Raw genomic sequence first — 144,179 nt, 5'->3', positions numbered from 1 at the left:
GGAGCATTAAAGGATCTGCAGTCACAGACCAGGTAAGGACAGCAGATTATTGGACCAACAATCAATGATAGTTTTGTGGTCACCATTACTGAGACTAGCTTTAGATTTATTATATGAATTTAAATTCCACCATCTGTCCTGGTGGGATATGAGCCTATATCTCTGGAGTATTAGCATGGCTCTCTGGATTGCTAGTCTAGTGACATTACCAATACATCACCCTAAGACAATGATGCTCAGACGCGTTGTGAAGATTATCCTTGGCCTTGGGTACTGTATACTGGGTCTGGGCTCCTGTGAACTTCACCTTTCTGCTGATTCCCCCTCCCATGGAGCTACACATCTGGGAGCAGCCGACCTTTGCCGCTCCTAATGCTGTTGTTGCTGGTCATCTTAATCCCCATCTGAACTCCAAACATCATAAGTGGCGGTCATGCAGATTTGACAGATATCAAAGCTCCAAAGTGCATAACAGGCAATAAAAACCTCCAAAGTTGTCAAAGTTACACCTTAGCACTGTTCATCTGGCAGTAAGAATACTTCATTTGCAAGCTATAAAAAACTAACTTGACAAAGTAAAGTAAAGTTAAAGTTTATCAGTCACAAGTTGGCTAACACTGTGTTGAAGTCACTATGAAATTCCCCTAGTCACCACACTCTGGCGCCAAATAACCACATAGGTAATTTGGCCCAGTTACCACACGGTGGCACAGTGGTTCGCACTGCTGCCTCACAGCGCCAAGGACCCGTGTTCGATTCCCATCTTGGGTCACTATCCATGTGGAGTGTGTACATTCTCCCCGTGTCTACATGAGTTTCCTCCAGGTGCTCCAGTTTCCTTCCACAGTCTGAAGGATGAACTGGTTAGGTGCATTGGCTAAATTCTCCCTCAGTGTACCCGAACAGGTGCCGGGGTGTGGCGACCAGATGATTTTTACAGTAACTTCATTGCAATGTTAATGTAAACCTACTTGGGACATTAATAAATTAACTGTAACATTTAAACTTTGACAGAAATGAAGTAGATGATGGATTGCTGCAACTTTCATACAATCAGAACACAATTTTATTGACCTAATGGGAGAAAGTTATGGGAAGAATTCAAAAACAGCCACGTTATGGAAAGGGAGAGATAAATAAAGAGCAGGACTTACCTTTGCACCTCTAGCGAGGTCACTGAAGCACTTCCTTCACTGTATCCAACTGATGACCACGAGCATTTCAGACAATCAGGAACCCTCCAGTCATTGCTGGGAGTGACAGTTCCTTCTTTGCGTTCATCTTCATGAGAGAGGTTCCCAGGAGCCTGGGGGTTTGTTTCTGTCTCACTTCAGAGAAGATTCTTCCTGGTCAGAGGTTGAAAATTTTGCAGTGAGTAACACATTTCCTGACCCCCCAAGGCCTGCCCATCATCTACAAAGCATAAATCAGGAGTGTGGTGGAATACTCTCACTTGCCTTGGTGAGTGCAGCTCCTAATATACTTGTATGGTGAACCAACTGCACTTCACACCGTCCAGGACAAAGCAGCACACATAATCAGCACTCCATCCATCACCTCAAACATTTACCTCCTCCACCATGGACACATGATGGCAGCAGTGTGTGCCATCTAGAAGATGCACTATAGGAACTCATCAAAGCTGTTTAGGCAGCACTTTCCAACCTCACGACCACTACCATCTGGAAGGACAAGGCAGCAGATACCTGGGAACACCACCACCATGAGTTTCCCATCCAAGCCATTCATCATCCTGACTTGGAAATGTATCGCCATTCTTCACTCTCGCTGGGTGAACATCTTGGAACTCCATCCCTAACAGCACTGTGAGTGTACCTACACCACATGGACTGCAATGGTTTAAAAAGGTGGCTCACCACCACGTACGCAAGGGCAATTAGGGATGGACAATAAATGCTAGCCTAGACAACAATGCCAAAACGCCACAAGAGAATAAAGGAATAAAACAAAAAGCCGACAAAGGAATTTAGCCTTCCTTCAGGAGGTACATTTCCTCTGCTGAAAATTGATCTCTGATTTAAATTGGCTTCTGTCTGACTCAGTGAAAATTGCTCATCGTAAGCATGTGCATTTTTAATTAGTTCATCCAGTTCAATAAGAAACCTTCTGGTGAGTTTATAATGAGGCTTGGGGCAGTGTAAAAAGGTCTGATTTTGACTGCAGTGGCTGCAGTTCAAACTGAAGTCAAAATAAGCTGAAGTAGGGGGAGGTTTCAGAGGAGTGTCCAAAATGATGAGAGGCTTTTATGGAGTATTTAGGGAGAAATGTCAACCACTTGAAGAAGGGTTGGTTATCTGGAGACATCATTTTAAGATAACATAGAAACAAAGAAGACAGGAGCAAGAGGAGGCCATTTGGCCCTTCATTCCTGCTTCATCATTCAGCACAATCATGGCTGATTGTCTAACTCAATACCTAATCCTGCTTTCTCCCCATAACCTTTGATCTCATTTGCCCCAAGTCATAGAGTCATAAAGGTTTACAGCATGGAAACAGGCCCTTCGGCCCAATTTGTCCATGCCACACTTTTTTTTAAAACACCTAAGCTAATCCCAATTGCCCACTTTTGGCCCATATCCCTCTGTACCATCGTACCCATGTAACAATCTAAATGCTTTTTAAAAGATAAAGTTGTACCTGCCTCTACTACTACTTCTGGCAGCTTGTTGCAGACACTCACCACCCTCTGTGTGAAAAAATTGCCATTCTGGACACTTTTGTATCTCTCCCCTCTCACCTTAAACCAATGCCGTCTAGTTTTAGATTCCCCTACCTTTGGAAAAAGATATTGACTATTTACCTTGTCTATGCCCCTCATTATTTTATAGACCTCTATAAGATCACTCCTCAGCCTTCTATGCTCCAGAGGGAAAAGGTCCCAGTCTATCTAGCTTCTCCTTATAACTCAATCCATCAAGTCCCAGTAGCGTCCTAGTAAATCTTTTCTGCACTCTTTCTGGTTTAATATCCTTTCCATAATAGGGTGATCAGAATTGCACACAGTATTCCAAGTGAGGCCTTACTAATGTCTTGTACAATTCAACAAGACATTCCAACTCCTGTATTCAATGTTCTGAGTGATGAAACCAAGCATGCCAAATACCTTCTTCACTACTCTGTCCACCTGTGACTCCACTTTCAAGGAGCTAGTGCAATATCCAGCCGCCTCTTGAATACACTCAATGTTTTGGTATCAACTACTTCCCGTGGTAATGAATTCCACTGGCTCACCACTCTTTGGGTGAAGAAATGTTTCCTCATCTCCATCCTAAATGGTCTACCCTGAATCCTCAGATTGTGACCCCTTTGTTCTCGATATTGGGAACATCTTCCCTGCATCTACCCTGCCTACTCCTGTTAGAATTTTATAAGTCTTTGTGAGATCCCTCCTCATCTGAACTCCAATGAAAACAATCCTAACCTCATCAATCTCTCCTCATGCATCAGTCCCACCATCCCCAGAGTCAGCCTGGTAAACCTTGCAAAAAAGGGACAGGGTGGATGAGGGCAACTTTTTTCATTCGCCCAAGTTGTTATGGAGAAAGAACAGGAGAGTGGAAGCAATTGGACAGCACATTCTGAAAGCCGACACTGGCATAATAGATCAAATGACAGGCGGCGCAGGTGGTTGGCATTGCTGCCTCACAATGCCAGGGACTCTGGTTCAATTCCAGCCCCAGGTGACTGTATATGTGGAGTTTGTACAGTTTCCACATGTCTGTGTGGGTTTCCTCCAGGTGCTCCGGTTTCTTCCCATGTCCAAAGGCGTGCGGATTAGGTGAATTTGCCATTCTAAATTGCCCTTCAGTGTTGGGGGATTAGCAGGGTAAATACATGGGGTTACAGAGATAGAGCCCGGTGGGATTGCTGTCAGTGCAGGTTTGATGGGCCTTCTGTATCGTCGGGATTTTATGCTGACCTCCTTTCTGTACTCGATGTTTCTATGAAGGTAAAATTAAAGCCTTAGAGTGACATGGGACGTGAACAAGAGCTTGAACAAGTTGTAGTTTCTCTAAGATGCGGAGTAGAAGTTCAGGAGGAAGGTATTACAGGAGGTTAGCCTGGTGGGTGGGTCAGGACTCCATGACATATATTCCAATAGACTATGGCTCAGGATTCTCCTTTCCTAAGGAAAATCAATGGACTTTCGGCTGCCTCTCCAAACTTTCCACCATTGTGTAGTAATAAACAATCTCTATTCGATCCTTAGGTCTGTTGCATTCACCCAAATATTTGTGCTGAAGTGATGTTGAATTCAAGGGATGTAGCAGTTTTAAAAATGCAAAAATACAACAGTCTCTTGGTCTTAAAGTGTGTTGAGAAAGAAACACTCTTCGTTCCGCCATTAGTGATAAACCACATAACAATATCCCATTCAGCCTTTGATACTCCAGTTGTGGTGCTCCATAACTATATGTTTGTTTGCAGACACACAGACTAATGAGCAGATATCGTTGGCTTTCCAAGTAGCCGAATCATAAATAAATGTTTCTTTCTGGCCCAAATGTGCGTGATGGGATGAAGGGAATCTTTGTGATAAACATGTGTCCACACAGAGCTTCTAACCCAAGGCAGAGTGGATTTGAAAACACTGGGAATTGCAGGAGCTAAATGTCCATCAGAAGTCATACTTGTTCAGATCAGCATCACTTTGATCAGGTTCACTCGTCTCTTGGAGATTATGGTGCGTATATGTCCAACAAATAGAACGGCAGGATAGCACAGTGGTTAGCACTGTTGCCTCACAGCGCCAGGGATCCGGGGTTGATTCCCAGCTTGGGTCACTATCTGTGCACAATCTGCACATTCTCCCCGTGTCTGTGTGGGTTTCCTTCTACAGTCCAAAAGATACACTGGTTAGGGTGCATTGGCCAGGCTAAACTCTCCCTCAGTGTACCCAAACAAGCGCTGGAGTGTGGCGACTAGGAGATTTTCGCTGTAACTACATTGCAGTGTCAGTGTAAACCTACTTGTGACACTAATAAATAAACTTTAAACAAATGACTTAGAAACATGGGGCTGGATTTTACCTTCCCAGGTCAGACGCACTTTCCCCCTCCCACCATGCTGACATTCGGCAAGGTGATGTCAGTCACCCAACATCATCATGCTTGTCTCCAGTATGACGGAATAATAGGCAGGCACTAAAATCCGGAGGCCTGCCTGCCATTTTGATATCATTAATCAATAGGCTATTAAGTTTGTTAACAACTCAATTCTCCAGAGCTTTTCTTTGCCTGCTGCATCTTTTTGTTGGATGCTGCTCGTAAAAAAAGCGGTTTGCAAGTCTTTAAAGTCAGCTAAATAGAAGTGGCACAAGGAGTGGTTAGAAAGGCCTACCTGTGGAACACTGTGGAATGTACTCACACATTCTGCTGGGGACTGTATGATTCTTTCGTGACATTTTTTTGTGCCTTCAATGAAGAACGAAGACCGATTGTGAGAACAGGGAACATTTACAGTTCTAGCCATCGCTCCCTCTACTGCCTGACATCCCAGTCTACAGTGCCAATTCTCAAGGCCCACTGATTATGTTTTCACACCACAGTGTAATTCATATTCCTCGCTGAACATAGCTACAACAAAAATTCATTGCAATACTTTGGCCAGGATCCTTCAGGGAAGCTAGCCCCATCCGGGAAATCCCATTGGCATCCCATTGCATTGGGCCAAATCGCTGGGCATCAAGCCTGTTGTCAGTCTCCCGACCCGCCACACTGACTCTGATCAGGTTCTCGTCCAGAGCTGGCAAGAACCTGATTCCAGGTGCTTTAAAACCATTTCCATATCAGTTCCAGATTTGAATCCGGATGCTCCGGCTTCCTGGTAAGCTCCCATCCCCCTGCAGTGGAAAGTCCATTGGGTACCAATTAGTGAATTTCCTGACAAGTGGGGACCATGCGCCTTCAACTCCTAGGTGAGTAAGAAGGTCAGTCCTGTGCCCCTGGGCTCCTCTGCCACTGCCAGGCTGCAGAAGCAAGATCCTTCAAGGTGACTCTGACAAAGGGTCATCCAAACGCGAAACGTTGGCTCTGTTCTCTCTCCGCAGATGCAGGCAGACCTGCCGAGATTTTCCAGCATTTTCTGTTTTTGCTCAAGGGGCCTGAGCCCCCAATGTGTCGCAATAAGGGGTAGGGGGGGAGTCTCAGGTGGGGGGAGAAGGTTGACCTCAGGGTTCTTCCCCAGAATGGAAGTCTCTTTTGCTGCCCTTCCTCCTCTTGCCCTGGGAACTGTAGAAATCACTCTTGGAGTTGTGAATACAGGCAACTTTCTGAGTAAAATCTTTATTACTTCAGTGTTCTGTAAAACCTTTAAAGTGGCCTAGTCACTTTAAAATCTGTGCTGTCTGAATCCCTGGAAAGCTTGAAACCTTGAAAATCACAGCAGTTGTCCACCTTACAGTAAGGATTGCCCTTGGTCCATTTCAGAAGCCCCAGATGTTCAGACACCTCTTTGAATTACTTAGATCGAAAGGAGATGTCAGTTTCACTTGGGGGACCCCCCCCCCCCCGCTTTGTAGGCTGAATGAGTCGCAGATGTAGCCTCACCTCTTTGAAATACTTTGAATGATAGCTCTACAGCAGATCAAAAAGGGGATTCTGCGAAGATTGTTTACACAAGGGACTGGTGGTGCCTTAGTTGATAAAGTCTCCAGAGAAGATCAAGCACTTAATTGTTGATACAATCACTTCACACACCATTAATCCTTAAGTACTTCCTCTTTTCACCAGACCCATTTCTTTTTAACACTGCAGCTATTTTTCAATTCCCTGTTTTAGAAAGCACGTGTGTTCTGATACCACTTTGTTTACTATTGGCTTTTTGTTAACCTGCCTGCAAAACTTCTCACTGAATCCACAAGCTTCTTATTCTAATGACTTCAATCAGGGCCATTGAGGTCTATTGGAATATGAACTCCCTGATTAAGAAGTACTGGGGTGTATTATTGACCTCTTTAATCACATTTTAATTTGATGTTTTAAGTTTCTGCTTTGTTTTTTGTCGTGGGCGGTTCCCCTCCTTTTTTAGGGAGCTGTCTTTTTTGAGTTGTCCCTAAGTTAAGTTGATTTTGTTTATTTTGGTTGAACACAAAAATAACTCCCTGATTAAAGGGTCAACTGATGGGCCAATCAGGGAGTCTTTTCCCTGTATTGAAGTGGGAGTGTCAGTTCCTCTGGCACCCCGGGAGGTAGACTGCCGACTACTAGCGCTTTCCATACCGCTGTTGGAATTGTAAATGAAGGAACACCTGCGTCTGAAGCCATCTTACACTTATGACCACTTTCTTTGTCTACCAAGCTTCAAGATTAGCTAGGCTAGAGTTTTAATCTCTGAGACAGTGAAGACTGAGGGAAGATTTAACTGAAGTTTGTGAAATAATGAGGGGGGGTCTTGGCAGAGTGGAAATGGAAGGACCTGTTTCTAAACGCACAGAAGTCACCAGGGGGACATAGATTAAAAGTGATCGGCTGAAGGATCAAAGGGGAAAGTATTTGAACCAGAGAGTAGGGGTGGGTGGGGGGCTAGGGGATTGTTGAGGCAGGAAGCTTCTAAAACATGAAGAGCACAGTTATCCATTAGAAATACCGCGATCTGTGGGGCTACTGCCAAAGTCTGAAAAATGACTCTCGATCATGTGGCAGGAATCTGATGGGCTGAACGGCCTCTTCCTCTGCTATTATTTCCTGTAAACCCACAGCTAATCTACTCACTTCATTCAATGGGACCCTCAGAAAGACCATTCAAATTAGACGTCAAAATAATTTTGCCAATGACAAATAAGATGAGGATACAGAATTATGTTCATTTGAACATTGACTAATTTGGTGATTTATTGGCACACAGACACCATGGGGACAGGATAAAGCACTATATGAGAATGCAAAACTTCTTTTGACGATTTTCTCATCAGCTTCAGCATCTATGAGTAAGATGGTGGACAGAAGACACTGCACAGAGAGACCCCCAGAAACTCAACTAACTGCACAGAGACCCCCAGAAATTCAACTCACTGCAGCAAGACTCCCAGAAACTCAACTCACTGCAGACAGACCCCCAGAAACACAACTCACTGCAGCAAGACCCCCAGAAACTCAACTCACTGCAGAGAGACCCCCATAAACCCAACTCACTGCAAAGAGACCCCCAGAAACTCAACTCACTGCAGAGAGACCCCCAGAAACTCAACTCACTGCAGAGAGACCCCCAGAAACTCAACTCACTGCAGAGAGACCCCCAGAAACTCAACTCACTGCAGAGAGACCCCCAGAAACTCAACTCACTGCAGAGAGACCCCCAGAAACTCAACTCACTGCAGACAGACCCCCAGAAACACAACTCACTGCAGCAAGACGCCCAGAAACTCAACTCACTGCAGAGAGACCCCCAGAAACCCAACTCACTGCAGAGAGACCCCCAGAAACTCAACTCACTGCAGACAGACCCCCAGAAACCCAACTCACTGCAGAGAGACCCCCAGAAACCCAACTCACTGCAGAGAGACCCCCAGAAACTCAACTCACTGCAGACAGACCCCCAGAAACCCAACTCACTGCAGACAGACCCCCAGAAACCCAACTCACTGCAGAGAGACCCCCAGAAACCAAACTCACTGCAGAGAGACCCCCAGAAACCCAACTCACTGCAGAGAGACCCCCAGAAACCCAACTCACTGCAGAGAGACCCCCAGAAACTCAACTCACTGCAAAGAGATACCCAGAAACCCAACTCACTGCAGACAGACCCCCAGAAACCCAACTCACTGCAGAGAGACCCCCAGAAACCCAACTCACTGCAGAGAGACCCCCAGAAACCCAACTCACTGCAGAGAGACCCCCAGAAACCCAACTCACTGCAGAGAAACCCCCAGAAATTCAACTCACTGCAGACAGACCCCCAGAAACTCAACTCACTGCAGAGAGACCCCCAGAAACTCAACTCACTGCAGAGAGACCCCCAGAAACCCAACTCACTGCAGAGAGACCCCCAGAAACCCAACTCACTGCAGAGAGACCCCCAGAAACCCAACTCACTGCAGAGAGACCCCCAGAAACCCAACTCACTGCAGAGAAACCCCCAGAAATTCAACTCACTGCAGGGAGACCCCCAGAAACTCAGCTCACTGCAGAGAGACCCCCAGAAACTCAACTCACTGCAGAGAGACCCCCAGAAACTCAACTCACTGCAGAGAGACCCCCAGAAACTCAACTCACTGCAGAGAGACCCCCAGAAACCCAACTCACTGCAGAAAGACCCCCAGAAACTCAACTCACTGCAGAGAGATCCCCAGAAACCCAACTCACTGCAGAGAGACCCCCAGAAACCCAACTCACTGCAGAGAGACCCCCAGAAACCCAACTCACTGCAGACAGACCCCCAGAAACCCAACTCACTGCAGACAGACCCCCAGAAACCCAACTCACTGCAGAGAGACCCCCAGAAACTCAACTCACTGCAGAGAGACCCCCAGAAACTCAACTCACTGCAGAGAGACCCCCAGAAACCCAACTCACTGCAGCGAGACCCCCAGAAACCAAACTCACTGCAGAGAGACCCCCAGAAACCCAACTCACTGCAGAGAGACCCCCAGAAACTCAACTCACTGCAAAGAGACCCCCAGAAACCCAACTCACTGCAGAGAGACCCCCAGAAACCCAACTCACTGCAGACAGACCCCCAGAAACCCAACTCACTGCAAGGAGACCCCCAGAAACCCAACTCACTGCAGGGAGACCCCCAGAAACCCAACTCACTGCAGAGAGACCCCCAGAAACTCAACTCACTGCAGAGAGACCCCCAGAAACCCAACTCACTGCAGAGAGACCCCCAGAAACCCAACTCACTGCAGGGAGACCCTCAGAAACCCAACTCACTGCAGGGAGACCCCCAGAAACCCAACTCACTGCAGAGAGACCCCCAGATACCCAACTCACTGCAGGGAGACCCCCAGAAACCCAACTCACTGCAGACAGACCCCCAGAAACCCAACTCGCTGCAGAGAGACCCCCAGAAACCCAACTCACTGCAGAGAGACCCCCAGAAACTCAACTCTCTGCACTGAAAGACCATAAACCCAACCAATTGCTCTTCGTTGACTGTAAAGCACTAGACCGAAAGCATGAGTCTTCGGCTCAGATAAATGCTCAGGAAATCGGCAGAGATTCCCCAGTAGATGCCAGGTGAAAGTCAGCTTTGACTGCCACAGAATAGAGCAACACAATAAAACTCATCATAGTTTGGGAGAACTTTCCATTTTATTTTGATTCGATTTATTATTGTCACATGTATTAAGATAGAGTCAAAAGTATTGTTTCTTGCGCACTATACAGACAGTGCATACCATTCATAGAGAAGAAAAGGAGAGTGTGCAGAATGTAGTGTCACAGTCATAGCTAGGGTGTAGGGAAAGATCAACTTAATGTGAGATAGGTTCATTCAAAGGTCTGACAGCAGCAGGGAAGAAGGTGTTCTTGAGTCAGTTGATACGTGACCTCAGATTTTTGTATCTTCTTCCCGATGGAAGAAGGTGGAAGAGAGAATGTCCGGAGTGTGTGGGGTCCTTAATTATGCTGGCTGCTTTGCCGAGGCAGCAGGAAGTGTAGAGAGAGTCAATGGATGGGAAGCTGGTTTATGTGATGGACTGGGCTTCACCGTGTAGCCTCTTTCTTTGAATTAAGCATTGCTATTTGGACACGAATAACTAATTACTGTCCTCAATTACCCTGGAGACAGCACTTTTCTACAGAGTCAGGCAGAGGGCTGACAATTCCAGTGGGGTCAGTATTTCAGAGCACTGCATGGGAGGTCAGACTCCCTTTTTCATTTTGCTATTTTTAGGTCTGAAGAGGGGGAAATGCTTATCGGGATTTTAATCGAGGAGGGGCCCAATATCAAAGTATTGAGCAGCCACACACAGAGCGCTTTCTGGAACCCTTTGATCAAACTGCAGCATAACTCATATCAGCCTTGCCGGTGGTCACAGTGCATCAAAGAAGCAAGTCTAATCCTAAATTAACAACTAATGTTATTCACATGAGATCCCGTGCTGACATTTATAATTGTGACCCGCATGCCTTACTGGGGTAAGAGCGATGCATGACTGTTCAACAAGCTCAGACAGAATATTTAACCTTCAGTATAGTTAACCCTTGGTATAGTTAACCCTCAGTATACTTAACCCTCAGTATAGTTAACCTTTGGTATAGTTAACCCTCAGTATAGTTAATCCTCAGTATAGTTAACCCTCAATATAATTAATCCTTGGTATAGTGAACCCTCAGTATAGTTAATCCTCAGTATAGTTAACCCTCAGTATAGTTAACCCTTGGTATAGTGAACCCTCAGTATAGTTAACCTGTGGTATAGTGAACCTTCAGTATAGTTAACCCTCAGTATACTTAACCCTCAGTATAGTTAACCTTTGGTATAGTTAACCCTCAGTATAGTTAACCCTCAGTATAGTTAACCTTTGGTATAGTGAACCCTCAGTATAGTTAACCCTCAATATAGTTAACCCTCAGTATAGTTAACCCTCAGTATAGTTAACCTTTGGTATAGTGAACCCTCAGTATAGTTAACCCTCAGTATAGTTAACCCTCGGTATAGTTAACCTTTGGTATAGTTAACCCTCAGTATAGTTAACCCTCAATATAGTTAACCCTCGGTATAGTTAACCCTCAATATAGTTAACCCTCAGTACAGTTAACCCTCAGTATAGTTAACCTTTGGTATAGTGAACCCTCAGTATAGTTAACCCTCGGTATAGTTAACCCTCAATATAGCTAACCCTCGGTATAGTTAACCCTCAATATAGTTAACCCTCAGTATAGTTAACCTTTGGCATAGTTAACCCTCAGTATAGTTAACCCTCGGTATAGTTAACCTTTGGTATAGTTAACCCTCAGTATAGTTAACCCTCAGTATAGTTAACCTTTGGTATAGTGAACCCTCAGTATAGTTAATCCTCAGTATAGTTAACCTTTGGTATAGTGAACCCTTGGTATAGTTAACCCTCAGTATAGTTAACCCTCAGTATAGTTAACCTTCGCTATAGTTAACCCTCAGTATAGTTAACCTTTGGTACAGTGAACCCTTGGTATAGTTAACCCTCAGTATAGTTAACCCTCAGTATAGTTAACCCTCAGTATAGATAACCTTTGGTATAGTGAACCCTCAGTATAGTTAACTCTTGGTATAGTTAACCCTCAGTATAGTTAACACTTGGTATAGTGAACCCTCAGTATAGTTAACTCTTGGTATAGTGAACCCTCAGTATAGTTAATCGTTGGCATAGTAAACCTTCAGTATAGTTAACCCTTGGTATAGTGAACCCTCAGTATAGTTATCCTCAGTATAGTGAACCCTCAGTATAGTTAATCTTTGGTATAGTTAATCCTCAGTATAGTTAACCCTAGGTATAGTTAACCCTCAAGGTTTGTTGTTGTTCAAATCCATATTAAGAATCATAGAATCCCTGCAGAAGGAGGTCATTCAGTCCATCAAGCCTAACCACAATCCCACCCAGGCCCTATCCCCATAACCCCACATATTTACCCTGATAAGTCCCCTGAAATTAAGGGGCAATTTAGCACGGCCAATCAACCTAACCCGCATATGTTAGGAATGTGGGAGGAAATAAGGATCAGAGCCTCGGGATGTTCCTGGAAATCAACTGTTACATGTGTTGATGTTTTTCTCTTTTACTCTGCAGGTGCATCGGTCCACCTTGTTGTCTAACGAGGGGCATACACACGGTGGGTCATGCATGGGCTGCTCTTGGATGGTTCGAGAATGGCCTAATACTTCGCGTCATTTGTGTGTGCTTAATCCTGGACCAGCAGATGGGCACCACAACAGCTCAGTGACCATCACTGTTAGCTGTGCAGATACATGGATTTGGGCCAGTGTCTGTGGGAGTTTGCGCATTCTCCCTGTGGTTGCGTGGGTTTCCTCCGGGTGCTCCGGTTTCCTCCCACACCCCAAAGATGAGCTCTTAGGCTGATTGGTGTAACAAATTGTCCCTAAATTATTCTCCCTTTAGTCTGGTTTCCATTGGGGGTACCATAAGCATAGACATGGGTCGAGGGTGGAATAGGAAAAACACATTGCTAAGATGGCGGTGCAGGCTCGTTGGGCCGAAGGGCCTGTTTCCCGTGCTGTGTTGTTCTTTGTTGTTCTTCTTGTTGTTGAAATTGGAGCACCCAGAGGAAACTTACACTGACACAGGGAGAACATGCAAACTCCACATAGACAGTAAGTGACCTGAGGCCAGAATTGAACCCGGTTCCCTGGTGCTGTAAGGCAGCAGTGCTAACCACTGTGCCACAATGCCGCCCATGTTATATGTTATGATGTTATGTTATAATATTTTAATTATCTTGCTTTGCTAACAATTCAATGCGGTTGAGCTGATTCAAAAACAGCTTCTTCCCTGTGGCCGTCAGACTTTTGAATGGACCTACCTTGCACTAAGTTGATCTTTCTCTACACCCTAGCTATGACTGTAACACTACATTCTGCATACTCTCCTTTCCTTCTCTATGAACAGTATATTTTGTCTGTATAGCCCACAAGAAACAATACTTTTCACTGTATGTTTATATATGTGACAATAATAAATCAAATCAAAAATCGACGCAAGTCCTGACTAACTCTGCCTTTCTCTCAGATTGTCCACAGGAACCGATGCAGGAACACAATGATTCCAGGCAGGAGTCAGTGGTTGTGCACACCAGAAACCAGCACAGACACACAGAAGTAGAAGTAATTTGTGAGTCAAATATTAAAGCCGACTCCATCACCCAACTATCAATGGGATGCTTACCACAGAATGTAAGCTTGCACATTTATTCAAATACCTGCACCATTCGATTGTAAACTCATTTCCAAATCTTCAAGAAACAGTACAGTTCCTAACGAACACCAGAATGGTATTTACAAAAAGTGTTCACTTTTTAAATCTGAGAAATGTTATTTTTTTCAAAAAATTCTGAAAACGTTTGATTTTTCAAGATTCTGAAGATGCTTAAATATTCAGGAAGTTATTGGACAAGATTCTCTGGCCTCCGGCGCAGGAGATTCTCCGTCGACGGATGTAGCGTGTTGTTTGCTAGCCGTGGGAATCTCTAGTCCTGTCGCTGTCAATGGGAATTCCCATTGATGTCACCCCACACCGGGGGGGGGGACCCGCGGCTGGGGGCCGCACTGTCGGCGGGACTGGAGAATCCTGCCACAGTGAACGGCAGGCGGAATTCCAGCCATTAATTTTTCAAAATTCTGAAAATAATTGACGTTTAAATATTGAGAGAATTTTTTTTTACATCATAAGAACGATGTTGTAATACTGTGTAAAAAGATTTAAACGGGGACTTATTTTAGAAATGCACCAATTTTTCTCCTGAGTTACGTGGCCTAACAATCAACATTGATTAAATCTGCAATTGAATTACTGCAGCATATGGCCTCACATAAGCAGAATCCCAAGGACATAAAGGAAGATAAATGAATACAGGTTTCTTAATTAATCTGCAGGGCTAACCCTGCAGACTTTCCTCTGAGCAAGAAGATGTGTGGCTTTAAGGGACAACTGAAGAGATTTTTTCCAAGGGAAAATATGCTCCGCTTAAGCAGAAAACAAAGACCAGATTTTTTTACGTCACTTTTCCATATTCTTTCCAATTACAAACCTGGATCAATTGATTTATTTATTGGTTCAGGTTTAGTTTTGCAAGGAAGCCATTCTGTAAGGAAACAGGATTATTATGTACAGTCCTGATCACTGTTACTGAGATATTTTACATTAGTGCAGACAAGATTATTGATCTACCCTTTCACTTGCAGTAATAATCATTGCTCATGTCCAAAAGCAACTCCTTATTTTCATTATATTGAATTTCAACTCATTGAAACATAGGAAATAGGGGCAGGAGGAGGCCATTTGGCCCTTTGAGCCTGCTCTGCCATTCATCATGATCACGGCTGATTGTCCAACTCAATAGCCTAATCCTGCTTTCTCCCCATAAAGTTTGACCCCGTTTGCTCCAAGTGCAATATCCAGCTGCCTCCTAAATACATTCAATGTTTTGGCATCAACTGCTACCTGTGGTAATGAATTCCACAAGCTCACCACTGTTTGGGTGAAGAAATGTCTCCTCACCACCGTCCTCCGTCCCTGTATCCTCAGACAGTGACCCCTGGTTCTGGACTCCCCCATCATCGGAAACATCCTTCCTGCATCTATCCTGTCTAGTCCTGTTAGAATTTTATAAGCCTCTATGAGATCCCCCTCATTCGTCTGAACTCCAGCGAAAACAATTCTAACCTAGTCAATCTCTCTTCATACGTCAGTCCCACCATCCCTGCAATCAGCCTGGTAAGCCTTCACTGCATTCAGTCAAAGAACAAAGAACAACACAGCACGGGAAACAGGCCCTTCAGCCCAACGAGCCCGCACCGCCATTTTAACAAAGCATTTTTTCTACACCTCCCTTGACCCGTGTCTATGCTTACGGTACCCCCATTGGAAACCAGATTCCAGAGCTGGTTTGCAACAGCAAGAACATCCCTCCTCAGAAAAAGAGGCCAAAACTGCACACAATACTCTAGGTGTGACCTCAACAAGGCCCTGTATAGTTGCAACAATACATCCCTGCTCCTGTACTCGAAACCTCTCGCAATGAAGACAACATACCATTTGCCTTCTTTACTGCTTGCTGCACTTGCACGCTTACCTTCAGCACAAGGACACCCAGGTCCCGCTGCACACTCCCCTCTCCCAATTTACAGCCATTCAGGTAGGAATCTGCCTTCTTGATCATTATTATTGATCTCCACTGAACAACACTGAGAACTTCCTGGCTCTGCGTTGAGTGGTCGAGTGGAATTATTTTACACTCATTTAGAAGGGCAGATAGGGCTTTGGTTCAATACCTCATCTGAGGAACAGTATCTCTGACAGTGCAGCATTCTCTCACTGCATTTAAGTGGCAGCCTAGATTTTCAAGTGAAGTGACTGGACTGGGTCTCAAGTCCATAACCTTCTGGACTCAGAGGCAAGATCGGTGCCACTGAACCACACTCATGGATGAGATCCATCTTGCCAGACATTAAACATGGATTAGATGTTGCACCACCCTGTCATTTACCATTTTATACCTCCATGTTGTCCTTCCTTTCTCTTCTTCCTTCGTAGCCTAAGGAGAGAAAAACAACCATTTAAATTCCATTTTGAACCATTATTGGGCCTGCTATATATTTACCCACGTACGCAGCCACTGAGCTGAAATTTTAGCTGCTAATCAGGTTTCATGGAATTATATAATCCTCATAGCACAGAAAGAGGCCACTTGGCCCATCAAGTCTGCACCGATCACAATCCCACCCAGGCCCTATCCCCATAACCCCATGCATTTGCCCTGCTAATCCCCCTGACACTAAGGGGCAATTTAGCATGGCCAATCCATCTAACCTGCACATCTTTGAACTGTGGGAGGAAACTGGAGCATCCAGAGGAAGACATGGGGAGAACATGCAAACTCCACACAGACAGGGACCCATGACGGAAACTGACCCGGATCCGTGGCAATGTGAGGCAGCAGTCTTTATTCCTATGCTCCAATCTCTTTGCAATAATTACCAAGATACTATGTACCTCCCTAATTGCTTGTTCCACCTGTGCATTAACGTTCTGTCTTCCTGGTACCTAAGATCCTTTGAGCATCAACATTGACCATTTCCATACCTTTTAAAATATATATATTGTTTTCTATTCTGATTACAGTGAACAGCATCACACATCCCCACATCAGTTGGAAACCTCACTAATTATTCACTTAACCCACCTATATCTCTTGGCAATCTCCTTGCGATATTCTGTTACCATCTCACCTAAACTTGTATCAGCTTCTGGTCTCTGGCCTAAGTGATCATAAATAGCCAACGCTTTTGATTTGATTTGATTTGATTTATTATTGTCACAATTATTAGTATGCAGTGAAAAGTATTGTTTCGTGCACGCTATACAGACAAAGCATACTGTTCATAGAGAAGGAAACAAGAGAGTGCAGAACGTAGTGTTACAGTTATAGCTAGGGTGTAGAGAAAGATCAACTTAATGCAAGGTAGGTCTATTCAAAAGTCTGACAGCAGCAGGGAAGATCTGTTCTTGAGTTGGTTGGAAAGAGAATGTCCGGGGTGCATGGGGTCCTTAATTATGCTGACTGCATTTCCAAGGCAGCGAGAAGTGTAGACAGAGTCAATGGATGGGAGGCCAGTTTGTGTGATGAATTGGGCCACATTCACGACCTTTTGTAGTTCCTTGCGGTCTTGGGCAGAGCAGGAGCCATACCAAGCTGTGATACAACCAGAAAGAATGCTTTCTATGGTGTTTCTGTAAATGTTGGTGAGAGTCGTAGCGGACATGCTAAATTTCCTTAGTCTTGTGATCTAATCCTTGGGGCACATTGTTAGTCACAGACCGCCAACTTCAAAATATCCCTATTGCCTCTGCTCTTTGCTCCTTGCTCATGATTGAATATAAAAGTAGGGAGGTATTGCTGCGGCTGTATAGGGCATTGGAGAGGCCGCAGCTGGAGTACTGTGTGCAGTTTTGGGCGCCATACTTACGCAAGGATATTTTGGCCTTGGAGGGAGTGCAGAGGAGGTTTACTAGGCTGATGCCAGAGTTGAGGGGGTTGAGCTATGAGGAGAGGCTGAATAAACTAGGCTTGTACTCGTTAGAGTTTAGAAGAATGAGGGGAGATCTCATTGAGACGTATAAGATGATGAATGGGATGGATAGGATAGAGGTGGAGAGACTCTTCCCGCTCAGAAAGGATAATAGGACTAGGGGGCACAGCCTCAAGATAAAGGGGAGGCGGTTTAGAACGGAGTTGAGGAGGAACTTCTTCACTCAAAGGGTGGTGAATCTCTGGAATTCTCTGCCCGTTGAAGTGGTGGAGGCTGCCTCGCTAAATATTTTTAAGACGCGGGTTGATGGGTTTTTGATAAGCGAGGGGATTAAGGGTTATGGGGAGAGGGCAGGAATGTGGAACTGAGCCACGACAGATCAGCCCTGATCTTATTGAATGGCGGGGCAGGCTCGAGGGGCTAGATGGCCTACTCCTGCTCCTATTTCTTATGTTCTTATGTTCTCTATCCAATGCAAATATATCATTACCTCCCCCTCCCACTCGCCTCCCCAACCCTTCAGCCCCAGCATAGAGGCTGTGGCTTAAGAACAAAGAAGAACAAAGAACAAAAACAGCCCGGGAAACAGGCCCTTCGGCCCAACGAGCCCGCGCCGCCATCTCAACACCACCAGTCCCCCTCTCCACCCATGACCCTTGTCTAATGTTTTATGGCCATCCACATTGAGGGAAACTAATTTAGGGACAATTTATTACTGCCAATCAGCCTAACAGCACATCTTTGGGGTGTGGGAGGAAACTGGAGCACCCAGAGAAAACCCACGCAAGCACGGGGAGAATGAGCAAACTCCCACAGACACCGGCCCAAATCCATTGATAGTCACTGAGCTGTCGTCTTGCCCAGCATCTGGTCCAGTTTAGGCACACACTAACGACATGAAGCACTAGGCTTGAGAAGTAACCAGAAAGTCTACGCAGCCAGGTTACAGTGTTGTGGGAAAGATTTCATGTGGTAAGATTGAAAACACAAGGGCATATCCTGTGAGATTTGCCAGGCCACATTACCTCACACTGACCTGTATTTGAGAACTGGTGCCTCTGCGACTTTACTCAGCAGCAAACGCGACTAAAAGAAAATCCCCAGGTTATTTTTTGAGACAAATTTGGCTCTGCCAAGAAGTGAAGGAACTCCCTCCGTTTGGTAAACACTTCACTTCATCATCACTCAAAAGGCACAGCCCCAGTGAGCTTGTATAAATTATTTCCTTTTGGTTTAAATGGTTGGCAGGGCTGGGGATTCAGGGTCGGGGGGGGGGCAGCTGTGGGAGTAGGGTATAAATCTATAAATGTTACCAAAAGTCTATTTATTATTCTGCCTGTAATGAGGGAAGATCCACTACAAAAACACTTCAGACATACTGGATAGGGGAATGCCGAGAGTCTGCGTCGTGTGGTAGACACATCATGGTCCGAAGAAATCCCTCAAGTGGCAACATCAGAGGCCCCACACACACATACACACATATACGCACACACACGCATGTGCACACACACAGACACGCACATACTCACACTCACACCCACACATGCACACACATTCTCACACACAAACACATATTCACCCACATATGTACACACTCACATACACACATGTACACTCACACACACACGTACACTCACACACACACACACACACGTACACACACACACACTCATATATATATATATACACACACTGATACACACAGGTACATATTGACACACACATGCACACACACACATAGACACACATACATACACGCTCACAGACACTCACACACACACGTACACACACACATGCGCGCACGCATACACAGTGGAATTATATCTTCAACTGTTGCATTATTTTAGTCTACCTGCGACTTTGGAACACTCGAATGGTTGCGCTGCCACCTGCTGGATTTTAATTGAACTAATTTATTTGGACAATATTTATAGAATTATCGCATTGAGCGAACCTTTTAGCTGACTTTGTTAAACTTTGTTCCTTTCTCTCCAATTTTTTCCAACTCTTTCTTACAAAACACTCATACAAAACTAGCAGTCCTGAGGTTTGGGATTGCTATCTTTGATTTGAGTTATTATTGCCACATGTATTAGCATATAGTGAAAAGTATTGTTTCTTGCGCGCTATACAGGCAAAGCATACCATTCATAGAGAAGGAAAGGAGAGAGTGCAGAATGTAGTGTTACAGTCATAGCTAGGGTGCAGAGAAAGATCAATTTAATGTGAGGTAGGTCCATTCAAAAGTCTGACAGTAGCAGGGAAGAATCATAGAACCCTGCACTGCAGAAAGAGGCCATTTGGCCCATCGAGTCTGCATCAAACACAATCCCACCCAGCCCTACCTCCATATCCCTACACATTTACCCACTAATCTACACACCTCAGGACACTAAGGGGCAATTTCAGCATGGACAATCACCCTTACCTGCACATCTTTGGACTGTAGGAGGAAACTGGAGCACCCGAGGAAGCTCACACAGACACGAAGAGAATGTGCAAACTCCACACAGACAGTGACCCAAGCCGGGAATCAAACCCAGGTCCCTGGAGCTGTAAAGCAGCAGTGCTAACCACTGTGCCACTGTGCTGCTCAAGAAGCCGTTCTTGAGTCGGTTGGCACATGACCTCAGACTTTTGTACCTTTTTCTCAATGGAATCAGGTGGGAGAGCAAATGTCAGGGATGCAAAGGGTCCATAATTATGCAGGCTGCTTTTCTGAGGCAGCAGGAAGTATATTCAGTGTCAATGGATGGGAGGCTGGTTTGCATGACGGATTGGGCTACATTCACGATCTTTTGTACTTCTTTGAAGTCTTGGACAGAGCAAGAGCCATACCAAGGTGTGATACAACAAGAAAGAATGCTCTCTATGGTGCAATTGAATCACAGAATCCCTACAGAGCAGAAGGAGGCCATTCGGCCTATTGAGTCTGCACAGACAACAATCCCACCCAGGGTCTATCACTGTAACCCCATGTATTTACCCTACTAATCCCCCTGACTCTGAGGGGCAATTTAGCACTGCCAATCCACCTAACCTGCACATCTTTGGAGTGTGGGAGGAAACCGGAGCGCCCAGAGAAATGCATAAACTCTACACCGTACTTCAGAGAACACAAGCTTAAATCTTCCCTTGGCAGTTTGATCATTTTAATTACATTTTTAAAATTCTGGAAATAAAATAAAGGTTTCAGGTAAGAAAAGCAACATTGGAGGTCTCAGGTTGTAATAAAAACTAACGTCAAATTTGTTCACCTTCAGAAAGCAAATTTGTCATTCTTACATGGTCAAGTCTATATGTGACTCCAGTCCCACACGAACAGGTCTGTCTAGACGGATGGAAAGGTGGATAGAAAACAGTTTGGCAGACAGGAAACAAAGGGTGGAATATTACCAGCACATCCACCCAAGGTTCGTATGATCCAGACCAAGGCCAACGGAGAATGCCGTTCTCCGAGCCTTGTCTACTCCTGGAATCAGGGCGTGCGCGCCAGTAAAATTCTGCCCAAAGAGTCGGAATAAATGGGTGTTTGTCCAAATGGCAGGCAATGATTAATGGGGTACCGCTGAGATTAGTGCTGGTACTTCAACTGTTGACTATTATATATATGTATATATAAATGATTTAGGTGAGGGAACTAAATGTAATAAACTGTCTAACCTATATCCTCAGACTGTGTACCCTGGTTCTGGACACCCCACCATCGAACAAAGAACAAAGAACAAAATCAGCCTGGGAAACAGGCCCTTCGGCCCAACGAGCCCGCGCCGCCATCTCAACACCACCTCTCTACCCATGACCCCTATCTAATGTTTTATGGCCATCCAGATTGAGGGAAAACTGATTTAGGGACAATTTATTCCTGCCAATCAGCCTAACAGCACATCTTTGGGGTGTGGGAGGAAACCGGAGCACCCGGAGAAAACCCACGCAAGCACGGGGACAATGCGCAAACTCCCACAGACACCGGCCCAAATCCATGTGTCTGCACAGCAATCAGCGATAGTCACTGAGCTGTCGTCTTGCCCAGTGTCTTGTCCAGTTTAGGCACACACTAACGACATGAAGCACTAGGCCAATCTCGAACAACCAAGAGCAGCCCCAGTACGACACATCATGTGTATGCCCCTCGTGGGACACGAGGTGGACCGACTTAAAACCTGTGAATGAAAAGAGAAAAACATTATTATCATACTATACCCATTTACATTTCTAGGGACACCCCAATGCTAATGACCCTTAATTAAAGGTTCTCCTATATCCACCCATCTCCAACTCAGTCATGCACCTGTCTAAGTTACTCTTAAAGGACTCTAGCGTGTTTGCTTCCACCACCTTACTTGGCAGAGCATTCCATACCCCCACTACCCTCTGTGTGAAAAACCTCCCTCTAATATCTGTGTTGTACCTCTCCCCCCCTCACCTTAAGTCCATGGCCCCTTGTCCTACGTGACTCTATTATAGGAAATAGCTTATCTCTGTTTACTCTATCTATACCCTTCATAATCTTATATAACTCTATTAGATCCCCCCTCAGTCGGCGTCTTTCAAGGGAAAAGAGCCCCAATTTCTTCAATCTTTCCTCGTACCCCAGTCCTTCCATACCAGGCAACATCCTGGTAAACCTCCTCTGCACTCTCTCCAGAGTCTCCACGTCCTTCTGGTAGTAAGGTGACCAGAACTGTATGCAGTACTCCAAATGCGGCCTAACCAACGTTCTGTACAACTGCAACATTAGACTCCAGCTCTTATATTCTATACCCCTTCCTATAAAGGTTAACATACCATAGGCTTTCTTCACCACACTCTCCACTTGCACTGCCACCTTCAAAGACTTGTGCACTTGCACCCCCAGGTCTCGCTGCGACTGGTTCTGGTTCTGGACGCCCCACCATCGAGAACATCCTTCATGCGTCTACCCTCTTAGAATTTTATAAGTTTCTGTGAGATCCCCCCTGAACTCCAGCAAAAACAATCCTAATCTAGTCAATCTCTCCTCATGCATCAAAGCTGGGTGGGAGGGTGAGCAGTGAGGAGGATGCAGCAGAGATCCTTCAGTGCAATTTGAAAGAGTGGGCAAATAATTGGCAGATGCAGCGCAAAGTGGATAAATGTAAGGTTGTCCATTTTGGTAGGAAAAACAGGAAGGTAGATTACGATTTGAATGTCCGTAATTTAAGAGATGAAAATGTGCAACGGGACCAGGGTGTCCTCGTACACCAGTCATTGAAGGTAAGCATGCAGGTGCAGCAGGCAGCAAAAAAGGCAAATGGAATGTTGGCCTTCATCGCAAGCGAATTCAAGTACAGGAGCAGGGATGTTGTTGCAATTATACAGGGCTTTGGGGAGGCCACACCTGGTGTATTGTGTGCAGTTTTAGTCTCCTTGTCTGAGGAAGGATGTTCTCGCTCTAGAGGGAGTGCAAAGAATGTTTACCAGACTGATACCTGGGATGGCGGGACTGAGGTATCAGGAGAGATTGACTAGGTTAGGATTGTTTTTGCTAGAGTTCAGGGGGGATCTCACAGAAACTTATAAAATTCTAAGAGGGTAGATGCATGAAGGATGTTCTTGTTGGTGGGGCGTCCAGAGCCAGGGGACACAGTCTGAGGATACAGGTTAGTCAGTTTAAGACAGAGATAGAGAGAAATTTCTTCACCCAGAGAGTGTTCAGCCTGTGGAATTTGCTACCACAGGAAGTAGTTAAGACCAAAGCATTGTATGTTTTCAAGAAGATGTTAGAAAGAGTACTTGAGGCGAAGGGGATCAAAGGATATGGGGGAAGATGGGATCAGGATATTGGGTTGGATGATCAGCCATGATCATCATGGATGGCAGAGCAGGCTTGAAAGGCCATGGCCTCCTCCTGCAAAGTATGGCAAGCCAGACAAAATATACAATACAGAACATATTCCTCCTCCCCCCTCACACCCCTCACCCCCCCATCCCCCACACCTTACTGGAAATTAACGGAACGAGGGTAGACTGCTTCAAAAAACACATGGATTCACCTTGAGTATAATTCAGACACTCTTCCCTCCTGTTGTGGGTTACAGCAGACTTCTGGTGCTTTTACAGAGTAATGTTCATTGGAGACTGATGACAATTTAGAACTTGCAACCTAAATTTGAAGTTGTATCTAATGCCAGTGAAGGTGAGGAAACGTCAACTTCAACCGAGCTTGACTGAGGCGATGAGACTGGAATCAGGATTCCTGGATTTGGAGATGGCTCATTGGAAATGGTGAAATCGGACTGTTCCATCAGAAGCGTATTCTGAGATGGAGCTAGACTTGGCAACAACTGGTCAACATGTCTCCACCAGGTGAGATCATTCATCGTTCAGACTGTGTATGAAACAAGTCCCAACAGACCAGTCACAGTGGTGGGAACCCATTTAGCTCCAGTGGCATGAATACAAGCTAGAACCTCTTGTTCCAAGCAGAAAATGCTTGGCTTTGATCTTTGTGCTCTTCTCTCCACTTGGAACGTGCTGTGGATCTTTCACAACTTGTCGTGTTTTTGTTGGTTTCAGAAGATCAAGGTAAGTACGCAGTTGCCATCAGTAAGAATGTTAGAGATGTTTTGGTCGCAGCATGTGGCATGTTTCTGAATGTCAGCAGAAATGTGTCCAGATGCTTTAGGATAGATGAATGTCCTTGCGATGACCGTAACGCATGTTTCAAATCTCCCTGTGAATCCATTAGTAGATGGACAGTACGGTGCAGAGGTGATGTGATAAATTCTGTTAGGTCTTAAGAAGTCTCGAATTCCTGTGAGACAAACTGAGATCCATTGACCCTCATAAATTATTCTGTCCTCATGCCTATGTAATTACCTTTGTCAATTCGAGAATGCTAGTGTGGGGTTCCCATTTCTCACCCACAAATTGAATGTGAAATTCTAGCATGCTATGGTCACTCTTCCCCAGAGGACCCTTAACTGTGAGATCATTTATTAGTCCTATCTCATTGGTGGGCTCTTCATTAGGCTGTAAGTCTGTGGACCACAGACTGTGAGTAGTATTATCTTTTCCAAATGGACAGAAGTTTCAAGGATGTCCTCTATTACTACTGAGAGTACAATTCAAAGGCTAAGAAAAATGTTCTGTCATTACAGGCTACCAGAATAATCTATTTTTGGGAAAGTGTTAGAATCTGTTATAAGGAAAGTAATAACAGGACATGCAGAAAGTCAAAATGCAGTCCATCAGAGTCGGCACAGTTTTATGAAAGGTAAATCATGTTTGATTAATTTGTTTGAGTTCTTTGAAGGTGTAACAAGCAAGATGGATAATGGGGATCCTGTAGATGTAGTATATCTGGATTTCCAGAAGACATTTGATAAGATACCATAAGATTAGTTTACATGAGGTATGGGGTACTTTATTAACTTGGATAGAGGATTGGCTAACCAACAGAAAGCAGAAAGTCAGGATAAATAGGTCATTGTCTGGTTGGCAAGGTGTAGCTAGTGGGATACCACAGGATTCGGTCCTCAGGCCCCAATTATTAACAATCTATATTAATGACTTGGATGTAGGGATGGTAGGTTCCATAGCTAAATTTGCTGATAACACTACAATAAGTGGGAGAATAAGTTGCAAAAACGAATAAGAAATTTACAAATTGATATGGATAAATTAAGCGAATGGGAATTTTAGCAGATGAAGTTTAATGAACAAAGAACAAAATCAGCCTGGGAAACAGGCCCTTCGGCCCAACGAGCCCACGCTGCCATCTCAACACCACCTCCCTACCCATGACCCCTATCTAATGTTTTATGGCCATCCAGATTGAGAGAAAACTGATTTAGGGACAATTTATTCCTGCCAATCAGCCTAACAGCACATCTTTGGGGCGTGGGAGGACACACCCCAAATGTGGATAAGTTTGAGGATATCCATTTTAGTAGGAAAAATACAAAGGCAAATTATTATCTAGATGGAGAGAAACTTCGGAATGCTTCAGTGCAGAAGGATCTGGGTGTCATTGTGCATGAATCGCAGAAAACTATCATGCAGATGCAGCAGATAATAAGGAAGGCAAATGGAATATTGGCATTTATTGCTAAAGGAATACAATATAAAATAGTGAAGTGTTGCTGCTACTGTAAAAAACATTAGTGCGACCTCACTTAGAGTATTGTGCACAGTTTTGCTGTCCTTATTTGAGGAAGGATGTAGTTACTTTGGAGGTGGTTCAGAGAAGGTTCACGAGATTGATTCCAGAGATAAGGGGTTTTTCTTACAAAGAGAGATTAGGCAGTCTAGGCCTATATTCCCTGGAGTTTAGAAGAATGAGAGGAAATCTAATTGAGGTGCACAAGATGATAAAAGGGATTGACAAAGTGAGACATGGAGCGGATGTTTCCTCTTGTGGGGCAATCTAGAACAAGGAGTCACAGTTTTAGGATAAGGGGTGGCAGATTTAAGACAGAAATGAAGAGAAATTAATTCTCCCAAAGGGTCATAAATCTGTGGAATTCACTACCCCAGAGTGTGGTAGATACCAGGACATTGAGTAAATTTAAGGAAGAGGTGGACAAGTTTTTAATTAGTAAGGATTTCAAGGGCTGTGGTGAACAGGCAGGTATATGGTGTTGAAGCTGAAGTGTGATCAGCCATGATCATGCTAAATGGTGGAGCAGGCTTAAGGGGATAAATTGCCTACTCCTGCTCCTGGTTCTTCTGGAATGGGTCTCAAAAAGATGCATTTACTAAAGTAAAACAAGCCTTACAGTCGTCGTTACTACTCATGCATTTTGATCCAACCAAACCATTGATAGTTACCTGTGATCCATCACCATATGGAGTGGGGGCAGTTCTTTTCCACAAGATGTCAGACAGAATCAGGAGGCCAATTGCATTCTCATCAAGAACCTTGCGACAACCGGCGGCACAGTGGTTAGCCCTGCTGCCTCACAGTGCCAGGTTGATTGGTCATGCTAAATTGACCCTAGTGTCAGGAGTGATTAGCAGGGTAAATATGTGGGGTTACAAGAATAGGGCCTGGGTGAGATTGTGGTTGGTGCAGTCTCAATGAGCTGAATGGCCTCCTTCTGCACTGTGGGGCTTCTATGATTCTATGATAATCTATGTGATGAAGTAGTTCATTTATATGTATATATATATAGAACGTACTTCACCATCGAATCCTATTTAACCTGTCAGGATTGTTTTGTGAAGATAAGGCAGCACGGTAGCACAGTGGTTAGCACTGCTGCTTCGCAGCTCCAGGGACCTGGGTTCGATTCCCGGCTCAGGTCACTGTCTGTGTGGAGTTTGCATGTTGTCCTCGTGTCTGCGTGGGTTTCCTCCAGGTGCTCCGGTTTCCTCCCACAGTCCAAAGATGAGCGGGTTAGGTTGATTGGCCATGCTAAAATTGCCCCTTAGTGTACTAGGATGCTTAGGTTAGAGGGATTAGCGGGTAATAATATGTAGGGATATGGGAGTAGGGCCTGGGTGGTGTTGTGGTTGTTGCCAACTCGATGGGCCGAAGGGCCTCTTTCTGCACTGTAGGGTTCTATGATTCTATAAGCCTGTGCCGCTGATTGTCTCTGTGAGGGCATAGAGGTGGGCCTTGGTGGTAGCTGTTTCTTCCAGTACAGACCACGGATACAAATATCAAATACTTCTGCTGTTATGTCTTATGCTCTGAAGTACTTCAGTACAATTGCGACACATGTAATGTTCATTATATAATCTGAGAGGGCCCTGTACAATTCCACTTCCCTCAGTTCACTATAGCTGAAAGGTCATAGACCCTCCCCCATTGCACCTCTACAGCCCCAAGCTTCAATGTGTCCCTCAGCACAAGGCTTTGGATTGTGCCTGTCTGTAACACTTGGTTGAGAACAACTTTTTGCAAGTTGTGATAGACCAACTCTTCTTTCACCGAGTTGAAGATCTTCCAGGTACAGCTAATGTTTGGCCCAGAGTTGGTTCCTTGGGAACAGCTCATAGACCACTGAGTCCTGCATCACGGAGCTGCTCAGGGTGAACCTCGACAGAAACCACCTCATCTCCCTCCAGACTTTCTTTGCAAAGGCACATTCCACAAGGAGGTGGACAACTGTCTCTTCCCCACTGCAGCCACCTTCAGGGCAACATGCGGATGGAGTGAGACCCTGAGTGTGGGTAGAAAGAATCTCACCTTCTTCCATGAGGAAAATATACAAAAGTCTGAGGACACATACCAACTGACTCAAGAACAGCTTTTTCTCTGTTGCCTTCAGACTTTTGAATGGACTTACTTTGCATAAAGTTGATCTTCCTCTCCACCCTATGACTGTAACACTACATTCAGCACTATCTCATTTCCTTCTCTATGAATGGTATGCTTTTTCTATAGAGCATGCAAGAAACAATACTTTTCACTGTATGTTAACACATCTGACAGTGATAAGTCAAATCAAGATCTTGGCAGTGTTGCCAGGTGCCCGCTGTCCTTGTCCTTCCAGATGGGAGATGTTGTGGGTTTGGAAGAGAGAGGATAGGTTTATATTTACGTTAGAGTGGGTCTGAAAAGGTTTCTGACATTTGCATCTTAATGAGCCTGATGTGCTACTGAGCCTGGTATGGCACAGTAGTCATGATGTGGGTATGCCGGCGTTGGACTGGTGTAAACACAGTAAAAAGTCTGACAACACCAGGTTTTAGCCCAACCTATTTATTTGATAATATACTTGCAAGCTTTCGGGTTAGCCCCTTCGTCAGGTGAATGGCTGACGAATGGCTGCCGTCATAAGAACATAAGAAATAGGAGCAGGAGTAGGCCATCTAGCCCTTCGAGCCTGCCCCGCCATTCAATAAGATCATGGCTGATCTGTTGTGGCTCAGTTCCACTTTCCCGCCCTCTCCCCATAACCCTTAATCCCCTCTCTTATCAAGAACCCATCAACCCGCTTCTTAAAAATATTTAGTGAGGCAGCCTCCACCACTTCAACGGGCAGAGAATTCCAGAGATTCACCACCCTTTGAGTGAAGAAGTTCCTCCTCAACTCCGTTCTAAACCGCCTCCCCTTTATCTTGAGGCTGTGCCCCCTAGTCCTACTGTCTTTCACCTGACGAAGGGGCTAACCCGAAAGCTTGCGAGTATATTATCAAATAAATAGGTTGGACTAAAACCTGGTGTTGTCAGACTTTTTACTATGGCACAGTAGCACAGTGGTTAGCACTGCTGCTTCACAGCTCCAGAGACCTGGGTTCAATTCCTGGCTCGGGTCACTGTCTGTGAGGAGTTTGCACGTTCTCCTCATGTCTGCATGGGTTTCCTCCAGATGCTCCAGTTTCTTCCCACAGTCCAAAGATGTACAGGTTAAGTGGATTGGTCGTGCTAAAATTGCCCCTTAGTGTCCTGAGATGTGTAGGTTAGAGGGATTAGCCGGTAAAATATGTGGGGATATGGGGGTAGGGCCTGGGGGGGATTGTGGTCAGTGTAGACTCGATGGGCCGAATGGCCTCTTTCTGCACTGTAAAGTTCTATGATTCTGTGAATGTATTTGAATAATTTGCATTGTTAATTAGACCTCCTTATTAACAATGAGCCGTCTGAGTGACCAAGACTGGAACACACATCAACATTAAGACGGGGGGGGGTTGCTGAAAATTAAAGAGAGGTGGTAGCATGTGAAGGAATATATCGCGAATAGTTACAAAATGTAGACTTGTTGTAATATATTACATCACCGTTCTGTCCGAATAACCCTTCTGGAGAAACAAAAGCTATATTTGAAGATATTTATTTATGTTGCTCTCCCCCATCCCGTGTGGAACATCCCGGGTGGTTGCTACCAACTCCCTTACAGTATTAGAGAGGGTTATGGTGTGTTTTAAATTATCTTGTGTCAATCTGGGGGACTAACAGCCAGTCCTGATCACTCAGTGTATTATAGTTCTGTGTTGATTTGGGGTTACTAGGTGTGGTTGTGAGCTGTGAAGCGGAATTCCCCAGTCTCCCCACTTCCCGCACCCCCCCCAGCCCCGCAGTGGGCGCGCTCTCCAACATGGCGGAGGTGAAGCGGCGCGAGGGCCTGAGGTTCCCGGCTCGGGCCAGTCCCAACCCCGGGCCCGGGCCCGCCGCGCTGCCCCTCTCCCGGGTCAAACTCATCATGAAGAGCTGCCCCGACGTCTCCAGCATCAACCAGGACGCGCTCTTCCTCACCGCCAAGGCCACGGTGAGCGGCGGCGGGGAGGGTGGGTTCGGAGGTTCGGGAGCGGGAGATGGGGGGGGGGGGGGGGGTGGGGGTGGGGGGAGCGGGAGATGGTGGGGGGGGGGGAGCGGGAGATGGTGGGGGGGGGGTGGGGGGGGGGGAGCGGGAGATGGTGGGGGGGGGGAGCGGGAGATGGTGGGGGGGGGAGCGGGAGGTGGGGGGGGGGGCAGCGGGAGATGGTGGGGGGGGTGGGGGGGGGGGAGCGGGAGATGGTGGGGGGGGGGGAGCGGGAGATGGTGGGGGGGGGGGGTGGGGGGGGGGAGCGGGAGATGGTGGGGGGGGGGGGGTGGGGGGGGGGAGCGGGAGATGGTGGGGGGGGGGGGTGGGGGGGGGGGAGCGGGAGATGGTGGGGGGGGGGGGTGGGGGGGGGGGAGCGGGAGATGGTGGGGGGGGGGGGGTGGGGGGGGGGAGCGGGAGATGGTGGGGGGGGGGAGCGGGAGATGGTGGGGGGGGGGGGGGGGGGGAGCGGGAGATGGTGGGGGGGGGAGCGGGAGATGGTGGGGGGGGGTGGGGGGGGGGGAGCGGGAGATGGTGGGGGGGGGGAAGCGGGAGATGGTGGGGGGGGGTGGGGGGGGGGGAGCGGGAGATGGTGGGGGGGGGTGGGGGGGGGGAGCGGGAGATGGTGGGGGGGGGAGCGGGAGATGGTGGGTGGGGGGGGGAAGCGGGAGATGGTGGGGGGGGGGGGGAGCGGGAGATGGTGGGGGGGGGGGGGGAGCGGGAGATGGTGGGGGGGGGGGGAGCGGGAGATGGTGGGGGTGGGGGGGGGAGCGGGAGATGGGGGGGGGGGGGGGGAGCGGGAGCGGGAGATGGTGGGGGTGGGGGGGGGGAGCGGGAGATGGTGGGGGAGGGGGTGTGGGGGGAGAGCCGGGGGGTGGGGGGGGGGGAGCCAGAGGGCGGGGGGAGAGCCAGGTGGTGGTGGGGGGGGGTCGAGAGCGGAGTCGTGGGGACTGGGGTGGGAGAGGAGGAGAGCGGAGTCGTGGGGACTGGGGTGGGGGAGGAGGAGAGAGCGGAGTCGTGGGGACTTGGAGGGGGGAGGAGGAGAGAGCGGAGTCGTGGGGACTGGGGTGGGGGAGGAGGAGAGAGCGGAGTCGTGGGGACTTGGAGGGGGGAGGAGGAGAGAGCGGAGTCGTGGGGACGGGGGGGGGAGAGGACGGAGTCGTGGGGACGGGGGGAGGAGAGGGCGGAGTCGTGGAGACGGGGGGAGGGCGGAGTCGTGGGGACCGGGGGGTGGTGGGAGAGAGCGAAGTCGTGGGGGTGGGAGAGAGCGGAGTCGTGGGGACTGGTGGGGGGTGGGAGAGAGCGGAGTCGTGGGGACTGGTGGGGGGGGGAGCACAGAGATTCTCCAGAGACTTGCTGAACGTTCCTGGACCAGGAAGCCTCCATGGTTTATGCTGTCGCATGTCAAGTTTTGTAATCACAAAAAGTTATGCTAATTTTTTTGTTTGTACTCGTTAGAGTTTAGAAGAATGAGGGGAGATCTCATTGAGACGTATAAGATGATGAATGGGATGGATAGGATAGAGGTGGAAAGACTCTTCCCGCTCAAAAAAGACAGTAGGACTAGGGGGCACAGCCTCAAGATAAAGGGGGGGCAGTTCAGAACGGAGTTGAGGAGGAACTTCTTCACTCAAAGGGTGGTGAATCTCTGGAATTCTCTGCCCGTTGAAGTGGTGGAGGCTGCCTCGCTAAATATTTTTAAGAAGCGGGTTGATGGGTTTTTGATAAGAGAGGGGATTAAGGGTTATGGGGAGAGGGCGGGAAAGTGGAACTGAGCCACGACAGATCAGCCATGATCTTATTGAATGGCGGGGCAGGCTCGAAGGGCCAGATGGCCTACTCCTGCTCCTATTTCTTATGTTCTTATGTTCTTAAATAAACTTTGGTAAAAACTTCCTAGTGGGTCACTTGAATCAAACCTGGAGTGAAACCCGTATTCTCAACCCAGTGACAAATTCAAGTGTAAAAACTTAGGGTCTAGACTAACTTCATAAAAGACCTTGGAGTTTCTGGCCTGGTATGGTTACTGGGCAGTAATGAGAATAAAGAAAGTCTTAACAGGGGGAGAGTGAGTAAGAAGTGGTGGGGGGAGGGAGGGTGGATTTGGGGAACAAAAACAGAAAATGCTGAAAATCTGACAAAGGGTCATCCAGACTCTAAATGTTGATCTCTATTCTCTCTCCACTGAAGCTGTCAGACCTGCTGAGATGTTCCAGCATTTTCTGTTTCAGATTTCCAGCATCTGCAGTATTTTGCCTTTTGCCTTTAACTTGGGGATGGAGCGGGAGGGGAGAGTTTAGGGGAAATGATCAGGGAGGGGTGAGTGAGTGGAGTGCTTAAGCTGGGAAATGGAGTTGAGACTGTCGTGATCTGACTGAACGGTGACACAAACCTGAGGGGCTGTGCTGCCACCCCTTGCCTGCACTCCTATTTCTTTTGTTTGTATTATTCATCTTGAACTCTGAGCAGCCACGAGATTCCAGCTCCTGTATCCTGTCAGCGTACCTGGAAAAGCACAACTGGTTTCCTGAAATTGGAATTGAAGCAATATTAATCTAAAGGCTGCTTTGTGGCACTACTGCCTCACAGCGCTGGAGCCCTAGGTTCGATTCCTGGCTAGGGTCACTGTATGGAGTTTACACAGTCTCCCCATGTCTGCATCGGTTTCCTCCGGGTGCTCTGGTTTCCTCCAATGGTCCAAGGATGTGCAGGTTAGGTGGATAGGCCATGCCAAATTGCCCCTTAGTGTCAGGGGGACCAGCTAGGGTAAATGCATAGAGTTATGGGGATAGGGCCTAGATTGGATTGTGGCTGGTGTTGACTCAATGGGCCAAGTGGCCTCCTTCTGCACTTAAGGATTCTAAGTTGAACAGGGCTGCATTGTTGTTACTTACTTAACTCTTGAGCCTTGCAAGCTTTTCATTGGGATTAGATTTTTAAAAGATCTAATCCAAGTATACATAACTGGTTAAAATTTGTATTCCAATAGTTGCCTGTGTTCACGTTGTATTGCTGTTGGTGAAATTAGGATTTCTTATGTTGGGAATACTAATTTAAACCTCCCTGTAAAATTGGACAGTGGTGTGGTTATTTGTAAATTTCCAACCTTAGTGGAGTAAATCAGTCACAAAAGTGGGAGACCTGCATTGTGCTGGTTTCTCTTTACAGCTGTCAAAAATACAAGCACCATCTTCAAAGTAGCATGGCTGCAAACCTCCTGATAAGTGCCACCGATGTGTGTTTTACTGATGGTGGAAAAATCACCCAGTCAGTTGATGGGAACAGGATAGATACTGTGCATTTCTGCATTTTCCTCACATGTGTATGGCTTAAAAGAATGTCAGTGTTGTAAACCACTCTGGCAGGAAATCTGTTGCATATGAACCGCTTTTTGTGATTACATTTCAGGAATTATTTGTGCAGCATCTTGCCACATGTGCGTACAAAAGCAGCAGTTCAGAAAAGAAGGAGCTGACCTACAATGACCTAGCTGACTGTGTGGAGAACTCTGAAACATTCCAATTCCTGGCTGGTGTGTATATTCCCACTAACTGTTATGTGAAAATTAATGTGTCTCTTTTCACCCAGAATCTGAGTTGAAGGGTTGCAGCGTGCAGTGGATAACATCACCAGTGTGGAAAAACTCATACAAGGGAGCTCTCAAACTGGGTTCTGCAGAACAGGCTGATCCATACAATTTAAGTTTCATGGTGATCCCAGCTTGTCAAGTCAAAGGTTGGCTTCTGCAAAACTCAACCTCTGACTGAACAAGCTAGTCATGATGTGGGTATGCCGGCGTTGGACTGGCGTAAACACAGTGAAAAGTCTGACAACACCAGGTTTTAGTCCAACCTATTTATTTGATAATAGACTCACAAGCTTTCGGGTTAGTCCCTTCGTCAGGTGAATGGAGAGTTCTGGCCTCAGACAGAGCATATAAAGCACAGACAGATTAGAGATTACTGATTAGAATGCGAATCCTTACACCTAACCTGCTGTTCAAGACCTGAAGTGGCTGATAATGTGAGTGGAAGGAGCACTGTACTGTCTGGAGACAATACACATCTCTTTAAACTGTGATCAGTGCTCCTTCCACTCACATTATCAGCCACTTCAGGTCTTGAACAGCAGGTTAGGTGTAAGGATTCGCATTCTAATCAGTAATCTCTAAACTGTCTGTGCTTTATATGCTCTGTCTGAGGCCAGAACTCTCCATTCACCTGACGAAGGGACTAACCCGAAAGCTTGTGAGTCTATTATCAAATAAATAGGTTGGACTAAAACCTGGTGTTGTCAGACTTTTCACTGTGAACAAGCTAGAACAGCTCAAAACTCAAATTTCGAGATCAGGGTGAGCCCACGCAGGATGGCGCGAGGTGGCTGGTAGCGAGTGCCGCAATGGCGAGATTGGAGCCGGCAAGTGGGAGCGGGGCCTGCACGGGGGAGTGAGGCAACAATGGGTGGCGGTGGCAAGAGTGGGGCTGGTGAGAGGAGCAGTGGCAAGAGCTGGGCTGCTGAGAGGGTGTGGCAAGAGCAAGGCCAGCGAGGAAGAGCAGTGACAAGATTTGATTTATTGTTACATTTATTAACATACAGTGAAAAGTATTGTTTCTTGCACACTATACAGACAAAGCATACCATTTATAGAGAAGGAAAGGAAAGGGTGCAGAATGTAGTGTTACAGTCATAGGTGTAGAGAAAGATCAACTTAATGCAAGGTAAGTCCATTCAAAAGTCTGACAGCAGCAGGGAAGAAGCTGTTCTTGAGTTGGTTGGTACGTGACCTCAGACTTTTGTACGATTTTCCTGCCGGAAGAAGGTGGAAGAGAAAATGTCTGGGTGGGGGGGGTCCTTAATTATGCTGGCTGCTTTTCCAAAGTTGTGGGAAATGTAGACAGAGTCAGTGGATGGGAGGCTGGTTTGCGTGATGGATTGGGCTGCATTCACAAGCTTTTGTAGTTTCTTGCAGTCTTAGGCAGAGCAGGAGCCATACCAAGCTGTGATACAACCAGAAAGAATGCCTTCTATGGTGCGCTGTAAAAGGTGATATGAGTCTGTGCTGACATACCAAATTTTCTTTGTCTTCTGAGAAAGTAGAGGTGTTGGTAAGCTTTCTTAACTATAGTGTCAACATAGGGGGACCAGGACAGGTTGTTGGTTATCTGGACACTAAAAATTTGAAGGTCTCAACCTTTTCTACTTCATTCCCTTGATGTAGACAGGAGCATGTTCTCTACGCTTCCTGAAGTCGATGATAATTTCCTTCATTGAGGGAGAGGTGATTATTGCTGCACCAGTTCGCCAGATTCTCTATCTCGTTCCTGTGCTCTGCCTTGTCATGGTTTGAGATCTGTCCCAGTAAGGTGGTGTCGTAAGCACACTTGAAAATCGAATTGGAGGGGAATTTGACCACACAATCATTAGTGCATAAGGTGTATAGTAGGGGGCTGAGGACGTAGCCTTATGGGGCACCACTGTTGAGGATGGTCATGAACGAGGTGTTGTTGCCTATCCTTACTGATTGTGGTCTGTGAGTTAGGAAGTTCAGGATCCAGTCGCAGAGGGAGGAGCTGAGGCCCCCGCTGTAGAGTTTGAAGATGAGTTTTGTGGGAATAATAGTGTTGAAGGCTGAGCTGTAGTCAATAAATAGGAGTCTGACATAGATGTCAGCAAGGGGGAGTGGTGCTGAGAATGGGGCTGCAAAGGAGTGCAGTGGGAGAGCGGGACCAGTGAGAGCAAGGTTATGAGGAGAAATGGTGGCGGGAGAAGGGCTGGCAAGTGATGAATGACTTGTGTGAGGAACAAAGGGATCTTGGAGTATTTATACAGCAATCAATAACATTTTTCACGTTAGCAAGATCGTAATAAAAGCAAATCAAGAGCAAGGTTTTACATTTATTGAGATAGTAGGCAAGTTATTCTAAATCTGTAGTGAAACTTGTAGACCACACAGTAATGTGTGCAGTTCTGGTCATATTACAAAAAGGCTGAAGAAGTATTGGGGTGGGTGCAGAGAAGATGTAAAGGTGATGTGAGAGTCTGCATATCAGGAATGAATTGACAGCCTAGGTCTCTTTTTATCTTTCAAAAAGGAAGAGTTGAAAGATGGCCCAGTAGGTCTAGAAAATAATGTAAGGTTTTGCTTGAGTAGATGCAGAGAACATTTCCTCTTGTGAGGAAAGTGTAAAGCCAACAATACAAGTTTTACAAATAGGGCAGGGGGTCTCCAAACTACGGCCCACAGCGGGCCACATCCAGATCGGAGTTTGGAGACCGCTGAAATAGGGAATTCAGTAAAAGCCTCAGAAGTAGCACTGAGATGATATTCTTTGCGTCAGTTACAATGGCTTGAGAAAACTCATTCTCTCGATTTCAGCCAATTCATGTTGTTGCTTTTAGGACTACACTTCTTGCCCATCCCTCAGGCCTGGTGATAGTTTTTACAACTGCATGGGCTGTTGCTTCAGAGTCAGTCACCAAAGTCTGACACAGCAGTCACATCTGGTTACAGTTGGCAGGTTTTTGATATAAAAATTATTAGTGAACCAGTTTAGTTTTATTTCACAGTTCAGCAGTATCGCGATCACTTTTTAACAAAATTTAAGTGTGTAAAATCCATCACCAGGTTTGTATTGCTACCAAAGGCTCATTTCGGCCTGTGTCCCACACTTTACCTCAGAACTTAATATAAAGTACATCTGCTTTAACCATGCAGTAATATTCTTACAGATATCTTGCCGAAGAAGATCTTGGCAAGTGAATACCTCCGGATACTGGAGGAGGAGAAGGATGGAGGTGGTGGTGGTGGAGATCGGGAAGGTGACGATGATGAAAATGACGAGGGTGATGAGGAGGATGACGATGAGGAGGATGAAGAAAATGAATCCTAAAGGAAATTGAGAAAGTGCTTTTTCACTGTACCAGCATCTAGCCGACAATTGTCCAAAGGCTTTCAGTGGGCAGCAAGAAGAAAACACAAAGCCTTAAGACTATTGTGCATTTGGGATAAGTCAGCACAACTTACACATGCACAATTCGTAAATTCCACAAATTAAACAACTGTGAAGAACTGAACAATGATCGAATAGGAAGTCTGGAGTTAGTGTTAACAGTTCCGTCAGTTCAATGATTGGAAACTGCTGTATTTTTTTGAAAAGATCAGTTTTTTTCCTTCCTAGTTGTGTTATTGGTAAATAACAGAACAAACTTGGTATAATATTGTGTATATATGTGAAATATACTTTTGTATGTTTGGAAAAATAAAGAAAGAGACAAGTATTCTAGTAGGCTGAGTTAATTTAGTTACCAAAAAAGCAAGTTTGAGGAGGGGTGTGTTATTTATTAGCAGAAATATGTTCACTTTTATAGCTTTTAAGTAGGGTAGAGTCAGTGCCGAGCGCAATCTCTATTCAAAATTAGTCACACTTTGTAAATATTTCTTCATTTGCAAGCAAGCTGCAGAGTTCATGATCGGACTTCGCACAAAGCCCTTCCCCAGCTCTCTAGAAATGTAATTACAGGCAGCCATGCTCATAGTGAATGGTGGTGCAGGCACAAAGGACCCTTTTCCTTGATACACTTCTTAAAACCACCCTCTTTGACCAAGCTTTTGGTCAGCTAATCTAATATCACCTTATCTGGCTTGACCCCATGATTTGTTTAGTGATTCCTGTGAAATTTCTTGGGAGATTATCAGCTGTCCTCAGAGAGGACACCTTGGAGGGCTCATGCAGCAAGGCAATATGGGTAGAGCTCAGGAATAGGTAAGGTGTAGTCACAGTGTTGGGGGTTTACTATAGGCCACCCAACTGCCAGCAGGAGATTGAGAAAAAGATATGGAGGCAAATTTTGGCAAGGTGTAAAAGTAACAGGATTGTTGTGGTGAGCGATTTTAATTTCCCCTATATTGACTGGGACTCAGTGCTCAGATGGAGCAGAGTTTGTAAGGAGTAGCCAGAAGGGCTTCTTGAAACAGGGAAGGAGCCACACTGGACCTGGTATTGGGGAATGAGCCCAGCCAGGTGGTCAGTGTTTCAGTGGGGGAGCAGTTCAGGAACAGTGATCACAATTTAGTATGCTTTAAGGTACTGATAAATAAAGATAAGTATAGTCTTCATGTTAAGGTGCTACATTGGGGGAAGGCTATTTACACCAATATTAGGCAGGAACATTGAGGGCAAATCAACATCTGGCACATGGGAGGCTTTCACCTGTGAGTTGATAGGGATTCAGGATCAGCACATTCCTGTAAGGATGAAGGATAAGTATGGCAAGTTTTGGGAACCATAGATAATGAGAGATACTGTGACCTAGTCAAGGAGAAAAAGAAAGCATTTGTCAAAGTTAGAAGTCTGGGAACACATGAAACAAGTGTGGAATACAAGTAGGAAGAAACTTAAGCAAAGAGTAAGAGGGGCTAAAAGAGGTCATGAAAAAGCATTGGCCAGCAAGATTAAGGAAAACCCCAAGGCTTTTTATATGTCTATACTGAGGTAGACTAAGCTTCATTATATGACTGTACTAAGATAAATCAGTTACAATAGTCCTGCAATGCTAGTGTAAGCCTATTTGAGACACTAATAAATATTTAGTGGTTAGAAATGCACAGGTTTCAGGGGTAAAACAATATAATTCAAATACCAAGGTTCTGAATTCTTAAGTGAGAACAACAGAGTCCTCACCTATGCCTGACCAAATAAGTAGAAGCAAGCAGTGTTTGTAAATCAAGTAAAATTTATTAAGCAAGATGTTACATATACGTAAAAGCAAAGAAGACAACATGGAAGTTTCTTTGTCCCTCAAGGCTTAGGATTCCTCATATGCTGCCAACAGAGGCAATGTATTTCTTCTCTTCCTGTAACTGAACTATGTTGCACAACCACACCATAGGAGCAATGGTGAAATGTAGAAGACCACATTTCTAAATGTTATCCCTAACTCTGACTGTTCCTTGCCCCTTTTTAGGAAATAGTCCAAATGGCCTCTTTTCATTGGTTAGGGGGCCAGGTCCTACATTTGTAATCAGAGCTATGCAAGACTGAGACAAATGTCCACATCTTATTTTCTTGCGACCCCAGAGATTATATGGTGAACAAATTACATCATTTCAAATAGAGTGGTTCTGCAAACCCATCACATCCGCTTTCCAATAATACAACTCATATAACACATTAACCTGTTCCTATGGATACCAAGGAAATTAATAGATGCCCTAACAATGTCAGGAATATCTTTTTAAAGTAAAGGTCTTACAGAAATGGCTAATAGGTTTTAGGTTCCTTGATCTATTTAAAATGCCCAGTTCCTGTTTATAGACAAGGTGCCACATTAACACTTGGGAAATAGAGGCAGACAGGTGGCTGGTCTAGATAGGACAACATGATCAGCGCAGTGTGGAGGATCAAAGGGCCTGTTCCTGTGCTGTTCTTTGTTATGTTCAAGCTACTGGGGTCTAACCTTTTTGCTTATTTAGCTCAAACCAACAAAGCCTTGAATCTGTATAATTAGAACAAATACAATTGCTTGAATCCAGATCTTTTAAGCACCTTTCAGGTTATGTAATTAATCGAGAACAGTTTAGCACAAACAGCTGCCTACTCATTCCCAAGCTGCCTCAACTGTTAATTGTCTGACTTGCAGAAAGTCAAACAGTACTGTTTCAAATGTGGCTAAGATAAAAAACATTAATATTACTACAAACTAATACCAAACCCTTGAAATTACCATTATCAAAACTTCAGATATAAGTGCAAAAACTAAATGGGCTACTTTCCTTTGATTCTTGCTAGATTTAAAATTTTCTACAGCAAGCATCAGGAGGAGTTTAAATTAATTGTGTAGTTTTCAGTTGAAGCAGCTAACAGCAACTTTGTAAACAAGGTGAATTTCTTGGTGAAACTTGTAAATCAGACAATTGCCCTGATTTCATCAGTAATTTATTCACATGGGTCTCAGAATCAAAGGTTTGTTTTTCTCTTTTAGTTCACAGGTTTTAAGTCGGTCCGCCTTCTTGTCTAACGAGTGGCATACACGCAATGGGTCGTACTAGGGCTGCTCTTGAATGTTCAAGAATAGCCTAGTGCTTCATGTCATTAGTGTACGCTTAAACTGGACCAGATGCTGGGCAACACGACAGCTCAGTGACGATCACTGTTTGCTGTGCAGACACATGGATTCGGGCCAGTGTCTGTGGGAGTTTGCGCATTCTCCCCATGCTTGTGTGGGTTTTCTCCAGGTGCTCCGGTTTCCTCCCACACCCCAACGATGTGCTATTAGGCTGATTGGAGGTAATAAATTGTCCCTAAATTAGTTTCCCTCAATGTGGAATGCCATAAACAATAGATAAGGGTCATGGGTGGAGAGGGGACTGGTAATGTTAAAATGGCAGCGCGGGCTCGTTGGACCGAAGGGCCTGTTTCCCGGGCTGTTTTTGTTCTTTGTTTTCAAAGATAAAAGCTAAATAACGTAAATTCCTGTTTGGAACATCCCAGGTATGCTATGGAGGCAGGCTGGAGGTGATTAGAGAGTTTCCAATTTATTCACCTGTGTGTTTGCTCACAAAAACAAACATGTGGCAGTTTAGTTTAGGAAGAGAGACAGTTGCAGCTTAGAGTCAATGTTAGTGAGGCCTGCACCTTAAGCAGCAAAAATACTAACTTTATTGTTCACCATACAGAATATAGGTAGGATCTCAAGTTTATTTAGGAGACAAAGTTCCTGAGGGAATAGAAGCTGGCATATATGCATGGCTTAGAGCTAAAAGTTGTTTACAGTATCCCTCAGTAAAAACAAGCAGTTGGCTTGCAGCATGCAGAAGCTTAAGCTTGAGGTGAGTTGATGTTTTGAAGAAAAGTTGGAGGATTGCTTGGCCAAAAGTTAATGGAAGGATCTCTCTATTTCATGCCCCAGAGAACTGCTGGAACATCAAGGAGAAAATATAGTGGATTCCAAAAGAGATATGGCATACCTGATAAATTCCAAAAGAAGTGAATATATTCTACGTCTTAACAAGAGTGCATATGTTTAATTTTGTTCTACATAGTCAAGTTTATCATCCCTTAAAAACAATAAATCTTGTTTTTCAATTTTGATCCATCAAACCACTGGGCATTTGAATTTTTCCAAGTGTTTTTGTAAAACCTTGCTGCACAGAAGCAATAGAAAACCCTAGAGGGTAAAGCTACATGTTGAGGAACCAAGAGCTTCTCCACATACCATGAAAGATCAAGGTCAGAGTGGAGACTGTGACATTGACTACAACCAAAACTCATTCAGAAAGCATAACTGAAAGAGCTGTAAAGTCACTGTACAATATAATTTCACTAATAGATTTTCTGGAATTGCTGTCCAAGTATCCTGTTGCTTTAATTTATTTTCATCTTGTCAGAACAAGGGAAAATGGTGAATCCATCTTCATAACAGAGAAGATTGATCATGATTGTGCAGTGAAGATATAGATATATATATATGTAAGATATATATTATGTATAGGAAGGAATGTAAAAATGCAACACAAGAGGCTTGAGATAATTAAGAGGGAAGAGGATATATGGGTACATAATTGGGGTTTGAATGATAGGAAGCAGAGGGCGATATTGATGGATTTTTTGAAGAGCAGAAGGTGGTATGCAATGATGCTGCTCAGGGTTTGAGGTTCTTTACACTCTTCAATTTTTAAAAACTAACAAACAGTCTCAGTCCTGGGACATTTGATTGTAGCATGCATAAATGATCTGGAGGAAAACATGGGTGGTTTGATTAGTCAGCTTGTGGAGATTTGTGGAGTTGCTGATAGTGCCGGGGATTGTCAAAGGATACAACAGAAGATAGATTGGAGACTTGGGCACAGAAATGGCAGATAGAATTTAATCTGGAGAAATGCGAGGTGATGCATTTTAAACTGTGAATGGCAGAACTTTTATGAACATTAACATAGAGGGGTCTGGGTGTGCAGGTCCACAGTTCCTGAAAAGTGGCCACACAGCTGACCAAGGTGATCGAGAACACATGGCATGATAGCCTTCATCAGCCGGGACACTGAGTACAAGAATTGGGAAATCATGTTGCACTATATAAAATCTTGGTTAGGCTGCATTTGGAATATTGCGTGCAGTTCTGGTCACTACATTGTCAGAAGGATGTGGAAGCTTTGAAGAGAGTGCAAAGGTGGTTCACCAGGATGGTGCCTGGTCTTGAGGGTGTTGGCTATGAGAGGTTGAATAAACTAGAATTGTTTCCACTGGAAAGGCAAAGGCTGAGGGGAAACCTGATAGAGGTCTACAAAATTATGAGGCATCGACAAGGTGGATAGTCAAGAGGCTTTTTCCAAGGGGGCACAGGTTGAAGGTGAGATGGGAAAAGTTTAAGGGATATGTGTGGGTAAGGTTTTCAACACAGAAACTGGTGAGTGTCTGGAATGCGCTGCCAGAGAAGGTGGTGGATGCAGAGTCATTAGCAACATTTAAAAGGCATCTGGACGGGTATATTTTTACAGGGAGGGAATAGAAGATACAAACTAAGAGTGGAAGGTTTTAGTTAGGGCATCGTGATCTGCACAGGCTTGGAAGGCTGAAGGGCCTTTTCCTGTGCTGTACTTTTTTTTGTACGAACTTATGAAGCTTACAGATAATATGAAATTTGTCAATGGAAACCATGAAGAAGATAATTGTGGACCTCACTAACAGGAAGGATGGTGAATTGGGGAGAAACAAATAGGGATTTCAATACCAAGACGTGGGATGTGATGCATGGCATAATTATTGGTTATTTGGTTGGTTATTTGGGTCTATAATCAGAGACATAAAATATGAAGCAAGATCATTTTGTCACTAGTTAGGCTTCAGTTCAAATGTTCTTGACAATTCTGGGCACCATACTTCAGAACAGATATAGACAGATGATTAAGTGACCTAAATAGAGGTTTTCAAGATGGTCAGAAGTCTTAATAGCGAAAAGAAAAACTATTTCATCTGGTACAAGAGTCAATACAGAAAGAAGTCTCACAACATCAGGTTAAAGTCCAACAGCTTTATTTGGCAGCACAAGCTTTCGGAGTGTTGCTCTTTCTTTAAGTGACTCACCTGAAGGAGTGATACTCCAAAAGCTTATGCCACCAAATAAAGCTGTTGGACTTGGAGTTCTATGAGGATGTGTCTAGGGCAGTGGATAGAGGAGAGCCGGTGGATGTGGTCTTTCTGGATTTTCAGAAGGCGTTTGACAAGGTACCTCACAAGAGGTTATTGCAGAAGGTCAGGGGACATGGAGTTGGGGGTAGGGTGTTAGCGTGGATAGAGGATTGGTTGTCAAATAGGAGGCAGAGAGTGGGGGTCAATGGGTGCTATTCGGATTGGCGGTTGGTGACTAGTGGGGTGCCCCAGGGGTCGGTGCTGGGGCCTCAGCTATTTACCATTTATATAGATGATCTGGAGGAGGGAACCGAGTGCAGGGTGTCGAAATTTGCTGATGACACCAAGATTGGGGGAAAGGCAAATTGTGCGGAGGGTGTGGAGAGTCTGCAGAAGGATCTAGATAGGCTGGGCGAATGGGCCAGGAAATGGCAAATGGAATTTAATGTTGGCAAGTGTGAGGTGGTCCACTTTGGTAGGAAGAATGGTAGGAAGGACTATTACTTACGTGGCGAAAAACTGCAGCAGGCGACGGTGCAGAGGGACCTCGGGGTCCTTGTGCATGAGTCGCAAAAACCCAGCTTGCAGGTGCAGCAGGTGGTCAGGAAGGCGAATGGGATGCTGGCCTTCATAGCGAGGGGGATTGAATATAAAAGTAGGGAGGTCTTGCTGCAGCTGTATAGGGCATTGGTGAGGCCGCAGCTGGAGTACTGTGTGCAGTTTTGGGCGCCGCACCTGCGCAAGGATATTTTGGCCCTGGAGGGAGTGCAGAGGAGGTTTACTAGGCTGATACCGGAGTTGAGGGGGTTGAGCTATGAGGAGAGGCTGAATAAACTAGGCTTGTACTCGTTAGAGTTTAGAAGAATGAGGGGAGATCTCATTGAGACGTATAAGATGATGAATGGGATGGATAGGATAGAGGTGGAGAGACTCTTCCCGCTCAAAAAAGACAGTAGGACTAGGGGGCACAGCCTCAAGATAAAGGGGAGGCGGTTTAGAACGGAGTTGAGGAGGAACTTCTTCACTCAAAGGGTGGTGAATCTCTGGAATTCTCTGCCCGTTGAAGTGGTGGAGGCTGCCTCGCTAAATATTTTTAAGAAGCGGGTTGATGGGTTCTTGATAAAGGAGGGGATTAAGGGTTATGGGGAGAGGGCGGGAAAGTGGAACTGAGCCACGACAGATCAGCCATGATCTTATTGAATGGCGGGGCAGGCTCGAAGGGCTAGATGGCCTACTCCTGCTCCTATTTCTTATGTTCTTATGTTCTTATGTTCTTTAACCTGATGTTATTAGACTTCTTACTGTGCTTACCCCAGTTCAACACCAGCATCTCCACTTGAGAGTCAATAACCAGAGGTTATAGTTTTTAAAAATCTAGAGGAAAGATGAGAACTATTTTCATGGAGATGCTGAGACTGGAATGCTCTACCCAAAGAAATGGTGGAAACTGATTCTGCAATTGCCAGCCCTGCAAACAAGGCCTCAGCAGAGAACGTCACACAATCAGAAAGGGACTTCATGTGTAGCATGTGACAAACTTTGTCTTCCTGAATATGCTTAATCGACCATGAAAAGTCATCCAGCAGGTGATCTCCTGTAACCTCACCAAATCTTGGGGCTGCATTCACATCAGCTCCTCTTTCTGATGGAAGGATGCCAATCAACATAATAAGCAAACTACAATGAGGTCTTAAAAGGATATATCCTTGCTACTAAATCTGCTGGAGCATCTCCAATATCTTTTTAGGAAACTTGAAGCCAATTAAAATTTCTGGAGAAAATTTGTTGTCAGGAAATCAAAATGAAAACAATCTGGTTCCTTCATTATTTTAAAAACTTGGATCAAATTAGCTCCAAGTCTACCCTCTGCTCTAAAGTCGAGACCAAACACATTGATCCTACATGGATAGCTAGTGTCTAAGACACATTCAAATGTTATATAACTGCCATTAAAAATGGTACAAATTCAGACCATCTTGGAATAAGTGTGAGACATTCACACAATTTATCACACGAGATATGTGTGATAAATCTGACTAAATGCAGAAAATTCAACTGGTGTGATCATCATATCCTCCAAACACAGTGATTGTACTAAATTGGGTTTCCCATCTCACCAGATTAAAAACCCCATTACAAGGTATGCATGTGTGGGGGAGTTTTACACTCTGGAGCATGCAGATCAGCAATTTAATATGCAAAGCAGAAACCAAAGTACAAGAACAAGATGGACTGCAGGATAGTGAAAGGGCATTGGGTCTATTTTTCATTCTCAAGTTCAACCCACACTATATATGGAGCAGTTTCAAACAGGACACATTTTTCTTTAGTGGGAATATAAAGCTATAGCTCTAATGACTGAAATTAAGATCTGGGGTAATGAGAGAACATACACAAATAAACTAATTTACCACCACTTGTAAGCAACTAGTTAAAGATACAGAAGTTTATTTGATAAGAAAATGATCATACCATACTGCTAGTCAAAAAAATTGATATCTTAGATTCACAAATTCATATATGATACTTATACATCATATCTGGTCAGGAGTTTACAGCATAGTTATTCAGCTCATTAAAAAATATTGACTGAAAAAGGAATGGACAAATTTAACCTACAGTTAAATATTTACACAGCATTAGTAAAACAAACTGCAAGCAATGCAAATCCTCATTGCCCCAGGAGTGTAAACTGCTCGTTTAAGCGTAAATGGACCACAAACACTAGGTTAGGTAACAAACCTTATTTGTGCTGGTTAAAAAGGTTTAAAAAACGATTTGCATTCAGGATCAAAAACTCCCCTATATTAAAACATGAAAGCATGAGGAAAAATTTACTGGAAGTCCACTTTTGTGCCCAATTCTACCAGTGCCCAAAAAAAGGAAACAAGCCAACAGCTTAATATGCAGTAGTTACAGAAGGTAGACGAGTTTGTGCAATTCAAAAATAACAAAAAACAAAAACAGCAAAAGAATACTCAAAACTTTTTCAATGCAGCATATGTCAGGCTTTTGAGGTACTTGAAAATATTTTAAATCCTCTTTTGCCTTAAGGATTTACAAGTAGCATTTTTTTTCTCTCTTCAAAACCATTGTCCAGATCACCTCGTTTTTCCGCAGTTTTTCTGTTAACAGCCGTCATATGGCGTAAGCGACTGCTGAGAAAGTGCAACAATACTGATCATTCTATGCAGCATAAATAACGATGCTTTACAATTTTTCAAAATATATTAAGTTTTCAACCTATTTTGTTCATTTAAGCAGTTTATGTACAATATGATCATACACTGCTATTTAAGCCCGTCAGCAGATTTTTGACATGCAATGGGATGATTACACAAGGCACAAAGAACAAAATAAAGCACTATAATCAACTTTAGAGGAAAATAGAATTGTTTGCCTAACTTTGCACCATTTCAAAATTAATTTCAAACCAACTAAAATGTATGTTTTAGAAATGCTCATTTTGGTCTTCTCTGTGATACTTTGAACCAGGGAAATACATGATTTCTTAATTATAGTTGTTGCAGCAACCAACTAATATATTGAGGTAGGTCCAGATTGGGGTGGGATAAGGTTGGTGTGAGGTGGAGCGGGGCAGAACAGGAGGGCAGGGTTGGGAAACAGAAGAACTGTAAGCAAAGGCCAGGTACTGCCCAGCCGCCAGTGCCTCTTCCCCAAACTTAAAAATAGGAATCATTCCCCCAGCCGATGAGAAAACACTTGTCTGAAAATGGCCTATTTGCTTTTGAGGCAGAAGGAATGGGTCGTGGTGACTTTGACACAGATGAAAAATGCAAGTTTTCTCTTGTTCCCTTCTTGTGCAGTGTCAGGATAACATATATTAAAGCCATTTACCGAGTGTTAAATACAGAATTCTGATTCACATTTCTATAAAAGTACAGGCCAAATAAATACAAAGGGAGACCAATCAAAGTATATATAATGTTGCACAGCCACCTTGGCACCAAATTCACTTTCTGTTCCCTCACAGAAGAAATAAATCAAAAAATATCACAAATCATAATTTTACTTCAGGAACTGAAGTAATCACTTCAGCAAATGGAACAGTCTGTGAAACATTATTACTACTTTAAATGGCCTTACATTTTGTTTTCCAATATTTAAACAATGTTTTGGGAGGTTTATTCTAATCAGAGGCAAACAGAAGACAGTTGACACACTTCAGATTATTTCTGAATTTCAATTATTTCCAAAGCACCTTTTTTTTTGCATGACAGCTTGATGGAAAGTATGCTTCTTGCATTAGTTTCTTCCCCCCCTTTTAAATGCCCCACTGACACATTACGGACAAGCTGCTTACTATGGTTTGACTGCTCAGTCTCTTTTAAATAAAAAGACATGATATTTTCTGAACAGCAGAGTGGAGATTTTAGCTGACATCTCTGCTACTACACAATCCGATTTGTCTTGCATCGACCTACGGATTTTAAAGCTTTAAGAGGTGGAAATGTTAGATCAATAACTTGATGTTACAGTTCACAAACCAAAAAAAACTGGCAGCACTGTGGTTCTGAACAGAGCAGAAAGCACAAGATCGAGACCCATCTGCAAGACCACCAGTTTCTCACAAATGACAACCAGTAAAAACCCAATATAAAATTATTCAGCAATAATGAATAGAAATCACAGCAAGGTCAAAGAAGAAGTCACAATAATGTGCATTAATATTGGTAATACAACAGAAAGTTGTTTACATTTTACACAGTATAAGCCATGGGAAGTTCAAGTGAACTTTCCCCTGTATCGCCCAAGTGGATTTTCTCCACTTCTCTCCATTTAGTGAATGATCTATTACCATTCCCTCTCCAGAGCACAGTATACAATTCAGCTGAGCCCAAATGATCACTGAAGCTTATTTCCACAGATAACGTTCAGAAGGATTTGCCTTCTTGGAAAGTAGCTCGGATTAAATAGGTTTTTTTCACTGAAGCATCAAAATGGTACAAAAGTACAGGATCAGATAAATTAAAGTCAAATTTACAGGATTATAATTTAGCTGCTGTTAATTTTCCACTTATAATTATAACTGTTGCAACATTACGTTAACCTCAAAGTTTAAACCTTGGAAATTACGAAAAATACCTTATACAGTTTTTAAATAACCAGCCCATATTGCTAACATCCTTCGCTGTTTTCATTGTCAACACTGGGTTTTGTCTGTAGGCTAACTTAAAATTTATGAAAAAAGAAAGAATACATCTACTTGGCTTCCAACATTAAGTACTTCTAAAAACTAGTACATATTCTTTTGGTAGATATGACTGGATAAAAGCACAAAGTAATTTTCTCAGCCACATAAAGGATCCAGCTTATTTCTAGCACCACTGTGACAAATGGTAAAGGCTTGTGGAAAGTGCAGTATAAGTATGTTTTACACATTGCTTGATTGGTATTTTAAATTATAACTACGCCATGCAGTGGAGCCACTGAAGCTATAATCGCAATTTACAAAGATATCATTTACAAAACAAACAGGGCCCATCCTGCTGGGCTCATGAATTTTGAGAACTAAAAGGTGATTTTTTTATCCAAGAATGGCCACACAGGCTGATATTATCCTTAATACAAAGACTCTCACAAGAGAGACAGTATGTAATGCATGCGAAAATAGCAACTTAACAATCTTTCAGAAATCCACTTTTTATATCCGAGGTCTCTACGTTTCTTCAGTGTCACTGCCAAGAGATGGCAGGCGGTTTACGTGAAGCACAACTAAAAAAAGAAAATTCTGCAACCAACTGATTCCATTTGTTTACGTTATTACCTTTTAGTTTACTAGGGTTGTTTACATTGAAGTTTACAAAATTATTTACAAGCACAAATGTTTCTCAATTATGCACAAATGACATTTACAATAAAAAAAACACTAACGTGATTTAATTCCCATGATGAATTCTGCTGCATGCTTAATATACTAAACTGTTTTACAATCTAGCTCCTTATCCACAATTTTTGCAGATTATTAGAACTATCCCAATTGAATGTTGGCCACCAATGGCAGTAACTTATAATAAGGCAGATTTAATCAGCCAATTGCAGCACCAGTTATGTCTCAAATGGCAGTGACTGCAATAAATTCTCACAAAGAGCTGCTGCCATCCAACGATCACAGCACTTTTATTCTATTACTGATTCACTGTCTCTGATTTAATATCACTATGACTGTCGATGTATAGCGCAGGAACAGAGAATACAGGGGCCAGTTCACTGTAGCACCCAGAACTTTGAAGCAAGATGTAAACGTTTTATAGTGCTGGTTAGAGATTGCTTAATAGCTAAGGACACTTCAATAATCAAATCCGCCCCAGAAACTGGAACAGAGATACATATCTAGGGATTGTCCAGTTCTTAAAAAAAAAGCCCAACATAGTCAATGACCAACACAGGAACACTAAGAACAAATAACTACGGAAATGTAATCTCTAAAGCTCCCCAAATCTACTTGCCAATTTACTTTTTAAAAAATTATATTACAAAATCAGCTGAGTTGGATGCAGGATGTCACCAAATAAGTGCATTAGTCAATGTTTTAAAAGTAAACAGTTCAGGAAGGGGTGAAACCACTGGGAATACAACAGAATCCTATAATGAAATTTTTTCAATAAAACTTTTCCTTCAACATGGCAGCTCAATCAACAATTAATGGAGCAGCTCAAGTAACAGGTTAAAGCCTTTGGTTAAGAACTTCTGTCCAGCCCTATAAACTTGAAGTTCAATTGTACACTTTAAAAACAAGTAAAATGATATAAACTATCGTTTCATCAGATTATCATGCTGGTTTAGTATGCTTAAAAGGGGTTAGGTTCTAACATCAGCTCACCCCTCTACCTGAATTCCAGTGAATTAATTCCTTATTTCCACCATTAAGTTTTGATAATACACATTTGCCCCAATTCAGAAAAAACTTTTACAATAAAATAAATCCAAGTGTGGTCTTTAAAGCCCTGAGTACTCATCACGCTGTTCCTACATACTAAATGATCACTTATTTTAATTGAGAGATTAATAGCTGTGCACATTTGAAACTGTGCTGTACTCCACCAAGGAGATTTCATGGACATCAAGAACTCTTCCTTGGTCAACGCACCAGTTAGGTGTGTTTAATCTTTCTGTAAAGTTTCCCTTCCCAAAAAACTTCCCCTTTTCTTTCTTCAGAAAACCCCCATTTAATAGCTAACGGGTGCACCACACAGGAAACCCAAGTATGTACGGCAGTCAAGATTCAGGCTTAAACATGAGTCTCCCGTGTTGGAAAGTTGAATGCCTTAGTGTTGTAAGTTAGTGAATGTTGCAATGACATTCCTGCACATGTACGGATTTTCTACAACTACTCAGAAGCCTCAATCGGACTAGCTCAGTACCAAAGACTGATACACTTAGTGTGCCCTTCACTACATCCATTTCTCAAACTCTTCTACTTAAGTTAAAAAAATGCAGGATTCAATGAGAAGCATGAGGACAATATGTTGTAACTCGCTGCATTTTTAGAAGCACAGTTCATCAGTCCTTCCAAGTAATATTTCATAAATAGAAGATTTTTTTAAAAATTCAGAACTTGTTTGGCAAAATTTGCCCACTTTTGTAATATGATTTGCAGCATTGTCACCATTCCTATACAAAGTACCATGCAGCCAGATACAGAAATAGTCGAAAACAGTTTATAAAACTCTTCTACAATACAGTTGCCTGTATCTACATCATGTTTAATACATAACTTCAAAAGCAAAGATTTATCTTAAAGACCTATGTACAATATGGTTTTTATTCATGGCCACATAAATAAGTTGTTAACACTGAAATTTATGCTGGTTGCACCTTCTTTGAGATTTAAAAATTTGCTGAAGGGTTGAGGTATATAAAACTGGATATTTTATACAACGCTTTGAGTCACTTAATAAGTGCGCATAGGCCATTGAAAAGATATTGTATGTAACCATAAAAAGGTTTGGCTTCAATCTGGGGGTGGATTTAAATCCAGGAAACAGTTTACATCAATTAGATGACTACCATTAATAAAAATGCCTGCCTCGTGGCAAAAACCTAGCACCATCTTTGAACTGCTTTGCCAATGTGACAGCGGCATGTGCTCATTCTATTTTTGCTGATACGAGAATAACCACGAGGTAGTTTAAAATTACTTCATTCTCAAAAGTTTCAATTTCAATAGTTCTCATCTGACTGCCCTGTAATAACTGAACTCAAATTGGCGAAGTAATTGTCATGGTAATCCTTACAGCCTACATAGCGGCAAGCCACAGTAGTGGCAGACTAGACAATCACAGCAGAAAAATATTTCATTTGCATCACTGATGGATTGTATCAAGATCTGAGAACTAAACAATTGCAGCACGTTACAAAAATATCAAGAGCTCAATATATAAAATAGTAGTGCCCATCTGTTCTAGTTATGTTTTATAGATTGTCTCCAAAGATTCATTACTTCAAACACACACCAATATTTTTCTACTAAACACACCTTAAAAAGAGACTGCATTTCTTTGTTGGAAATCATAGATTGCATTCTCTGAGCTGCTGAGAAAGTCAAACCTACACAATATATTGCCTGCTCTAAAAGGAAAAAAATGCTAGCGCTTCATAGACTTACTTTCAGTGTTAAAAGACTTTTTCCTCCCTTTACTGACTCACAAGATGGCCATGCTTCACAGTACTGTATTACAGTAGTCTTCACTGAATTCACTGGATAAAACTCCAGATATAATAAAAGGAATGCTGTTGATGTTCAATTTTGAGTTTCAAAATTCTGCCATTTGAAGCCAACAGACGGGATGTCTTTAAAGACTCAGACCATCCTCTAAATTCCTCCGTAACTTTACGGTCCTAAGCAAATCCCCATCAAATATGCAGTTGCTAATGTATATTATAATGCTTCCGCAAAATATATACTACTTTCTCTTTCTATCTACACCAGGCTTAAGTCTAGTTTTATCTAATATAGAATAAGATTGCAGTTATCCAACTTCCATTAGTGACTATACACACTGAGACGATTACCACAGGCCTCCCAATATTCCATCTTTTCATTCTTCAAGAAAAACATTACAGGTGACTTGATTCACACATTAGCAACCAGGTCATATTTCACCTCATAGCTGAAAGAGGCCTGCAGGGTATTGCAACGTACACAGCAACAGAAACACATTAACTGCTCATTTGTCACTACACTGCCTGGGACATGCAGCTGGTCTGGTCTTAGCCCAGCTCTGTTCAGAAATCCTAACTGAGGAGACCTGTCAAGCAAAATACATAGTGCGCAATGTGTCCTGGTGAACCTGTACAGCTTTAGCCAGAGCCTGTTGATCCCGACCATTGCTCTGACCAGATGTGTGACTCCCTTCAGCACTGAAAAAGAGGAGAGAAAGAAAAAGATTAGTTGAAAGAAACAAATGCAAGCTGCTAAACTTGTCAGGCTAATGCATCACGTAAAACCTACAGCACAGCAACAGGCATAACTGCATAACCCATTTTTTATGCCGGTGTTTATGCCCTGTACAAGTCTGACACAGTAAAAAGTCTGGCAACACCAGGTTTTAGTCCAACCTATTTATTTGATAATATACTCGCAAGCTTTCGGGCTAACCCGAAAGCTTGCGAGTATATTATCAAATAAATAGGTTGGACTAAAACCTGGTGTTGTCAGACTTTTTACTGTGTTTACACCAGTCCAACGCCAGCATACCCACATCAAGTCTGACAACCAACTTCATCAATCCCATCATTACATTCTTCTTTTCTTTCCTCCGTCACATTTTGTCTAGCTTCTCCTTAAATGCATCAATACTTCTACTTTCTCAGGAGGCTAAGGAAATTTGGCATGTCTGCTATGACTCTCGCTGACTTTTATAGATGCACCATAGAAAGCATTCTTTCTGGTTGTATCATAGCTTGGTATGGCTCCTGCTCTGCCCAAGACCGCAAGAAATTACAAAGAGTCGTGAACAAAGCCCAGTCAATCAAGCAAACCAGCCTCCCATCCATCGACTCTTTCCACACTTACCGCTGCCTCGGAAAAAAAGCCAGCATAAATAAGGGCCCCACGCACCCAGGACATTCTCTCTTCCACCTTCTTCCCTCAGGAAAAAGCTACAAAAGTCTGAGATCACATACCAACTGACTCGAGAACAGCTTCTTCCCTGCTACTATTAGACTTATAAATGGATCTACCTCATATTAAGTTGATCTTTCTCTACATTCTCACTGACTATAATACTGCATTCTGCACACCTTTTTTATGCACAGAATGCTGTCTGTATAGCGTGCAAGAAATAATACTTTTTACTATATTCTAATACGTGATAACAATAAATCAAAAATAATAATTCACAAATAAATCAAAAACATAAATGATATCAATTATAGTGTTGGGGGAAATGATAATTTTGCAGGTGATACCAATAATGGTCGGGTGGTTAATAATGGAGGAGATGGTCATGAGTTACAGGAAGATATAAATGGATTGGTCAGATGGGAAAAGCAGTGGCAAATGGTATTTAACCCTCAAGTGCAAAGTGATGGACTTTGGAAGTAATAACAGGAGAAGGGAGTATTTAATGAACAGTAGGATACTAGGAAGCTCAGTCAAAAAACCCTTGGTACTAAATTTCTCAAACTTAATGAGTTAGGGTTACAAAACAAGACTGCCAGAAAATTCCTACATTTAATTCAATGCAATTTATTGGACTGTTTTTCCACTTCAATTGCCAATTTCTATCTCATCCATTGGTGCTATGATCATAGACATTGCCTTCTGACAAAGATAACAGTTGAGAGTTATAAATAAAAATAGCCATTGAATAAAAGTTACACTTTATATTTGCTTTAAAGATGTTAGTCAGAACACAGGAAAGTAAAACAAATAGGATTTGGCCTCTCAAGGCTGCTCCGCCACTCAGCAAGATCGTGGTTAACCTTCTTTGTAAAGGCCATTTTTCCACACTATCCCTATATCCTTCTATGTGTTTAATATCTAAAATCTATCGTTGTCTCTCTAACATACTCCATCACTGAGCCTCTACATTCTTCCAGTGACAGGAATTCCAAGATTCACTACCCTCCAAGTGAAGAACTGGTTGCAGATATTATTTTCAGATGCAATATTTCAGGAGTTTGGTAGTTTCAGCTCTTTCTCTTCAGCATGGCATGACAACATTAAATGTAGTATTGAACATTATGAAATATGAAACATTCAAAACTGGAATATCACCTAGAATATAGAGTACAGACACTGGGGGAGATGACATCTGTATAAGCTGAACAGGTTTGATAGAGCAGACGCAGCACAGTTTCGTTAAGGGGAAGTCATGTCTGACGAATTTATTGGAGTTCTGTGAGGATGTGTCTAGGGCGGTGGATAGAGGAGAGCCAGTGGATGTGGTCTTTCTTGATTTTCAGAAGGCATTTGATAAGGTGCCGCACCAGAGGTTATTACAGAAGGTCAGGGGGCATGGAGTTGGGGGTAGGGTGTTAGCGTGGGTAGGGGATTGGCTGTCAAATAGGAGGCAGAGAGTGGGGGTCAATGGGTGCTATTCAGATTGGCGGTTGGTGACTAGTGGAGTGCCCCAGGGGTCGGTGCTGGGGCCTCAGCTATTTACCCTTTATATAGATGATCTACAGGAGGGAACTGAGTGTATGGTGTCGAGATTTGCTGATGACACCAAGATTGGTGGAACGGCAAATTGTGCGGAGGGTGTGGAAAGTCTGCAGAAGGATCTAGATAGGCTGGGCGAATGGGCCAGGAACTGGCAAATGGAATTTAATGTTGGCAAGTGTGAAGTTGCCCACTTTGGTAGGAATAATGGTAGGAAGGGCTATTACTTACATGGTGAAAAACTGCAGCATGCGACGGTGCAGAGGGACCTCGGGGTCCTTGTACATGAGTCGCAAAAACCCAGCCTGCAGGTGCAGCAGGTGGTCAGGAAGGCGAATGGGATGCTGGCCTTCATAGCGAGGGGGATTGAATATAAAAGTAGGGAAGTCTTGCTGCAACTGTACAGGGCACTGGTGAGGCCGCAGCTGGAGTACTGTGTGCAGTTTTGGTCGCCGCACTTACGCAAGGATATTTTGGCCTTGGAGGGAGAGCAGAGGAGGTTTACTAGGCTGATACCGGAGTTGAGGGGTTGAACTATGAGGAGGGGCTGAATAAACTAGGCTTGTACTCATTAGAGTTTAGAAGAATGAGGAGAGATCTCATTGAGACGTATAAGATGATGAATGGGATGGATAGGATAGAGGTGGAGAGGCTCTTCCCGCTCAGAAAGGACAGTAGGACTAGAGGGCACAGCCTCAAGATAAAGGGGGGGCGGTTTACAGCGGAGTTGAGGAGGAACTTCTTCACTCAAAGGGTGGTGAATCTCTGGAATTCTCTGCCTGTTGAAGTGGTGGAGGCTGCCTCGTTAAATATATTTAAGACGCAGGTTGATAGGTTTTTGATAGGCAAGGGGATTAAGGGTTATGGGGAGAGGGCAGGAATGTGGAACTGAGACACGACAGATCAGCCATGATCTTATTGAATGGCGGGGCAGGCTCGAAGGGCTAGATGGCCTACTCCTGCTCCTATTTCTTATGTTCTTATGTTGCACCTGAACCTGGGCGGCATGTTGGCATAGTGGTTAGCACCGCTGCCTCACAGTGCCAGCACCCCAGGTTCAATTCAGGCCTCGAGTCATTGTGTGGAGTTGCATGTTCTCCCGTGAGTCCGTGGATTTCTTCCGGGTACTCCGGTTCCCTCCCAAAGATGCATGGATTAGATTGATTAGCCATGCTAAATTGACCTGAGTGCGAGGGGAATTAGCAAGGTAAACGCATAGGGTTGTGGGAGTAGGGCCTGCATGGGATTGTAGTCAACGCAAACTCAACAGGCTTTGTAGCCTCCTTCGGCACTGTAGGCATTTTATGATTCTACGAACAGAGCTGGGACTGAGTTCTCTGTGGATTGTTTTGCTAGTGTTGTCATGATGACCAAACTAACTCAGCAACTGCCTGGGAACCAAAACATTAACAAGGTGCACAAAATAGCGGGAGGGACAGAAAGCACAAGTACCGGGCATAATAAGTTAATAAGTGAAATCAGAGTAAGGGAGAAAGCAATTATGTTTAAATCAGGATTACATTACAGTGTGTGAATACGTGAATATAGGAAATGAGGTTTGGGTGCTTTAGGTACAGATTGTGTTATGGCAAAAGCTGACACATCACTCAAGGAAGAACTTAGGAAGACTAAGTGTGACATATTCCTGGGTACAAAAAGAAAATGCAGAAAAGACAGAGAAGGGGGAGGAGTGGCGGTAGTGGTTAGGGAGAGCATTGCAGTGCTGGAGAAAGCGGGTGTTCCAGAGGATTCAAGGACGGAATCAATTTGGCTACAGCCAAGGAACAAAGAGGACGCAATTACAATGTTCAATCTACAGACCTCCAACTAGTGAGAAAAATGTAGAAGACCAAATCTTCAGGGGAATTACAGAGAGATGCAAACATTGTGGAGGAGTTAAAATTGGAGACTTTAATTACCCAAATGTAGTCTGGATCAGTGGTAACGGGCAGAGGGGCGCAAAAGTTCTTAGATTGTGTTCAGGACAGTTTTCTAAACAGCCGATATCCAATCCAACAAGAAAGAATGCACCGTTGGACCTGGCTCTTGAAAATGACTCGGACCAAGTAGATCAAATGTCAGTGGGGGAAAATTTAGGAGACCGTATTTGTATTGTAAAATACAGGATGATGATAGAAAAGGAAAAGAGGTAATCCAATGTAAAAATAATTAACAGGTGGAACAAATTGAAAGGGGCACGAACGGAGCTGGGCCAGTTAGACTGGAATAAAAGGTTGGCAAGAAAGATGGTAGCTGAAAAATGGGCTACCTTCAAAACTGAAAATTCAGATATATACCAGTCAAAGTATATTTCCTTAAAAGGGAAAGATAAGAAACAAATCCAGAGCTCCCTGGATGAAAAAGGGGATAGAAATTAAGATAAGGAAGAAGTGTGCTTATGACAGGTGTCAGGCAGAAAATACAGCTGTGAACCAAGAGGAATACAGAAGGTTCAGTGGGGAGGGAAAAAACACATTAAAGAAGCAAAGAGGGATTATGAAAAAAAACTGGCAGCTAACATAAAGGGAAATCTCAAAGTCTTCCAAAGGCATATAAATAGTGACATGAAGGTAAAAGGAGAAGTAAGGCTGATTAGGGATCTAAAAGGGAATTTATACATGGAACCTGGTGGCAAAGGAGGAAACTTTGTCTCTAGAATGGTTCAAAATTGATGAGGGAATATTGAATAGACAATGATCGAAGGGACACATTCTTCGAGGACACCCAACAGCTAGAGGGGATCCAGAAAAAGAGACCTGGAGTCCAAGGACTGAATCCACCTCCAGGAAACACCTGCCAAGTGTGTGGTTGGAGATGTAGCTCTAGGATCTGGCTCATCAGCCACAGAACCCATAAGCAATAGAACAGAGTTTCTTAGAGGATCATATTTGTTAGCAAGTGATTGCCAAAAAAGAATCACTCTAAAGAACTTCTCTAGTTCCATCCTAAATTGAACCTCTGTGTCATCTTGTCCGAATTTAATCTAAAGTAGCATTCCAGATTTACCTTTTCCATTCATGCAACCACTTTCTGTCTCAAGTCATTCTGTAGACCACTCGTGTCCAGGCTAAAACATTAACGTTTTTCCAGCCTTCCCTTGAAACCCAGACCCTCAATACTAAAGATCAGCCTCTGAAGTACAAAATTCACAGAAAAACCAAACAAGGCGTCCTCTTACCTGTCATGTTCCTTGTCCACCAAATGGTATCTGGCACGGAAAGCCACCAAATGAGCATAATAGGCTGGGGCTGGGATGGAGACTGACCGTGTACATCGGACATATGTGTGGCAAAGTTGATATGTGAGAATCTGAAGTTCATCTGCATTGAAGCGGTTATCATCCCATAGAACATGGTAGTGAGATGGTCTGCTTGTTCCCTAGAAAGTATTTTTAATTATTAACTCACACTTATAGACAAAATTATTTTCCAATAACTTCTTTAAGCAATACAAAAAATGTAACAGATAGAACATATAATCTGCCTGTGCAATTTTTTTCTACATTTTGCTGTACTCCAACAAAGTAGAAGATTAAATTAGTTCCTATCCTGAAATATCATCCACATTTGGCATTCTGATACATTACATGAAAAACTAGTTTAATAGGAGTTGTTCACAAAAACTTGCTATCACATGGATTAACTAACTGCACGGACAGCTTTCATAGGAGTGAATGTTTTAGTAGCTAGACAAAAGACTGGGATAAAGCAAGTCACGCATATTTCTTTCTCTTCCCCATTTCACACCTCTGCTCTTAGAGTCCTTCTTTAGTTGCAAATTTAGAATAGGTTGGATAAAGGTTTGTCCAAGATCACAGCAAGTTTTCAATGGCTGGTCGAACTATAAAGCGATTTACTATTGGACAGGTTGAGTAAATGGTAAGTCTTCCCTTATCATCTGATCAAAATTCACAAAGTCCCACACAGGATTGTAAGCACCTCTTCTGATATTCAATAAGATATGGCCTCTACACTACTGGAAACACCCCATCCTTTAGATGCTGGTGTCAGATCGCGGTCCCAACTGCCAGTAAAGGTTGATGTTTAAGATCTAGTAGCATTTTATGAATAGCAGAGTTTTGATGTCCAACATTTCTGCTCAACAAATATCCTAGAGAGACTGGTTCGTCTTTTTTTTGGGAAACACAGCTGCTCCTCCACCACAGCTTTAAGTCCATTGACTCCACCACTGCCTCTGACTAAACCCACTCCTGTAATCAAGCTTCTAATCCCACCTAACATTGTCTTTCTTGGTTCAGCAATGTTTTCACTGATGCACTGTGGCACCTTGCTTATTTTATATAAAGGGCATCATTAAGTGCAAGACGTTGTTATAACAATCCGTGCTGACGTAGCGCTTTTAACATAGTCAAAGATTTCAGTTCCAAAAGAGTGATCAACAGACACATGTGGAAATGCAAGAACAAAGGCAAACACAGGAGCGAGGATGAATGGAACTCAGAATGTGTTAGGATACAAACAGCAGAGTTTTGGATGCAGGGAGATTTTTTTTGTTATTCTATCGTGAGGCTTTTCTTTCAAAACTCACCTGAATGCCAGCATGGCTACACAGGTAAAAATCAAACTCAGATGGATGCGTTATTTTTGTATCCACTGTTGTGCCTGCTGGAATATTGCCACTTTTTCCAACCTGTAAATAAAGAAAATAAAATTTGGGAGTTAACAGGAGTTACAGGCAAGAAGCCATATGCAATTACGGTTTAATTTTATCTTTCCAGGGAAATTTATGGATTGCTGATACAAGGTCAAGTGACGGGGATAGCATTTCTTCTTTTGAGAGACCACCCAGGGATTGTTTGCTTTCTACTAAATGTTACTGCAATAGGTCCTACAGAGCATAAGGTCATTGGTCTTGAAGACTCCAGCTCAACCTTAAATCATGTCTCCTCTGTATAGAGGGGTACTAATGCAGCACTTTGGGTAGGGTTTTGCCTTATTAAATTTTGGAAGCTGCCACAAATGGAACCATTCATTCAGTGCACATTTGTTAATGCTTAAGTATACAATATTTGCTATTATCTTCTCAAAGACTCCCAGATTGAGCCTTGCAAATTAAGTCCTATAAAAGGGTGACTGAAACTGGGATTTTTAGAGGGTCTTTCGCTGCATTTAGGATCATAAATTTACATCCCCCTCAGCTAACAAGTCTGGAAGTTCAGGATTGGTAACGTTATCACTTCAAACAAAACATAGCATACAAAGATTTGCCACAATCTCATTTTGTGCCAACTATCAATGGTTTAAGCAAATACAACATCCAAAATATATACCATTAGACACTAAAATGGAAAAGGAATCACATACCATTTGAAGATTACTGGCAGGTGCTCATGATTACAGATTCAGTTGAGGTGAACCGTGCAGCCCCTGCTACTATTTTTTAAAAGCACAGAAAATAGCATTTATCGAACCAGAGTCAAACCAGTCCAAGTTATTGCTGGAGCTTTTCTTATTGGTTACTGCATATCACAGTGGCAAAGTGGTTAGCACTGCTGCCTCACAGTGCCATGGACCCAGGTTCAATTCCCACCTTGGGTCACTGTGTGGAATTTGCACATTCTTCCTGCATCTGCATGGGTTTCCTCCGGGTGCTCCAGTTTCCTCCCACAGCCTGAAAGATGCGCAGATTAGGTGCATTGGTCATGCTAAATTCTCCCTCAGCGTATCCAAACAGGTGCTGGAGTGTGGCAACTAGAGGATTTTCACAGTAACTTTACTGCAGTGTTAATGCAAATCTACTTGTGACTAATAAATAAAAAAACTTTAAATACTATGAATCCAATTATCAAAATACAGAAACAAACAGATTTCTAAAGGATCAAGCTTTGTAAATCATCCCTACCCTTTCATTCTTATCAGTACAGAAGAGTCTGGTATGATGTCGCTTTTGAACCACAATAAAAGTGATGCCAGGCTGGTAGTCCTTTTCTAATTTAATACATGCCTCTCGGATAGCTAGCAACTCATGATGGAGCACCTATGAACACAATTTACAAAGTTAATTTCATCTGGAAGAACAGCATAAAAACCGTGAAACAGAATACACTGCAACATTACTTGCACTGAAACATCATTTATATAAACAGAATCCAAGTATACAATTTATAGAAGCATGCATCAATGTGACCTGGATAATTCCAACTATCATTACACATTTCAAAACTGTTTTTTCCAAGACACTAATACACCTTTGTTTTAAGTGAAAATGTTTCACACAATGCCAACAAGGACGGTAAAATATTTCACCCTGTAGAAAAATAAGATTTGGCAGAAGCTGGAAACTTGAAATAAAACCAGAAAATGCTGCAAAAGCATTTTCTAGCAACTTTTAAAAGAAAAATTCTCACGGGATTACATTTGTTGCCCATGTCAAAGAGGGTCAATGACCTGCAATCAGGACTGAGCAAAGAGAGAGAAATGTAAGCATATCCCTAATAAAATTACATTGCAGAATTTGATCAAGTGTAGTATCAAGAAGCCCTATCAAAACTGAACCAAGGATAAACTCTCCACCAGCTGGAGTCATACCTGGCACAAAAGAAAATCGTTGTTGTAGTTGTGAAGGGTCAATCATTTCAGTCCCAGGACATCACTGCAGGAGTTCCTCAGGGTAGTGTCCTAGGCACAATCATCTTCAGCTGCTTCATCAATTACCTTTCCTTCATCAGAAGGTCAGAAGCAGGGATATTTGCTGATGACTGCACAATGTTCAGCACTATTTGTGACTCCTCAGGTACTGAGACAGTCCATGTCCACGTGCAGCAAGACTTGGACAACAATTAGGCTGGGGCTAAACAGTAGGTAACATTCATGTCACCAAAGTGCCAGCCAATGACCATCTTCAACAAAGAGAATCCAGCCACCTCCGCTTGACATTTAAGGCATTACCATCGCTGAATTCCCCAATATCAACATCCTGCGGGTCACCATTGACCAGGAACTGAACTGGATCAGCCAAATAAATACTGTAGCTACGAGGGCAGGTCATGTGTGAGAAATCATGTGGTGAGTAAATCAGCTCCTGACTCCCTAACATCGGTCCATCATCTACAAGGCACAAGTCAGGATCATGGTTGAATGCTTTCCTCTTGCCTAGATGAATGCAACTCCAACCATACTTAAGAAGCTTGACATCATTGAAGATAAAGCAGCTGCCTGATTGGCACCACTCGCTTCACCACAAAGTGGCAGCAGTGTGTTCCATCTACAAGATGCACTACAAAACCTCCCAGAAGGACAACAGCAGCAAGTGCACAGAAGCACCACCACTGCAAGTTTCCCCCCAAACCACTCACCATCCTGACGGAAATATATTGCTGTCTTTTTATTGTCCCTGAATCAAAATCTGGAACTCCCTTCCTAACAGCACTGTGTACCTACACCCACAGAAGTTCAAGGCAGCAGCTTTACCACGATCTTCCCAAGGGCAATTAGGAATGGACAGTAAAAACACTAGTTTAGCCAGCAAAGTCTACATCCCATAAAAGAACAAATAAAAGTTAGGAAACTTTCCCTCTATCAAGTATATTAAATATTTTATGGCTGACAAAGTTCCTTCAGGATGAAATGTTGCTCATTTAGTTCAGCATTCATGTCGCAAATGCTGCATTAAACATATGTTCAAGAACCAATAAACATCACAGAAAGAATACCTTTTCCATTAGATTGATATTTCTTTCCCCAGGTAGCTTGTCCTATATTTACTTCTGTCCAGTTTTCCTCTATGCTTCTGAAGTTTCATTGTTCCATCTTGCCTATTTTCCACCATCTGTGTGTGCTATTAAGCAACAAGAAACACTATACTACTCAAGTGGCAAGAGCATGGCCATCTCCAATGACAGCCTAACCATCAGATGTGGATCCAACAGATGCATCAAGTTCCTGCCATGTCTGTGTGGGTTTCTTCTGGTTTCCTCCCACAGTCCAAAGATGTGCGGGTTAGATTAATTGGCCATGCTAAATGGATCCTAGAGTCGGGGGACTAGCAGATAAATGTGTGGGGTTACAGGAATAGGGCCTGGCTGGGATTGAAGTCAGTACAGACCCATTGGGCCGAATGGCCTCCTTCTGTAGTGTAGGGATTCTACGATTCCATGAGTGGTTCTTCTAGAATTCCCAAAGTTTCTCCACATGTCAAGAGTGTGGTGGATGGAACAGTGCAGCAGTAACTGCAAGGTTAATACCATCCAATGCAAAGTAGTGTACTCATCAATAAGTGCGACTATACAATCCACCCACCACCTGCATACTATGGCTGTAGTGATGCGTCACAAGAAGCTGTGGCAGCGTCTTCAGCAAAAGCTCTCAAATCTATGTCATCCACCACTTAGCAGTCAAATCTAATAAATTTCTAGGTCTGGCTAAGAGAAAGGATAATGTGGGTAAGGAACTGTCACAGATTTCCCTTTATTTTGGATCTGATTAGTTTGTGCTATGTGAGCAACAGTATATTGTTTATGTGATTGACATTACATTTTTCTCCTGCAATAGTACAGGCATGACAGATGCTTGCACACAAAAATTTAGTACAAGGTAAAACAATATGGAATTAAAATTGAGAAGAGGGCATAACACCCATCTACAATCAAATCAAAAAAAGGACTTAAGTCTTAGGATTAGAAGAAAGTCAAATCCTACAAACACAAAAAACATGACGTGAGATAGAAAAAGTGTTTTATGTTGGAACTAATGACAAAGAATTTAACAATAAAAGAACATTCCCTATCCCCTGTTCCCCAACCATTTTCACAAGAGTAGAAACCTCCTGGCACCAAGTGCCAATTAGCAGAAGAACAGTAAATTAAAAGAATTAAATACATGACTGGAAAGATTATGTAGAAACGAACAGTTTGGACTTCTAGGACACTGTGACCTGTTTTGGGGCACTAGTGATCTGTACAGGATGAATAAATTTTATAACCAATATTCTCACTGGGAGAGAAATGAGCAAATCAGGTCTAAATGTAGGGGAAGGGAAATAAACAGATGTAAAAGCAAAAATGTTAAAAGCACAAAAAAAAGTATAAATCAAAAGTAGGGAACAGAAAAATGAGAAAGATTGCAGCGCAAGTTGTACCTATGTAAACATACAAGTACCTATATAAACAAACTGGTGAGTTTTATTGATATTAAGACCTCTGAGAATCTTATGTCTGCGTACGCCAACACAGAATGACAAACTGGGAGGAGAAAAACCACGTACATGATAAAGAGTGAGAACAGTATAATTAAAGACTGATTTTAGTCTAATAAAAGGGTGTGCTGAGCTAATTCTAGGAAATTAAGTGGGGCAAACAGGTGTTATGGGTAGAAAAACATCATGAACAAGAATTAGATTCCACAAAAACTGAAAGATTTAGAAATAACTTTCTGATTGAGAATGGGCCACAGGAAGTAGTTGATGCCAAAACATTGAACATATTCAAGAGGAAGCAAGATATAGCACTTCGGACGAATGGGATCAAAGGTTACGAGGAGAAGGAAGGATTAGACTATTGAGCTGGCTGATTAGCCATGATTGTGATGAATGAGGAAGCAGGTTCGAAGAGCCGAATGGCCTCCTCCTACTCCCATCTTTTATGTTTCTAAGTTGGTGGGCTTTCTTATCTATAGTGTCAGCATGGAGGGACCAGGACAAGTTGGTGGTGATCTGGATACTAGAAATCTGAAGCTCTTGACCATTTCCACTTTCTCCCCATTGATGTAGACAGGGGCATATTCTCCTTTATGCTTCCTGAAGTTGATGATATCACCTTTGTTTCGTTGACATTGAGGGAGAGATTATTGTTGTCACACCAGTTCACCAGATTCCCTCTTTCCTGTACTGTGTCTCATCATTCTTTGAGGTCCGACCCACATCGGTGGTGTCATCAGCAAATGGGGCATAGGTGTCAAGGATGATCACGGAGGAGTGCTGTTGCCCATCCTTACTGATTGTGGTCTGTGAGTTAGGAGGTACAAGACTCAATCACAGATGGAAGAGCTGAGCCCCAGGCCACGGAGTCTGGGGATATTTCGTAGGAATAATGGTGTTGAAGGCTGAGCTGTAATCAATAAATGGGAGTCTGACATAGATGCCCTTGTTATCTAGGTATTCCAGGGTTGAATGCAGGGCCAGAGAAATGCTGTCTGTAGCAATAGGTGAACTGCAGTAGATCCAGGCAATCCAGGAGGCTGGAAATGATTTGTGCCATGACTAACCTTTCGAAGCACTTCATAATGATGGATGTCAGAACCACCGGATAACAGTCATTAAGGCACGCTGCCTGACTTTTCTTTGCTATTGGGGTGATGATCATCGTCTTGAAGCAGATAGGGGCCTCAGATTAGTGTAAAGAGAGGTTAAAGATGTCTGCGAATACCTACACCAGCTGCGCAGGATCTCAGTGCTCACCCCACCCAGGCCAGTTGCTTTCCGCGGGTTGACCTTTCAGAAGGCTTCTGACTTCTGCGATGATGATCTCGGATACAGGTTTGGCCAAGGCTACCAGGGCGGAGGTAGCGCTCTTGCTGACCTTTTGTTCAAAACGGGAATAGAATGTGTTGAGTTCATCAGGGAGGGGTGCATTGGTGCTGGCAATTTTACATGCCTTCATCGTGTAGCCTGATACGTCTTGCAGACCTTACCATAGTCGAGGGTAGTCCATGTAGCTAGCTTGGGGCTCGAGCCTGGTCTGGTACTGTCTCTTGGCAGCTTTGATGGATCTCCATAGATCATATTTGGATTTCTTGTACAAGTTAGGGTCATCTGTCTTGAACGCCTCAGATATGGACTTCAGCGAGCAGTGGATATCCCTGTTCATCCAGGGTTTCTGGTTGAAAAACACACGGATTTGCTTCTTTGGCACACAGACTTCTACACACTTACTAAGGAAGTCAATTACTGTAGTGGCGCACTCGTTCAGGTTGGTTGCTGAGTTTTTAAATATTGACCAGTCCACTTACTCGAAGCAGTCTCGATCAGCCCGACTCCTCAGACCAACATTGCATGACTTTCTTTAACGCACTCTTCTGTTTCAGCTTTTGCCTGTAAGCTGGGAGCAGGAGCACAGCCCTGTGGTCTGATTTGCCAAAGTATGGGTGGATGGTAGAGCAGTAGGTATATTTGATATTTGTGTAGCAGTGGTCTGGAATGTTTGGGCCTTTGGCTGAATAAGAGAAGTGTTGACGGTGTCTTAGTAGGACACTCTTGAGTTTGGCCTGATTGAAGTCCCCAGCCACGACGAACAAAGCCTCAGGATGTTGAAGTCCCCAGCCATGACGAACAAAGCCTCAGGATGTTTCATCTCAAGCTGTTTGAGGTAGTTTATATTCAATCCAGCGCAGTCTTCACATGGGGTGGGATATAAACTGCACTCAACAACAGGAAACAGGCCATAATAGAAACAAGAAGCAGGAGTAGGCCCGTTTGGCCCTTCGGGCCTGCTCCGCCATTATTATGAGAACATAAAGACATAAGAAATAGGAGCAAGAGTAGGCCATCTAGCCCTTTGAACCTGCCCCGCCATTCAATAAGATCATGGCTGATCTGAAGTGGATCAGTTCCACTTTCCCGCTTTCTCCCCATAACCCTTAATTCCCTTGTCTATCAGAAATCTATCTACCCGTGACTTAAATATATTCAATGAGGTAGCCTCCACCACTTCAATGGGCAGAGAATTCCAGAGATTCACCACCCTTTGAGTGAAGAAGTTCCTCCTCAGCTCCGTTCTAAACTGCCCCCCTCCCCCTTATTTTGAGGCTGTGCCCTCTAGATGCCCTTATAGATGAGATGAACACACAAGTCGTAAATGACATATGGCAGAAAGTTTACATAGCTACATCAAGCCACCTAAAGTAGTGCAAGAACTGACTTCTCCATTTTTTGGTTCATAGGCCAAGCTGAGTACAAGGCAAGCATAGGAAAGTGATTTTGCGCTTTAAAACTCTCACTAATCGAGCGAATTATCAAACCACCTAGTTACAACCATTGTCTACAACTGGCTTGTAAATTTGCAGTTGTTAGATAAACAGACTTATTGGTTACATTAGGTAAGCACATTTATAGACTTAATAGCCTCTTAGTTTAGTTAATAAAATTCATACTTCTGCAACCCAATAAATCTGCCTAGATGTTATTTACCTGTTGAAACTGTCCTTCTGAAACTCCATCCCTATAAAATATAATGCGTGTTGGTTTGAAGCGTGTAGATTTGTAAAACTGGATGAGGAGTTCTCTGACCATGAAAGCAAGGTCTTGGATGATCTCCTGTCGATGCTGCTGTACACGGACTGTGGCACAATAACGACTTGGATGAGCGTCCATGCTACCCACCACCTAAGGAAAAGGGTATGGGACACAAGAGAAAACAAACCCAAAGATAAGCTTCAGCAGATAACCAAACACATTCCTAAGGAATTGGTACATAACCATCAATCATGAAGAAATCTTAGAATATTTAAATCAACAAAATTTACTTCCAGGTGCAACAAGATTGCCTTGAAACTAGAGTGCCTTCATAGAATCAGTGCAAAAGGAGGCCATTCGGCCTATCAAGTCTGCACCGACCACTATCCCATCCAGGCCCTGTCCCCATAACCCAATACATTTACACTGCTAATCCCCCTGACACTAAGGGGCAATTTAGCACACATCACATCATCACACATCACAATTTAACCCACACATCACACAACCCAATGCAATGGAATCTTGATCAATTGAACCAGTGGGCTGACGAATGGCAGATGGAGTTTAATTCAGATAAATGCGAGGTGATGCATTTTTGTAGACTGAACCAGGGCAGGACTTACTCAGTTAATGGTAGGACAACAGGGAGAGTTAAGAACAAAGAGATCTAGGGGTATATGTTCATAGCTCCTTGAAAGTGGAGTCACAGGTGGGCAGAGTAGTGAACAAGACAATCAGCATGCTTAGTTTCATCGGTCAGAACATTGAATTCAGGAGTTGGGACATCTTATTGAAGTTGTACAAAACATTGGTAAGGCCATACTTGGAATACTGTCTACAGTTCTGGTCACCCTATTATAGAAAGGATATAATTAAACTAGAAAGAGTGCAGAAGAGATTTACTAGGATGCTACCGGGACTTGATGTTTTGAGTTATGAGAGAGGCTGGACAGACTGGGACATTTTTCTCTGGAGTGTAGAAGGCTGAGTGGTGATCTTAGAGAGATTTATAAAATGAGGTGCACAGATCAGCTCGATAGTCAATATCTTTTCCCAAAGATAGGGGTGTTGAAAACTAGAGGGCATAGGTTTAAGGTGAGAGGGGAGAGATACAAAAGTGTCTAGAGGAACAATTTTTTCACAGGGGGTGGTGAGTGTCTGGAACAAGCTGCCAGAGGTAGTAGTAGAGGCAGGTACAATTTTGTCTTTTAAAAAGCATTTAGACAGTTACATGGGTAAGATGGGTATCAAGGGATATGGGCCAAATGCAGACAATTGGGATTAGCTTAGGGGTTTAAAAAAAGGGTGGCACGGATAAGTTGGGCCAAAGGGCCTGGTTCCATGCTGTAAACCTCTATGACTATCTTTGGTCTGTGGGAGGAAAGCGGAGCACCCAGAGGAAACCCACACAGACATGGGGAGAACATGCAAACTTCACAGAGACAGTGGTCCAAGCCAAGAATCAAACCCGGGTCCTTAATGCCGTGGAACCACTATGCCACCCTTCATTCTGTATCCAATTGCTATTCCTAATAAAATAAGATTTTAAAAATGCTCTCCATAATTGACAATTCACTAGTGATCGGTCCAGTCATTTTTACCAGGCTTCTCGATCAAAGATTACTCACAAACTATTACTCAAAAAGATCAAATTATTTGGTAGTATTCGGGCACAGAGTCTGGTTTTTAGTTCATTCATGGAATGTTGGGTTCTCGCAGCAGGGGTGGCACAGGCCCTAACTGGGCTGCATAAATTTCTCAGGGATCTCAGCAAAATGAATGACGTTTTGCAATTGGTCCTTGACCTTCTATCTCCAGTAAAGATCCTTCGTTCTCTCCTAGCTTCTCAAACCATCAGCAAGACTCTGATGTTAAATATTTCTCTTTAAATAACAGGGATTCAAGCTTGGACAGGGGAAAAACTGCTTTCATCATAGTTTGACATTTTCAGAAGTTTAAAAAAACAATAAAAATTAGTTGTAAATATATTCAACCTGCTTGCCTTCAAAAAGACTTCAAAAAAACAAATAAAGTACCGGTGCATATAAAAGTATAATTTGAATTTTCCAATAAGGTAAACAGAATTTTTATAACACGAATATAAACAATAACTGGATCATTCATAATCAGTACAAGTTATCTTCTTTGAAGTGAAGCAGGAACTGGAATTATACTTCAACAGATGTTGCTATGGGCAAATGTGAGATCAAACACAAAGCTTGATTATTTGACTTATTGAGAAGAATATTGCTGTAATCCAATGGGGCTGAAACCAAGGATTGGAGATGCTGAAGACAAAGAGGAAGGTACGAAGATGAAGCGGCTTTGGAATAGATTCAGAGACAAGGACAGTTGCCATTGAAAATTAGCCTTTGAACGAAAAACAGCTTAAAAAAGGACAAAAAATGCTTAATTTGTAAATCGCTCAGAAATCCCATTTCAGATGGGCATCTGGACTAAGATATTCACATTATCATTTCCATTTTTGTTTGGAAATGATGTAAATATTCACCATCAATAAACTAAAAATACAAGGACTCACTGCAGCAATTGAAGGTTTTTTGCCATCTCCAGCTGGCGGATGTGTTACATCTGCACCCAAGAATATTACTGGCTGCTGAAATACTGCAGGCCTGAGAAAATAAACACAGATTTTGGGATCATTACAAACAGCTCCATTTTATGATCACAATAAATCACATCAGCATTGAATAGATATATTCATACCACAGAGGCACACTTTATTGTGTTTCCCAATCAAGTCAAAAGTCAACTCAATGTGAAAATTGTACAATAAACACAAAGATGCCCATTTCCTGAACCACATTCAATGTCTTGGTGACTTAGAAGACCAACTCATGAATGTGCGAATTACTACAACATTTTGTATTTGCTCTGCATGCTTTCATCATTAAGTAATATAGCATGTAGACATCATAAATCAGTGCAACTTAGTATACTGGTGGCAATACAAGAAACTGAATATATTCTTCCACAGATCGCCACTGCTGTTGGCAAATCGACACAATAAAGACCCGAGTGTGGCTGGGTTAACAATTGCAGGAAAAATTCATTTAGTTTTGGCTACTTCAGTATGTCAATGAAAAGTTAACACAGAAAATATTCTTTTTTACCTTGCATATTTTCTACATACCGAATCTTCCTAGTCTAAATTGGTCAGTACAGTAACAAGTGCTAAAAGGTCATGGTGTTAAGCCCTTTTTAAGTCTTGAGCATGAATATCAGGTTGATGTTTACGTGCAAAATTGAGGAAATATGCTACACTGTCAGAGGGATGTGAATGTTGCTGGCTAGGTCAGCATTTTTATTGTCCATCCCCAATTTCCTTAGAGGTGATGGTGGTGAGCTGCCTTCTTGAACTACTGCAGTCCATGTGGTGTGCAATGCTATTAGGGAAGGAGTTCCAGGTTTTGACTTAACAACAGTGAACAAATGGAGGTATAGTTCCAAGTCAAGATGGTGTGGCTTGAGGGGAACTTGTAGGCGGTGGTGCAGCCATGCATCTGCTGCCCTTGTTGTTTAATTTGGCAGAGGTCACAAATTTGGAAGGATCTATTGAAAGGGCTTTGCTGAGTTGCTGCAGTGTATCTTGTAGATGGTACATACTGCTTGCAATCTGTCGGTATTGGAGTGGATGTTGGTAGGTTATGGATGGGGTGCCAACTGAGCGGGCTGCTTTGTCCTGATGGTGTTGAGCTTGTCCAGCATTGCTGGAGCAGCACTCATCCAGGTGAAGCATTAAACTATGGCTTCCTCCCTCTCAGCTTGATGCAAAAGGCCCTTCAGCACTATTTGATAGAAGAGTAAGGGAGATCTTCAGTGTCCTGGCCAATACATATTATTCAATTAAAAAAAGAAAAACTAAACTAATCACGTATTGTATCGTTAATTAGTATTTTTCTACATTACAAATACGACTACAGTTAAACTACTGAATCAGAACATTTGGTCCCTCGAGGCAGCTCCACAATTAGAACATAAAAAATAGGAGCAGGAGTAGGCCATCCAGCCCCTCGAGCCTGCCCCGCCACTCAATAAGATCATGGCTGATCTGTCGTGGCTCAGTTCCACATTCCTGCCCTCTCCCCATAACCCTTAAACCCCTTGCCTATCAAAAACCTATCTTAAAAATATTAACGCGTCTTAAAAATATTGAGCGAGGCAGCCTCCACCACTTCAACAGGCAGGGAATTCCAGAGATTCACCACCCTTTCAGTGAAGAAGTTCCTCCTCAACAGTGTTCTAAACCACCCCCCCTTTATCCTGAGGCTGTGCCCTCTAGTCCTACTGTTCTTTCTGAGCAGGAAGAGCCTCTCCACCTCTATCCTATCCATCCCATTCAACATCTTATACGTCTCAATGAGATCTCCCCTCATTCTTCTAAACTCTAACGAGTACAAGCCTAGTTTATTCAGCCTCTCCTCATAGTTCAACCCCCTCAACTCCGGAATCAGCCTAGTAAACCTCCTCTGCACTCCCTCCAAGGCCAAAATATCCTTGCGTAAGTGCGGCGACCAAAACTGCACACAGTACTCCAGCTGCGGCCTCACCAGTGCCCTGTACAGCTGCAGCAAGAACTCCCTACTTTTATATTCAATCCCCCTCGCTATGAAGGCCAGCATCCCATTCGCCTTCCTGACCACCTGCTGCACCTGCAGGCTGGGTTTTTGCGACTCATGCACAAGGACCCCAAGGTCCCTCTGCACCGTCGCATGCTGCAGTTTTTCTCCACGTAAGTAATAGTCCTTCCTACCATTATTCCTACCAAAGTGGACCACCTCACATTTGCCAACATTAAATTCCATTTGCCAGTTCCTGGCCCATTCGCCCAGCCTATCTAGATCCTTCTGCAGACTCTCCACGCCCTCCGCACAATTTGCCATTCCACCAATCTTGGTGTCATCAGCAAATTTCGACACCATACACTCGGTTCCCTCCTCCAGATCATCTATATAAATGGTGAATAGCTGAGGCCCCAGCACCGACCCCTGGGGCACTCCACTAATCACCAACCGCCAATCTGAATAGCACCCATTGACCCCCCACTCTCTGCCTCCTATTTGACAGCCAATCCTCTATCCACGCTAACACCCTACCCCCAACTCCATGCCCCCTGACCTTCTGCAATAACCTCTTGTGAGGCACCTTGTCAAAACGCCTTCTGAAAATCAAGAAAGACCATATCCACCGGCTCTCCTCTATCCACCGCCCTAGACACATCCTCATAGAACTCCAATAAATTCGTCAGACACGACTTCCCCTTAACGAAACCGTGCTGCGTCTGCTCTACCAAACAATTCTCCTCAAGATGCCTCGCTATTTTCTCCTTGATCACGGATTCTAACATTTTTCCTACAACAGACGTTAAACTAACCGGCCTATAATTCCCCACCTTTTGCCTGCCACCCTTCTTAAACAACGGCGTAACATTAGCTGTTTTCCAATCTTCCGGCACTTCCCCGGAATCCAGCGACATTTGGAAAATAATCACCAAGGCATCCACTATCACCTCCGCCATTTCCTTCAGAACCCTTGGATGCATTCCATCCGGTCCTGGGGACTTGTCCACAATCAGTCCCTCCAGTCTGTCGAGCACCACCTCTCTAGTAACAATAATGTCATTCAGACCCTCCACTCCTACCACCTTTCCATCACTAACACCCGGCAAATTATTCACGTCCTCCTCCGTGAAGACCGAAACAAAAAAACAAAATTCATTAGCTGTAAAGCACATTGGGACATCTTGAATAACTTTTTTGTTTCGGTCTTCATGGAGGAGGACGTGAATAATTTGCCGGATGTTAGAGATGGAAAGGTGGTAGGACTGGAGGGTCTTAATGACATTACTGTTACTAGAGAGGTGGTGCTCGACAGACTGGAGGGGCTGATTGTGGACAAGTCCCCAGGACCGGATGGAATGCATCCGAGGGTCCTGAAAGAAATGGCGGAGGTAATAGTGGATGCCTTGGTGGTTATTTTCCAGACGTTGCTGGATTCCGGGGAAGTGCCGGAAGATTGGAAAACGGCTAATGTTACGCCGTTGTTTAAGAAGGGTGCCAGGCAAAAGGCGGGGAATTATAGGCCTGTTAGTTTAACGTCTGTTGTAGGTAAAATGTTAGAATCCGTCATCAAGGAGGAAATAGCGAGGCATCTTGAGGGGAACTGCTTGATAGAGCAGACGCAGCACGGTTTCGTTAAAGGGAAGTCGTGTGTGACAAATTTACTGGAGTTCTATGAGGATGTGTCTAGGGCGATGGATAGAGGAGAGCCGGTGGATGTGGTCTTTCTTGATTTTCAGAAGGCGTTTGACAAGGTACCTCACAAGAGGTTATTGCAGAAGGTAAGGGGGCATGGAGTTGGGGGTAGGGTGTTAGCGTGGATAGAGGACTGGTTGTCAAATAGGAGGCAGAGAGTGGGGGTCAATGGGTGCTATTCGGATTGGCGGATGGTGACTAGTGGAGTGCCCCAGGGGTCGGTGCTGGGGCCTCAGCTATTCACCATTTATATAGATGATCTGGAGGAGGGAACCGAGTGTATGGTGTCGAAATTTGCTGATGACACCAAAATTGGTGGAAAGGCAAATTGTGCGGAGGGTGGTGAGAGTCTACAGAAGGATCTAGATAGGCTGGGCGAATGGGCCAGGAAATGGCAGATGGAATTTAATGTTGGCAAGTGCGAGGTGGTCCACTTTGGTAGGAATAATGGTAGGAAGGATTATTACTTACGTGGAGAAAAACTGCAGCAGGTGACGGTGCAGAGGGACCTTGGGGTCCTTGTGCATGAGTCGCAAAAACCCAGCTTGCAGGTGCAGCAGGTGGTCAGGAAGGCGAATGGGATGCTGGCCTTCATCGCGAGGGGGATTGAATATAAAAGTAGGGAGGTCTTGCTGCGGCTGTATAGGGCATTGGTGAGGCCACAGCTGGAGTACTGTGTGCAGTTTTGGGCGCCGTACTTACGCAAGGATGTTTTAGCCTTGGAGGGAGTGCAGAGGAGGTTTACTAGGCTGATGCCGGAGTTGAGGGGGTTGAGCTATGAGGAGAGGCTGAATAAATTAGGCTTGAACTCGTTAGAGTTTAGAAGAATGAGGGGAGATCTCATTGAGACGTATATGATGATGAATGGGATGGATAGGATAGAGGTGGAGAGACTCTTTCCGCTCAGAAAGGATAGTAGGACTAGGGGGCACAGCCTCAAGATAAAGGGGGGGCGGTTTAGAACGGAGTTGAGGAGGAATTTCTTCACTCAAAGGGTGGTGAATCTCTGGAATTCTCTGCCCGTTGAAGTGGTGGAGGCTACCTCGCTAAATATTTTTAAGACGCGGGTTGATGGGTTTTTGATAAGAGAGGGGATTAAGGGTTCTGGGGAGAGGGCGGGAATGTGGAACTGAGCCAAGACAGATCAGCCATGATCTTATTGAATGGCAGGGCAGGCTCGAAGGGCTAGTTGGCCTACTCCTGCTCCTATTTCTTATGTTCTTATGTTCTACGGTCGTGAAGGCTATTGTATGAGAGTAAGCCCTTTCAGTTCAACACTGTGGGAAAGTCAATAAGGCCTGTTCATTAAATATGGAGAAGTCTTCACCTATATAGAAGTTATGCAGTATTAGAACACAACATGGGCAAATTTCATGAATGTCACACATTTAACATAAAATCAAACAAAGCCAACAGGAACTAGTAAGCTGAAGCCACAACTTCAATGTTGTGACTGAAAACATTAGAAGCTAATACTTCAAAAACTTAATTTTACAGAGAAAAATTGTAAACTACCAAAATTATGCAAGATACAAGTGGGGAAAAAAGGCATTAAAATCCAACAATGAATGGGGACAACTGTCAGTTTTATAAAATCATTTTATGAATTAACAGGCAAATGTGGTCAAACGTACCACACAGCACATTAAACGGCAGATCCAAATAGTGGAGTACATGGAAATAATCAAACCGAGTCACTTAGCAGGTAGATAAAAGTTCAACTAACCTTCCCTGTGGCACCAAGATATTATTGACACCTCCCAGCTTTACGTTGATCTTCAGGCAAAGGTTGGAAAGTGTTTGTGGAGAGGTTTTCAGCACATTTTTCACTTGGACGCATTGTGTGGCCATGCCAAGTAATGTGTCACCCACACGCTTAACCTCCGCTGTCAATGGAAAACATGACTTATTAATATATTGTTACCATCCAGTTGCGAAGCAGTAATTTTTTTGTTTAAAAGTAGACAAAAGTTTGAAATTCCAATTACCCACTAAGAGAATAAAACCACTAGATTCCACAGTTTTAAACAAGCAAAATAAACTTTATATTATACAAAACAATTTAGATTATCTTACACTCTAACATTCAGAATTAATACCAGGCAAATATGAAGTAAAAGGTAAAATGTGGTCAAACACACCACATTGGTGCTGTGTCAGCTTTCGTGAAGCTAACTATCCACAATGCAACCAAGTCAGATTCTACAGGTTTCTCATGACAATGAGGAATCACAATATTTTGATCTCCCTCATAAGAGATTTCAACTCTTCATTTTTAAAAATTTAGCCTTCAAATTTCCTCAAAGCTGCACAAACACAGCCTCAGCGAATGCTCATCTCCCGATGGTTCAAACTCTTCTGAGACTGCATTCAATGGGGTTCACAAGGCTGCACTCTCACCTCTAATTACTGGCATACTTTAAATTCTTTTATGGACTGTTAGCTTCACTCAAGATGACACTGCCCATGGGTGTCTCTAAAGTCCAGACCCCAGCTACACTGAGCTATAAAGAGCTCTGAGTGTTTCTCTGGGCCTGAACTGGTTCCAGCATGGAACCAATGGCCTTCCAGCAACATCACAGCTCCCCAGGACTTCAGGGCCCCAACTACCTGGAGCCTGCTAACAGCTCTCAGTGCTTTTCTGAGTTGCCAATGATATCAGATGTAAACTACAAGCTTCAGCTCTGAGAATCTGAGCCCTAATTGCCTGGACCTTGCTTACAGCAACAACTATTTGGAATTCAACCTCTCTCCCTACTGCAGAACACTTGTACTCCCAGAAAACACAAAGATAGATTAAAAACCGGAAAACTTCTTTCAAAGTCCAACGATGACCATGAAACCATTGTCAATTGTTGCAAAAACCTATCTGGTTCACTAATGCCCTTTAGGGAAGAAAATCTGCGTCCTTTCCTGGTCTGGCCTACATGTGACTCTAGGTCCACAGGAGGGTACCTCAGGGATGGGCCCAGTCAGCAATGCCTGCATCTCACGAATGAATTTTTAAAAAATCCTTTATCCTGAAGTGGTGCCCTAAGAACCCATCACAAGGAATGCTTAGGGAGTAGAAAAGTTCCTTTCCTCAGCCACCCAGTGTAAATATCACCAAATCAGATATCGTCCAGCTGGATGCCTCCACAAACATGCCTAAGATCGCAACCACCATCCCAAGGCTCTCTGAGCAAGATGTGTCAGCCATGGTTCAGTGGCATTCACATGCTGAGGTCTACTCCACAGACTTGTATGTGCTGCACTGTTGGAGGTGCTGTCTTTCAAATTTCACCTTTAACTGAGATCCTATTTGTTCTCAGGTGGCCATGGCACCCCTTCAAAAAAGAGCAAGAGGCCTTTCCCCCACTATTCTGGAACTTGTGTAGGAGAATAAATATGGTAATCATGTCATATTAAGAAATATTTTCAGTACATTTAACAAGCTAAATTTTTAACTGATCAGAAATCTCAAACTCTAAATGCACTGACCATAAACTGGAGTTTTTCCAGGAAGCACAACCACCACTAGTTGAAGTCCTGCATAGGTGTTCTTCAGGTGCCTGAACATTGGTTCCACACTGTCTGCACCTTGTGCATATTTACAAAAACATGGTTGGCCTTGTATCGGCATCCCTGCATCCCTGGATATTTTCCTTAACTGATCTGTGAATGCTCTAAAAGGAAGCAATATAGTTGGTTGACAAATACTTTTTGCAACAGTTATCAAAAAGGTAGTGAACCATCTTGACGTGGAGGGGTAGAAGAGGAAGGGTTTGCAATTATCACCATTCATTTCTAGTGCTTTAATTTTACGCTTGTAATTCATACTTAGATTTTACTTTTCTGGACATTACAGTTGGGAGAAGATAGAAAGAAAAGAGGGATTGAGAGGCAACGCTTGAAGATAATTTATGTTTATTGTTAGTGTCACAAGTAGGCTTACATTAACGCTGCAATGAAGTTACTGCAAAGTAGTCACCACACTTTGGTGCCTGTTTGAGTACACCGAGGGAGGATTTAGCATGGCCAATGCATCTAACCAGCACGTCTTTCAGACTACAGGAGAAAAACAGAGCACCCAGAGGAAACCCACGCAGACACGGGGAGAACCTGCAGACTCTGCACAGACAGTGACCGGATCCCTGGCGCTGTGAAGCAGCAATGCTAACCATTGTGCTACTCTGCACCCCCCATGTCTTAACATATACATGTTAAATATGTCTTAAATTTTTTAACAAAATATATATCTTAAATATGTCTTAACATACTTTCTACTCCTTAAGGCTGCAAACCCTTGCTATTGGATCCTTTAGTATCCAAGTGTTGACATACCTTTGCCTAATATCAGCACAAACATCTACAAGTGTCACTAGTATTGTGTTAGGAGTAAAATTGCTGGCCAAATTTCCCACCTAACCCAGGTTGCTGACGTTAATTGTAGTTCCCTTACAGCATGCCAGATGAGGTTAGCTAACTCAGCACAGATTGGGAGTCAAACCAGAGCCTTTGTTGTATGGTTTAGCTAGTCACCAGATGAAGTACTCTTCTCAAATTAAAAGGGATTGACAACATTTTAATATTTAGTGCAAGTTTCTTCCTCTCAGAGAGGCACCATTTCGGGTCGCCACAAATGGTAAAGTTCTGTAATCTCAGGGAAAAATGTTTGCTACACTTGAGTGCTTGCATTGCACATTTATCAAATTTCCTGTGTACAAGTTATGCAGCAGATAAAACATATTGCTTACTTGAGTGTATCTTCCCTGCACTGCCTCTGTGGAGCAAAACATGCAATTGCCCAGACTTTGACTTCAATGCCTGTGTGGAACTGTTTACCCCGCATATCCCATACACCCTGAATAGGAGTAGCAATGGTCTTGTTCTGTAACAAAAAGTAAAAAGTAACATGAGAGCAGGAGTATTTCAATGTCACAAACTGTATCAGTTATTCACTAACTAGAATAGTGTACTTTAATTTCAAAGTGCTGAAGAATGTCACATTTTCTAAATCTTTCAAACACAGCTGGGTTATTTCAATTTAAAAATCTCAACCGTACAAAAGTTATGCATCTTAAAAACAAAATTTCACTATTATATAGCACACACACAGCATTTCCTCAATTGTCACAGCTGCTAATTTTTCAATCTGAGTAACTTCAACTGTAACCTTTGTATCAGTAGTTTAAACAGTGTTATAAACCGTTTATGAACTCACTTAACTGTAGCCTATATAGAACCAAAGCAAGGTTACAGTGCAGAAAGAGGCGCAACCAAAAAAAGGAAAATAAACCAGTCACCCATTTCAATCCCATTTTCCACTATCTGGTCCTTACAGGTTACAGCACTTCAGATTTAGATCCAGATGCCTATTAAATGAGCTGAGCACTTCAATCTCAACCACCAACTTAGGCAGTGAGTTCCAGACCCCCACCACCCTCTGATTGCAAAAAGCTTTTCCTCATGTCCCCTCTAATCCTTCTATCAATCACCTTAAATCTAAGTCCCCGGATAATTGACCCCTCAGCTTAGAGAAACAAGTCTTTCCCATCTACCCCTCAATTCTATACATCTCAATTATATCAGACTTTAGCCCTCATATTTGAAGGAAAACAACCCTAGTATATCCAAGATCCCCCCCCAATAGCTGCAGTATACCCAGAAATATTCAGTTTCAGCAACATCTATGGAAAATAAAAATTAAAGGCAAAAGACTGCAGATGCTGGAATTCGAAACTAAAACAGAAAATGCTGGAAAATCTCGGCAAGTCTGACAGTATCTGTGGCGAGAGTAGAGCCAATGTTTCAAGTCAGGATGACCCTTCATCGCTGACGCATCCTGATTCGAAACGTTGGCTCTATTCTCCCTCCACAGATGGTGTCAGATTTAAGATCTTCCAGCATTTTCTGTTTTTGAATAAACATTAACATCAGCTTTGTTTCACTCCATAGGTGCTGCCTAACATGCTGAATACTTCTAGCATTTTCTGTTTTTTATTTACTATGTTGCATTACCTTTCACACAACATCCAGATATGTAGCACTCTTATCTCAGCAACACATCCCAAAACGCTTCACAAACATTTGAGGCAAGAAGCGAAAAATAATGGAGGAAAGGGCATCCAGGCAAGAGTGTTAGCTGGGCAGCTGAAGATAGTCAGTTTTACAACAAAAACTGGTACCTTCGTTTAATACACCACACTATATTGACTGCATCAAGGTTGGGTTGATGCCTCAAGATTGTCTTAAATTAAGTAAATTTAAAGAGGTTTGAAAGCTTTAAGCTCCAAACAGTTGACAAATTGTTGTCTGCTCATTTTGCAATAGTCCTTACCCGACCACCGTACAACAAAGAAGGTGCCTGAAGAACACGGCCTGGTACATCTGTCATGTCATCCCTCACTCCTATTCCAAATTCCCGAACATATGGGTCAGCATTAAAACTAGCACTTTTCATCTAAAAGGAAAAAGGCTCATTTGAAATGACTGAAGCATGTGTCCATACACTGGAAAATAATTTAGTTCACATTACTGCAAAGCATACAGGTACAGTATAGTCCCTTTAGAACTAGAATTTAGATAAGAAAATATATACTTTATATCCAAGAAATCTTGACAGGCGAGAAGTCAAAGAAAAATCAAAATTATTCCATCGGAATGTATTTAGCTAATTATTCACCATTCTACTGACCATAACTGCAACTTCGACTAGTGTTCTGAAATCAAAAAGAAAACTAAAATGTCAAAACAATGGAACTAAATATTCTAAAAAAAACTATACTGAAAAGCTGCGCGTGAAGATATTTCACAGGGCATTGCAAGCAGTGTAAACAGAAGAGCAAAATTACCGAGATTGATAGGTTAAATTAATGGACAAAATTGTGACAATTTCAATGTAAGCATTTGAGAAATCATCCGCCTTGTACTTAAAAAGGATAGAAACAGTGGAGATCAACAGAGGCTTGGGGGTCCAGGTACAAAGATCACTGAAGTGTCACGGGTAGGCAAACAAAACAATTAAAAAGGGTTAAAAATCTGGCTTTTATATCTACAGGAATAGAAGACAAGAGGTTGGAAACTGTACTTCAAAAATACAAAGCCTGAACAGACCACACCTTAAAAACTGTGAACAATTTTTGGCACACACCTTGGGAAGGACGTACAGGCAGCATTGATTAGAATAATACCTGGGCTCCCAAGGGGTACACTACAAAGAGAATTTAATGCAGACTAAGACTATTCCATGGAATTCAGAAGGCTTGAGGGTGTTTTGATCAAAATATTCAAGATAGAAAGGGAGTACATTTATTGGGAGAAACTATTTGCTAAAGGCAAATACTGTGGATGCTGGAATCTGAAACAAAAACAGAAAATGCTGGAAAATCTCAGCAGGTCTGAAGCATCCATACAGAGGACAGAGCTAACATTTCAAGGTTTGATTACCTTTTGGCCCGAAGAGTTATGTCACCCGGATTTGAAACATAGGACCATTAGACATAGGAGCAGAATTAGACCACTCGGCCCATCTAGTCTGCTCGCAATTCAATCATGGCTGATATTTTTCTCATCCCCATTCTTCTGTCTTTTCCTTTAACCCCTATCCTCTTATTCATCAAGACCCTATCTATATCTGTCTTAAAGACACTCAATGACCTGGCCTCCACAGCCTTCTGCGGCAAAGAGTTCCACAGATTCACCACTCTCTGGCTGAAGAAATTCCTTCTCATCTCTGTTTTAAAGGATTGTCCCTCTATCAGCTCTGTTCTCCCTCCACAGATACTGTCAGACCTGCTGAGACACTTGCAGCATTTGTTTGTTTTTGTTGAAACTATTTGCTTGAACAGTCTAGGATTAGGGTGCATTGGTTGAAATGTAGAGCCAGATCTTTCTGGAATTACAAAAAATTTTATCACACAAACAGCAGCAAAAAATCAGAACACTCTTCTGAAAACGACCATTGATGCTAGATGAATTGTTAACTTTAAAGCTGAGATTGCTAGATTTTTATTAAGTTAATGGTATAAGGATATTTGGTAAAAGAAGGTAAATGGCGTCAGGGCATTGACTGGCAGAAGAGACTCAAGGGGCTAAATGGTTCACTGCTGTTCCTGAATTACTCACCAGTTTGCTGATCTCATCTTGTCTGTCTGGTGCAGACCTAGCAGTGGCTCTAATCATTGTTGAGGTTTGATTGTCTGTCAGCTTTTTTATACATCTTTGCCCAGCGACAATGTTACACACCTGAAATGAAACCAATTCAAATCAAGACAGTAAATTAATCTGATAGCACCAGATTCTGCTGCAACATAATAAGCATGCTTACGTTGAAAAATGTGATTGTTTTTAAGAAAAGACAACTTCCAATATTAACTATCTTCCATCACTGTATTTCCATTAATACTTTCAACATTAGAGGTTTGGACTTGTACGTTAGTGACATCCAAGGCCTCTGCGTCTTCACTGTTCATAGATCCTCCTACCTTAACCAAGGAGCAAATATTCTTTACACCATGTACAAAATAATAATTGATTAGGTGATGAATCAAACAGAAATGCATTCCTATCCCTTGTTTTTAGGATTGAACGTGTCCAAATATTGCATCAAAAACCAACTTGAGATGACCGACCATTAACTTTTACACGAGACTCGCTTTCCCTTGACCTTTCAAAAGATAACCTTCAACTCTCCTAGTTGTCAATGGCATTGATCATGTCACGTAGAGGGAAAGGTGGTAAAGGGCTTGGTAAAGGCAGAACCAAGCGGCACCGCAAGGTGCTCCGCGACAATATTCAGGGCATTAACAAGCCTGCCATTAGGCGTACGCACTAAAGCATCAGGGGTGGACCCTGTATGGCTTTGATGGTTGAGGCCAGCATAAAGGGGAACAGAGACTTAAAAAGCCAACCAGGAAGAGGCCAACCAGAAAAACAAAATGGCTGCTTTCAAAAATGGTCAATAAATATTTTTGAATCAAGTTTTTAAACAGCAATAAATAGACAATGAAAAAATAGATTTCTTTACACAAGGGGTTGCAAGGCTGTGAAATGCACCACTAGAGTTGCAGATTAAAGCAGGGGCCATGTAAATATTTACAAATAGGTTTGAGTAACAAAGGTAAGAGTTTGAGCACATGCATATTAGGACTAAGGCTCATGTGGAGGATAAATAACGCAAACTAGTTTGGCCCAACATCCTGCTCCTATTTCTATATAATTCAACATAAAATAAGGTTGATCAACAATTTGCATTTGATAAAAGTACTGCATCCCGGTGGGAAAAATAGTGAAGCAACTCAACTCAAATTCCTGTTAACAACAACTATTCTCTCCTTCAATACAAAAGTGAATAACTATTTTTTTTGACAATTGCATGAAACTCTGCAGAGGCGTGTACGATACCATGGGCCATCGCTTCCTAGAAGTGACAGAGGCAGGTTGCCACTCTATATCAACTTAGCAATGCTAAAAATTCTTAACTTAATTCTTGCACAACTCTCCTGATTCAGGTTTGGTGAGATTCAAGCAATGTGGCATGTCTCCGACTTCAGTGGCTAAGCAGAGCGAAGAAGAACGCATCCCCCCTTTTTTTAAAACAGCACTGGTTGCCGTGAAGCAGAAGGGGTTAAATGTTTCATTGAAAATACCAGGCCAGAGAAGAAGCAAGTGTCCAAAGTAAGGAGAAGGAATGTGAGGTTTCGGGCATGAGTGGCAGTGGGGGGGGATCTGGACTTTGGGGTGGGGGCCTCATACATTGGGAGAATATAATATTGGGTGGGATGCTTAGCTTTTTGAGGGGGGGGTTGAGAGATAGTCGCCTGGACTGGTTACAGGGGCAGGGGTGAGAGGGTATCCCATACAAGCCTTGGTCTGTGCGTTTAAAGTAGCTACACTAAGATTAGAACTGCTGTTATTTCTTCTATCTCTTTCAGACTATCTATTAACATAACACTGGCAGAACCATTTGAAATTAGCGATAAAAATCGCTTTGTCTGATGGTTCCAAATGCAGCGCAATTGACCAGAGGAAGCCAGCACTTCTGAACAATTATCATGTAAACCCTTGCTTGGGAACTTCCAAGAGGATCTCCCCAACGCATCTCTGGGTTGCTCCCCAATTCCGATGCTGGGAAGCTATTACAAGTAGAAGTTATCATTCATCGCAATCACCAAAGAATAATGGTATTCACTGCGAGCACTCAAGATCCCCAAGGACAGAAAAGACCAACCTAACATGGCAAATTAATGTCTCTGTACCTCTAATTTCACCAGAGATTGCATTATTGAACTGAAAGGAAGTTGGAACATTTGTATAGCCAGAGCGGAGGAAAATGGAGACTCAAGTCTCTTTCCATCTAGTTCTTTGTCTAAGCAGCACTAAATAGAGGAACTTTAAGGGAGTCTGGGGCAACCAAGTGAGACAAGGAAAAATCAATAAGACTCTCGTGTCCACAAGATCTCTGACAACTCTTGCAGTTTGTGACAGGTAGTAGTGGCAGAAGGTTGTACTCAAATCTGGCTAGAGATGTCACACCAAGTGGGCAAAGATAACGTTTATCAAAATCGAAAGGGCAAAGGGAGGAAAAAGGAAGTGAAAACTGTGTGCAGAACAACTGTTGATCTTAAGCCAACAAACTTGATGAAAAAGGACTACAGGACATCTTATTTTAAATCTTTATAAAATCATGCTTAGTAAACAAAAATGACTTGCCTCAAGAGGAAGATACGTGTGTTTTTGTTCCTGCCCAACTTGTAGACATGGTAAATGAGGATAGCGAAGATTTAGTTTGTGCTTATCCTTGAAATATTGTGCTACTGTGCATTCAACAGTCTGTCCATTCTCTTGCTGAAGTGGGAATCTGTGTGTATCCAACAGGATGAAACAAAATTAGAAGCTTTAATCAGGCAATGGACATTGAATTTATAAATTTTTAAAATACCAATCAAGCAGGACAGAAAAACATTCTAAAAATACTACTTCTGGTAAAAAACCATATTTAAAGTAAAAACAGTCCTAGGGATTAATACAATAAAGATTTAATTCTCTTAAATTCCAAAATGTATCACACAATACAGGGATGATCCAGCAATTAGTTGAGACACCCAATTTTATTTTACACTGGATAGTGAATTTGAATTCAACAAATTTCTGTACTAAAATAAAACTGTATAGTTCTACAATTTCTCAGAGGTGTATACGTACATGCACATAAACTGGCTAACTGAATAGTCGAACATTTTAATCTACAAAATACTGATCATATAATTTTAACTAAATTTCTATAAATTTACCACATCCAACGCAATCTCAATATAGTTTTAAAAAACTTAGTTATTCTGAGCTTATTCTTTCATACATAAATGCCTTACGTTTGATGGCTTGCAGGTCTTCTGGTAACATTGCACACTCTATATTTTCTTTTCATTTGTCCACAATGAGTTATCTCGACCTTGAGACCTGCAGGGAATTAAATCCAGTTTTTATAACAGACCAAGTATTGATATTTCCACTGCACTCATCGCATACAAAGGACAGCGCAGAATTATAAAACATAACAGCACATCATTATTCAGTCCATCACATCTGTTCTTTCTCACAGCCCTACAAATTCTTTCCCTTCGTGCATTTATCAAAACCCACTAAAGGTTATGGTTGAATCTCCTTCCACTTTCAGGCAATGCAGTGTAGATCACTCACTCTGTTAAAAAAAAAACAAATTCCTCACATGACTGGTAAGTGCAAATCGCTTTAAACCTATGTGCCCTGGTTACCAAACCATCTACCACTGGAAACAATTTCTCCTAATTACTTAATAAAAACCATTCATGATTTAACAACTCTAACAACTTCCCCTTACCCCCCCGCCTCGGTTCTCCAATATTTCCACATCATTGAAACACCTCAACACTGGTCCTATTTTGGTAAATCTCTTCTGCGCCGCTTGCCTTAATAAAACTTCTTAAAACATCCTGCCTAAAATTGAACACAACACTCCAGTTAAGACTTAAACAACGTTTTATAAAGGTTTAGCACAACCTCCTTGCTTTTGCACTATCCATCGATTAATGCCAAAAAACCGTATGCTTATTTCAGCAACCTTTTCAATTTGTCCTGGCATCTTCAAAGATTTGTGTACGTGCAACCCCAGATCTCTCCCTTCCTGCGTACACTATGAAATTGTACAACTCAGTTTATATTACCTTTCCACCCCCACACCCCATTCTTCTTACCAAAATTAATCACTTCCAACACTAACCTGCATGGGTGAACAGCATTCAATAATGCTTTGCATGGGGAACAAATGGGCTATGCTAAAGCAGCTTGCTGTTTTAAGGTGCTTGCCATTAATCTTAAAAGGGGCTGCAAGGTGCACCAAGCTGACTGTGCACAGCACAAAGAGGGCACATTGCCCCCAACTTCACTGTGCTGAATTTCATTTGTCCATGGGATGTAGGCATTATGTTTTAATTCATCACTAATTGTCCTTGAAAAGGGCATGGTGAGCTGCTGTCTTTAACTGCTGCAGCCCATGTGATGTAGGTAGATTAATAATGCTGCTGGGAAGTGAGGTGTAGGATTTTGACCCAGTGGCAGTGAAGGAATGGCAATGTAGTTCCGACTTAAAATGGTGTGCAGGCTTGAAGGAGAGGAATTTCCAGGTGGTGGTGCTCCACTGCAGCTGTTGCCCTTAACCTTCTTTGTGGTGGAGATCATGGGTTGAGAAAGTGTAGTCAAGGGATATTGGACATATTTATGCGGAGCATCTTATAGGTACTACATTCAGCCATGTCTAGTGTCAGTGGTGGATAGGGTCTTTAATTACATCAACTGCTTTGCCTAGATAGCGCTGAGCTCCTTAGGCTCTTATCATCCAGACAATTAGAAAGTATTTCATCACACTCCTACCTTGTAGATGGTGGGCAGGCTTCAAACAGTCAGGAAGTGAGCCACAGATTTCCTAGTCTCTGACCTGCTCTTCACAGAATCGGAGAATGGTGACATAACAGGAGGCCATTTGGCCCATCATTTCCATGTCAACTCTCCACAAGAGTAACTCAGCTCGTTTAGCCCACCACACCACCCGCACCCCGCCTCCACTCTCTCTCTTTTCCTCCTAGCTCTGCAATTTTTTCTTTATTCAAATAGTTACCCAGTTCCCTTTTGAATGCCACAATTGAATCTGCCTCTATCACACTCGCAATCAGTGCAGGTTCTCCAATTAGGAGAAAGGATAGAAGAGAAAAGGAAGAAAGTATAAAATTGTGCACTCCACTGCAACGCTGTCGTGTGCTTTGGCAAAGTGATCAGTTGAGTTGGACAAGGCAGTATTAATTAAAAGGTGGCAAGGAATTCTGGCCTCAGATCCCAAGCAGAGACATTTGTTGTTTCAGCCAAGTAATTTTTTGTCAGTTGAACAGGACCAAAAATAAAGGCAAAATCTCAGAGTAGCAAAAACCAAATGAATAAAAATGCAGATAGCAGGTCTGCTGCTCACTTAGTAAGTTCATTCTTCAGATCATATTGCCTATCCTTAGTTCACTAATTTAGTGCAGCAGGCTGTTGTGAATTGTTCATATTCCACTGCCATGACATGCTAGAAAGTGTGTCATTGCAATCTATTTTCAAATTCCCTTCAGTTCTTCTGACTAGTTCAATGAACAGTGGATTATTTTTCTACATGCCACCAATTCATACTCGCCCCGAAGGGTGCTTCACACTTTCAAAATCATTCCTGGTGGACATACAAATTGCACAGAATTAAAAGAAGAACAGTGCAGCATAGGTACAGGCCCTACGGCTCTCCAAGCCAGCGCCGATCATGATGCCCTATCTAGACCAACCACCTGTATCCCTTTATGTTCATGTCTGTTCGTGTGTCTAGCCAGCTAAGTTTTCAATGTGGTTAATGAAGCTGCCTAAATCACCTCATTTGGCAGTTCATTCCAGGCCCCCACCACCTTCTGTGTAAAACAAACTCCCCCACATATCTCCACTGAACTTTCCCCCCTTACTTTGAACTTGTGCCTCTTATAACTGTCATTTCTCCCATTTGTTTGCTGATGTAATTTTCTAGAGTTCACCTGAGATAAGAAATAGGAGCAGGACTAAGCAATTTGGCCCCGAGCCTGCTCGTGGTTGATCTGGTCGTGGCCAGAACTCCCTTTTCATGTCTGTCCCGTACCTCCCCCAAAAACCCTCGACTCTCTTATAGATCAAACAAAATCTGTCCAATCTGGCTACTTCTTAGAGCAAAGGAAGTTAAGAGATTTGATAGAGATGCTTAAAACCAAGGACCTTGTTATTAAGTAAACAGTGGCAGCAGGTTCAGTAGATAACAAAAAGGACCAGAGGCGACATGAGAAAATTTTGTTTCATGACCACAGCAAGATACTGCAATGCACTACGCAAGTATTGTGGAAGGAGAGTCAATAGTAACTTTTAAAAGGGAAATGGATAAATATTTAAAGGGAATAAATTTACAGGACTATGAGGAGGCACAAGGGAGATTACTCAAAAATCCAGTACAGGCATAATAGGTTGAATGGCCTCTTTCTATACTGTATCATTGTGTGATTCTATTTTAGAAAGTAGTTTTAGCAAAGCCTAAATTTCAGAACAATGACTTCTAAAATCAAACAAATCCATTACCTTGTACAGTTGGCTCCTATTCACAATATCAATTTGTAACATGGCAGTTACACGATGCAAATTTATATACATGTTGTCTAACCCCACTTGCCCTGACAACTGGACTAGTTTAACAGTAAATCACATGGTGTAGGACTGCAGTCACATGTAGGCCAGACTGGCAAAATGTGAGAAGTTCCATTCCCTGAAGGGCATTCATAAACTGGATGGATTTATGTTACAACCCAACAGCTTTCATAATTATTTTTTCTGGTGGAAATTATTAAATTTCATTGCACAACTTTTCACTCTACTATTTCAACATTCACTTGGTGGGTTGCAGGTCCAGAAACATTAGATTGCCATATCCTTAAAAAGACTTTAGATGCCATGAGATCTCACAAAAACATAGAAGACAGGAGCAGGCCATTTGGCCCTTCAAGCCTGCTCCACTCAACTAATGACATGCAATATTATCTTAAAATTGAAAGATGTTCGGTTGACAATGAAAAAGAAATACTAACATACTTAATACTATAAAAATCATAATCAGTTTCTACACTCACCCTTGATCTCCTTGGTGAACTTTACTCTCTGGGAGTCAGTTAATGGTTTTTGCTGTTCTTCAATATTTTTAAAATCCAAAACTTCACACATGAATTCAATCACCGGCTGAGCTTTATAAAACGCTGTAGCAGATACTGGAAGTAGAAAGAAATTTGTAACTCATCTGTCCCCCTATTTTGAAGCAAATATTTGCACAAAATAATGGCCATTAATGATAGGGAATTAAATAGTTTCCACCTCTGTGACATTCAGAATCAGGATCTCACAACTGTAGGTCAACCTTTGCAGTTACATGCAAAATAAATCTGTCTTTTCTGCCTCAAAATATGTTGTAATCTTAACCTCTTAAAGAACAAAACCTGAACAGGTTGCAGCAGCACTCTCTCACTAAATTAGATATCCAGAGTACAATAGTTGCTAAGTAGCTGGAAGTAGCAATTTCTCTTCAAGGGCAATTAGAGATGAGCAATAAATGCTGACCTCATCAACAACGTTCACATCCTATAAACAGATATGTGAAGAAAATCAGATTTTTACTGTCATATTTCAAAGGAGTTTAAACATAGACCAGAGCAGCTTGGGAAACTATGATCTAGAGACAAAAAGAATGGGCTAGAAACTGGAAGATACGGACTAACAGAGGTGGAGCCAGAAAACATGGTAAATTTGAAGTATGGACCAAGTTCAAGAAGTCACCCAGCAAACTGCTAGTTAAATCTGGTCAATATATATCAACATGCTCAGTTTAGGCAGATGCAGTCTGTCAGTTTCTTGGAATGTTAAAATCGGATCCATTATAAATGGATTACATGCACACAATTATGTGGTGAACACTAGCTGCGTTATGTCTATTTCATGAAAGCTAGCCATCTGAACCGAAACAATCCAGTTATGATATATTCAGCACTTCAGGCCTCTGCCTTAGTTTTACAGAATTGAACTGGGGTATGAATGCAACAAATTTTAACCAGTGGAATAAATGTTAGATACTGCAGACGTTAGAAATCGGAAATAAAAACAGAAAATGCTGAAAATACTGAGGTCAGGCAGCATCCGCATATGAGAAAAACAAAATTCTACAATGGTACATCCTGTATCTCCTATTGTTCCCAGATAAAGGAATGGGTGAATTAAATTAGGAAGAAAGTTAAATGGATTTTTTGAGGAAAATACAAGGTACTGCATACATGGTTATGAAGTGTGTACCAATTAAACAAGGTATGCATTTACTCAAGTAGAAATAATTTGGAAGGTATTAACCACAAATGATCTAGCTATTTGAAAGTTGCTAGCAATAAGCTGCACTTTGATGGCATCTGATCAGAAGTTTAAACGAATTATTTTTATCTTACAAAGATCATTAATGAGGACACATTTAGAACAGTGTGCAATTTTCAACAGCATAAGTTTGAAATGGTACAGATCGAGTGGAAAAAGCTCCACCAGGGCAGAAAGTTGAAAGTGTGTACCATCCTGGCCTTGAATTAAGTCTTAGCCATAAGGAAAGGGAATTAGAATTAAAAAATTCTAAAGCATGTTAGTGTAACAGCCTTACATTGATTCCAGCAGGTTATAATTTTGGGTTACAATGAACTAAATCTTATTTGTCAGCAAAATTTTTCTGCTTCAACTAGAAGTATCAACTCGACATGAATATATGAATGTATCATAATAATCGCATGCACAAATACAAATTCATCAGATTTCACTATTTGATTGTAATATTTATATTACACATGCATGTCACTACATAATGTAGTTAAACATAGGTTTCTAGGGAATACTTATAATGTTAATGAAAGTTACAATACAAGAATGTTAACTCTAAAACCCAGAAGCTCCACAGGTTTATATATTTACATACTGACTCAAACAGGGAGCTGCAAAACAGCGATTGGTCATTCTATATATTCACATTTAAGATCAACACTAATCAAACGCATAAATCACAGGGAAAATTGGCCAGACTTTAAGCTTCAATGAATTTGCACACATTGCAAATTCCAGAGTACTTTGAGTCCAGCCTGCCTTATCAGGTTAATGAAAAAAAAGCAAGATTTGAAGAGCAAAGAAACTGTCAATGTCTTGCCCATTCTAAAGTTAAAGTTTATTTGTGTCACAAGTGGGCTTACATTAATATTGCAATGAAGGTACTGTGAAAATCCCCTAATTGACACACACAGACATCCATTCAGGTACACTATGGGCGAATTTAACATGACCAATGCACCTAATCAGCACGTCTTTGGACTGTGGAAGGAAACTGGAGCACCCAAAGGAAACCGGAGCACCCAAAGGAAACCCACGCAGACACAGGGAGAACATGCAGACTCCACACAGACTGTGACCCGAGACAAGAATCGAACCCAGGTCCCTGGTGCCGTGAGGCAGCACTCGTAATCTATGTTGTACAATCAAAATTTCCACAGAACAGAGATTATTTAGTCGATCAAGTTGTTTCTCGCTGTGGTACTTTCCTCCATGTAAATTGGCCAAAGTGCAAGTGAATTCACTTTAAAAGTACTTGGTTGATTGTACAGCATTGTAGTTGTGAAAGATGTTACACAAACATACTATTCTTTCCTGTTGTTAAAAAACTTTTGCCACTGTAATCCCATTGTTAGTTTTTTCAGAATTCTCAGCCATGCCATGCAATGTTCAATAATTTACATAATAAATAAAAGTCAAAAGGCAGGTACCTCAAATTTAGATCAATTAAGAATGCAGTGAAAATGTCCTAATCTCTTAAAAGGCAAGAATAAATTTGTATGTTAACCTCTGAAACCCACCATCAATATTAAGCATCATTTTCCACAACGAAGGTCTGACAGACTGGTGAAATCCAAACCACACTTCCCTGCCTCCTCCCAAGGGATTAGAGCACCCCTCAGATGGTGTGAAGAACGAACGGCCTACTGGAGTGTACCTTGAAGAAAAAAAGTATTTTAATTAATAGCACAACGAATTTATTAAAAACTTTTTTGCAGCAACTCTGCAATTGTAAAGTAATATTCACTCTTAGAAATATGACAACTGAGTGGCTTGCTAGGCCATTTCAGAGAACATTTTAAGAGTAGGTCTGGAGTCACATGGCGACTAGACCAACTAAGGATGGCAGATTTCTTTCCGTGAGTAAAATTCATGTGTTTTTTCTCTTTCATAGCACATAGGAGTGGCTGTGTAGGATAGCACTTGTTAGCCATCCCTAATTACACTTGAGGTGTTAGGGGTCAACCACCTTCATAGAAACCCTACTGTACAGAAGGAGGCCATTCAACCCATCGAGTCTGCACTGACCACAATCGCACCCAGGCCCTACCCACATATCCCCACATATTTTAATCACTAGTCCCTCTAACCTATGCATCTCAGGACACTAAGGGACAATTTAGCATGGCCAATCAACCTAACCCGCACATGTTTGGACTATGGGAGGAAACCTGAGCACCTGGAGGAAACCCATGCAGATACAAGGAGATGTGCAAACTCCACACAGACAGTGAATCGAACCCAGGTTCCCGGAGCTGTGAAGCAGCAGTGCTTGTCACATGTATTGGTATACAGTGAAAAGTATTGTTTCTTGCATGGAATACAAAGCATACCGTTCATAGAGAAAGAAACTAGAAACGAGACAGCACAGAATGTACTGTTACAGTCATAGCTAGCATGGAGAAAAAGATGAACTTAATGCAAGGTAAGTCCATTCAAAAGTCTGATGACAGCAGGGAAGAAGCTGTTCTCGAGTCAGTTGATATGTGATCTCAGACTTGTGTATTTCTCCCTACGGAAGAACATGAAAAGAGAATGTCCGGGGTGTGTGAGGTCCTTAATTATGCTGGTTGCTTTGCCCAGGTGGTGGAAAATGTAGAGAGTCAATGGATGGGAGGTTGGTTTGCATGATGGATTGGGTTACATTCATGATCTTTTGTACTTTATGATGGTCTTGGACAGAGTAGGAGCCATACCAAGCTGTGATACAACCAGAAAGAATGCTTTCTATAGTGCATCTGTAAAAGTGGGTGACAGTTATAACTGACATGCCAAATCTCTTTAGTCTTCTGAGAAAGCAGAGATGTTGGTGGGCTTTCTTAACTATGTCAGTGTGACAGGACCAGAACAGGTTGCTGGTGAACCAACTTCTTGAACATATTATGACTCCAGCTGATGTTATGACTGGGCAAGTCAGATCCAGGGTGGAACCTGGCTTTGTAGATCTTAACTTTTATTTTTTTGTTTAGAAATATGGAGGATGGCTACTGAATAGTATTACAGGAATCTGCCAATCAAGTTTAAGAGTAAAACATTTATTAAGACAAGATGAACTCCATCACATACTCCTACACCTCAAATATACCTTCATATAAATTCAGAAGAATAACATAAGTTACAAAATCTATCTTCTAATGTTGACAGTTAAATACATAGCCCATGTAAATGAATCAATGACCCGTGGTCGGACACATCACACTCCAAAACCATAAGACACCCAAAGCAAACGCCTTAATTATCCCATCAACTCCCCCTGGGCACCTGTCACACTGTAAGCCAAGTGGTCTCACTGAAACTGTCTTTTACTGAGGGGTTTCCCATCTCCACACTAACCCACACTAAGAAATCCTCTTGGAATTTTCTCCCAAACATTGCTTTTTCTCAGATGTCTTCAACAAGGATGCACTTCCAGGGTTTTGATCCCTCCTTCCAATGTTCTTTGCCTCTGCATCACCACGTACATTCAAGCTTCGCCTTCCAAGTACACACTCAAGTATTGAGCCGGACCAACAGAACACCACTGCTTCACAGGCCCACCAACTCCCTGGTTTCTTTTGGGAAGTTTGCTTTTTGCAGTTTCCATCTTGCCTGTTCTGGCAGTTTCTGCAGAATGGTGTTTTTCTTCTGGGTCACACTGATTTGCTGTTGCTAAGCAACAGCCCAGCCTTTTTTCCTACTTAATGTTGCTTTTAACTTCCCAAAACTACTAATTTGCTTGATAACACAGCTTTCACTTCAACAGTCATAAAACCTCAGGTGTACAAACAGGGCTCAAGAGACCTGGACAAGAACCTGTAAAATGAGACCAGATTGATCAGTGTGTTGCAAAGGGGTGCAGACAAACAGGATTTATAAAGAAACTCCACAGAATAAGAACGCATGTGCAATATTTTCCATTTCGTACATTTGCAGCACACAAGCATATGTTGGGAATAGAAACTGGGAGATCAGCAAAGCAACGTGAGATAGGCTTCTGCAGAATTGTAATTAAAGTTTGAATCTGATATTAGTGTTAGCGTGAGTGGGCAAAACGACAACTACGGACTCAGGGTGACGTTCAATAACGGTACAGCTTTATTTTATGTCGACGGAGAAGCACAGTCACGACATAGAATCGGACTGTCCCGAAAGTGCTCTGTCCGTCCTTCGCAGCAGGCTATAGTTATACCTGAACTTCGGTGCAGTATGCGATTCAAATGCTAATACTTTATTTACAGTATTTGACCTTAGCCATCCCGTCTCGATGTTTTCAAGTGTTGAGGAAATTGTTTTAGGTGTGTGTTAATTGTTTTGTCTGATTGGTTATTAATAGTCTAGAATCTCTGAGGTTTGAACCATAGGTGTGTCATTGATCTCAAAAGAGGTTTTGAGGTGCCAGGAATGTTTCCTTAACTATGCTAATTTTAGGTGTCTCCATGGGTTGTTTGACTGTTTTAAAGGTGCTGATTTTGATGGGGTGGAGATTTAGTTCCCGTAGGTGCCATCCTGGCCAGCTTCCCTTATGTGCTAGCCCTCATTTGCATTCTAAAAGCATGCTCTTGCCTGCTGATCGGTGTTTGTCACTTTTTGATTTTTAGTGGAGAGGCTCTGAGTGTAACTTTAGTCTGCTTCCGTTTTGTGTGCCCAATTTCATAAAATTTGTCATCCGATAACATTAGAAAGGAGAGTTTTTACTGGTCAAGTTTTTATATAGTGAACCAAAAAAATCCTCCAGTCAACTCCAAATTAACTCCAGGTTAATTTGGTTTGCATAACGAAACAGTTAGAAGAATTCTTCATGTCACCAAACCAGCTTGCAGTGGTTTGTTAAGAACAAGAATCAAGACCGTAAGACGTAAGAGCAGAATTAGACCATTCAATCATGGCTGCTAAGTTTCTCAACCCCATTCTCCTGCCTTTTCCCTGTAGTCTTTGATGCCCATCTATCTCCATCTTAAATATACTCAATGACCTGGCCTCCACAGCCTTCTGAGGAAATGAATTCCACAGATATCCCACCCTCTGGCTGAAGAAGTTTCTCCTCATCTCAGTTCCAAAGAGTCTTTTCTTTATTCTGAGGCTGTGCCCACAGATCCAAATAAGAACATAAGAAATAGGAGCAGGAGTAGGCCATCTAGCCCTTCGAGCCTGCCCCATCATTCAATAAGATCACCGCTGATCTGAAGTGGATCAGTTCCACTTTCCCACTTTCTCCCCATAACCCTTAATTCCCCTGTCAGAAACCTATCTACCCATGACTTAAATATATTCAGCGAGGTAGCCTCCACCTCTTCAACAGGCAGAGAATTCCAGAGATTCATCACCCTTTGAGTGAAGAAGTTCCTCCTCAACTGTGATCTAAACTGTCCCCCCACCCCCTTATCTTGTGGCTGTGTCCTCTAGTCCTGCTATCTTTTCTAAGCGGGAAGAATTTCTCTACCTCTACCCTATCTATCCCCTTCATTATCTTATACGTCTCTATAAGATCCACCCTCTTCCTTCTAAACTCCAATGAGTACAGACCCAGTCTATTTTGTCTCTCTTCATAGGCCAACCCCCTCATCTCCGGTATCAGCCTAGTGAACCTCCTCTGCACTCCCTCCAAGGCCAATATATCCTTGCACAGGTGCGGCGACCAAAACTGCACACAGTACTCCAGCTGCAGCCTCACCAGTGCCCTGTACAGTTGCAGCAAGACCTCCCTACTTTTATATTCTATCCCCCTCGCTATAAAGGCCAACATTCCATTCGCCTTCTTGATCACCTGCAGACTGGGTTTTTGTGATTCATGCACAAGGACCCCCAGGTCCGTCTGCACTGTAGCATGCTGCAGCTTTTCGCCTTTTAAATAATAATCCCTCCTACTATTATTTCTGCCAAAGTGGATAACCTCACACTTGCTAACATTATACTCCATCTGCCAGGTCCTCGCCCACTCGCTCAGCTTATCCAGATCTCTCTGCAGACTTTCCACACCCTCCACGCAATTTGCTTTTCCACTCATCTTTGTGTCATCAGCAAATTTCGTCACCCTACACTCTGCCCCCTCCTCCAGATCATCTATATAAATGGTAAACAGTTGAGGCCCCAGCACCTGTCCCTGCAGCACTCCACTAGCACCCACTGATACCAACTCTCTGCTTCCTATTAGACAGCCAATCCTCTATCCATGCTAACACCTTACCCCCAACCCTGTGCACCCTAACTTTCTGCAGCAACCTTTTGAGGCACCTTATCAAACGCCTTTTGGAAATCTAAAAACACCACATCCACCAGTTCCCCTCTGTCTACCGCACTAGTCACATCCTCATAGAAATCCAATAAATTCGTCAAACACGACTTCCCCTTAACGAATCCACGCTGCGTCTGCTCGATCAAACCATTCTTTTCTAGGTGCCTCGCTATTTCTTCTTTGATGACGGATTCTAGCATTTTTCCAACTACAGACGTTAAACTAACCGGCCTATAATTCCCTGCCTTTTGTCTGCTACCTTTTTTAAACAGTGGCGTTTCCAATCTTCTGGCACTTCCCCGGAGTCCAGCAAATTTTGATAAATAATTACTAAGGCAACCGCTATCACCTCTGCCATTTCTTTCAGAACGCTGAGATGCATTCCATCTGGTCCCGGGGATTTGTCCACCTTCAGTCACATTAGTCTAATCTCTGCTACCGATGGGAACTTCTTCCCCAAGATCCCCCCTCATCTTTTAAAACTTCATTGAGAACAGACCCAGAGTCCTCAAATGCTCCTCATACATCAAGCTTTTCATTTCTGGGTGAACCTCCTCTGGACCCTCCAAGGCCAGCACATCCTTCCCGAGATACATCCTTTGAACAGTAGCCTTGATTTGATTTATTGTCACATGTATTAACATAGTGAAAAGTATTGCTCCTTGCGCTATACAGACAAAACATTGTTCATAAGGAAACTAGAGTGTGCAGAATGTAGTGTTAGAGTCATAGCTAAGGTGTAGAGAAACATCAACTTAATGCAAGGTAGTCCATTCAAAAGTCTAACAGCAGCAGGGAAGAAGTTGTTCTTGAGTCAGTTGGTACATGACCTCAGGCTTTTATATCTTTCCCGATGGAAGAAGGTAGAAGAGAGAATGTCAGGGCAGAGGGTCCTTAATTATGCTGGCTGCTTTGCCGAGGCAGGGGGAAAAGCAGACAGAGTCAATGGACGGAAGGCAAGTTTAGCCTACTCTAAATGTAGTCTGATCAGAGCCTTATAAAGCTTCAGCAGTACTACCCTGCTTTTGTATTCTCGTCCTCTTAAAATGAATGCTAACTACCAACTCAACCTGCAAGTTAACCTCAAGAGAATCCTAGACAAGGACTCCAAGTCCCTTTCTGAATCTCTTCCCATTTAGAAAACAGTCTACGCCTCTATTCTTCCTTTCAGAGCGCATAACCTCACATTGTATTCCATGTCACTTCTTTGCCCATTCTCCTAACCTTTCCAAGTCCTTCTGAAGTCTCCCCACCTCAATATTACTTGTCCTTCCACCTATCTTTATATCATCTACCAACTTTGTCACAGTGCCCTCAGTTCCTTCATCTGGATCATTGATATATAATGTGAAAAGGTGTGGACCCAACACTGACCCCTGCAGAACTCCACTAGTCAGCTGCCAGCCTGAAAAGGACCCTTTTATCCCCCCTGCTTTCTGCCAGTCAACCAATCCTCCATCCATATATAGTTTTAAGTTTAATTTATTTTAATACTAATAAATATTGTGTATTCAGAAAACTGAATCCTGGGTTTGATTTCACTTAAAATGTTCTGTGAAATGCAACCAAGAAGTGCAAGTCCTGCACCATATACCTGAAGCTTTATAACTTGAATTAAAAGCTGTGTTATTGAGGGAGTTAGTAGCTGGGATAGTTTTAAAAAAAAGCACTAAGCGGGGGAAAACACTGTGCTGGTGCTTAACAATGGGGAATCAGAGAGATCCACAAGGTACAATCTGAACATCAGCATTATTGGAGGTTGTAGACAAATGGAAAGCCAAGTGGAGCTGAGCATAATGCTAGTGTGACAGAGAGACAAAAAAAAAAGGACAGCAGCACTGACACAGCAGGTACAGTCACCCCTTAGGGACCTATATTACTACAAGCACCAATGATTCCTGAATACACTTCTCAAATAATCCACATGTCTTAACGTTTCCTGCTTTATACAGCTGCACAAACACGTGAACTATGACGATTACACCCAAAATGTTCTCAACTATTTGGATAACCTGAATGCAAGAATTTATTAAAATATAATGCTTAACTAATTAGATAATTAGTTCTTTAGATTAAAATTAAGGGAGAAGAACTGCGAGAGATTTACCAGTGACCCAGAATTACGATGAAAGTTAATTTATTTTTGGTGTCCTGTATGTAGAAGACACCAAGCTAGAGAGATTTGTGGACCGAGGAACACAGCCAAACTCTTAAAAAGAAAGCTCAACCAACATTGCACTCAGGCTAAGGACAAATATAAGACACTGCACGGTGCAGTTAAAAATAATCAGCTATTTTAGTTTATGAATGTCAAGGGAAAAGCAAGAAACACCTGGGGGTTCTAGTTGCTCTTCAGTAAGTAGTGGTTAGAAATAGGCTTTAGGACTAGAAAAAGACTTTTAAAATGATTTTCCAAAGTGACAAACTTCAAGAAGGTCTTACATATTCTGAGGGACTCCTTTAAAAAATAGTAATCAAGGGCAAATAAGTGGTTAAAGTAAGGACACAGAATATCTTTGAGTGCATCATTGGCTGCAGTGGGAAAGATTGCATTTATAGTTACTCTGAGTGCTGAATCCCACCTGGAGTTATCACGATAGGCATTAATTGACCTATCATTCACCAGCATGGGTTGGGCTATAAACAAAGCAAATACTACATACAAGTATTCATATAAAATAGGAGCTAGGAGAAAATGTAGGCCATTTGACCCCTTGAGTCTGCTTCGTCATTCAACAAGATCTGTTTGTGTTTCAAATTCTACATTCCCTCTACCCCCAAATAATCCTTGATTCACTTATCCATCAGGAATTGACCTCTGCCTTAAAAATATTGAATAACCCTGCTGCCACCACCTTCAGAGGCAGTGCTCCAAGGACGCACATCCCTCAAAAAAAAATTCTCATCTCCTAAAGGGCAACACCTAATTTTAAAACAGTGCCCCTTACTTCTGGACTCTCCCACAAGAGGAAACATCCTTTCTACATCCATCTATTAAGAACATTCAGCATCTTATATAGTCCAAATAGGTCACCCGTCATTCTTCTAAACTCTTGTGCAAACAAGTGCAATCTGTCCAGCTGATCATCATAAGACAACATGCTCATTCCTAATATCAATCTGGTAAACCTCCCCTGCACTGCATTTACATCCTTCCTTAAATCAGGAGACCAATACCACAGTCTTGAATATGTGGTCTCACTAATGCTCTGGATAAATGAACCCTAACATCTACTTTTATGTTCAATTCAATTCTATTAACCAACTTAATTACTTGTTGTACCTGCATACCAACTTTTTATGACACACAGGCCTGACCATCTAGATCCTTCCGCATTTCAGTATTCTGTAACTGTTTGCCATTTCAGTAATACTCTGCATTTTGTTGTTCCTGCCAAACTGAATAACTACACATTTTCTCCACAATATATACATATCACTTCATATATCAATATATCTATCTGCCAGATTTTTGCCCACTCACTCAACCTATCTAGCTCCTCTGCAACCTCACATTCTCTTTACAACACTTTCCAGCTATCTTTGTGTCATCTGAAAATTTAATGACCATGCCTCAATCCCCTCATCTAAGTCATTGATATAAATTGTAAAAGGCTGAGGTCGCGGCACAGACTCCTCCAGGACTCCACTCAGCACATCCTACCAATCAGGAAAAGACCCATTTATGCATACTGTGTTTTCTGCCAGCCAATCTTCTATCCATGCCAACATGTTAACCCCATACTACAAGTTTTTATTTTCCACAATAATCTTCGATGTGGCTCTTTATCAAATGCCTTCTGGAAATCCAAGTACATCATATCCACAGATTACTCTTTATCCACAGTGCATATTACTTCTTCAAAGAACTCCAATAAATTAGTTAAACGTGATTATTCTTTTACAAAACCATGCATATAGACAAATGTTGGTTAGACTGAGCCAGAAGAATAATCCTGGTTGCTGAAATACAATGGGAGGCAGCCCAGGCCCTTCATTCAATGTAGAAAAGAGTAAAAGGTGCTAAAGTATGACCTAGTAAACTAGGGTGTTCTGCCTCAAAAAGATTGCGTCAAAGAGAACTTCTGAATATTTATTAGAATAGAGGAGAAACAAAAAAATTCTCAAAACATCCCAGGGTTGCAAGAATGCAGGGGTTGTGTAAAATTCCAAGCAGATATCTTGTGTAAAGGATGATCAGAAAAGATAAAAGACAATAGATTTACCTAAAAAATCTAGATTCTATAATACCGCAATAGAGTTGAGTATTCTCAAAGGATAAAATTAAATTCACTGCAGGACCTTACTCCTCCAGACTTTAATCTAGAATATCTAATTTCCACGTTGATGTTGTAAATTATACACATCTGATCAAATGCTATGCAACAGAATGCATGCAACTCCCAAGTTGGCAGTGAAGGAGTTGACAACCACAAGTGTGAAAATAATTTCCTTCAGTTTCCTCCAGTTGATCTGGTCAGTAATCCTTAAAAACAATCAAAATTATTTGCTAAATTCAAGAATCTTAGATTAAAAAGTCCATCAGTTGTTGACGAATGATGCCCCAATTAGATAATTCATGAGTCATTCTGTAACAGTTTTCTCTTGCACGCAGAAACCCAAAACCCTGCGGGTGAGGTTATTTACTAAATGCCACATTTAGACACTAGATGGCTCTTCTCACCTCATGGAGGGTAGATGTCTCATCACTACATCTAGTGCTTGAATAGATTCAAAAGGAATAGCTGGGAGTCGACCTGAAAGTGCATCATGCAAGGCTTGGAGACTGACACATGCCACCCACTTTATCACCACCTTAAAGATTCTGTCCTTTCCTTCCCCTGGTAGAGTTACCTCCAGCTCCACCTATTTAAAAGAAAAAACATTAAACACATAAGCAAACAATACAATTATTAACATACAAAGGAGTAGAAATACTTATTCATAAACTACACCAACCAAAACCACATTGAAATAAATTTTGACATACTCCATCACCATTATAAGTGACAAGTACTTGAGGTTATAATACATACATTGACTCATCTGATTAATAATCTTCAGTAAAATAGTCACAATTGGAACTAAATGGAGATATACCTTTACACTTATTAATTATATCTGCATTCGAGGACAGAAAATTAGATTAACACAAACTTATGCTTTTTCAGGAAATTGATAAGGTGGTGGTATTTTGATAGGCTGTTCGTACTTCAAGTTGATAAGACACCAGGACCAGATGAGATGCATGCAAGGAGTGCATGGAAGCCGAGGAGACACTGGCCATAATTACTTCCTTAGACTCAGAGGTGATGTCAGAGAACTGGAGAATTACAAAACCTTGCACCCTTGTTCAAACCAAAAGAGCCAGTCAGTTTTTTGTAGTACATGTGGGTGCCGGCGACGTAGGCAAAGTGCGGACTGAGGATCTGGGGAGGGAGTATGAGAAGCTGGGAATGGAATTAAAAAGTAGAACCGACAAGGTGGTCGTCTCTGGGCTACTGCCTGAACTGAGTGCAGACGGGCGTAGGATTGACAGGATAAAGGAAGTGAATGGGTGGCTCAGGGATTGGTGTGGGAGGAATGGGTTCGAATTTATGGGGCATTGGCACCAGTATTGGGGTAGGTGGGACTTGTTCGGGCGGGATGGGGTTGGTCTGAATCGTGCTGGGACCAGAGTGTTGGCGAATCGAGTAAAGAGGACTGTAGACAGGGCTTTAAACTAATTAGGGGGGGGGAGGGTGCGAGGGTAGGTGACGCTACGAGGTCTAAAGTTAAGGATAGGGTACAGGTAAGGGAAGAGGCCAAGGATGTCCCAATTGGTGGCGTTACGGCAAATAGGGTCCAGGTGAAGGCTGGGATGAAAGCGCTTTATCTGAATGCACGAAGCATTCGGAATAAAGTGGATGAGCTGGTGGCGCAGATCGACACAAATGGATACGATCTGGTGGCCATTACAGAGACGTGGCTGCAAGGTGACAGGGACTGGGAGATGAATGTACAGGGCTATCAAGTGTTTAGGAAGGATAGGCAGGAGGAAAGAGGGGGTGGCGTAGCTCTGCTGATTAAGGATAGTATCAAGGTGGTAGCAAGGGATGATATCGGAGCCAAAGAGCAGAACGTGGAATCGTTGTGGGTGGAGATTAGGAACAGCAAAGGGAGGAAGACGCTGGTGGGTGTCGTCTATAGGCCCCCGAATAATGATCTGGAGGTGGGGCGGGCTGTTAACACGCAAATAAGTGCGGCGTGCAGGAATGGGACGGCAGTAGTTATGGGAGATTTCAATCTGCATATTGATTGGTCGACCCATGTTGGACGAGGTGGGCTCGAGGAGGAGTTCTTGGAATGCTGCCGGGATAATTTCCTTGAACAGTGTGTGTTGGAGCCGACGAGGGAGCGAGCTATCTTGGATCTGGTGCTATGTAATGAGGCGGGTAGAATTAGGGACCTTGCGGTGAAGGATCCTCTTGGAGAGAGTGATCATTGTATGGTGGAGTTTCTGGTGCAGATGGAGGAGGAGAAAGTGGGTTCCCGGACACGCGTCCTTTGTTTGAATAGAGGGGAGTACGGTAGGATGAGAGAAGAATTGGCGAATGTGGACTGGGGGAGTGCGTTGGAAGGTAGGTCTGCTGAGGAGCAGTGGAGGATCTTTAAGGAGATCTTTCTTGGTGCTCAGCAGAAATTTATTCCGATGGTTAAAAAGGACAGTAGGAAGAGAGGTAATAAGCCGTGGATAACGAAGGAGGTGAAGGAAAGTGTTAAATTAAAAGCGGAGGAATTTAGAGTAGCTAAGAGTAGTGGGCGAGAAGAGGATTGGGAAAGGTTTAAATGTCAACAAAGATTGACAAAGAAGTTGATAAAGGAGGGTAGGAGAAGCTATGAGGCTGGGCTAGCACTTAATATAAAAAAGGATAGCAAGAGTTTTTATAAATATATAAAAAGGAAGAGGCTGGCTAGGGTGAACGTTGGTCCTTTAGAGGATGAGAAAGGGGAGCTAGTGGTAGGGGATGGGGATATGGCGAAGGTCTTGAATAACTTTTTTGTTTCGGTCTTCACGGAGGAGGACGTGAATAATTTGCCGGGTGTTAGCGATGGAAAGGTGGTAGGAATGGAGGGTCTTAATGACATTACTGTTACTAGAGAGGTGGTGCTCGACAGACTGGAGGGGCTGATTGTGGACAAGTCCCCAGGACCGGATGGAATGCATCCGAGGGTTCTGAAAGAAATGGCGGAGGTGATAGTGGATGCCTTGGTGGTTATTTTCCAGACGTCGCTGGATTCCGGGGAAGTGCCGGAAGATTGGAAAACGGCTAATGTTACGCCGTTGTTTAAGAAGGGTGCCAGGCAAAAGGCGGGGAATTATAGGCCGGTTAGTTTAACGTCTGTGGTAGGTAAAATGTTAGAATCCGTCATTAAGGAGGAAATTGCGAGGCATCTTGAAGGGAATTGCTTGATAGGGCGGACGCAACACGGTTTCATTAAAGGGAAGTCGTGTCTGACAAATTTACTGGAGTTCTATGAGGATGTGTCTAGGGCAGTGGATAGAGGAGAGCCGGTGGATGTGGTCTTTCTGGATTTTCAGAAGGCGTTTGACAAGGTACCTCACAAGAGGTTATTGCAGAAGGTCAGGGGACATGGAGTTGGGGGTAGGGTGTTAGCGTGGATAGAGGATTGGTTGTCAAATAGGAGGCAGAGAGTGGGGGTCAATGGGTGCTATTCGGATTGGCGGTTGGTGACTAGTGGGGTGCCCCAGGGGTCGGTGCTGGGGCCTCAGCTATTTACCATTTATATAGATGATCTGGAGGAGGGAACCGAGTGCAGGGTGTCGAAATTTGCTGATGACACCAAGATTGGGGGAAAGGCAAATTGTGCGGAGGGTGTGGAGAGTCTGCAGAAGGATCTAGATAGGCTGGGCGAATGGGCCAGGAAATGGCAAATGGAATTTAATGTTGGCAAGTGTGAGGTGGTCCACTTTGGTAGGAAGAATGGTAGGAAGGACTATTACTTACGTGGCGAAAAACTGCAGCAGGCGACGGTGCAGAGGGACCTCGGGGTCCTTGTGCATGAGTCGCAAAAACCCAGCTTGCAGGTGCAGCAGGTGGTCAGGAAGGCAAACGGGATGCTGGCCTTCATAGCGAGGGGGATTGAATATAAAAGTAGGGAGGTCTTGCTGCAGCTGTATAGGGCATTGGTGAGGCCGCAGCTGGAGTACTGTGTGCAGTTTTGGGCGCCGCACCTGCGCAAGGATATTTTGGCCCTGGAGGGAGTGCAGAGGAGGTTTACTAGGCTGATACCAGAGTTGAGGGGATTGAGCTATGAGGAGAGGCTGAATAAACTAGGCTTGTACTCGTTAGAGTTTAGAAGAATGAGGGGAGATCTCATTGAGACGTATAAGATGATGAATGGGATGGATAGGATAGAGGTGGAGAGACTCTTCCCGCTCAAAAAAGACAGTAGGACTAGGGGGCACAGCCTCAAGATAAAGGGGAGGCGGTTTAGAACGGAGTTGAGGAGGAACTTCTTCACTCAAAGGGTGGTGAATCTCTGGAATTCTCTGCCCGTTGAAGTGGTGGAGGCTGCCTCGCTAAATATTTTTAAGAAGCGGGTTGATGGGTTCTTGATAAGAGAGGGGATTAAGGGTTATGGGGAGAGGGCGGGAAAGTGGAACTGAGCCACAACAGATCAGCCATGATCTTATTGAATGGCGGGGCAGGCTCGAAGGGCTAGATGGCCTACTCCTGCTCCTATTTCTTATGTTCTTATGTTCTTAACATTGGATGTGGGCGAAATTTCTAGAAACAATAATGGGGGGAAAAAAATTAATAGTCCCACAGGAGAATGCAAATTCATTAAGGAGGGCAAGCACAGATTTATGGGTAAATCATGTTTAACTAACTCGGAAATGTTTGAGTTGATGAAGGGAATGCTGTTGATGTGCTGTACTTCCAGAAGTCATTTGATACAGTGCCACACAGCAGATTTGAGCTAAGTTATAGCCCATAGAATAAAAGGGACAAGAGCAACATGGAAAAGAGATCTGCTGTGTGGCAGAAAACGAGAGCGTAGTGGTAAATGAATGCTTTTTGGGATGGAGACAGGTTTGTCGTGGAGTTTCTTTCGGGGTCAGTGCTGGGACCCTTGCTTTTCCTGATATACATGAACGAATGAATATCGATGATACGAAACTTGGAAGTATTGTGAAATGAGAGGGGGGTAGTGAAGAACTTCAAAAGGTCGTAGATAAGCTGGTGGAAGGGCAGACAGGTGGCAGATGAAGTTCAATGTGTAGAAATGTGAAATGGTTCATTTTGGCTGCAGGGACATGCAGAGACAACAGAAAATAAAGGGTACAACTCTAAAGGAGGTGCATGAGTCGAGGTACCTTGGTGTGCATATGCAAAAGGCCATGAAGATGGCAGGACAGATTGCGAGAACAGTCAATGAAGTAAATGGTATCCTCGGTCTAATTAACAGGTGCATAGAGCATAAGAGAAAGGACGGAATGATGAAATTATATAAAACATTACTTCATCCTCATCTGGAGCATGTTGTCCAGTTCTGGACACCACACTTTCGGAAGGTTGTGGAGACAATAGAGAGAGCACAAAAAATATTTGTGGGAATAGTTCCAGTGATGAGTAACTTCAGTTATGAAGGCAGATTGGAGAAGGTAGGACTATGTTCCTTGCAGAAATGTTTGAGAGAAGATTTGATAGAGGTATTCAAAATTGTGAGGGGGCTGGACAGAGTAGATAGGGAGAAAATGTTTCCACTCGCGGTAGGATCGAGAATAAAAGAGCACAGATACAAAGTAACTGACAAAAGAAGCAAAAATTTATTTACACAGCAAATGGCTAAGGTGTTGAATGCCCAGCCTGGAAGTGTAGTGGAGGCAAATTCCATTGAAGTATTCAGGAGAACATGAGATGATTATTTGAACAGAAACAATGTGTAAGGGAACAGGGAAAAGGCAAAGAATGACAGTGCCATAATGCTCACTTCGAGAGCTGGTGCAGACACAATTGGGGGTGGGGGAAGACAAGCAAGTGGGCCACCTTCGACACTAAGAATTCCTTGATTACTAATACAATACTTCGGTAAGTCTAGTACAAAATAAAGTAGATCCAATCATTTATAGAAGAATCAAAACATTAGCGATAATAACTGATATGCTATATTTTTTAATGTATCCCATAGGATTACGCGAGCATAGACACATGAAACTGAAACAGCTGCTACTAGCAGGATTGGTAACCAGAGGATACAGATTTAATATAACTGGCAAGAAAGCCAGGGAGATGACTTTTTTTAAGCTTAGAGTTGCTCTGAATTGAAATGCAATACTTCAGCGAGGTAGAAGCAAATTAAATAATAACTTCCAACAATTTATATTTATATAGTGTCTTTAATGGAATAAAGTGCCATAAGACACCACAGAAGAATTATATATACAAAAACACCATACCACATAAGCAGATATTAGGTTAGATGGCCACAAGTTTGGTCACAGTGGTAGGTTTTAAAGAATGTCTTAAAAGGATAAAAGCAAGGTGGAAAGGTATTATGAGTGTGAGGTGTTATAAGATGGTTGTGTTAAACTGTTTCTTTTATTTCAAGGTGTAACAGAGTAATGTGGAGGTGTGTATTCTGCCCAGCATTAAGTCTATGTGACATAACTCACACGCAAAGGGATGCCCAGGGAAAGATCTATTGAAATTCAAGTATCAGTTTTCATTCCTGGAGACAAAAGATTGCTGGCCCTCCTATGGCAGACTTCAACTCTCAGGCAGCGTTGGATAGAGAGCCCGGACAGAGAGAAAAATCCCAGAGAGACAGACAGAGAGAGAGAATATGTGTGTGTGTGTGTGTGTGTGTGTGTGTGTGTGTGTGTGTGGGGAAAACAGCAGCTGTGCGCAGAGTGGGGTACAAGAGGGATGCTAGCAAAAGCTCTGATCAATGGAGACACAACATATGGAAACTTAAGGACCCTGAAAAATGTGCCCTGGTATAGCTGGCTGAGTGGACTTTGTCACTGGAAGCTGGCTGTGGGTTTCTCAAAAATACTGGTGGGAAAAGACTTCTGTTGGACACTGGGCAACATGACTCAGCAAAACAGGGAGAAGTGAGCCTGCTGGAAACTGGGAGTAACTTTGGACTTGTTCCAACAAAGATAATAGCAGAAAGTGTGGTGTAATGCATAATTACAGTGTAAAAGTAAGTAATCGTGCGGGGCGGGGGGTGGTATTTTCTGTAACATATTAGTTGCTTGCTAAGTAATATTTAATCTCTGATGATTTTAGTTTGTTTGTTACTGTTAAAGTTTTAAAACAGGAAATTTTATGGGAAGCTTTCAGTTGGTCAGAGGGAATTTCAGAGCTGAAGCATGGCTAATGTATAGTCAAGCAATTATAATCAGGAATGCTTTAGAGCTCAAATTTAGATGAGTAGACAAATTGCTGACAGTTGTCAGACTGGAAGAATTGGGGAAGGACAAAATCACGGAGGGATATGAAAACTGAGGACGATTTTTAAAGATTATGGTATGTTTAACCGGGAACCCATGTAGGTCAGTGAATTAGGTGAACTAGGCTTGCTGCAAAAATTAGGACACAGGAAGGAGATATTTGATGACCTCAATTTTACAGGGGGTAGAACGTGGGAGACCAATTAAGAGTGCTGGAGGCAACAGAAGCAAATACATAAACAAGAAAAAGGTACAGAGCTACAAAGAACAAGGATGTACAGCTAATTAGATGGCTATTTCAAAGGACAAGCACAGTGGGCCATCTACGCAGTACAATCCTATCAATTACAAAGTCAGAACTCTATAAAGAAAGGATTTGCATTTAAAGAGCACCTTTCTTGATCCCAGGGTATTTTAAAGCACTGAAACCCTTATAACCCTATCATCTGGCAATTCTAAAGCTTACCTTCCCAATCTTCAACCTTACTCTAATAAAAGATTTATATTTATATAGTGCCTTTGATTACCTTAAGGTATCCCAAAGCATTAAAAACCATCACCATTTCAAACCCCTCAATGACTTTGCCCTCACCTATCTTGGCAACCATATCGAGCCCTGCAACATTCCAGCACTTGTACAATTCTGGCCTTTTACAGATGTCTAATTTTCATTGCTCCACCACTGAGAGCCTTGGCTTTAGCTGTCTGCTAAATCAGCTGCTGATTCTTAGCTTCCGAGTGTTTACTCTCAATCTTCTAGTATCCCAGCCTTGAAACCTTAAAATTCAACATGGTGAAAATTTTCTTGGAGACTGCTTCCTCTACCTAAAGTAAGGCAGATCTTCCAGTCTTGTTTTAACACAAATTTGGTCTTTCGGATCTGAGCAAGAGCACTTACTCAAATTCCTGCAGTGAATCACGCTAACCTAGGCTCAATGTTTTCAGGAATATCTTGGAAAACCTTCCTCTCTCAAAGCCCATCACCAGGTCAATATAGTTTGCCCGCTACTAATTCAACTTACTTATATCTCTACAAACATCTACCTTTACCAAAACCTTTAGTACCTTTCAGGATTGACTTTAGTTCTGAAAACTAACCTAACAAACTCCATCTCCTACTTGTTCTTAGCCAATGTCTTTTCCATCTTCCATGGTTGTTTAGTCCCTCAGTACACTAGTTAAAAATATTTTAAAAATAAAACAAATCCTACAAAAGTCTCACCTCAATCTATAATAGCAACCTCTTAACTGTGCCTCTTCAGTTTGTAATTCTGGACTCATGCCTAAATCCCTCCCAGCCTCTACTAATGGTGGTACAGTCTATGGTCACAGTCCTTCCCTATGGAACACTCTCCTTGAAGCCCTCTGCCTCCCCTGCAAATATCCCTCCAAATCCGAGTTCAGCTGCAAAACAAAACAGCTGCATCTCTTCTAACTTTGCTTGAGCAATTTAGCAGAATAAGTGCATGAAAAGGTACTGATGAAACTGTTCAAAGCATAGTTATCATATTTGGTTTATAAGCAGATGTTAAGCCATCTTGCACTGAAGGCAGGAAGAATATTTTTAAGAGGTGCAGGTGTTGAGGTACAGATTCAGTAAATTTCATTTGAGATAACATGGAAAATTAAGCACAGATAAAATGGTGCACATCTTTAATCTTACCTTGGTAAAAGCGGGGTCTTACTTTTAGTTTACTGTGAGATTTATTCTGGAATGTGTATCATAAATATGCAAACAGAAATAAGTGTACACAATACAGAATCTGTCGATTTTTACAAACCCAAAAATTACTTAGTTTTTAAATAACATGAACAAAATACAAATATTTCTCAAAGGTAGAGAATATTTATTCCAGCTCAACTCAATTTGTTTTCTAAAATATTAGCAATCCATCTGTCATTTTGCAAATATACACATAATATTTAGAACTTAGTCATTTGGTCATAGAGAATTTGAATATTGTTTTTCATTTTGAATTCATCAAGACATTCACAAGAATACAATGCAAGGGAAATCAACAAATTTATACTGTATGAGAAGACAATGCTGATTGATTGGCAAGTAGACTCTGGTTTTTAAGTTTAAGCTATTTTATTAGTGTCACAAGTAGGTTTACATTAACACTGCAATGAAGTTACTGTGAAAATCCCCAAATGGTTGAGACATTATCATAGAGAATGCATAGGTTCCCTTACATTGTATGCCTGTGAATGTTCTGATGAATGTAGGATGAAAAGCTTCGACACAGTATTTAGAAAACGGAAGTGACAGTAAAGTCAGCACTATATATTTTCACACGTTTATTTTAAAAAACATTTAGGCTGATCTAATGTATTTAAGGGAAATAGTATTAAGGCCATAATTTAATCTCACTTACTCTGTCTCGCCCTATAGGAAGGGGCATTGCTGTGTAGAGGTTCTTCCTTCCGTCAAACACAGGCTTCCGATCACCAAAGATCTGATTTTTAAAATGCTGAACCATGTGTTCAACAATTTCCCTGAAAAGTAAAGTAATTGTCTTACTTCTGTAGCTGAATCAGTAAAAGCATCTTTTACTCAAAGCATTCAAATGAAATGCCTCAAGCTGATTTAATATCACTATTTTACACATTCTTCATCTTATCAAAATGTTTTCCAATTAATCCCTTTTATTTAAGCACAATGAAATTGCAGTTAAAATTGTAGAACACTTCAGAATCACATATGCAGCATCTTTCTACATTGTTAAGCATGGGTATGCTGTTGCACATCAGCAGACATGTGGTCCTTGACAGTGGGTAGGTCCAGTTGCAGTGGCAAGGGAATCTCGACGACTGGGGATATCCCCTACTGCTGCAGCCTTCATCCGCCATCACAGCCATTGATACCATAATAATATCTTCCACCTGATCTGCTGTTGAGGTTTTGGATTGCATGTTGTCTGGCTCCCCCACCCCTCTTACCATCATGGGTGGCCCTGCCTGGAGTTCAAGACTCCTGACGGCATCATTCTTGGGGATCAATGGAGTGTTCGAGCCTCTTCATCACAGCAAGATGGCAATCCAAGAAAATGTTCTTTTGGTCCCTCTGTCAAGAACTGTGCGTTTGGTGATCCACACCAGGTGTCTATCTAGAGGAAACCAACACAGCCCACACAGACAAGCTGTATGGCAATCAGTGAAAAGTGATGGGATCATGAGATCTGGAAGTTCCCAGCCTCAGACCGAGACATAGGTGGTGGAGTTTAATTCAGTCACCTCATTCTTGAAAACAGGAACAGGAAAACGTTTCAACATCTTTCTTCACAACTGAGCTATTCTCTTCAGGATCCACTCTGCTCACCCCGCAAGGGGAAAGGCTAGAAAAGGTGCCCTAAAAATAGTCTAATCCATCTGCAGCCTTACTGGAAAACCGTATCTAGCAGGCCCACCTATCTGCAGGTAGAAAATCAAATCTAAACTCAATTTTGGAACCTAGAATGTACAAACACTTACGGATAATTAGCAAAATAATCAGTCACAATGGAGAACTGCCCTTGTTGTCCATGAACTGAGGCATTTCAACACTGATGCTGTGATACAGGAGGCCCAAAGAGCAGGCAGAGGGCAGCTGAGGAAAGATGCCAGTGGTTACAGCTTATTCTAGAGGAGAGGAAAACCCGAAGATCAGCCAAGGATGCACGGAATTGGATTCGCCATCAACGACAAACTTATCAACCAACTTTGAGTTTCCTGTCAGCATCAATGGGCACCTCATGACTTTCCACCTACAACCTGCCAAGAACCAGTAGGTAACAGTCCTGAGTACCTACTTCCTAACCCTTGATGCCAATGACGAATCCAAAGAAGCCTTTACTCCATCCTGGACACCACACTCTCCAACATTCCCAAGGATGATAAAATCTTCCTCCTTGAGGACTTCAACACCAGGATTGGAAAGGACTCCCAACTCTGAAAAGGAACTATCAGCAAGGAAGGAGTTGGGAATTGCAACTCCAATGGGGTTCTCCTGATCACCAAGTGCGTGAAACGCCAGCTTGTCAACACTGTTCCGCCAAAAAGATATGTTCAAAGCTTCCTGGAAGCACCGACGATCAAAGATGCCAGCAGAGATTTTCAAACCTGGAGAAGAGAAAACCCAATTATCCACATCAGCTGTTCATGAAAGTCTGGGACTGAGAAAAAATTCCTGCCAACCTCAGGGATGCTGTCATCACTGCCAAGCAGACTGTGGGAATTACCAAGGAATCGCCCTATGGTCCATTGCTGGGAATATCCGCACCTGCGCAAAGATATTTTGGCCTTGGAGGGAGTGCAGAGGAGGTTTACTAGGCTGATACCGGAGTTGAGGGGGTTGAGCTATGAGGAGAGGCTGAATAAACTGGGCTTGTACTCGTTAGAGTTTAGAAGAATGAGAGGAGATCTCATTGAGACGTATAAGATGATGAATGGGATGGATAGGATAGAGGTGGAAAGACTCTTCCCGCTCAAAAAAGACAATAGGACTAGGGGGCACAGCCTCAAGATAAAAGGGGGGCGGTTTAGAACGGAGTTGAGGAGGAACTTCTTCACTCAAAGGGTGGTGAATCTCTGGAATTCTCTGCCCGTTGAAGTGGTGGAGGCTGCCTCGCTAAATATTTTTAAGACGCGGGTTGATGGGTTTTTGATAGGAGAGGGGATTAAGGGTTATGGGGAGAGGGCGGGAAAGTGGAACTGAGCAGCGACAGATCAGCCATGATCTTATTGAATGGCGGGGCAGGCTCGAAGGGCTGGATGGCCTACTCCTGCTCCTATTTCTTATGTTCTTATGTTCAAATCCTCACCAGCCGCCTTCTTCCAGTTTCTGAAATAACCCTTCCAGAAAGCCACTGTAGCTTCCAACCAAATGTGGAGCAATGGACATGATTGAGCAGTGACAACAACTCAACATAAGAGAAACAACAGGAGCAGCAACCACGCATTCATCGATCTGATCAAGGCTTTTGACTCAGTCGACTCCAAGAGCTCCAAAAAATTGGTTAAACATGATTTTTTTTCACAAAACCATGCTGAGTCTGACTGCTTTGACTTTTTCCAAATGCCCTGTTATAACATCTGTTGCTTCTTGCTTTGTCTCCCTCCTTTTCAGAATAAAGGAGTTACATTTGCTATTTTCCAATCTAATCTTCTACAAATCTTGGGTAATTTGGAAAATTAAAACCAATGCATCAACTATTTCATTAGCCACTTCTTTCAAGACTTTTGGGTAAAGTCCATCCAGACCGTGGGATTTGTCAGCCCACATACCCAACAATTTGTTCAATACCACTTCCATGGTGACTGCAATTTTCCTGAGTTCCCCCCTCTCAAACATTTCCCGATTTAGTTATTTCTGGGATGTTACATGCGTTGTCTATCATGAAAACAGAGGCAAAATACCTGTTTAATTCATCCGCAAGAGCTCTACTTTCCATTACTAATTCACCAGACACTACCAGACTAACACTGTTAACTTTTATTATTTAAGTATCTGTCAAAATTTTTACCATTCATCTTTACATCACCAGTTCGCTTTTTCTCATACTCTACTTTTTCCTCAATACATGTGTCATTCTTTGACGTTGTTCATAATCTGTTCAATCTTCTGACCTGCCACTTGCCTCTGTGCAAATATGTGCTTTTTCTTTAAGTATATGACTGTCTTTAACTTTTTTTAGTTAATCATGGGTGATGGATCCTTCCCTTGGAACTTTTCTCTCTCGATGAAATGTGTCTGCTTTGCTTATTCTGGAAATAACCCTTTCAACGTCTGCCACTGAACATCTGTTGATCTATCACTGAAGCTTATTTGCCAGTTCACTTTGGCTAGCTCTACTTTTATGCATTCATAAATAACCTTAAATGAAGGCAATTACAGGGCAGCACGGTAGCACAGTGGTTAACACTGCAGCGCCAAGGACCCAGGTTCGATTCCTGGCTTGGGTCACTGTCTGTGTGGCATTTGCACATTCTCCCCGTGTCTGCGTGGGTTTCCTCCCACATTCTGAATACGAGCTGGTTAGGTGAATTGACTCGAACAGGCGCCAGACTGCGGCAACTAGGGGAATTTCACAATGACCTCATTGCGGTGTTAATGTAAGCCTTACTTGTGATTAATAAATAAACTTTAACTTTTAAAAGTCTAATCTGGATACACTTCTCTCCCTCAAACCGAATGTAAAATTCAGCCATATTATGATTACTGCTACCTAAGGATGTCTTCATTACAAGGTTATTAATCCTATCCTATTGCACAATACCAAGTCTAATGAAGCCTGCCCTCTGGTTGGCTCCAGAACATGCTGTTCTAAGAAACTATCCTGAAAATATTCTATGAACTCTCCATCTATGCCAATCTGATTTTTCCCAATCTATATGTAGTTTAAAACCTGCCACAATTATTGTTGTGCCTTTCTGACAAGCTCCCATTATCTCTTCTTTTACACTCTGTCCTACCATGTAATCACAATTAAGGGGCCTGTTCACCACTCCCACAAGTGACTTCTTGCCTTTGTAATTTCTCATCTCAACCCAAACTGCTTCTACATCCTGGTTTCCAACACTTAGACCATCCTTCTTTAATGTGCTAATATCATCATTGACTAACAGAACCACCACTCCATCTGTTCTTAATTTCCTGTCCTTTCTAAATATCATACACCTCAATGTTCAGGTCCCAATCTATGTCACCCCGTGGCCAAGTCTCTGCAGCAGCTATCAGGTCACGCTTACCAATTCATCTGTTTTGCTACGACCAAGTTTAGCCTTTGGACAAGATGTGACAAGTCAAAGGGCAGGAGATGAAGGAACCAGGTTACACAGATTTGATTCAAATATCATACAATCTAGGAGGAAAGGAATTCTTGCTGTGCTGGGTGTTGTATATTTCCAGTGAACTGAAAGATCATATCTCATTAACAGTAAACTTTAACAGACTACATGTTCCATTTGAGAACAGTTTTCCAACTTGAAAGAACCCAGAATGCTTAATCAAATTTATTGTTCAATGTTGAGTACTTCCTCTTTTTGGTGGCATCAGATTAAGGTGAGATTAACATGGCACATGCATTAGGAATTCAGATCATGCGAAATCCAGATTTCCTGACTACATAAGAAAGAAACTGGAAATGCTTTCATTCAAATTTAATATGGCAAGGATTTAAGCCTAAAGAATTGTACGGTAAGAGAGTTGACTCAAGGGTGGAGCATCAATGAGGGATGGATAGGGAAGAAATGAAATTTTAAAAATACATTTATTTGAATTAACAGTGACTAAGAAAGAGTCCTCAGACTGCCAAAAAAATCACAACACAAAAAGGGATAAAAAACTGACAGCAGAAAAAATACGTAAAAGGAGAATAAGCCGTCTTTGTCGCAACTCTGAACATCCCCACGATTTCAGACAGGGTCAATAATGCTGTCCACAAACTGGGCAAAAAAATAGCCCAAGCCACAGAATGTGTAATTACAACAGTACTCGAAATCTAATCTCACTGGCATTCATTTTCCTCTGCAAGTGTTTATCCACTGCAACAAAACACTGGTGATTATGGTTACTTTTGAGCACAAAGCCACAATTCGCGGAAGCCATTGCACAGCTCCAGACTTCATTGTCTCCACCTTAAGCAACACCAAGGGAAGTTTAGCTCCTTTTTCTTCCCCTGGACAATATGACTGCTTCCCATTCAAACACATCACCTGATTTGAAAATTTTCAATCCAGGCCTCAGGGTCACTGCTGCACCTGACGCTAACTCTACATATTCTTTCCTTCGGGTCCCAGCCATGCTAAGGGATGAAATAATTTTTCACTTCAGTTGGTTCACAGACTAAATTTATGCAGGATCCTCGAAGCAATCTTTTGGTATCAGGACAGTTAGACAGTTCAGGTTCACAATAACTCATCGAGAGCTTCAAGTTTTTAGGTGTCCAGATCACCAACAACTATCCTGGTCCCTCCACGCAAATGCTATAGTTAAGAAAGCAAGCATACCGATGCCTCTACAGATTCTCAGGAGGCTAAAGAAATTCGGCATGACCACGACAACTTTCACCAACCTTTACTGATGCATCGTAGAAAACACCCTTTCCAGATGTATCACAGCCTGGTATGGCTCCTGCTCTGACCAAGACTGCAATAAACTACAAAGGGTTGTGAACATAAGTCAGCCTCCCATCCATTGACTTTGTCTATGCTTCCTGCTACCTTAGAAAAGCAGCCAGCATAACCAAGGACTCCACACACCCTGGACATATTCTCTTCCACCTTCTTCCATTGGAATAAAGATACAAAAGTCTGAGACAATGTACCAATCGACTCAAGAGCAGCTTCTTCCCTGCTGCCAGACTTTTGACTGGACATTTGTTTTAAGCTGATCTTTCTCTACACCGTATGAGACCGTACACTATTATTTTGCAACCTCTCTTTTCCTTCTCCCCTACATACTCTATGAACAGTCTCTGTAGTGCACAAGAAACAATACTTTTCACTGTATGCCAATAAATGTGACAATAATAAATCAAATCAAGCAGCAGACATTTCCCCTTTCAGACATTTCAAAAAGCAATATTATTTTACACTACCTGTTTACTCTTCTTGGACATTTATCTGGTTTTATATCTATATCATAATGGTAGATTTCAATTTTTGGAATGTCCACCTCAAAGAAGTTGGCCTGTAACTTGATTGGTCGACCCATAGTGCCAAAATCAGGTCTCACAGGTGGCTTGAAAGTTGACAGTGTCTGCACTGGCGGCGTTGGGGAAGCCGGATCTGGAAGAAAAAAGTATTTGCATGAGAATTAGAAATAGATCATGCTTATATAATCACCTACATTTATCCCAAAATTTCTGGCATTGACAGAAAGACACTCAAAATTTGAAGGATTCTTGCCAAGTCAACAATGTGTGCAAGCTAGATGACTCCTAAAATGTGTTTGTTTCAGAGTCATACAGCATAGAATGATGCCCATTCAGCCCACCATATCTGTACTGACTCTTTGCAAGAACAAACTAATTAGTCCCATTCCCATGCTCTTTTCCCACAGCCTCACGTTTGTCTTTTTTCAAATATATACCCAATTTCCTTCTGAAATTTATCAATGAATCTGCTTCTAAACGGCGCATAATTATGTAAAACATTTAGTTTCCTCTTTAGTTCCTTCATCACTGTTCCAGAACCTGGGACTGTGAAAGCAGTTTCTCCTTACTTACTCAATCTTTCATAATTTTAAATATCTATATATTAATTTTCACATAATGCTCTCTGCTCCAAGAAAGACTATTAGCTTCTCCAGTCTCTCATTCCTATTAGAGTCATAGAGGTTTACAGCATGGAAACAGGCCCTTCGGCCCAATTTATCCATGCCACCCAGTTTTTAACCATTAAGCTAGTCCCAATTGCCTGCATTTGGCCCTTATCCCTTTGTTCCAATCTTACCTATTGCCTTTTAAAAGGCAAAACTGCACCCATCTTTACTACTGCCTCTGGCAGCTCATTCCAGACACTCACCATCCTCTGAGAAAAAATTGCTCCTCTGGACCCTTTTGTATCTGTCCCCTCCTGCCTTAAACAATGCCTTTGGTTTTAGACTCCCACTATCTTTGGGAAAAGATGCTGACTATCTACCTAGGTCCTCGTTATTTTGTAAACCTCTAAGACCACCCCTAAGCCTTCTATGCTCCAGGGAAAAAAGTCCCAGTTTATTCAGCCTATCCTTATAAGTCAAACCATCAAGTCAGAGTAGCATCCTAGTAAATCTTGCCTGCACTCTTTCTAATTTAATAATATTCTTTCTATAATAGGATGACGAGAACTGTACACTGTATTTCAAGTGTGGCCTCATCAACGTCTTGTACAACTTCAACAAGCCATCCCAACTCCATAGATTACGATCACATTTTAGTTTTGAACTAATAATTCAACCAGGTTTATTGCTGGCCTTAATACGTTGTTAAAATTATACTTGTCACTGACACAGTGGGCAGAATTCTCCCATTTTTAGACTAGGTTCCACGGAGAAGAAATGTGGAGTTCTCTTGCTGTGGCAGCCGGTGGGAAAACATGCTAAATTTTCCAGCCCTGACTTCATTAACCATGCATCTGGGTGTTTTGACACCATATTCAGTGGTGGGGCAAGGCTGGAAGGCATGTAGCCTATCATGTCCAGGTGCCATACTGAAATGGTACCCAACATCACTGACCCACTGCTGAAGAAAGTTGGGCCTGCTGAAAATGAAAATAGATCTTCAGGAGCACCTTGAGACCTGAAAGTAGACCTGAAGATGAAGATCAGTCTCCAGGAATATGCAGAAGCTGGACCCCGTCCAGGGCATTTAATCTGGAAGATCCACCTGCAGGTGCTTCCTTGACCCAATGTTGCAGTGATCCAGGGTGCAGGATTGCGGGCGGCCTCCATCCTGATCTCTGAAGACCGCTCCAGGCATCTGAGTGCTAACGTCTGCATGCCATTTTGATCCCAACATGTTGCACACTGGCATGTTTTCCTGCTGGCATTAGGGAGAATCGCATGCAAGGAATCAGGCCTTCATCTGAATCCCATTAACGGAATGCAAATAAGGTTCATGCCAACCTCTGATGGATTTTCTGATGCACTATTATGGAATGAAAGAATCTATGACAGAGACAAGCTCTTTGTCCCAGCCGGGTTCATGCTGACCAAAATGCCCCTCTAAGCTAACCCCATTTACTTGCATGTAGCCCATATGCCTCTAAACCTTTCCTATCCATGTATCCATCCAAGTGCCTTTTAAATATTGTCAATGTACTTGCCTCATCCACTTCCTCTGGCAGCTCATTCCACAAAGATATCACCCTCTGTGTACAAACATTGCTCCTGAGGTTCCCATTCTTTCCCCTCTTAACTTAAACCTATGATCTCGAGTTCTCAATTTGAATCTTCCATTCATCCTATCCATGCCTTTCATGATCTTATACATTTCTATAAGATCAGCCCTGTCTCCTACGCTCCAAAGAAAGAAATCCTAGCCTGTCCAATCTCTCCCAATCAGTCCTGGCAACATCCTAGTAAATCTCTTTTGCACGCTTTCCAGTTTAATAACATCTTTCCAAAACTGAACACAATACTCCAAGTGCTGCCTCACCAACATCCTGTACAACTGCAACATCACTTCCCAACTTCAATACTCAATCCTCTGACTGATGAAGGCCAAAGCCTTCTTCACGGCCCTATCTACCTGCGACTCCACTTTTAATGCACTGACCTCCAAGATCCCTCGGTTCCAGGCTAATCCTCAAAGTGCTACCTTGATTTGACTTTCCAAAGTGCAACATTTATCTGTATTGAACTCAAATGGCTATTTCTCAGCCCACTTCCTCACTTTCCCTCCAGATTATTTATATACACTACAAACAGCAGAGGTTCCTGCACTGATCTCTGTGGACCACCAGTAGCTACAGATCTCCATTTTGAAAAACAACCTTCCACCATTACTGTCTTCTATTCTCTTTAACATATAACTTCTTAAAATTGTAATAATCTTCATGGCAGTACTGTGCATAACACACTTTGTGCAATTCTAACTCATCACTAAGTTACTTCTACCACCTTCACCAGACCTATGAACATTTCTTGCCACTGGATTTGGAGGATCTTATGAAAACATGCCTGATACTCCTCCAGTACTTTCTGATGTCTGCTGTAGGTTGTCCAAGATTCCATACTAATAGGAACACTGGGATCACTGCTCATGGCGACGACCTTACTCTCGGTTTTGAGACCCTGGTCCTCAAAAAGGCCGAGTGGCACATTGGAGGTGATGACAAATTGAGGTCTACGTCTGCCTTCATCACGAAACTGCTCCCAAGATCATGGGCACATTTTCCAAGGTCCTTAATTGAAGATGGGAGGTAGTTTTGTGTTGTGGGAGCTGTTTGGAAGAGGACCTTAATTTTCCGGGTGTTTAGTGAAATGCCCACTTTCACAGGTGCTTCCGAGGAGATATTGACAGACTCAGTTTCTGAGTGAGCGCACACACACGAACGTCTTCTGCATACTGGGGATTTACAGTCAGAGTGATTTTGAGTTGAAGACAGTAGGTATAGGATGAACAGCTTCTCCTCTATTCTGTCAATCATTTCCATATATTTGTGTCACATGCTGGAATAAGGTACAATACCGCAGTGAGAAAGATGGAGAAAAGGGTTAGTGTGATGGTAAAACCTGTGGTGGTTCCACTGGTGCGAATCTTGGCTTGCATAACATCGTGCAGTAGGCAGAGGATGGTGACAAATCCCTGAGGGCAGCTGAATTTGGGGAAGGTACTCTATAAGCCAGATGACAGAGTCAAGGCTTTTATGAGGTCAAAAAGGCCATGTTTGCAGTTGCTACTCGTCCTTGCATTTTTCTTGAGATTACTGTGCGGTGAAGATCATGTGGCAAGAAAGGTAGTCCCAACAGCAGCAAAATCCTCTTCCAAGACAACAAGCTCAGGGGGTTGAGATGCTAATCATTCAAAACCACTCCCAGAAGGATAGCAACAACATTTTTGAGGTGTGCTCAAAGCATCCCTGGAGAGATGTAACATCTCTGCCAACTCTCTTGGCTTGTGACTGACTGAAATGGAGAAAGTTTCTTTAGAAGGATGCCAAATATATTGAAATACTTTGTCAGAAGCATGCAAAGGAAAAGTCAAAACGTCGGAGGGAGCAGACATCAACATCTCATCTGTCTGACCCTTCAAGTGCCACCTGTCTGACAATATTACCTATCTCAGGACAGAGTGGAAGCAATCCTTGATGCTGAGAGAATGCCTAAAGAGGAACAGCAATGTTAATCCTCATGTAACTTAGCTTCAGATGATCTGTTCGGACACGAAGAGTTGGAAGAATAAAATCTTTAATCTGACTATGCTGCTGTGGGTTTTGCATTTTAAGTGAACATGAAAATGTAAAACAAACTATTACACTTTACCTAAATTCTAGTCTTAGAAAGGTCTAGACGCATAAACATTTAAAATTTACCATTATTCCTGGAGAAAAAAAATCAGAATAAATAAATGTATTTTTTGCCCAAAATAATGATACCTATCATTTTGGCTCAGATTGAGTGTAGTATCGACATGCTGTGCTTGGTTAAAGTCATCAGGTTACATTTTAGCTTCATTTGAAGCAATTTTTAAAAGTGGTATCTCGGCCTTTTGGCTAAGATCAAGCTTGGAGGAGGAGCTATGCTTACTCCAATCAGCTTGGATCATGGAGATGAAGCCCAAGATAGGAGGTGAGAACCTTGTCTTGTCAGCTTGGATCAGGAATGTCTCAACTGGTCGAGACTTTGAATAGGACCGGATTTGATTGAATTGGAATAAAACCAAAAAAAACTATTAAAAATGATGAACAAATGTGAGAACAGCGCAACATAAAAAATAAAAATGTATCAGAATAAAAATGTGCATCAGATGTATATATCGTGACTATCTACTTTGGCAGCACTTTTCACAGGTCCTTATCTAGGTTAAAAGACATGCTCCTCCTAGCAAAACGTTGCCTTATATACAACGATAAACAAATAACAATTTTGATCAAGCAAGCTAAAGAACCAAGTTAGTGTAAATACTAAGGGGCTGTTTGCACCATGTGCAATACCCTAGGACATTAACAGATTTTTTTTTAAGTTCCCTTCCTCCATCTTACCAAGTTTTGCACAATTTTCTATTCTTTCATGCATCTGTCATATTCTGCATGGAGGTCGGTCGGTCACCAGTGGAGTGCCCCAGGGATCTGTTCCGGGACCTTTACTCTTTGTGATTTTTATAAGTGACCTGGATGAGGAAGTGGATGGATGGATTGGTAAGTTTGCTGATGACACAAGGGTTGGAGGTGTTGTGGATAGTGTGGAGGGATGTAAGAAGTTGCAGCGAGACATTGCTAGGATGCAAGACTGGGTGGAGAAGTGGCAGACGGAGTTCAACCCAGATAAGTGTGAAGTGGTTCATCTGGCAGGTCAAATAGGATGGCAGAATATAATATTAATGGTAGGACTCTTGGCAGTGTGGAAGTGCAGAAGGATCTTGGGGTCCGAGTTCATAGGACACTCGAAGCAGCTGCGCAGGTTGAAGCTGTGGTTAAGAAGGCGTATGGCGTACTGACTTTCATCAATCGAGGAATTGAGTTCAGGAGTCTAGAGATAATGTTGCAGTTATGTAGGACCCTGGTCAAACCCTACTTGGAGTACTATGCTCATTTCTGGTCGCCTCATTACAGGAAGGATGTGCAAGCCATAGCAAGGGTGCAGAGGAGATTTACAAGGATGTTGCCTGGATTGGGGAGCATGCCTTATGAGGATAGGTTGAGGGAGCTTGGCCTTTTCTCCTTGGAGAGACAAAGGATGAGGGGTGACGTGATAGAGGTGTATAAGATGTTGAGAGGTATTGATCAAGTGGATAGTCAGAGGCTTTTTCTCAGGGCTGAAATGGTTGCCACAAGAGGACACATGCTTAAGGTCCTGGGGAGTAGGTACAGAGACGACGTCAGGGGTAAGTTTTTCACTCAGAGTGGTGGGTGCATGGAATGGGCTGCCGGCAACTGTGGTGGGGGTAGATTCGGTAGGGTCTTTTAAGAGACTTTTAAGTATATGGAACTTAGTAAGAAAGAGGGTCATAGGTAAGTCTAGTAATCTTTAAGGTCGGGACATGTTCGGCACAACTCTGTGGGCAGAAGGGCCTGTATTGTGCTGTAGTTTTTCTATGTACGTCAGGAGGCAGCCTATTTCCATGCTCTTTCTCTCTGGACATTCACAGGGAGGAATAAAGAGAAATCCTGAATATTCACTCCATATGCATCCATTTAAGAAAGCAGTTGGCTCTGTTCACCGACCTAAAAACAAAAGAACCAACAGGAGTCGTCGGCAATTTAGCCACTCAAACCTGTTCCACCATTCAATATGATCATGGCTGATCTCATCTCGGCCTCAATTCCACTTTCCTGCTCGTTCTCCATAACCCTTACTAATTGAATAAGTTTAAAAAGGAGACAGATTTTTATTGTCCCAGCAACTACCACACCCTGGGGTAGTGAATTCCACAGACTCACCACTCTTTCAGAGAAGTAGTTTCTCCTCATCTGTTTTGAATCTGCTACCATTTACCTTAAAACTATGACCTCCTGTCCTAGGTTGTCCCAAAAGAGGAGGTGCCTGCTCTACATCCACTTGTCAGTGCCTTTTATCATTTTACATACTTATATTAGATCTCTCATTCTTAACCCTGGAAAGTATAGGCCTAAACTGCTCAATCTCTCTTCACAAGATAAATCCCTCATTTCTGGAATGAATCGAGTGAACCTCCTCCAAGTCCTCCAATGCCACTTTACTTCAATCTGGTTGGTTAAAGACCAGACACACAGAGTTCCTTGAAGTTTGCATCTCTAACTTGCAGTAACTTCCAGTGCAAAATGTCACAGAAGTTAAATGGACAAGCCAAGTCTAATAAACAGATGAGGGCAGGGGAAGAACAATATTAACATAGTTTGTTCAGCAACTATGGTAAATTCTGGGCCAAAGGAATAAGGAAATATCCCTCAGGGTTGAAGAAAGAATAAGTCCTGCCTAGAATATTTGAATACAAGACAAATCTAGCGATGGTACTTCAATGTTTATTAGGCTATCAGAGTGGGTAAAATATTGGAAAACTGCATAGCAATGGCTGAAGTAAAGATGGAGAACAGTTACAGGACATTATCCTATTATCTGCCAAAATGGGAAACCTTAATATTTTGCTTGCTCGAATTCTTTAGAGTAATTCATTCCAATAAAATCATTTAATTAAGCATCCAAATGTGGCTACTATTCAAGCTGCATTTTGTGAGTATTTCATTTCTCATTATTCACACAAAATATTTCATCACAAGTTTTCATTTCAAGACTATGAACTTTACTAAAAAAATGAAGGTTCAGCATTTTCAAAAGAAATTATTCTACTTCTGAAGGAAAATTAACTCAGTGGAAATTGTTCCCAGTTTTGTTATGCATGCACTGCACTGGTTAATATTTTATTTGCATTTTTTTGACTTGTGAACTACTTTTAATCATAAAAAAGATTAGTTTAGCCTTAATGCAGTATTGATATTTCCCAGATTTCTAAATGCCAAAGTGTACACAGTGGGCGTCCTGTGTTTTCTCCAAATGCTCAGGGAGACTGGAGTTGATTACTAGAACTGAGCTACACTGACTCAAAGTTTAAAAAACACAGGTTTTAAAAGATAGGAGAGATGGTCAACTTATAGAAACAAGAAAGCTGCCACCAGAAGAAAAATACGTTCAAGAAAAAAGCATTTGATGGGCTTGATTTAAAAAGAAAGCTGGTAGTAAATAGAATAGTGCTGGGGCATAGTGCTTGCATCTAGTGTTTCTTAACCATGTAGAAGCAAGTACAGGTTTGTCAAATTTACTGACAGCACCAAAGTAGGGAAAGCAATAGTGTCAACTGATGTGGTCACTAAAACAGGATTTAAATCAGCACTCAACTGGAGACAGAATTGGAAATTTAAATTGAATACTGATTAACGAACAATATTATATATTGGGCAGAACATGTGAGAAACAGATTTACAATGACAAGAATAGAATTAATGAGAAAAAGTGCCTTGAAGTTATAATCAATCCTTTGTTTTCAATGTTTCGAAAACATGGTAAGTTATTGAAAAATCAAAGTTACTGAAAAATCGAATCAAATTCTCAAGGTTTCTGTTCAGAACAGTGAAGGAAATCTGTAGAGATAATTGGGAGGGTTCATGATTGCTCAGACTGCATTCACTTTAAATTGAGTTCTTCACAACATAAGAAAGAATAGGCGATTTAACTCTTCAAGCCTGCTTCACCGTTCAATGTAATCATAGCAGTCACTCCATCTTTCCATACTATCTTGTACCCCCTTCATATCTAAAACTGAGTTCTGTCTTGAAAACTCCACGTTAAATATCACTTGGAAGAAACAATGGGGATTGCAAGGTCACAGAATTTATGCTGGGTGTGGAACTTCAGCATCTATCATTAAGAGTGTCTCTCAGTAGCACCAACTAACCAAGTCCTGAAGGATTTATCTGGCAGACTGAGCCTACAGCAGTTGGATCATCAACACAAGGGAGAAATCTATTTGACATTACCCTTACCAATACACCTGCGGCAAATACATCTGTCCATGACAGTATTAGCAAGAATGCCCACTTACTCACTTGACTTTGAAGACAAAGTCCAGTTTTCCATACAGAGAATACCATCCATTGTGTTGTGGATAGGTTCAAAACATATCTAGCTACTCAAAACTGGACATCTATGTCGCACTGTGGGCCGCCATCAGCAGCAGAAATGAGCTCCAACATAATCGATACCTGTACAGCACACCACTCATTCAACCATTACCAGCGAGCAAGGGACAAATTCTGGTTCAATTGACTGTGTAGGAAAGTATGCCAGAAGCAGCAACAGGTATAGCTGAGGGTTACCAGTCTGGTTAAGCTATAACACAGGACTACAATCTTGCTAACAGTCAAGGAAATATGCTGTGGACACAGCTAAATAGCCTCACAAGCAACAGATTTGACAAGAGCTCTGAAGTCCTCCCATATCCAATCATGAATGGAGGTATACAATTAAACTACTAACACAAAAAGGATGCTGTATGAACAACACCATCGTAAAAGTGCCATGTTGGACTCTGGCATCAATGTCATGATACTCACTCGGAGACAGCGGGAGTGGATACGATGGACCTCCTTCTGCACCGTAACAATTCTGTGATACAACACTGATATCTACCCAACATGAAAAATTGTCTAGGTATGTTACATCCACAAGAAGCTGGGCAAGTCCAATCCAGCCAATCACTATCCCATCAAGTCTTCCTCAATCCTTGGCAAAATGTTAGAAAGTATCAACAGTGCTTTCTGATAGCATTAACTTGCCAATAAATTGCTCATCAATGCTCAATTTGGATTCTGCTAGAAGCACTTGGCTCCAGAACGCATTACAATTTCTCCATCTAATCAGCACCCCAGATACATCAATACTACCAGAAGCACCTGCTTGTTTTATGTTAATTAGAGTCATAGAGGTTCACAGCATGGAAACTGGCCCTTCGGCCCAACTTGTCCATGCCGTCCTTTTTTAAAACCCTTAAGCTAATCCCAATTGCCTGCATTTGGCCCATTTCCACTATATCCATCTTACCCATGTAACTACCTAAATGCTTTTTAAAAGTCAAAATTATACCCGCCTCCACTACTACTTCTGACAGTTTATTGAAGACAGTCACCACCCTCTATGTGAAAGAATTGCTCCTCATAACTTCAGATGTATACTCCTCCATTCAAAAGACTATTTTTATCAGGGTTAACACAGCGAAAGCAAAGAATACAAAATATTCTGCTCTAAATCTTGGAAGAATGGTATATCTTATATTACAGCTATTTCAACTGTTCACTAAAATGATTTTTAATTTGATAAAATTCCATTGATAAATAGAAATTACAAACATATTAAAATTGAAGATAAGAATTAGAATAATAGAAATGAGGAGAAAGTGATGAGCAGTTAAGGATTTCTAAGAGGAAGGAAATATTTCAAGAATTCAAAGAGAACCATACAGTATTTATATCAGAAAAGGAATTAAAAGTAAAGTCAATCCATTAAGAAGGTCATCCATATGTAGATGATCAAAATGTGGCACAAGCATTTGAAACGTACTTCACATCAGCCTTTATTAAAGAGAAAGATATCTAAGAGGAGGTCAATACTTAACTGCAAGGTGAGTGACAACGAAAAGGAGAACTTTAAGTAAGTCAGGTTAAATGAAGGGCTGAATCCCAAGTCAATAAAGCAGATCCTCCAACCCACGGGAAGGATCTGGATTGGTCCTGGAAATGATAATTTCAGGAATTTACTGAACACAGATCTGTGCTAGAGGACTGAAGATTGGCCAGTCTGGTGCACACTTCCAAAGGTGAAACAAAGAAAATCAGAGTAAGTATCACATTGCCTGGACAAAATTTTAAAGTTTTCAATTAAAGGATAGAAGTACCACTTACTTGTATAAACATTATTAGAATATGCCAGGGTTTCAAAAGGAACATGTATTTTATAGAACATAGAACACTACAGCACAAACAGGCCCTTCGGCCCACAAGTTGCGCTGATCAAATCCATACCTACCAGGCCATAGAACTATCTGTAACTCCCAATCCCATTAAATCCCATGTACTCATAATAAACCTCAATTTTACTTTAAGGTAGCTATGCATATGGTGTGATGGGGGGAGGACGGGGACTGGGCAAGATTAAGGTGCAAATTAAACAGTAGAAATGTAAATTGGTTAGGAAAGAAGAAAAGGGGAGAGGTTCAGCCTTTGCAGCCATTGCACTTGCAAGCACTCTGAAGAAGATATATCTAACTAGGTTCAGTTCTGAGCTTACTACAGTTCACTGCATATACAAATACTGGCTATATGCCTACAGTGAGTGGTGTCATAAACTGCCAATGATACCACAAAAGTCGGGACAGTTAATTTATTTCAAAAAGTGGATAATGAGATATTGATAAATGGGATAAAAACTGGTGGATGGAATTCAATATTTGTAATTGTAAGGTGACTTTTTTTGGAAAATGTCAGTAATAATGTCCCAGAAGGAAGTTGATGGTGGGGATGAAAGATCAGAAGAAGAGTTTTTGAATGCAAAAGCCAAGCGGCTGTGCAAAATTATTAATAAAGCCCCAGAATGTGGTTATGGTTAGATGAAAACAGAGCAATCTGGGTGTTCCAGTGCATGAATCACAAAAAGGCTAGCAAGTAGATCCAACAAATTAAGGCAGCAAATAGTATTTTGGCATTTATCAGAGGTGTTTAAAAATAGGGAAGTTATATTACAATTGTACAGGGTATTGGTGAGCCCTTGCTTGGAATACTGCTTACAGTTTTGGCCCCCGATCTTAAAAAGGATTTTAAAAAGTTTATTTGCCACAAGTAAGGTTACTTTAACAGTGCAATGAAGTTACTGTGAAATTCCCCTAGTCACCAGAGTCTGGCGCCTATTCGAGTCAATGCATCTAACCAGCATGTCTTTCAGAATGTGGGAGGAAACTGGAGCACCCAGAAGAAACCCACAGACAAGGGTAGAATGTGCAAAGTCCACACAGACAGTGACCCAAGCCAGGAATCGAAACCAGGTCCCTTGCACTGTGAAGCAGCAGTGCTAACCACTGTGCCATCATGCCATGGATATAGTGCAGTCCAAAGGAGATTCACCAAGCTAACCCCTGGGACGAGAGGGTTGTCCTACCAAGAAAGATTAAATAGTCTGGGTCTGCATTCCTCGGAGTATAAGATCCTAAGGGGGCTTGACAGGGTAGATGGTGAGATATTTTCACAAGTGGAGTCTTGAAAAAAGGGGACATTGCTACAAGATAAAGGACCAATCATTTAAAACTGAGGTGTGTAGAAATTTTTTCTCACAGAGGGTGGTGTATCTCTGGAATCCTCTGCCCCAAAGGATAGTAAAGCGAAGACTGATAACTCGAGAAATAGAGGGTTATGGGGAAATAGCACAGAGAAAGGAGTTGAGGCCAACATAGATCAGCCATGGTAGCACTGGTTAGTTTAACGCCTGTGGTAGGTAAAATGTTAGAATCCGTCATTAAGGAGGAAATTGCGAGGCATCTTGAAGGGAATTGCTTGATAGGGCGGACGCAACACGGTTTCATTAAAGGGAAGTCGTGTCTGACAAATTTACTGGAGTTCTATGAGGATGTGTCTAGGGCAGTGGATAGAGGAGAGCCGGTGGATGTGGTCTTTCTGGATTTTCAGAAGGCGTTTGACAAGGTACCTCACAAGAGGTTATTGCAGAAGGTCAGGGGACATGGAGTTGGGGGTAGGGTGTTAGCGTGGATAGAGGATTGGTTGTCAAATAGGAGGCAGAGAGTGGGGGTCAATGGGTGCTATTCGGATTGGTGGTTGGTGACTAGTGGGGTGCCCCAGGGGTCGGTGCTGGGGCCTCAGCTATTTACCATTTATATAGATGATCTGGAGGAGGGAACCGAGTGCAGGGTGTCGAAATTTGCTGATGACACCAAGATTGGGGGAAAGGCAAATTGTGCGGAGGGTGTGGAGAGTCTGCAGAAGGATCTAGATAGGCTGGGCGAATGGGCCAGGAAATGGCAAATGGAATTTAATGTTGGCAAGTGTGAGGTGGTCCACTTTGGTAGGAAGAATGGTAGGAAGGACTATTACTTACGTGGCGAAAAACTGCAGCAGGCGACGGTGCAGAGGGACCTCGGGGTCCTTGTGCATGAGTCGCAAAAACCCAGCTTGCAGGTGCAGCAGGTGGTCAGGAAGGCGAATGGGATGCTGGCCTTCATAGCGAGGGGGATTGAATATAAAAGTAGGGAGGTCTTGCTGCAGCTGTATAGGGCATTGGTGAGGCCGCAGCTGGAGTACTGTGTGCAGTTTTGGGCGCCGCACCTGCGCAAGGATATTTTGGCCTTGGAGGGAGTGCAGAGGAGGTTTACTAGGCTGATACCGGAGTTGAGGGGATTGAGCTATGAGGAGAGGCTGAATAAACTAGGCTTGTACTCGTTAGAGTTTAGAAGAATGAGGGGAGATCTCATTGAGACGTATAAGATGATGAATGGGATGGATAGGATAGAGGTGGAGAGACTCTTCCCGCTCAAAAAAGACAGTAGGACTAGGGGGCACAGCCTCAAGATAAAGGGGAGGCGGTTTAGAACGGAGTTGAGGAGGAACTTCTTCACTCAAAGGGTGGTGAATCTCTGGAATTCTCTGCCCGTTGAAGTGGTGGAGGCTGCCTCGCTAAATATTTTTAAGAAGCGGGTTGATGGGTTCTTGATAAGAGAGGGGATTAAGATTATGGGGAGAGGGCGGGAAAGTGGAACTGAGCCACAACAGATCAGCCATGATCTTATTGAATGGCGGGGCAGGCTCGAAGGGCTAGATGGCCTACTCCTGCTCCTATTTCTTATGTTCTTATGTTCACTGAATGGCGGGACAGGCTTAAAGGGCCCAGTGGCCTATTCCTCTTCTATTTCTTGTGTGCTGTGTTCTAGGGTTTAGTATTTTGAAGACCAACATGTATCGGGAGGTCAGACGCTTTAAAGAAAGCAGAATGTAGGATACTGCCTGGTCATCACGAAATACAATGATTTTTCCAAAAATGAAAAATTGTGATTTCTTTCAGCAGATAACAGAGCAAGTGGCAAATGATTGAAGGATAGGACAGGATAGGAACAAAGGAATAAGAGTAGGCCATTTAATTCCTGGAGCTTGATCCACTAGGAATCACATTTGATCTGCTGTTCACCGTATATCCATCTTTGCCCCATTCTCCCTTAACACCTTTGGTTAACAAAATCAATCTTAGCTAATTGAGATCATAATAATGTATCACTGAGATTGACTTTAGTTGAAAGTATTCCATATATTCTACCCCGAAACAAGTTATTATACTTCCATCTCACCACAGTAAACAATTCTCCAGGCTGCATAAAAACTTCCCAGCTACTAGATGTGTCAACACTTGTGTGTAAGGTTCAAAATTAGAGCAAAACAATAACAGAATAATGAATGACAAAGTCTTATTAAAACAAAGGAGAGTAAATATAAATAGTTTGTCTCTTTTTAATGGAACGATGAAAATAAATAGATACCAGCGCTGAAGCAATATATATCAGAAAATATTACAAAAAAGTGAAAAAGCAACAGGTTGAGGCCTGCATCCTAGAATACCGAAAAGGGATGAGGAGAAAGAGCAGGACTCTGACAACAGATAATCAAATAACCTTAGATGTGCAAGGAGTACCACAGGACTGCAGGGCCAGCTAATACAAAATCATTGCTTAAACGGGCAAAGGATAAACTGGTTATCTACAGGACAATCAGCCTAATTCAGCTCATCTGTTAAGTTTTAGCACTTGTCACCATTGTGCACTTAGAAATACACAAGTTAATTAAGATAAGACATCACATACTTGTTAACAGCAAATCAAAACTGACAGATTTCAGAGTTCTTTGAAAGAACAACAGAATAACTGACGAAAGAAGTTGAGTGGAAAATGGAAGTAATTTGACACATGTATTAGCACACAGTGCAAAGCACCGTTTCTTGCGCACTATAACAGAAAACATACGTGCATAGAGAAGGAAAGGAGGGTATAGAATGTAGTGCACTGTCATAGCTAGGGCAGAGAGAAAGATCAATTTAATATAAGGTAGGTCCATGCCCTGATGGCAGCAGGGAAGAAGCTGTTCTTGAGTCGGTTGGTACATGATCTCAGACTTTTGTATTTTTTTTCCGACAGAAGAAAGTGGAAGAGTATGTCCTGGGTACACAGGGTCCTTGATTATGGAGGCTGCTTTGCTGAAGCAGCAAGATGTGTAGACAGAGTCAATGGATGGGAGGCTGGTTTGTGTGACGGACTGGGCTTCATACACGGCTCTTTATAGTTTAATGCGGTCTTGGGCAGAGCAAGAGCCATACCAAGCTGTGATGCAACCAAAAAGAATGCTTTCTATGGCATATCTGTAAAAGTTGGAGAGAGTCATAGCTGACAAGCCAAATTTCCTTAGTCTTCTGAGAAAGTAGAGGCATTGGTGAGCTTTCTTAACTGTAGTGTTGATATGGGGGGGACCAGGGCAGGTTGTTGGTGATCTGAACACCTAAGAATTTGAAGGTCTTGACATTTCCAATTCATCCCCGATGGTGTAGACAGAACATGCTCTCCACTACCCTTCCTGAAGTTGATGACTGTCTCTTTTGTTCTGTTGACATTCAGGGAGGGATTACTGTTGTCGCATCAGCTCACCAGATTCTCTCTCATTCCTGTACGTGGTCTTGTCATTGTTTGAGGTTCAACCCACTATATCAGCAAACTTGAAAATCAAGTTGGAGGGGAATTTGGCCACACAGTCATAGGTTTATAAGGAGCATTAGGAGGCTGAGGACATAGCCTTGTGGGGCACCGGTGTTGAGGATGGTCGTGGAGGAGTTGTTGTTGTTGTCTATCCTTACCGATTGCGGTCTGTGGGTTAGGAAGTTCAGGATCCAACTCAGAGGGAGGAGCTGAGCCCCAGGCCATGGAGTTTGGAGATGAGTTTTGCAGGAATAATTGTGTTGAACTGTAGGCAATAAATAAGAGTTTGACATAGGTGACTTTGTTATCTAGGTGTTCCAGAGTTGAACGCAGGGCCAGGGAGATGGCGTCTGCTGTGGTAGGCAAACTGTAGTGGATCCAGGCAATCTGGGAGGCTGGAATTGATTTGTGTCATGAATAACCTTTCGAAGGACTTCATGTTTCTTATGAGAAATGCAAATAATTGATGTCTCGTAGTTTGTAATTTGGATGCTGCATTGAACAACATAACTTATATTTATATAGTATCGTTAACAGTAAAAACATCCTGGTGGAGCACAATCAGAAAGAAAAAAAGTTGACAAGGAGCCAAGAAAGGAGACATTAAGACAAGTGACCAAATGTTTGGCCAAAAAATGGGTTTTAAGAATTATCATAATGGAAGAAGGCCAAGCATTTGTTGAGGAAAATCCAGACCCTCGGGCCCAGGTGATTGAAAAGACAATTGACAATGACAGGAAAATGAAGTAGAGGCTTCAAAAAAGGACAGAGAGTTGGAGGAACATAAGAGTTCTGTGGACTGAAAGATGTTAAAAATAGGGCAGAGCAAGGCCCTGGAGAGATTTAAACACAAGTGAGATTTTGAAATCATAACATTGATGGACCGGCAGTTGACGTAGGTCAGTGAGCACAGTAATGATGGGCAAATGGGACATGACGTGTCTGACATCGGTTTCTGCCTTTTATAAACAATTCATGTCTATAATGCTTCTGGGGCAATGGGACATCAAGAATGTGAAAAAAATGCTATATAAATGCAAGCTTTTTCTTGGATGCAAGAGGCACAGGCTTGAAATCCGTGGCTTACAAAAAAGTGTTTAATTCTAAGCAATTTCAAGGAAAAGGGTATGGTTACAGACTACTCAAATAGGTATCTGATTAAAAGAGAAAGACAAGGAGATAAAATATAAACAAAATACTAACACTCTTGAAGACGACATTTAGGGATGCCGATATCAAAATCTTTGAAAGTAGGATACATTTAGAAAGTTGCCTGCAAAAGCATTTGGAATCTTAAGTTTTGTAAATGATGGTATAGAATACAAAAACAAAAAGAAAATGCCAAATCTAGAGATAAACTCACTTAGGGCCACATCCAGTATTTCAAAAAGATTATATAGAAAATACTGTATTTAGAAAAGATGTTACAGCCGCAGAGGGATAAGAACACAAGAATTGGGAAGAGGAGTAGACCATAGGACCTAACAATGCCTGCTCTGCCATTCAATACGATCATGGCTGAACTGGGGCTTCAACTCTGCTTTCTCACTTGCCCTCCCATATCCTTTGATTCCTCAGACACCAAAACTCTGTTTATCCCAGTATTAAACATATTCAACCCTCTAGGATAGTGAATTCTAAAGTTTCACCAGCCTTCGAATGAACAAATTTCTCATTTCAGTCCTAAACGATCACGTCATCACCTGAAACTGAGAGCTTGGGTGGGGTTTCCCAGCCAGGGGAAGTCTCAGCGTCAACCCTAGCAAGCCACTTCAGAATCTTAAATGTTTCAATGAGGTCACCCCTCATTCTTCTAAACTTCCAAGAATATTGACCCATTTTACTCAGCCACTTGTCATTGGATGACCAACTCATCACCATAATTAATCTAGTTAACTTCACTATACTGCCTCCAATCTATTATTTCCTCCCTAAAATATAGTAGCTAAAACGGCACATGGTATTGTTTGTGTGGTCTTACTACTGCACCGTACAATTGTTGAAAGATTTTCTTTTTCTAGTATATCTTGCAACAATTGCTTGCTATACCTGCATGCATAATTACTTATGTATTCCGATTACAAGTGCACCCAAAACTCTCTGAACGCCAACATTTGCATGTTTCACGCCTATTGAATAATATTTTGCTGACCCATCAGCAAATGTCTTGTACCGTTTTAGCATTCCTACCTATCTTTGCAACCAGTAAATAGATACATTATTCTGTCACTTCATCTAAGTCATTAAGATGGCTTGTATATAGATGAAACCCCAGCACTGACCCATGCAGCACTTCACTAGCCATAGTGTGCCAGCTTGAATAGCCCCCACTTACCCCTGCTCTCTGCTTCATACTCGTTAATCAATTCTCTATCCACACTACTATATCATCTCCAACTCTTAAGTATTGCAGATGAGATTTACTAAGACAGTACAAGGCATTTGCTGATGGGTCAGATCTCAAACAACAGCGAGACGGGAGTACAGGAAAGAGATAGAGAATCTGGTGAAATGGTATGATAACAATAATCTCTCCCTCAATGTCAGTAAAATGAAGGAGATAGTCATCGACTTCAGGAAAGATAATGGAGGACATGCCGCTGCTTACATCAACAGTGATAAGTGGAAATAAGAACATAAGAAATAGGAGCAGGAGTAGGCCATCTAGCCCTTCGAGCCTGCCCCACCATTCAATAAGATCATGGCTGATCTGTCGTGGCTCAGTTCCACATTCCCGCCCTCTCCCCATAACCCTTAATCCCCTCTCTTATCAAAAACCCATCAACCCGCGTCTTAAAAATATTTAGCGAGGTAGCCTCCACCACTTCAACGGACAGAGAATTCCAGAGATTCACCACCCTTTGAGTGAAGAAGTTCCTCCTCAACTCCGTTCTAAACTGCCCCCCCTTTATCTTGAGGCTGTCCTTTCTGAGCTGCAAGAGTCTCTCCACCTCTATCCTATCCATCCCATTCATCATTTTATACGTCTCAATGAGATCTCCCCTCATTCTTCTAAACTCTAACGAGTACAAGCCTAGTTTATTCAGCCTCTCCTCATAGCTCAACCCCCTCAACTCCGGCATCAGCCTAGTAAACCTCCTCTGCACTCCCTCCAAGGCCAAAATATCCTTGCGTAAGTACGGCGCCCAAAACTGCACACAGTACTCCAGCTGCGGCCTCACCAATGCCCTATACAGCCGCAGCAAGACCTCCCTACTTTTATATTCAATCCCCCTCGCTATGAAGGCCAGCATCCCATTCGCCTTCCTGCCCACCAAGTTCCTAGATGTTCAGATCAACAATCAGTTCTGCGGTCCCTCCATCCCGACGCTACAGTTAAGAAAGCTCACCAACACCTCTACTTTCTCAGAAGGCTAAGGAAATTTGGTATGTCTACTACAACTCTCACCAATTTTTACAGATGCACCATGGAAAACATCCTATCCAGTAGTATCAGAGTTTGGTATGGCTCGTGCACTGACCAAGACTGCAAGAAGCTTCAAAAGGTTGTGAATGTAGCCCAGTCCATCACACAAACCAGCCCTTCACCCATTCAGTCCGTCTACACTTCCTGCTGCCTCGAGAAAGCAGCCAGCATAATCAAGGATCCCTCACACCCTGGATATACTCTCTTCCCCTTCTTCCATCTGAAGACACATACCAACAGATTCAAGAACTTCTTCCCTGCTGCCATCAGACTTCTGAAAGGTACTACCACATATTAAGCTGATCTTTCTTTTCACCTTACCTGTAGGGGCAACACTATAGTCTACACTCTCTTTTTCATTTTCCCCTACGTACTTCATGATTAGCAAGTTTTGCCTATTGCAAGAACTAATACTTTTCACTGTATCCCAGTACATGACAGTAAAATCAAATTAAAAACATTTAGTTTTGACTAGACATTTCAGAAACCTTTTCACAGCACTAAAAGTTAGAATAGGTGCCTAAAATTATACATCGCTTTGATGAGATGAAGAGAGGTCAACTATTTCCAAACGTCAGTGAGTCAACGGGTACAAATTTTGGCTACTGCTGAATTTTACATAATTGTGACACTGGGCTCATAATTTGGGAAACTGGATAAATATTGATAACAAAATGTAGAAGGGTACAAGATTAAATGGATTGTTCTTTCAGCGAATCCACAGATGGTCAAAATCACCCTATTACAGAATTTTGTAGACATTTCAAAAACAGCAGCAAAGCCAGCTCTGGCATCATACCAAAACATACAAGATCAAATTTAGTTTTTGTGGGCTTTCGTTGCACTGTGTTTTTAAAAAAAACAAAGTTTTCTGTTCTTAAGTGTCAAGTTGAAAAGTGAGATGGTAGAATTGAAATTGTAGTGCAACCCTCCTTTCTCTCCCCCACATACACACCTCACACAAATAGGAACACAAAAAGCAATCTGTAATCATCCATCCTCCAAAACACCCGATCTGGCTTATCTTCTCTGGTAACTTCCAGCGAGCAATTTGTCCACCTCTCCCCAAAATCTTGGCGGTTATAAAAAGTAGAAATCTTTGGAGAGCACCACCAGGAGTTAATATCCTAATTAGAAGCTGGGTGCATCACAACACTGGGATGGTGAAGCCCCATTTAGCGGCACTGATGAAATCAACAGATTCTCCCTCTCTCCATCCAGCCATCCCATTCACGGTTATGTTCAATTTGAGAGATGGGGAACTTTCCAAGGCCTACAGTTAACCCCACACACACACAGAATGGCGAAAGCTGGCGGCAACAACTCGGCCTGGGCTTTAAAACGAGCGGGCGGGCGAGCGGTTTAGCCTGGCCACACGGCGCTCCTTTGGGAGGCACGTCGACTACCCGAGCCCGAGGCTTGGGTGCCGCCTAGAGCCGTGGGATGGGGGGTGGTGGGAAAGGGCTCCACCAAAACATCCCCAAGCTGCTCGAGCCTTCATGCTGAAGGTAGAGGAGAACCATTTTAACCGAGTGACTTACCGGGCTCGGCTGCAGAATACATCCTGGCTTCACGGCTCAGAGACAATATGGAATATGGGTAGATATTCCCCTGGTGTTTATGTCGAGTTAAGAAACGGGAAGGCGATATCCGGGGTAACGGGAAGGCAGGGTGAAGCACATGAACAACCTTCCCGCTGGGCCGACAGGGGCCTGGGGGATTGAAGCAGATACACAGAAAACCCCCCCCCTCCCCCGCGGGCCGCACACTCACTGAGGCTGCGACTCGGCCCGGTCCTGTGCGCAGGCGCAGCAGACGGCCCAAGCCCGCGCGCAGGCGCAACAGACGGGCCGGCGTCGCACGCCGGCGCAGCAGACGGCCCGGCCCCACGCGCGCAGGCGCAGCAGATGGCCCGGCCCCGGCGAGGCGGACGCCTGACGATCTGACGTCACCTCCCTGTCGTGCGACCTGACGTCATCCCGCTCCTCCCGCGGGGATATGGCGCCGCCGGCCTCGCGCGCCCGCCTTCCTAACCGCCGCCAAAGTGTAGTGCGCATGCGTCGGCTCGGTGTATTGGGTGTTAACCTGTGTGCCGTGTACCTGTGGGGACAAACCCAACCGTAACAACAGTCTGTGAGGAGAGGAAGCGGAGTTAATATGTTTAACTCTGTCAAGCAGAGTTTGTGTATGTTTATTTATTAGTGTCGCAAGTAAGGCTTGCATTAACACCGCAGTGAAGTTATTGTGCGAACCCCCTAGTCGCCGCAGTCCGGCGTCTGTTCGGGTACACTGAGGGAGCATTTAGCATGGCCAATGCGCCTAACCAGCACGTCTTTCAGACCATGGGAGGAAAGCAGAGCACCTGGAGAAAACCTACACAGACATGAGGAATATGTGCAAAATCCATGCAGACAGTGACCCAAGCACAGGAATTGAACCTGGGACCCTTGCATTGTGAAGCAGCATTGCTAACCACTGTACCACCTATGTGTCTATGCAGAGGGTTGTCTGTTTCTATATATGTAGGGTGTGTGTCCTTGTGTCTGTATTTATATAGTGTTTGCAAGTCAGAAAAGGATATTTTTTGTAACCAGTGCTCACTGCAAAAAGTATTTGGCATCCTAGGCAAAACTTCAGCCTGTTCCACTCCCCACCACAACCAACATTTGCAAATGAATGCAGTAAGGTGGTTCCACACAGTGGCTAAAAATTGTCAAACATCACAGATAGTCGAGCTGGTCTCCCTTGGTCTCAGCCTCCCACTTATCTGTTTCCACAGCACCAGGTTAACTCAGCACCGCTGACTAGATTTGCATACTCCATTCCCACATTTCTTCCTGGACTTCAACTCATATCACCATGAGATCACCCAGGTGATTTCTGAACAATGGAAACTTTGTGAACTGGTGGCACCACTCATTACAGAACCATGATGCTGGATAACATAAATTACTCTTAAAGTAAAGTTTATTTATTAGTCACAAGTAAAGCTTACATTAACACTGCAATGAAGTTACAGTGAAATTCCCCTTTCGGACACGAATACAGATTCTGCTTACACTACAATGCCAGAAACACTCCAAACCAGAAATGACAAGAGAATTTAGATGGAGATTTGGAAAAAGTGTTAATCTCAAATGTGTAAATATTTAGACTACATCTTCATGGTTGCAAGATCACATAAAAGAACTTTGAGATAGTTCCATGCAGAGCATCATATAGAGACCACTTTGTAAATAATTAGCATAAAGATAAATAAAAGACAGGTTAACAGTATTGCCTCCAGCATTATCTGTAAGTCAAATACTAAGTCTAGCATGTACCAGACCAAAGACACCAATAACAGATTAAATGTCTTTAACATAGGAGAAAAAGTCCAAAGGCAATTCTCAAATTTGACACAGCGTGACCTATTATAAAGGGCACAGAGACATCAGAGTCTATTAAGGCTGGAGAAAGTCACAGGAATCGTTACCCTCTCCTTAACTTGAGTGGGACGAATGACAAATAACCACCCAATTTGGCGGGCCTGAGGTCGCTTCCTTCCCAATTCCTGCCTGATCTGAGTGTAAGTTGGATTGATCGGCCTAAAAGCACGTTTTTGGGGTGTAGTAGGAAACTGGAGCACTCGGAGAAAACCCACACAAGCACGGGGAGAATGTGCAAACTCCCACAGACATTGACCCAAGCCGGTGATCTGACCCAGGGGGTTGATGAAAGGCAGATGGAGTTTAATTTAGATAAATGTGAGGTGATGCAACTTGGTAGATTGAACCAGGGCACGACTTAATTAATGGTAGGGTGTTGGGGAGAGTTACAGGACAAAGAGTTCTAGGGGTACATGTTCAAAGCTCCTTGAAAGTGGAGTCACAGGTGGACACAATGGTGAAGGCATTCAGTATGCTTGGTTTCATTGGTCAGATCATTGAATACAGGAGTTGGAATGTCTTGATGAAATTGTATAAGACATTGGTAATGCCACACTTGTAATACTCTGTACAGTTCTGGTCACCCAATTATAGAATAAAGAACAGCACAGCACGGGAAACAGGCCCTTTGGCCCCACAAGCCCGTGCCACCCATTTTAGCATTCAGTGAGTGCCTTATTCAAGTCCTTCTACCTACGACTTTTGTCTACATCTAGTGGACTCCACAATAAAGGGGTGCAAATTTAGGGAATTATATGTGCGCCAGATTAAGGGAGATCCAATTTAGGAACAATTTATTGATACCAATCGGCCTAAAAGCACGTTTTTCGGGTGTAGTAGGAAACCGGAGCACTCGGAGAAAACCCACACAAGCACGGGGAGAATGTGCAAACTCCCACAGACATTGACCCAAGCCGGAGATCTGACCCAGGTCCTTGTAACTGCACAACAAACAGTGATAGTCACTGAGCTGTTGTGTTGCCCGTCAATTGGTCCAGTTTAAGTATACACTAACGGACATGAAGCACTAGGCAACTCTTGAAGCAACATCCAAGAGCAGCCCTCGCACGACCCACCGCATGTATGCCCCTTGTTGGCCAACAAGGCAGACTGAATCACCTGTGGATGTAAAAAGGAGACATCAATAAACATACAATGGATGAACATACAAGGATATTATTAAACTAGAAAGAGTACAGAAAACATTTACCAGGACTTGATGGTTTGAGCTAAGGAGAGGCTGGATAGATTGGGACTTGTTTCTCTGGAGTACTGGATAGGATGTCTTCCATGGTGCATCTGTAAAGAATTGGTGAGAGTTGTAGTGGACATGCCGAATTTCCTTAGCCTTCTGAGAAAGTAGAGGCATTGATGAGCTTTCTTAACTGTAGTGTCGGGATGGAGAGACCAGGACTGATTGTTGGCTGAGAGGTGATCTTATAGAAGTCTACAAAATATTGAGGGGCATAGATCAGTCAGTCAATATCTTTTCCCAATGGTAGGGAAATCTAAAACTAGAAGGTATAGATTTAAGGTGAGAGGCCAGCATTTACTGTCCATCCTTAGTTGCCCATCAGAAGGTGGTAGAGCCAGTCTAATAGCTATGGCCTTTAGGACCCTGTCAGCTTGGTGTGTGGTGGTACTACTGAGCCACTCCAGATCAGGGACATGGAAGTTCCCCTACCCAGGGTCCATCTGTGCTCTTGCTACCCTCAGTGCTTCCTCCAAATGGTATCCGAAATGGAGGAATACTAATTCATCAGCTGAGAAGGGACAGCACATCGTCATCAGCAGGAGGTTTCCTTGCCTATGTTTGACCTGGGACCATGAGATTTCATGGGGTCCAGAGTCAACGTTGAGAACTCCCACGGCAGCTCACTCCTTACTGTATACCACTGTGTCACCTCTTCTGCTGGGTCTACTCTGCCAGTGGGACTAGACAAGAATGGTGATGGTGGTATTTGGGGCATTATCTGTTAGGTGTCATTCTGAGTACGACTGTATCAGGCCGTTGCTACACTGGTGAAGATGCATGTCCTAAACCAATTAAACTTTTAATTCTTTAATTGAGCCCGGAGGTGACTAAAACACATCAACTTCTTCACCCATTATGATTGGTGTGATTTTTCTTTACCGGAAAATAACTGAAATCTGTCATGGAAACTTGGACCAAACAAACAAGTAAACCTTGACCAAACAAAAGCTGGTTATTTGTAATCTGTTTGATTGGTTTTCTCTAAAACACAATACAAATGATTTGGTTTCGTGTGGAATGTGCCATACTTTTGTGTCTGAATAAAAAGAGGAATACAAATTGCAAAAGACTGGTAAATTTGTCCAGATATTAAATTACCCACAATTGGCCAATTAGACCAATTGCAGTAACAACAACCAAAACTAACAAATGGGTAGATCAATAACTATTTCATAAAATGTCGGATGCATCATAGAGTCATAGAGGTTTACAGCATGGAATCAGGCCCTTTGGCCCAACTTGTGCATGCCACCCCTTTTTTTTAACCACTAAGCTAGTCCCAATCGCCCGTGTTTGGCCCATATCCCTCTATACCCATCTTACCCATGTAGCTGTCTAAATGCTTTTTAAAAGACAAAATTGTACCTGCCACTACTACTACCCCTGGCAGCTTATTCCAGACACTCACCACGCTCTGTGTGAAACAATTGTCCCTCTGGACACTTTTGTAACTCTCCCTTCTCACTTTAAACCTATGCCCTCTAGTTTTAGACGCCCCCCCCAACCTTTGGGAATAGATGTTGACTATCTAACTGATCTATGCCCCTCATTATTTTATAGACCTCTATAAGATCATTCCTGAATCTCCTAATCTACAAGGAAAAAGTCCCATTCTAACCAGCCCCTCCTTATAACTCAAACCATCAAGTCCTCATACCAACCAGTAAATCATTTCTGCACTCTTTATAGTTTAATAATATCCTTGTACAACTTTAACAAGATGCCCCAACTCCTGTAATCAATGTTTGGACCAATGAAACCAAGCATGCCGAATGCTTCTTCACCACCTTGTCCACCTGTGGCTCCAATTTCAAGGAGCTATGAACCTGCATCCCTGGATCTCTTTGTCCTATAACTCTCCCTAACACCCTACCATTAATTGAGGAAGTCCTGCCCTGTTTGATCTACCAAAATGCATTACCTCACATTTACCTAAATTAAATTCCATCTGCCATTCATCAGCCACTAGCCCAATTATTCAAGATCCCATTGCAATCCTGGATGACCTTCACTGTCCATTATGCCACCAATCTTGGTGTCATCTGCAAACTTACTAACTATCCCTCCTAAATTCTCATCCAAATCATTAATATAAATGACAAATAACAGTGGACCCAGCACCGATCCACGAGGCACACTGCTGATCACAGGCCTCCAGTTTGAAAAACAACCCTCTAGAACTAGCGTCTGTCTTCTGTCATCAAGCCAATTTTGTATCCAATTGGCTACCTCACCCTGGATCCTGTGAGATTTAACCTTATGCAACAATCCAACATGCGGTACCTAGTCAAAGGTCTTGCTAACATCCATGTAGACAACATCATCTGCACTGCCCTCATCTATCTCTTGGTTATCCCTTAAAAAAACTCAATCAAATTTGAACATAAGAACATAAGAAATAGGAGCAGGAGTAGGCCATCCAGCCCTTCGAGCCTGCCCCGCCATTCAATAAGATCATGGCTGATCTGTCGCTGCTCAGTTCCACTTTCCCGCCCTCTCCCCATAACCCTTAATCCCCTCTCTTATCAAAAACCCATCAACCCGCGTCTTAAAAATATTTAGCGAGGCAGCCTCCACCACTTCAACGGGCAGAGAATTCCAGAGATTCACCACCCTTTGAGTGAAGAAGTTCCTCCTCAACTCCGTTCTAAACCGCCCCCCTTTTATCTTGAGGCTGTGCCCCCTAGTCCTATTGTCTTTTTTGAGCGGGAAGAGTCTCTCCACCTCTATCCTATCCATCCCATTCATCATCTTATACGTCTCAATGAGATCTCCTCTCATTCTTCTAAACTCTAACGAGTACAAGCCCAGTTTATTCAGCCTGTCCTCATAGCTCAACCCCCTCAACTCCGGTATCAGCCTAGTAAACCTCCTCTGCACTCCCTCCAAGGCCAAAATATCTTTGCGCAGGTGCGGCGCCCAAAACTGCACACAGTACTCCAGCTGCGGCCTCACCAATGCCCTATACAGCTGCAGCAAGACCTCCCTACTTTTATATTCAATCCCCCTCGCTATGAAGGCCAGCATCCCATTCGCCTTCCTGACCACCTGCTGCACCTGCAAGCTGGGTTTTTGCGACTCATGCACAAGGACCCCGAGGTCCCTCTGCACCGTCGCCTGCTGCAGTTTTTCGCCTCGTAAGTAATAGTCCTTCCTACCATTTTTCCTACCAAAGTGGACCACCTCACACTTGCCAACATTAAATTCCATTTGCCATTTCCTGGCCCATTCGCCCAGCCTATCTAGATCCTTCTGCAGACTCTCCACACCCTCCGCACAATTTGCCGTTCCCCCAATCTTGGTGTCATCAGCAAATTTCGACACTCTACACTCGGTTCCCTCCTCCAGATCATCTATATAAATGGTAAAAAGCTGAGGCCCCAGCACCGACCCCTGGGGCACTCCACTAGTCACCATTCGCCAATCCGAATAGCACCCGTTGACCCCCACTCTCTGCCTCCTATTTGACAACCAATCCTCTATCCTCTATCTAAATTTGTGAGACATGGTATTATCTAATCCTCTATCTAAATTTGTGAGACATGATTTTCCACTCACAAAGCCACGCTGACTGTCACTAGTCAGTCCTTGCACCTTGAAATGCCTGTAGATCCTGTCTCTCAGAATACCTTCTGACAACTTACCCATTACAGGCCTTCAGCTCACTGGCCTGTAACTTTTCCCTGCAGCCCTTAAACAAAGGCACAACATTTGCTACCCTCCAATCTTCAGGCACCTCACCTGTGGCTGTCGATGATTTGAATAGCTCTTCTAGGGGACTCGCTAGTTTCTCCCCAGCCTCCCACAACATCCTGGGATACACTTCATCAGGTCCCGGGATTTATTTACCTTGATGTGCTTTAGGACTTCCAGCACCTCCCTCTTTGTGTTATGTAGATTTCTCAAGACATCACTATTTATTTCCCCAAGTTCCCTAACATCCATTACTTTCTAGCAGTAAATACTGATGAGAAATATTCATTTAGGATCTCACCCATCTCTTGTAGATCAGCACATAGCTAACCTTGTTGATCCTTAACAGGCCCTACTCTCTCCCTAATTACTCTTTTGCCCTTTATGTATATTTGGTAGCTCTTTGGATTCTCCTTTGTCTCATCTGCAAAAGCAACCATGTCCCTTTTTGCCCTCCTGATTTCTCTCTTAACTCTATTCCTACCTTCAAGGAGACTACTTGATTCCAGCTATCTATGCATGTCATATGCCTCCTCATTCTTCTTGACCAGGGTCTCAATATCCCGAGTCATCCAGGGTTCCTTACTTCTACCAGCCTTGCCCTTCACTCTAAAAAGAATGTGCTTACCCTGAACGCTGGTTAACTCTCTTTTGAAAGCCTCCCACTTACGAGCCATCCCTTTGCTTGCCAAGAACTCCCCCAATCAACCTTAGAAAGTTCCAGTCTAATACCATCAAATTGGCCTTGTCTCAATTTAGAAATTTAACCTTTGGGCCAGACCTATCATTCTCCATAGCTATCTTAAAACAAATGGAATTATAAAGTTAAAGTTTATTTATTAATCACAAGTAAGGCTTACATTAACACTGCAATGAAGTTACTGTGAAATTCCCCTAGTCGCCATAGTCTGGCGCCAGTTTGGGTCAATGCACCTAACCAGCATCAGAACATGGGAGGAAAACGGAGCACCTGGAGGAAATCCACGCAGGCATGGGAAAAACATGCAAACTCCACACAGACCCAAGCCGGGACCCTGGTGCTGTAAGGAACAGTGCTAACCACTGTGCTTCCATGCTGTCCCCATCACCGGTCCCAAAGTGATCCCTTAATAACACTTCTGTCACCTGCCCTTCCTTATATCCCAAGAGGAGGTCAAGTTTTGCCCTCTCTCTCATCGAGCCATCTACATACTGAATGAGAAATTCCTCCTGAACACACTCAACAAATT

General features: G+C 42.8%; 2 protein-coding genes across 2 annotated transcripts; one reads left to right on the top strand and one right to left on the bottom strand.

The window, feature by feature from the left end:
- The first annotated feature begins 29,710 nt into the window (after window positions 1-29,710).
- Window positions 29,711-37,199, top strand: chrac1 (chromatin accessibility complex subunit 1). The gene is made up of 3 exons (XM_080194993.1): window positions 29,711-29,888; window positions 33,330-33,453; window positions 36,651-37,199. The coding sequence occupies exons 1-3, from the start codon at window positions 29,718-29,720 to the stop codon at window positions 36,809-36,811; spliced, it is 456 nt and encodes a 151-aa protein (XP_080051119.1). The 5' UTR covers window positions 29,711-29,717; the 3' UTR covers window positions 36,812-37,199.
- Window positions 37,200-44,352: 7,153 nt separating this feature from the next.
- On the bottom strand, window positions 44,353-136,353 carry LOC145346827 (protein argonaute-2). Its single transcript, XM_080194626.1, has 19 exons — window positions 136,116-136,353; window positions 115,839-116,028; window positions 109,638-109,758; window positions 100,480-100,661; window positions 91,105-91,241; window positions 88,315-88,449; window positions 84,490-84,577; window positions 83,831-83,978; window positions 81,245-81,364; window positions 79,458-79,580; window positions 77,875-78,008; window positions 76,619-76,803; window positions 74,865-75,024; window positions 69,406-69,496; window positions 66,816-67,010; window positions 60,537-60,671; window positions 59,223-59,324; window positions 57,853-58,052; window positions 44,353-52,429 (listed from the first exon to the last, which is right to left on the bottom strand). The coding sequence occupies exons 1-19, from the start codon at window positions 136,135-136,137 to the stop codon at window positions 52,321-52,323; spliced, it is 2,577 nt and encodes an 858-aa protein (XP_080050752.1). The 5' UTR covers window positions 136,138-136,353; the 3' UTR covers window positions 44,353-52,320.
- Between the last annotated feature and the right edge of the window lie 7,826 nt (window positions 136,354-144,179).

The sequence above is a fragment of the Carcharhinus amblyrhynchos genome, chromosome 8 (genome assembly GCF_965287045.1).
Source record: "Carcharhinus amblyrhynchos chromosome 8, sCarAmb.v2.hapA, whole genome shotgun sequence".
NCBI classification, from domain to species: Eukaryota; Metazoa; Chordata; class Chondrichthyes; order Carcharhiniformes; family Carcharhinidae; genus Carcharhinus; species Carcharhinus amblyrhynchos.
Note: the sequence above shows the minus strand (reverse complement) of the source record. Positions and strands in the feature narration are given on the sequence as shown.

Bases quoted from the DNA above. Each gene is read 5' to 3' on its own strand.
- LOC145346827 (XM_080194626.1), bottom strand. From the start codon at position 136,137: ATGTATTCTGCAGCCGAGCCCG. The intron at 116,029-136,115 runs GTAAGTCACTCG...TTTTTCTTCCAG, and splicing joins GTATTCTGCAGCCGAGCCCG to ATCCGGCTTCCCCAACGCCG. The intron at 76,804-77,874 runs GTAAGCAATATG...GCTTCCTTTTAG, and splicing joins TGCAGGGAAGATACACTCAA to AGCATTCACAGATCAGTTAA.
- chrac1 (XM_080194993.1), top strand. From the start codon at position 29,718: ATGGCGGAGGTGAAGCGGCGCGAGGGCCTGAGGTTCCCGGCTCGGGCC. The intron at 29,889-33,329 runs GTGAGCGGCGGC...ATTACATTTCAG, and splicing joins TCCTCACCGCCAAGGCCACG to GAATTATTTGTGCAGCATCT. The intron at 33,454-36,650 runs GTGTGTATATTC...ATATTCTTACAG, and splicing joins AACATTCCAATTCCTGGCTG to ATATCTTGCCGAAGAAGATC.